The 144,179-nt window shown below is 35.4% G+C and overlaps 1 protein-coding gene across 1 annotated transcript; it reads right to left on the bottom strand.

Moving 5' to 3' along the window:
• Positions 1–85,854: 85,854 nt before the first annotated feature.
• On the bottom strand, positions 85,855–130,602 carry MANEA (mannosidase endo-alpha). Its single transcript, XM_037520122.2, has 5 exons — positions 130,509–130,602; positions 119,438–120,019; positions 104,234–104,343; positions 88,835–88,911; positions 85,855–88,282 (listed from the first exon to the last, which is right to left on the bottom strand). Exons 2-5 carry the CDS (start codon positions 119,979–119,981, stop codon positions 87,625–87,627), a joined length of 1,389 nt encoding a protein of 462 aa, XP_037376019.1. The 5' UTR covers positions 119,982–120,019; positions 130,509–130,602; the 3' UTR covers positions 85,855–87,624.
• Between the last annotated feature and the right edge of the window lie 13,577 nt (positions 130,603–144,179).

The raw sequence follows: 144,179 nt of genomic DNA, 5'->3' as shown, positions 1-144,179 counted from the left end.
TTTTCCTTGGGGCCAATTAAACTCTGATAAAACCACAATTGTTTCACTCTGGTGAACTAGTTTCCCCAGAGGGCAAACCACCTTAGGAAGGACAGAATGCTCTGTTGCATGTGAAATGGTTTCTTTCCCCTGCAGCTTGCTAGAACTGAGGGGATATTTCTCCGACATTTATCTTGAGAATTTGGTGGTGCTCTTGGAGATACATCTCATCAAATTGTATAAGGTCTCCCTATGAGCTGGTCTTCTGGAAGTTTTATCTATGAGAGTTGTCCACACTGAGCCTCTTGCAATTTGTTAATGCAGTTCAGATTTTCCTACTCTTGTTGGTTCATATGAAAGTTCCAGCCATAGGTTTCCTCCTCTGCTCAAATATGACTCTCTGTATTTATCTGCTGGTCTCTCCAATTTAGGGGCAGTGGTTTGCCAATGAAGTGGCAGCTTTTATGCTTCTCACATGCTAGACAGGAACATGGGTCCTGATAATAAAGTGAGCTCTTGCTACCTATAACTCCAGAAATTTAAAATTTAAGAACAACTATTGTGTTTTGAAGTGTATTCCCCCCTTTTCTGTTCTGTTCCTAAGAAGACAAAGTGTCTGAATGTTTAATCTCCCTCTTTTTCTATCTTGGTTCGTTCAATTTCTCTCGGTCAATTAGTCCACTTTCTTTTTTTAAAGATTTATTTATTTATGCATACAAGAACTGCAATGAGGGCCAGAGGTGTGGAGGGTGAGAGGATTCACCAGAGACAGAGTGGGGAGAACAGGCAGATCTACTGAAATATACTGCTGAGGGGAGTAGTGGGCTAGACAGGAGAGGTCTGCTGTGCCATGTGTGTTAGCTCCCTGTCTCAGGTCGAACTCATGTTGCAGTGGCTGGCGATAGCTTGATAGCGCTGAGACTTTAACCCCTGTGCCACCAAGGAGGCCCCACTTTCATTTTCTTAATGTTTAGAAATAGCCTCTCAAATGTCCCTTAAAATGATTATTCATTTTTATGAATTTTAATCCATATTATCTTTCTACTGTCTTTGAATAAATGTGATCTATTTCAAAAACTACCTTAAAAATATTTTCTGTACTGTTCATGTTAGGGGGAAAGGATGTCCTGAGATAATCTCATACAGGCTTTGTGGACTCCACCCCCACTCCAGACTAAAGCCATCAGGACATTGGGAAAGACAAATCCCAACTCCACCCTCAGGTCCCAGCCACCCTCCCCTTAAACTGTTGTAGAGCAACCCTGATACAAAACGGGGTGCCTGACTGTGGGTCCTCACCCGCGCGCTTAAAAGGACTTATCAATGCTCTACTGCAGGCAAACGTGAAAGGTTAATAAAAGGTTTATTTACAAGGGAAAGGGAAATGAGGAAATGTACAGCTCTGGGAGAAAAGTGGGAGACAAAGTTTTAAATGAGTCCTACCCGATCCGCCGATCAGGAATCCCAAAATGGCGCTCTCAGAGTTGGCCGCCAGCCAGGAGCGGTGAAGCCAGGAGGCGAGCGATCGCAAGCCAGAGAGCGAGCAAGGCCCACGTGTCTGGTTTTTATATCCAACCTGGCTGCCCAACTCCACCCTCAGGTCCCAGCCACCCTCCCCTTGGTGGTGATGGGATTTGTCTTTCCCAATGTCCTGATGGCTTTAGTCTGGAGTGGGGGTGGAGTCCACAAAGCCTGTATGAGATTATCTCAGGACATCCTTTCCCCCTAACATTCACATCTCTATTTGACTGGTCACTGCTACCATGGTATATAATATTGCTCTCCCTGGAAGAGAGTCTAGGGATAGAACTGCCAAATATTCAGCAAAATTAAAGGAAGGAAAGGGGAGCTGAGAGCAGAAGTCTTAATAGATTAAAGCTGCTACAGAAAATGTACATTTTAAGTAAATATCTGTTTAGCCTACTTTCTCTTCCAAAGAAATGCTGTTGCTGTGACTGATAGCGTTCAGGAAACATCTGACTAAAAGCCTGGCAGAACACACATTTCCCTTTCAGGGAAAGAACCATTATAATTTAGGCAGTTTCTTTCATCTTCAATCAATGAATCAATCACACAGTAAGAAATTTTGTCAGATTTTTCTCCTGGGTTTGCTATATGCAGGCTAAGGTATCTAATTCTTCTTGGCTTTTTGTAATAAATGTAGCTTTAAGCAAAGATTATCTTTCTTTCATAGGAAACTTTCATATCTAGTCTCTTTCTTCCAAATTTAGGTGCAGTTATGCTCCAATTCTGGAAAGTGTTCCCCACATTGGAAAAGTCTCATAATAATTTGGAATCTATGCAGAAGAGTTTAATGCCTCAACATGTTGATGTCATTACTGGTGAGTTTCTCCAAATTCAGAATGTTGTTGATTGCAGATATCAAATAGTATTTTCCCAAAAGTGATCCCAATTTATCTCACTGCATAGTCCCTTGTAAAGTTTAATAAGGGGAAGTTATATTTTCCTGCATTTATTTCCTTCAAAATTTAAGCAGTCTTTTAAATGGAGCTGTGATTGCAGTATGGGTGAGTATAAAATTTATTTTCTTTGTATTATACATAGCATACATTCCTTGAAAGTTATGATATGTGGTTGATATTATGTGGTATCTGGTTTGACTTTCAAAAATATAACAGTCAAAGTTTATTTTTAGAGAATGTGGGCATTTTTTATTGTGGTAAAAATATTCAATGTACAATTGTAACCATTTTAAGTGTAGAGATCAGTAGTGCTAAGTATATTTACACAAAATTTTATAAAGAGCTCTAAAACTTTTTTATCTTAAAAAACTGAAACTCTATACCCATTAAATATTAATTATCCTTCCCCTCACCCCTTGACAATTACTTTGCTACTTTCTGCTTTTATGATTTTTATTGTTTTATATATTCTATATGAGTGAAAACATACAGTATTTTTTTTTTTATAAATCACTTATTTTGCAGAGCACAATAACTTTAAAGCTTAGCCATGTTGTGGCAGGTAACAGAAATTTCTTTGTTTTTAATGCTTCATAATATTTCATTATCTGTGTATACCATATTTTCTTTATCCATTCATCTGATGAACATTTAACTTTAACTATTGTAAATAATGCTGCAATAAACAAGAGTGTGCAAATATACTTTTAGATCCTGCTTTGAATGCCTTGGGATACATAACTAGAATGGTATTATTGGATCATATATATGATAATGCTATTTTTACCTTTTTGAGGAATCTCCATATTTTCCATAGTGGCTATCCAATTAACATTCCTACAACAGTGTGCCAGGTTCCAATTATTCCATATCCTTGTTAACACTCATTTCCTATTTTATAGTGTTTTTTTTTTAATGGCTTTGAGGTAATATTTCGTGATGGTTTTAATTTGTATTTTATGATTTGAGATGTTGTATATCCTTTATGTTTTCATGTGCTTGTTGGCCATTTGTTTATTTTTTGAAGAGTGTCTGTTTCAGTTACTTGTTCATCTTTTCATCTGATTGTCTGTATTCAGTTGTTGACTTGTAGAAAATCCTATGTATTATGGATGAATTAAGACATATTAAATATTTTAAACACAAAGGTAATTATTGCATAATATATAGGGAATTATAGAAAAGTAGTCTTTCCTAAAAGAAAACATAGTGAAATTTATATACATTTCTTATTATGAAAATGTTGCTTATACATTTGTAAAAATGTTATTCCATCTTAATACTAAAATTCTTACTCTCTTTTGATGTACAGTCAAATTTAAGCAGTGACAGAGTAATCTTAGATACTAAGTTTTCACTTTCACTCAAGGAAACTTAAAAAAAATCTAATCTTTTATTAGCACTGTTGTAGAGCAAGTCCTCCAAAATATCTCATGATAGAACTACTGAAGTCATTGTTGTAGACTTATTTGTGATTATTATAAATAAAAACCTAAAAATATGTAGCTAGCCAAAGGAAACTTAATGTGTTCCAATATGCCCTTAGGAAACATGGAAATATATCATATGAGAAGTATAATTTCCAACTTTTTGAGGAGCTGTGAGATTTTATTTAATCCCTGAAGTTTAATTCATTTATTTATTGAACACACATTTACCAGATGCCTACTATGTGTCAGCCATTATTCCAGGAACATTTATTAGTGAAAAAGAACAGACAAAAGTCTTTCCACTAATGATTACATTCTAGTGGATGAAGACAGACAATAAACCAAATAAAGAAGCATAATGAAGTAATATATCAGATTTTTATAACTGCTAAAGAGAAAAATGAACACATGGGTTAGGAAATGGAACTGTCTCATAAAGGAATTTAAACCTGGGCAAGGATCCAAAATTGGTGAAATATATCACTGTTTGTGGAAGAACAAGGAGATGAGCATATGCGAAATTGTTAGTTCAAAGTATTCCCAGAGTGTTCAAGGAATAACAAGGAGAGATTAGTTTGCCAGGGGAACTAACAGGGAGCTATGATCAGAGCGGAAGGGATGTCAAAATCAGGTACAACCTTGTAGGCCACCATAAGGTTCTGATAATTCTCTTAAATAACTGAAGGGTTTTAAGAACAGTAACAAGATCTGACAGATCATAAGGGACCAGAGTGGGATCAGAGTACAAATTCAGAGCCCATTGTAATGGTAATATAATCTTAGTGAGAAATGTTATGACTTGGGTTAGGGTACCAGTGTCTGAAGATAAGATGTGGAAAGATGGTGAGGGCATAATTTTAAATATGAAAGAGGGAATGGAAAAACACATTGTTTTGGTTAAATATGTGGATATTTCATGTGTAGTCAATGGAGAGAGAGGATATGGGTATATACAGGCAGGTGATGATAGGAACTTCTAGATGTTCTATTTTTATGATTTTTTTTTCTCAATTAGTGGTAGCAATCACCAACTATGAGTAACACAAGTGAACAGATTAGGTAAATATTTGACTGTTATACAACTCTATGGATCATATGCTCAACATCAATAGCAATGTATTTAAAATGCAAACAGCATGGTAGTGTGTTTTTCTCTGGCCATGTTTAGTAAAATGTGTAGGATCAGAGGAGGCAGAATTGGATTTACCCATGATTGGGGTTTTGTCAATATGAGTACAACATAAAAAAAAAAAAAGTGATGAGAGTTGGGAGTATATGTAAGGGAATGATTTTATTGATGGAATACAGAATCAAAACTGAAAGGGAAACTAATGATATGTGTGTGGTAATATATAGTAAAATTGTAGTCAGGTCAATAAATTTATACCTAGTGGATATGAAAAAACTGATGGAGTTGCAGCACTAAAGGAAGTGAACTGAAGATCGAAAGTAACCACTAGAGAGTGGTACACATGAACTTGAAATTATAAAGGGATTATGGCTATAATGACAGAATTCTAGGGCATGATCAAGGAAATGAAAGGGTGGCATAGGGTGAAAGACCACCGGCAGAGGAACTGAAACAATGAGCAATAGAAGGACCATATACATAAATAATGATGTTACTAAGAAGCCTAAGTAGTGTTAAAAAAAATGGCAATAGAGAGTAACATAGATCTTCAAGGAATGGAAGGAGTCCCCTGTATGCACATGACTCTAATTATTCAATTGTCTATAATGCAGAGAGAAATGACTTAAGGGAGGAAAGTAGGAAAATGACTTAGGAGCATAATGTAAAAATGATACTGGGAGTGTGAATGAGAAAAGATTTGCTGCTGAGCTCTCTTCTAAGTATGTCAATCTTTTTACTTTTCTGAGGATAGACACACCTATGGGGTTGGCTACCTCTACATAATGACCTTGTGGATGTATAGCTTTTCCTCAGCTTGCATGGATGAAGCTTGCATGGGCTGGACAGGATTGTGTACTTAGTGGTGTTTTCATACATTTCCTTCACACTAACTCTAAGTTCTAAAGTCCCTGGTCATTACCTGAGATCTAAACTTAGGAGAATTATGTTAAAGATTATTCCCTAGGAATGGTTTTCCTCATGTGCCAAGACTGTAAGATCACTTAATTAGGAAACTACACTAGCATCAGCAAATTTGAGGGAAAACAGATATTTTAAGTCACAAATTTTCTCATTTAGCCAATGAATGCTCCTAGAGATAAGAAAACTACTATTGGTACTGTAATTCTCCAAAGTTGTCTTTGGAGATGGGTTTGTTACTCTCAGGAGAATCTTAGACTTTAGCTCTGCTAATTACCAGGAAAAGGAATATTATATATGAGCTATCAATCGTCACAAAAGGTTTAAATAAGGTAAGGGAGAACTGAGGTCATAAGAAGGTCTGTTTTCAAGTGCTTTATAGCTTTTATCCTTTTTTATGACCTCTTTTATAATAAGGTTATATGTATTATGTTCAGAATAGGTGAACCAAACTAAGTTTATTAATGATTTTTTTGTAGTGAGAGTAGAAAAGTACTTCTATTTTCAAAGATTAACATAGAAAAAAATCAGAAATATCATCTCATTAAATATCTATCTCAGCAAATAAAAGTGTTGATGAAACTCTTCAATTACATTTCTTATGTGTATTTCCAATGCAATTTTCCACAAGGGAAGGGTTTTATTTTTATTTATTTATTTTTTTAATAATAAATTTTATTGTTGTATTCCCCATACAATTGCAGCCCCCCCATTCTGACCCCAATCCCTCCCCTCCCGCCCCCACCCCCCTAAAAGTGTCTCTGGTTCATAGTTTTTTGTTGATTTTGATTTTCATTTTCTTATAGTTATTCGTTTTCCTGGTCCCTTATTTAAGTTTTCTAGATTCCTGCTATGAGTGAGACCATCCGGTATTTTTCTTTTTCTTTTTGGCTTATTTCGCTGAGCATGATCCCTTCCAGCGCCATCCATGTTGCTGCAAATTGCATGTGTTTATCTTTTTTGAATGCTGAGTAATATTCCATGGTATATATGGACCACATCTTCTTGATCCAGTCATCTATTTTTGGGCATTTGGGTTGTTTCCAAAGCTTAGCTATTGTAAACAGTGCTGCTATAAACATAGGGGTGCAGGTGTTCTTTGGAATTGATGTTTCTGTGTCCTTTGGGTAAATACCTAGGAGTGGAATTGCTGGATCATATGGAAGCTCTATGTTTAGTAGGTCCAGAAATCTCCACACAGCTTTCCACAGTGGTTGGACCAGTTTGCACTCCCACCAACAGTGTAGAAGAGTTCCTTTTTCTCCACACCCTCGCCAGCATTTGTTGTTGCTAGTTTTTTTAATATGTGCCATTCTCACTGGTGTAAGATGGTATCTCATGGTAGTTTTGATTTGCATTTCCCTGATGGCAAGTGATGTTGAACATTTTTTCATATGCCTGTTGGCCATTTGCATTTCCTCTTGAGAGAAGTTTCTTTTTAGCTCTTCTGCCCATTTTTTGACTGGATTATTTTCTTTGTTGTTGTTGAGTCTCATCAGCTCTTTGCAGATTTTTGTGATCAGTCCTTTATCATTAGTGTTGGGTGCAAAAATGTTCTCCCAGTTGGTGGGGTTTCTCTTTGTTTTGTTATTGTCTCTTTTGCTGTGCAGAAGCTCTTTAATTTGATGTAGTCCCAGCTGTTTATCTTTGCCTTCACTATCACTGCTTTGGGTGATGTGTTTGTAAAGATGTCTTTGATGTGCAAATCACGTAGTGTTTCGCCTATATTTCCTTCTATATATTTTATGGTTTCAGGTCTTATGTCTAGTTCTTTAATCCATTTTGAGTTGATTTTTGTGTATGGTGTGAGGTAGTGGTCAAGCTTCATTCTTTTGCATGTAGCGACCCAGTTTTCCCAGCACCATTTATTGAACAAACTTTCTTTGCTCCAATGCATAGTCTTTGCTCCTTTGTCAAAGATTAGTTGACCATAAATCTGTGGGTTTATTTCTGGATTTTCTATTCGATTCCATTGGTCTGTATGTCTGTTCTTGTTCCAATACCATGCAGTTTTGATGATTATGGCTTTGTAGTAGAGTTTGAAGTCTGGGAGTGTAATGCCTCCATTCCCTTCTTTTTTTTTCAGGAGAGCTTTGGCTATTCGGGGTTTTTTGTGATTCCATATGAATTTCATCAATAATTGTTCTATTTCTTTGAAGAATGACATTGAAATTTTGATTGGAATAGCATTGAATCTGTATATTGCTTTTGGAAGGATGGCCATTTTAATAATGTTTATTCTTCCAATCCACGAGCAGGGGATGTCTCTCCATTTCTTTGTGTCTTCTTCTATTTCTTTTAACAGTGTTTTATAGTTTTCTTTGTATAGGTCCTTTACCTCTTTTGTTAGATTGATTCCCAAATATTTGATTTTTTTTGTTTCAATAACAACAGGGATGGTTTTTTTGATTTCTTCTTCTTCAGATTTATTGTTTGTGTATAGGAAGGCTACTGACTTTTGCGTGTTGATTTTGTATCCTGCCACTTTACTGAACTGATTGATGAGTTGAATTAGCTTTTCTGTGGAGTTTTTGGGGTTCTCTATGTATAATATCATATCGTCTGCAAATAGTGATAGTTTGACTTCTTCTTTTCCTATTTGGATTCCTTGGATGTCTTTCTCTTGTCTTATTGCCCTGGCTAGGACTTCCAGTATTATATTGAAAAGCAGTGGTGAGAGTGGACATCCTTGTCTTGTTCCAGATCTTAATGGAATTGCTTTCAGCTTTTCACCATTGAGAATGATACTGGCTGTTGGCTTGTCATAGATGGCCTTTATGATGTTGAGGTATGTTCCTTGTATCCCAAGAATTTCAAGGGCTTTTATCATGAATGGGTGTTGCACTTTGTCGAAAGCTTTCTCAGCATCTATTGATATTATCATATGGTTTTTATATTTCTTTTTGTTGATGTGTTGGATAACGTTGATTGATTTTCGGATGTTAAACCATCCTTGTGCCCCTGGAATGAATCCTACTTGGTCGTGGTGAATTATCTTATGGATACATTGTTGGATTCTGATGGCTAAAATTTTATTGAGGATTTTTGCATCAGTGTTCATTAGGGAGATTGGCCTGTAGTTTTCCTTTTTTGTGTTGTCCTTGTTCGGTTTTGGTATTAGTGTAATGTTGGCTTCATAGAACGTGTTTGGTATTGTCCCTTCCTTCTCAATTTTTTGGAAGAGTTTGTGAAGGATAGGCACTAATTCATTTCTGAATGTTTGGTAGAATTCATTTGTAAATCCATCAGGTCCTGGGCTTTTGTTTTTGGGGAGGTTTTTAATTACCATTTCAATTTCGCTAATTGTAATTGGTCTGTTTAGGTGTTCTATTTCTTCTTTATCTAGCTTTGGGTGATTGTAGAGTTGTAGGAATTTGTCCATCTCCTCTAGATTGTTAAACTTGTTTCCATATAACTGTTCATAGTAGTTACTGATTATTCTTTTGATTTCTGCTGTGTCCGTTGTGATTTCTCCTCTTTCATTGATGATCCTGTTTATTTGTGCTTTCTCCCTTTTTTCCTTTGTGAGCCTGGCTAGGGGTTTGTCTATTTTATTGATTTTTTCAAAGAACCAGCTCTTGGTTTCATTGATCTTTTGGATTGTTTTTTTAGTTTCAATTTCATTTATTTCTGCTTTGGTTTTATTATTTCTTTTCTTCTACTGGTTTTGGGGTTTTTTTGTTGTTCTTTTTCTAGATCTTTGAGCTTCGAGATTAGGTTGTTTCTTTGAGTTCTTTCTTGTTTCTTGATGTGAGCTTCTATTGCTATATATTTTCCTCTTATTACTGCTTTTGCTGCATCCCATACATTTAGGATATTGGTGTCCTCCTTGTCGTTCAATTCAAAAAATTTTTTAATTTCCTCTTTGATCTCCTCATTAGTCCAGTGGTCTTCCAGTAGTGTGGTTTTTAATCTCCATGAGGTAGGAAAGTTCCTTGCCTTCTTTTTATGGTTTATTTCTAGTTTGATGCCTTCATGGTCAGAAAAGATGGTTGATATGATTTTAATCTTGGTGTATCTGTTGATGTTTGTCTTGTGCCCCAGTATGTGATCGATCCTGGAGAATGATCCGTGTGCGCTTGAGAAAAATGTGTACTCCGTTTTTTTGGGGTTTAGTGTTCTATAGATGTCTGTTAAGCCCAATTGCTCTAGGTCCTTATTTAGAGCTTTGGTTTCTTTACTTATTTTTTGTCTTGTTGATCTATCCATTGTTGATAGTGGTGTGTTGAAGTCTCCCACTACGTATGTGTTTTCTCTGATGTCTGTTTTCAGAGAGGACAACAGTTGTCTGATATATTTTGGTGCTCCTTCGTTTGGTGCATATATGTTAATGAGTGTTATTTCTTCTTGAAATATTGTCCCCTTGATCATAATGTAGTGACCATTGGGGTCTCTTTTTATCTTTTTGAGTTTGAAATCTGTTTTATCTGATATAAGTATAGCTGTTCCTGCTTTCTTTTTTGGCCCATTTGCTTGTAGGATTGTTTTCCATCCTTTAACTTTGAGCCTATTTTTATCTTTTGTAGCTAAATGTGTTTCCTGTAGACAGCAAAAGGTTGGGTTTTGTTTCTTAATCCAGGCTGCAACTCTGTGTCTTTTATTGAAGAGTTTAGTCCATTTACATTTAGAGTTAATATTGATATGTTAGCATCTGTATTTGCCATTATGTTTGTCTTTCCTTTGATTTTATTTATTTATTCTTTTAATAACTTTTTTTTTTGGTCTTCTTTCGTTGTTATTCGTCCCTCTGAGGTTCTGGCTTTAGGATTCCTTGTAGTATTTTTTGGAGTGGGGGTTTAGTCGCAATGAAATTCCGGAGTTTCTCTTTGTCTGGGAAGGTCCATATTCTTTCTTCATGGAGGAAAGAAAGCTTTGCGGGATAGAGTATTCTTGGTTGGCATCTGTTTTCTTGGAGTCTGTTGACTATGTCCCTCCACTCTCTCCTTGCCCGTAGTGTTTCTTCGGAGAAGTCTGATGTCAGCCTGATTGGCTTTCCTTTGAATGTTATCTGTTTCTTCCTCTTGCCAGCTTCATTATTTTTCCTTGTCCTGGATTCTTGGGAGCTTTACTATTATGTGTCTTGCTGTATTTTTTCTTTCGTCGTGGAAGTTTGGTGTTCTTCTTGCTTCTTGTATATCAATTTTCAGCTCCTTCTTCACATTTGGGAAGTTCTCTTCAATTATCTCTTTGAATATTTTCTTTGTTCCTACTTCTCTCTCCTCTCCTTCTGGTATTCCTATAACTCTTATATTTCCTTTCCTCATGGAGTCAGATAGTTCCCGAAGTCTTTCTTCATTCTTTTTCCTTCGTACTTCTCTTTCCTTTTCTGTTTTGGTTCTTTTTATTTCTGTGTCTTCAAGAGCACTTATTCGTTCTTCCATTTCATCAATTCTGCTTTCATTGCTTTTCCCAGAATTCTTTAGTTCTTCCACTAATTCTTTGATCTCCTGCATTTCTTTTACTTCCCTCTTTAGGGACTCAATTTCATTCTTCTGATCGTTGATTATTTTTCCCTTATCATTGTTTTCCTTTATGACTTCTGTCAGTTTTTTAATCACGGCAATTTTAAATTCTCTTTCTGGAAGGCTCAGAAGTTCTTCCAAGTTACTGTCGTTGCAATCTGGGGCTGGTTTTCTTTTTGTGGTGTGCTTTTTTTCTGGAGAGTTGCTAGGTTGCGTGTGGTTCTTCTCCTCCCTACTGTCTGTTTTCTAATTTGCCGTATGCGTTGGGACACTGTGTAGTTGGGACTGGCCGGCATCTTGGGTGAGCTTCTCTGCTCCCCTCTGGTTCCTCCAGGAGTCATCTGTCAGTTTCAAGCAGTCTTTATTGGAGAAAGGTCCCTGTCCTAAAATGTCGATGTGGGGACACACTCCCCTGTGCGCCTGGTCTGCCCCGGCGGTGGGTTCCTGCTCCCCCACTGGGCTTGGACTGCAGGCCAGAGGGGGTCTGGCGTGGGCGAACTTCCCCCACTCACCTCTGGCTCCTGAGGAAGCCTTCTGCAGGTAGTCTTTACTGAAGAAATGTCCCTGTTCTAAAATGGTGATGTGGGACACACTCCCTGCGCGTACGGTGTCAGGCACACTCTTCTGCGTGCCTGGTCTGCCCCGGCTGTGGGCGCTCGCTCCCCCTGTGGGCTCAGACTACTGGTCGGAAGGGGCCAGGCGTGGGCTAACTCCCCAGCTGGCCACTATCTCCTTCAGGAGCCTGTGCTGGCTACAAGTCGCTAGGTGGCGCCAGAGATCTCTCCTAGAGCCCTTGGGGAGCTGATTTTCCACCCCGTGGGACAGGGAGCAGAGCGGGGATGGTAGGGTACACCTCAACGGCTTTGGGGTGCTGTGTCTGCCTTGTGCCCCACCGTCGTGCGGAACCCACGCCCCTAATTTCGTGCCCCGGGTCTCAGTTCCAAAGCCCTCAGTTTCAGGACGCGGGCTGTAGCCCAGTTCAGTGGCGCGGGAATGGCGCCTTTTGAATCCCGCTCCCCTGCCTGGGCGCCTGGTTCCTGCTCACTCCGGGAGGGCCTCTGCGCGTCTCCCCGCAAGCCTAGGTCGTCTCCCGGCAAGCCTAGGTCGCAGGCGCGGGGACCTGGGCAGCTGCGATCCGATCCGCGCAATCCGCGCCGCTTTCCCCGCGCAATCCCGCTCCGCGTCTGTTTTTCTGGCGCGCCGCTTCCGCGCAGGCTTACCGGGCGGCCGGGGCTGTGTGCTGGTCAAGGGAAGGGTTTTAGAAATTTTCATCACCTTAGTATTACCTTTCTTATAGACGTATTTCATAATGAAGAAGAATGCTAAAGTTTTTTGCAGGTGTAGAATTCAAATATCTGTAAATACTTAAAATCCCATATATTCTTTCTGATAGATACATATACTTGAAAATGCAGTGTGTATACACACACATCTTTTTAGTATGTACTAAAAAATACATTATTGATCTTGAGAATGACCATTGCAGATGTAAACAACTTATCAAAACCAGAAATTTAGTGCTATACAATATATTTTCCCCTTTTACTTATTTAAAGGTAAAAATAAGAGGAGTGAAATGCATGGCTCTCTAGCAGTTCAAACTTGGTGATATTCAATTACTTAGTGGCAGCTGATCATTAGATTAGATATATCCCAGTACATCACAGAAGGTAAAAAGTTTCCTCCAGAGACAAAGGTGCTTTAGAGCAATTTCACTTCTAATTATGTTTCCTGTAAGATTTTGTTTGTGTCTGATTTAAAATAGGATGTAATCTGCTAGAGAGAGAAAGAAATCAAAAGATTAACATCACCTTATTATCTAGTATGAAATGGGGCTGGGCTCAGGCTGATGTGATGAAAACTATTTATAGAATTTTTTGCTTTTTGATATTTAAAAGTGAGTGTTGCTGCTGGATAGATAATAGAGCGCTTGTATTAGTTTAGATTGGTGTACCAGCATAACATCAGCAGGTAATGTCTATAATAAAAATGTTTATCTTTACTGTCATATATCCAAAGAGCATTCTTGTATTTTTTCATTCTTGGACTGTGACCTTTGTAAATTCTTTATGATAAGGTAAAATAGAAGGGCCTACAGCAAACATCAGCCAAGTGCAACTGAATTATGAATCAGAAAGATGGTAATATTGTGTACTTCATTCCCAGTACTAAAAAACAGTAATCTTGTAAAAGCATTTTTTTTTACACACAATGAAACTAATTTAGGTTGTGACCTTGTTGAGATAGTTAATTCTACACATTGTAAAAATGTATATACACATTATTTTTTGTGTCCACAAGACTAGGTTATTGTGGAAAAATGTTTGGAAATAAGCATCAGTGTATTATTGTATGAAATATTGATATTTATATTTTTAAATGGAAAGAGTTATCACTCTGAACTTTTTTAAAAAGTGGAAAAATAGACAAGTCCAGCATATGGCACTTAATATACATGATTCTTGTTCCCATTGTATCTGTAACATGTCAGTAGAAGTTTTTTTGTTGTCTTTGAGTGTAATCTCAGTCTTTAGTCTGAGTTTTAAAGCTTACTTTTAGATAGTAATATATTCTCTTGTTACATTAACAGAATTTCAATTGAAAAATTTTAATGACAATCCTCTGCACTAATTAAAATACTTGCTATAGTCAGCTTTTTGCTGCATTAAAATATCTCCAAAATGTCAGTGGCTGGTAGAAATATTTACTTTTTGCTCTCAACTTCTTGGAATAGCCCTTGTTTTGCAGCGCTTTCCCAGATATAGCTGGTTTAAGCCAGATACAAGACTTCGGTTCAGTTCAGTACAAGCCTTTCTCGCCTGTCCTCGGCATTCAACTAGTTACTATCAGGTATGTAGCAGTTACTATCGGTAAATAGCAGTAGTTTCTCTTGGTAAATAGCAGAAATGCAAGAGATCAAAACAAACTCTGCAAACACTAAAGTTTCTGCTCTTATTGCCACTAAACATTCAATTGGCCACAGAAACTCACACAGACAAGCTACACATCAATGAGGTGAAAAATTATACTCCCTCTCACTGGATGATAAGGACAAAGAGAGAGAACAAAGAACTGTTGGAAAACAATGCAATCTGCCACAGTGCCAAACTTGATTTAACAGCAATTCCTCTCTCATTTTCAGCCTAGATCCCTAGTAAGTTGTGCGTTAGCAATGGGAATGGTATATTCAGCTTTTCTATTTTTATCTCCTCCCTATCCCCTCTTCTCCTTCCCTAATAATGATGGTAACTCATAAATAGCTTTGAAGTAGAGATGAGGTGGTAAGGGGGATAGTTAAGGAAAGAGGTCAAATTTCTTATATAAATGATGACCATAAGGTTACTTGTTACTGTGTATACCTGATTAATACTAAAACAGAGGTATTAGTCTTAGTGTGGGACCTGTCCTTGTTACTGAACACTTTATTTTGAAGGTAATCACCAATTGAAACTTTGAGAACATAGGTAGTACTTCTTCAATTCCTGACTTTCCTCTTCAACTAATTTTATTTTTTTAAATGGGTGCCGATAGCCCATACTTCGTAGTCTCTAGTCAAGGCACTCTCTCCAAGCATTTCTTTTCTGTAGGACGTTTGAGAGCTTACCCTCTTTCTCCGGTGATTTATATCTGTCCCAAGGCAAAAGTCATGCTTAGTTTGACCTACTATTAAATAGTAGTCAAATTACTCTCTGGAATGAGTCAGTTACCTGCTGTTCCCCTACCCAAGCAGCTCTTCAGCAAATCTCTGTGACCTTCATACTAGTCTTTCCAAACTGCAGAGGATATATCCCAAACTTTCTGTGAGAAACCTTAAGGACATTCTTTCTGTAATTGGGGTGAAAGAAATAATCTCTCTGTCCCATCCTGATCAAAGAAATTCGAGAGGGTAACGAGAATCACAGAGGGCAGCAGATTTATTTGTAAAACCTATTCACAAATCTCTGTCATTGTTTGTTTTCTAGTACATTTTATATCCTTGATCTTGAGCCAGTTTCCCTGGATGAGGGGGTACAAGAATAATGAGATCAATTCTCAACCTGTATCAACTACCTTCTTTGAAACAATTGCTTTGATCTGACACTTCACTAGATTTATTACATTTGGTGCCAGGGAAAACCTTCAATTTTGATACCCCTTTATATGAATGGCAGTGAAGGCAATATAGGCAGTCAAGAATAGGCTCATGCCTCATTTTAGTAGTTCTAGTTTCCAAGTTAATTCATAAGTAATTCCTAAAAGAACTTAAACAGTAAAGCCTGTTCAGAATTTCAGTTATGTATTTGTCAAAATTTTGCTCTATCAATCTAAAATCCACCATTTTATAATTTAACCATTTGTATTTTGATGAAAATAAAATCTCTTAGGAAGGCTGGATTTCATGACTTGATTTCCTTGAAAATCAGAAAAGGTTAAATGGTATGATATCCACTTTTATTAAATAAAATTGAGAGTAAACTAACTTGAAGACTTCCCAATGTTTATTTCCTCTAATAGATTTTTCTTATCTATATGAATATTTCATTGCTTACAGGAAACGTCCCCTAATCTGCTAGGCTCAATTAGAAATCTTGGTGCCTGCTGCCAGAGTGTCCTGTACTTCTTCATCACATTATCATTTTACTATAATTGTTTAACATTCACTTCTCCACCGCCTGAAAACTCAGACTACTTATTCTGATTTGTTTAATCCAGGCTTCCCTGCACATTGCACCATTACAATGGGTATACATTTTAAGTGAATGAAGAAATTAGGGTGTGTATTTTTGAGAGAAGATGGTATTTTCATTGAACAGTACTCACCACTTATTTTTTATTTATGCATACAAGAGCTGGGGTACAGGCCGGAGGTGTAGGGGGGTGAGAGGATTCACCAGAGACAGAGTGGGGAACAGAATAGGTAGATTCACTGAAGTACACTGCTGAGGGGAGCAGCGGCCGAGTCTGGAGAGGTCTTCTGCGCCATGTGAGTTTCTCCCTGGCTGGCTGGGATTGAACTCGGTGCAGAGGCTGTGTACAACTTCACAGGCACATCTTAACGTTACCCTGGTACCACCAGGGAGGTCCCGTGCTAACCACTTGAAATGAAACCTTACAAACAGAGGAAACCCAGTATGGTTACAGACTAAATTTTTACTCTACCTTTTCATTCAAAACGCCATTAACACAGCCATTATTATAAAACTAGTCTTGCCAATTTCTATTTTCCTCTTCCACTTGAGTAAGGGGGGCACCTGGTACATGTTTCTCAGAGCCTGACTCTAACCATGAGCCATCTTGTTGACCTTTAACACCTCACTGTCACTCAACCACTGGAACATCATTGCAGCCACAGTAAGAGAAAGGCAATAGAGAGTCATAGAAAGATAGCATTGATCCTAACTTATGATTATGAATGTAGAGAGATATTTTATAATTTAATGTCAATCAATGTGATTAAAGCTTGTTTCCACTAATGAGCCAGTTAATTTTCTCACTTCTGTTATTCTTGCTGAATAAAATGATCTGATATACTTTTATTTTTAAAAATTTTATTGATTTTCCACTAGATCACAAGACTGTACAATTCTGAGAGTACAATGTCATAACCGCATATGTGAACATGCCGTACTCACCATCAACTATAGCTCCAGTGCCATAAGCTTCCCTCCATTATCTCCTTTGCTCTCTCTTCCCACCACCCACCTTCTCTGGTTAATCATTATATCATTCATAAAGTATACGAATTTTTCCTGTTGTTTTGCCAGTTCTCTTTAGTTATTTATAGCCTGCAAATGTGTGAGACCTTCCAGTAACTGCCCTGTATTTTCAGACTTATTTCATTTAGCATAATCACCTCAAGAGCAATCCATTTATTTATAAGTAGCTGAATAGTTTTTATTTTTTTTTTTAAGATTTATTTATTGGGCCTCCCTGGTGGCGCAGCAGGTTGAGCACAGCACTGTGAAGCTGTCCACAGCCTCTGCGGTGTAGGTTCAATTCCAGGCCGGCCAGAAGATAGCCACATGACACAGCAGACCTCTCCTGTCTCCTGTCTCGCCCGCTGCTCCCCTCAGCAGTGTTTTCGGTCCGTCTGCCTGTTCTGTTCCCCACTCTGTCTCTGGTAAATCTGCAGATAATAATAATGATTTATTTAGTTATACAGATTTATTTATACCCTTCTGCACCTCTGGTCTGTACCCCAGCTCTTGTATAAATCTTTTTAAAAAAGGGGTACAGGCCAGAGATGCAGGGGGTGAGAGGATTCATCAGTGACAGAGTGGGAAGCAGAACAGGTGAACTGACTGAAATAACAAGGCTGAGGGGAGCAGTGGGCGAGATAGGAGAGGTTTGCTGTGCCATGTGGGTTAGCTCTCTGGCTGAGGATCAAACTCACACTACAGTGGCTGGCAATAGTTTGATAGTGCTGAGAATTTAACCCCTTGTGCCCTCAGGGAGGCCCCAATAGTTGAATAGTTTTAATAATTGCAGATGAACAATGGTTAGCAAAATATCTGTATATGTTTATTTCTCTGCCTAACATTGTCAAATTATAGACTTTCTGGTTTGCATCCAAACAACAGAATTCATGACTCTTTGCAAAATGTAACCATGACTCCAAGTTGACTACACTGTTACAATTAATCTTTAAGAGAACTAGAAGATCCTGGGAAATTCTTTCATAAGTTCAGACAGTACTTTTCTACCATAAAACTTTTTGCTTTAATATTTGTTTTGTCCCCTAAGTCAATTATAAATGTGCTCACTTTTCAAAAAATAAATAATGTACTTAATTTTTTTCAAAAAATTGAACTGTGAGATTTTAAAAAGATTTATTTATTTAGGCATACAAGAACTGGGGTATAGGCCAGAGGTGGGGGGGGTTGATAGGATTCACCAGAGACAGAGTTGGGAGCAAAACAGGTGGATCAACTGAAATATATTGCTGAGAGGAGCAGTGGGCAAGGCAGGAGAGGTCTGTTGCGCCATGTGGGTTAGCTCCCTGGCTGGGGATCAAACTCACACCACAGTGGCTGGAAATAGCTTGATAGTGCTGAGACTTTAACCCCTGTGCCACCAGGGAGGCCTCTGAAATGTAAGATTTTGTAATAGTAAAATGTTAAATCTCAGTATTAGATATCAAGATAAAAGTTCTTTCTATTAAATAACATTTCTTAATTAAGAATATCAAAATATGGAGAGGCAATAGAGAAACTTTTAAGAAATGGATCCCTCCTAGCTTAAGAACTCTCATTACTCTTCATTTAGCTATTTCAAAATTACTCCTGTCTCTTCACTTGCATAGTTGCTGACCTAAAAGTTAACACACTGTGGGTTTTGATCTATTTATCTCTCACCATGAAATTTTGGCTTATATCAAGCTTAAAAATTTTCATTAAGGCTAATATAACTATGCTATATATCCACCCCAACTTAAACAACTAGCTAATAGCCAACAAGCAAAAAGAAGCAAATTATATTACATATTCATTTGCAGTGTTTACACTATGTAAGACCCTAAGTAATTAGACCCAGAAAATGGTTTAGTGGTTTACAGCTGCTTAGTAAGAACAAGCTTATGGCTATTTATCATAGGGCTTGGGATTAGGAAAAATCAGATAGAAGGGTGACATCCTACCTAGATGAAGACATGTTTCAAGTAAAAAAGAAATGACTTAACTATTGCTACTGTAAGGTACACTCTTCTTTCTGATCTCTTTTGATTTTCCTCTCAGATTTAGCTATTCTTTTAATCTCTCATTGATTTTTCAATATTTCTATAAATTTCTCTTTCAAGGGCTGACTGATTCACCTTGTTATGTGAGGTTTGTATATGATCAAATTAAATCTTAGGAAATCAAGTGATCTTATAAAGCCATATACTTAGTAAGAAGGAAAAAACTGGCATTCTGTCTCAGCACTCTCAAATGTTTAAATTTTAATTTTGTACAATGAAGAGTGAAACTCTTATGGAAAAGTATTTCATGCTTTTAAGGCAATGATTTTTTTCAGGTAAATACAATTAGAATAAAGCATGTGATGTCTCCATAATCTTCAATGTATAGAGTTGTAACAACTCCACCCTATTCCTATAATTATATTTCTATATATTTATATCTATATCCATACATAATACCAATGCATTTTTTTGCAAAATGCACAATTTCATTACATTATTTTAAGATATTTTAGCTACATTGTTTAAAAAATATTTTTACCATTTAATTGTTTTCATTCCTATGTAATCAAAACTTAATTTCATACTTAGAAAAGTAGCTCTTGTATTACATAATGCCATTGGAAACACTGTTCACCTTTATGCAATAGACTAAGGAGTGATTTTATAAGGATGTTTCTCTGCTTGAATCTACTAGATTGAAGCATAATGAAAATAGCTATTTTTTCCATTAAATTTTGTGTCACGTCTTCTGTCTGCACAATAATTCCTGGAGACAAGGGGGGAAAAATAGACCCAGACTTACAAAATAGCAAAGCTTAGGCTGTTTTGAATTCATTTTTGAATTGGAGATGTTGTGCTCTAAGAAATGTATTTGCATAAATTATTAAGATTTGGGTTTGGAAATAATTTTCTAATTCATCTCAAGTAGAATCCTATTGATTTTACCAATTGTTTTGATCAAAAATTTTATAATTTTTAAAGTAAATGCTTTTATTCAAAAGTTCTTATGTATGCAAATAATATACATATCTTCCAGGGAAACATTTGAGGCAGTAATTTTTTTTTTATTATGAAATATAGAAGTTCAGAAAATAACAGAATTTTTCAGTCCATAAAAATTACAGATTACTTTAAAATGTTCAGATAGTAATGTACATTTAATTAAATATGGTATTGGAATTAAAGAAAAATATTTTGCATTTTCAATAAATTAAAGAGATATTTAGACAACAAAATTTACTATTTTGCTTCAGATTGCTCTTACCACTGTTTTATCTGGGTATCTGCTTCCTTCCCCAGGTTAGAAAAGTTCTTGGTAATTGTTTCTTCAGATATTTTTTCTTGTCCTTTGTTTTTCTCTCCCTAGAACCCTTATAATGAGAACATTATTGCTTTTGATATTTATTGTCCCAGAGGTTTCTTATGGTACCTTCATTTTTCTTGATTCCGTTTTCATTTTGCTGCTATAGATATCTATTGCTTTGTCTTCTAACTCATACATTCCTCTGCTTTTTCCAGTCTATGGCTGGACCCCCCCTTTTTCTGTTATAGTCTTCAGCTCTGTGACTTCTGTTTGTAGATTTCTTAATTTTTCTAGTTCATCCATTCTTTCTCCTGAGATTGGTGAGATCTGTAATGATGACTTCGAGTTATTCTCCAGATAGTATGCTTGGCTCCCTCACTTTAAGGTCTTTTCTGGAGTTTTCTTAGGCTCTTTCATTTAGATCACATGCGTTCCTGTTTCCCCATTTGCCTGGTTCTCTTTGTTTACTTTTATGTTGTGGGCAAATCTATAAACTGTTTTAGTACTGAAGATTTGTTCTGATGCAGGAGGTATCTCACAGCATCATGGAACAGTTTCCCTGGCTTTCTGATTTAGTTGCCCAGGTGTATCTACTTTGGGTTGCATTCACCTGCCTGCTTTTTTGGGGCAGCACTGTGGTTGGATTTGGCCTCAACCCTGGACTAAGGTGTGCTCAATGGATGGTGTTTTTAGGACAAGTTTTGGTGTGTTACTGCCTGGCATTGCTAAAGACTGTGTGCAGTTTTCTCTGCAAGTGTCTGTACATTGATATGAGCCTATAGAATGTGTGGTGCCAGTGGCTCCCAGGGTGTCACGAGGGCAGCTAGCTGGCAGGTGCATGCTGGGGTAGCTGTATTGCTCACTTTGGTAATAGTAAGTGCTCCTGGAGCTTGTTGACTGGCTGCAATACTACTCTGAGGATGAGAAGTTACAGCTTGGGAGTGAGAATGTGCAAACTTGGTGCATCTTGGAGCAATGATACTGCAGGAAATTGAGGTGGTTGACGAGAGACTGTCTACAGTGCATATGAAGTGGCTTGGGGTTCTGATTCTAGGCTTTCTGGAGGGGTGGTACTGCAAAGTGTGATTACCTAGTGAGGCTGTGTGTAGCATAGATCCACAGCTGAGGACACCATGCTTAGTGTCTGAAATGGTGGAGGCTGCAGCGGTCAGACTGCCGAAGCCAAGATGTAAGAGTAAAACTGGGGAGTGAGGCTGTGTAGGAGCAGTTATCTGTGGCCAGCAAGGTTTGGCACCTTCGTGCAGCAAGAGGTTGTGGAGGCAGTGGGATGTCTTTGCACCCTGGTGTTATATGAGGCTGTGAGTGCTGATTGAGACCAGGGCATAACTGTGGCCCACGGAAGGCATTGCAGGGGGGCAAAGCATGTGTGCAGGCTGCTAGTAGGCAGAATCTGGCAGGCCTTGGATTGACAGGAAAGCACAAGAAGCAATGGGATTCACTTGCTAGCTGACTGCCTTGGGAAGTTCTAGAGTGCTGGTTGGCTGTTGGGACCTGCCTATTTGCTGGCAAGCAGAACACGGCTAGCAGGGCCCTTGCCTGTCTGTCTGCCAGGGCTGGACCCTTTCAAATTACTGTCAAACTCCAACTAGCCAGTCAATGTTGTGTGTGGAGGGAGAATGCCTATCAGGGATTCACCCTTGAGGACCATTAGTATGGAAAGTGGGTTCCAAGATAGTGCCTACCTACTCTGTGGATGAGCAGGTTGTAAGAGGTTGCCAAGATGGTACCTGCTGGTGACTCCAACCCTGAGTTATTCACTAGCATACTTTGCCTCCCAGGCCCACACTGTTAGGATGGAATATAGGATTCCTTCTATAGGACAGGTGTTCTGACCTGTGTTAAGTCCCTGAGCAAGTATATCCCCTCCTGGGCCTATTAAGGACCAACTCTTAGTTTCTATTTTTTCCTGGGCTTTTCTGCTCCCATTTCTCTTTGGTTCTTAACACACGGGTTCCAGGGATTTACCTCCAATATTCTGGATGGTAGGATTGGGATACTGGGTTTTTGGCTCAGTCAGCTCCTCCCAGCTTCCCAGGGAAAATTTCTATCCCTTAGAGATCTCTTCCCAGGGGTGCCTCTTTGCCCCCATGATGTGGTTTCTTCCCTGCTGAGAGCATATCTTTGTCTCTCCTGTTCCTCCAGATGCTGCCTTTTTTTTTTTTTATTTTTTTGATGGAAGCCCGCATGCAGTCCTGCTTCTCTGTAGTCTCATCCATATCTAAGTGCAGATTTGTTGTGATTATGGAAGGTTCTCTCTGTTCCCTATTGTAGTTCCACCTGAGTTTTTTTTTTTTTTTTAAGATTCATTTATTTATTTATTTATACAAGCACTGGGTACAGTCAGAAGCGCGGGAGGGTGAGAGAATTCACCAGAGCCAGAGCGGGGAAAAGAACAGGCAGACTGACGAAATGCACTGGTGAGGGGAGCAGCAGGTGTGGCAGGAGAGGTCTGTCGCTCCATGTGGGACCCTGGCCGGCATCTGGGGATTGAACCGGTGCTGCAGAGGCTGCAGGCAGCTTTGCAGCCCAGCGCTCAACCCCTGCACCACCAGGGGAGACCCCCACCTGAATTTTTAAATTATACTTTAGTAGGTAATTATTTAATGTTTGTATTGACTGTTGGTTTATTGGGTCAATATGAATGCAAAAATTTTTCATGAAACAAATTGCTTCTCAGTGTTCCTATGTTTGATCATCATAAACTATAAACAATGGTTATTAGAAAAATTGATAATGAAGTCTAAAAAAACTTACACTATTTTTGGCTTTCAGATTAGGTACCCTTCTAGGATTGTTCAGGGTTGAAAAACATGTGGTTGTGTTCAGATTTATTTACTCCCAAATGTATTTGATTCTATATGGGTTAAAGATAATATATTTGGTATGTGTGTATGTATACACACATAAATATATATATACATATATATAACCTAATTTCTCATTTCCCAGATATATTGATTATTTTTTGTTTCACAGTTTTTATCATTGACTATTTCCTAGAAACTTAGGTACTGACAATATGCTGCTAATTTTCCAATTTTCCAACACCCACAGAATCAAATTAGAAGGCCATAAAAACTCCCCAAGCTATAATTGAACATTTGGAATTCATGAAATGAAATTGTGATGTCTCAATAAATCTAGTGTACACGCAGGCTGCCTTTCAATGACTTTTGAAGTGAGTCTGGGCATTGCTCATATCATACAATATTGTTGTTAATGGCTAGTAAGGTTTCAAGAGAACAGGATTAATGAATCAACTTAAAAATCATTTCATGTCTGTCCTCTGAGAGAATTTTATGTAGGAGTAAAAAAATACTATTTTCCCATTAAAATATTGTCAATTTACTTAAAATCAAACAAATCTGTCCTTCCTTAAAATATTTAATGGTCCAGAATTATATAAAAATACAATTATATAACATAGGACATTTTCATTTTCTTATAGGAAGGGTTTATGAATTTTTTTCCTCTTGGAATTATTGAATAAAGTGACATTTTTGTGATTATGTTTGAGGTAACTTACTATACTACTGACTGTGAGCAAACCTGGTCAATGAGGTCCATAAATTATAAACCAGTGTTGATTAGATGCTACAAGAATTTATGAAGCTAAAATCATTTAGTTGAATGTACTTTTTTATCTGCTTACCAAAAATTCACAATATGCCAAGGAGGTTTTGTAATGGCTCACAGATAGAGCATTTAAGATGACCTCTTCTTTTCATTTGGTGTCCTATGCTCAAGGCAATAGATGAGCCCTGATAAACACATTTGATTCAAGGCTAGTCATGGCATCACCTGGAGATTTCTTAGAAATGCAGGATCTCATACCCCACCCTAAAGTCAGTGAATCAGGATTTTCATATTTGAATTCCCCAGGTGATTTCACATGCACATTAAAGATTGAGCCGTCCTCCCCTTCTCATTATCTTGTCACTAACTCTTAAAAAGTACATGTCCTTTAGTTACTTTGATCCTTTGTCCAGAGCAAAATTAAACATGTGCCAGTTTTCTAATATCTGCTACACAGTGATTGGGGAAAGAGTCTATTATGTTTTTACTGTATTACAATATCCTGGTTATTGTGCCCTTTGTCCCTATTAATTTGGAAAGCTTTTCTGAGAATTTTGTCTGACACCTATATTCAAAATGAAACATGTTTCCATCTAAGTGCTTTTCCTTTGTCTTCTTGGAAACAAATACTGCCTTTCAAAATTGAATTCAAGCTCCATAAATAATTGTATTTGCTAGGTGCTTTACCTGAGTGATTTAAATTAAATCTAACACTATGTTGGGCCTCCCCGGTGGGGCAGCAGTTGAGCGCTGGGCTGCGAAGCTGCCCGCTGCCTCTGCAGCGCCGGTTCGATCCCCGGTCACCAGTGAGGGTCCCACAAGGCGTGCAGACCTCTCCTGCCGCCCGCTGCTCCCCTCAGCAGTGTACTTTGTTCCTTCTGCCTGTTCTGTTCCCCGCTCTGGCTCTGGTGAATTCTCTCACCCTCCCGCGCTTCTGACTGTACCCAGTGCTTGTATAAATAAATAAATAAATAAATCTTAAAAAAAAAAAAAGAAATCTAACACTATGAAATCTATCTCCATTATGATCCCTATATTGTAGATGAGGAAACAAATTCAGTTACATGGCTGTGGTCAAGATGTAAATAATGAACTAGAATTTCAACCCAGACTATGACTCCAGAGATATGAATCTTTGCCACAATATTACAAAACATTATAATTCCATGTTCAAAAATCTTGTATTTCTGAAATGTATTTTATGTTATTACCCTACATGACTTTATGACATTTTACTACCCCCAGTTGCTTTTCTGAGCTTCCATATTTTCCTTCTTTTCCTATACCTACAAACTTTTCTTTCATGACTATTAACTGTATACATCATATAGAATATGATATAATTTTAATCAATTCCAAGGTTTCCTATAACAAATATTTCTGCCCCTTTGACCTTGACACAAGGATAAACATATTAATTCATTTCTTCAACAAATCACTAAAGAACATTTTGTGTCAGGCACTGTGCTAGGTACTGGAGATATAATGGAAAATAATTAGAAGTTCTGCAATTAGATAGGTCCCGGACTATTTAGGGAGAAAGGCATTAAATCACTATTATATTGATGAATATAAATATAATGAACAGAGTTTCATAGACCAGAGATGAAGGCTATAACAGTATAGAAACTGACTTAGCAGGATTTAAATAAGTAAAAAATGGAGGGAGATAAATAATGTTGAGGAAAACATCTTGAGCAAACCCTTTATAGGGGAAAGAAAGCTGGGGTGAAGAAGTGGGACCTGAGGAATTTCCTAATGCTCTCAGTGAACTCACCCAGTCAAAATGCCAAGACTCACTTCCTTTTCAACATGGTTGAGTACTGTTAAGGATTGAATTGTGCCTCCCCCACAAAAAAAAAAAAAAAAAAAAAGTGTAAGTCATAACCCCCACTACTTCCTAATGTGACCTTATTTGGAAATATTCTGAAGGTCTTTACAAGAAGAATCATGTAAAGACAGAGACAGGGAGAATGCCGCAAAATGATGTAAAGTAGGAGTTGGAGTTATGCAATTGAAAACCAAAGAACACTAAATACTTATCAGCAAGCCATCAGAAGCTAGGAAAAGGCCAGGAAGGATTCCCCTACATATTTCAGAAGGAGCATTGCCCTACCAACACAGTGATTTCATATTTCTAGTCCCAGAACTATGAAATAATACATTTCTATTACTTTAAGCAACTCAATTTATGATACTTTGGCACAGTATCACAAATTGTTGACTTGGACTTCAACTACAACTAGTAAACCTGCTTCCGTCTTCTTTTGTTAAAGGGTAACCAAGCATAAACCCCAGAAGAAAATTTAATATAGGCAAACATTTTTATAATGTAGCATCAAATGGGAAAAGGACATTTTCATTTCTTAAAATGAGAAAAGCTGAAAATGAGAGCGAAAGTATAAAATTTGAAATTAGCATATATGCTTCTTATCTCTGTGTGTGTGTATATATATATATGTGTGTGTGTGTTCCATTAAATATAAGAGAAATGTAAAAAAAAATCACTCAATATATTGTTACTACATCAAATCTCATTGCTTAATGGACACTGCTTGCAAGCATTTTTAATTCTCAAGTAAAACCCAGTAATTACGAAATCAATCATTTGAAAAACAGTATAATCAGGAAGTAGAAAATAAAGCAACCAACTCCCAAATTCCATTTTAATTGTTCTTACTTAAAACTGCATGTACTTTTCAAAATATCGCTCTCATTTCTGAGAAACTAATTTCAAAATATATCAGAGTACATATAACTGCAAGCCCCACTTCTAGCAGAATATTACTGATATAATTTAGGACATCAGATAATGGAAAAAAATAATTTCCTGGAATAGTATAGTTCTTTTATTAGAGTCAAACATAGTAACAAAATTAGCAGATGAATAATTCTTCAATATAATTGCATTCATGGTGCAAGTGGCCACATTATTTATAAGATTATATACATCACACCTGCTTCCTTGATGTCTATGTTAGGTACATAGATCTTAACAAGAGAATGATACACATTAATATTGTCACAATAGTCTCTTTAAATAGTTCCATCATAACTTTTGCTAGTTAAAATCATTCAATGATACATTGTTAAATCAATTAAATAGATATCTAGGTTCCAATATTCTTCCACACTCTCAAAAGTTAAACTCTTTCATATTGACTATGTAATCAAAACTTAAATTATTTATAGAAACAAATTATAAAATAGAAGCAAATATGCCATCTTGTATTTAAGATTGCGGTCCTATTTTCAACTGCATGCCTGTATTTTGAACATCTTTTACCAATAACTTTAAAATACAAAATAATTTTGTGACTCATAAATGAAGATAGATTTTATAATATCACACTTTGATATATGTCAACGTTTCTTTATAAATTATTATTCAAAATTGAAGATGTATTTCTAAAATGGTATCTAACAGTCATATGCAATCACACCACATTTCTCTCTTAAATGCCTGGAGACAGTAAAACCAAAGATACACATCACTGAAAACTAAGGCTACTATTCCTACATGCTATTAAAAATTTTATAATTTTATATCAATGTGCCACACTAAATAAAACAAAAACAATAAAATAGCAAAACAAGTGAAAAACGACCAGGCTTAAGTCTATGTAACCTGTGTCTCATTAAATGTACATAAACTGTTGAGAATGTTATCTATAACCCGAAAGTCAGAGATCACTAAAGCCAGTCATACTCTAAAAGCCTTCCAAAATAATTATTGAAAGTAAGGGAATGTATTTAGGGGTCAGGAGGAAAACCAAAGACAGTAAGATGCGATAGGCATGATCTAGAAATTTTCTGATAGCAAGTGACCATCACTGCTGATTTTTAGTTCTCACTAGCATTTTTATTTAGAATATCTTACAATCCCATTTTTTTAATAAAAAACTTTATTGCCATAAATCTTTTACTTGGTGTTGATGTGTATTCTACCCTACCAAATAGGTCAAGTGGGGACCAATCTTGTTTCCATATTGTAATTACAATCTCCTAGTCAGTCTGTTAGAATATCATATGACTCCATGTTGTTTTATGTGTTCCTACATTTTAATTATACTATCAATTAGTTGATTCTGATTGCCTTTAAGCATTTACTACTAGAAAAGTATGATTCATACATGCTCTACACAATATGAAATATGTAGCTTGGGTATACTTAGTAATTCTAAGTAATTTTCCCTTCAAGTCTTGGGAAATATTTTTGAATTTTAATTAAGAGGTTTTACATGGAGCATTCCATGTATGAAATGGCTCAAAAACACAGCAAAACTGAGAACTGTCATATAGAGAGTACAATAAAAATCATCATTCTTAGGTTTTCATTCCATACCCCTACACTTATGTGTGATATTCAAGTACAGAGCAGACCCTGGTTGTAGGGCTGGTGCAGGATGCTAGAATCCTAGTCCCTGATCTGCCATATTTTATTGCTTTAGTTTTTACATCTGCGGTCACCTAGGAGAGGGTTCTAAGAAATACCTAACTTGGCAAGAAAAGCAGAAGTATTCTCACTTCCCTCAGGACAGTGACTCTAGCTACTGCTATCATTATTTTAACTACTGGCATAGCTGTTCAGGTGCATATCAGTTGGTTATACTCTCTGGATCTAATCGATGGGAAAGTCAGTGGTCCTAAACATGGCAAGAAGGGGTCTCTTTATTCTTCCACTAGAAAGAAAAGATAAGAGATAACAATGCCCTATGTTCTTCTACCTGCATGTGAAGGGAAAAGGGAAAAGTTTGATAGACTACCTGACATGTCTTCATTAAAGATAGGGCACAGAACTAGATCGTCTGATAGATAAGAGCAATACCCTTTGGATATTTAAAGTCTAGAAAGAGGCAATTATAACTTCACATCATTGAATTCCATGGCAGGATTGTTCAAAGAACTCAGTGTGAAAAATAAGGAAACCTACTCATGATAAGAGAGCTCTTGTAACTTCCTGGGGAATACCTAAACCTAACTTCAAAGATGTAGAGACATTAATCAGGTAATATGGAAAGTGGTCAAGTACTGGAGAGAAGGTGGTACTTAACACAACTACAAAGTTAAAGGGTTAAAAAATAGCAATGACACTGCATTGTCTGGGAATAAGATCTTCATAAACAGAGGAGCATAGCATGAAAGGGAAGAAGCTCAAGTTGAATGTAATTAGAAAGATGGACTATGAAGGCCTTTAAAAGTTGTTTGAGTTTGTCCTGAAGGAAATGAGAAAGGGTTTAGAGGCCAATGAGCAAGTACTCTCATTTAAATTTGAGGAAGACCACACTGTTTGCAAAGCCAAAGTGGACTGAGAGGAGAAAGACTGAAAGCACAGGAAAGGAACACTTTTAATGGCTGTTGGATCTACAGAGACAAGAGATGACCTAAGGGACACAAAGTGTTTTGTTGGATAAAATCTGGTCTGCCAACAGGGATGTGAAAAAACCAAAATTGACGAGCCCGAATATTCAGTGAGGAGTGAGGAAGAAGCAGCAAGGATGACTTCCAAATTTAAGAACACAGTAATGAAGTGGCAGCTAAATATTGGCAGTCTGAAACATACATCTTTCCAAAGTCTGGTAGCAGAGAAAGCATGAGGTGGTAGGGACATTTATGACAGGTCATTGCAAACATGAGAATTATTAGCCAACCACTCTGTTTATTTCAGTTCACATATGGGAATGTGTAGAAATCATCAGACCCCAATGTTTAATCCCTAAAATTTTTGTCTCTCTCTGTTGAAATACTACTTTGGAAGATCAAGGTCTGGTTTTTATTTATTTTAATATAATTTTTTGACATCATTGTTCATTTTTAAACAATATTTGCTTCCCCCCACCCCCTCAGGTGTAGTTCCCATATAGTTTCCTTCACCAATGCACCTGTGCACCATCACCTCAGTCCCCTGTGCTCCTCCCTCCCTCCCTCTGATCCCTCTCCCTCCTCCTCCTCTGCAGGATGTCTCTGATTTATAATTATACGTTTTTGCTTTGTTGTGTTTTGTACTGTTAATATTTTTCTACACTGATGTCTTACTTGGTTTTCTTATATTCCTGCTATAAGTGAAACCATCCGATCTTTTTCTTTTTCCTTCTGGCTTATTTTACCGAGCATAATTCCTTCTATTTCCATGACATTGCTGCGAATGGCATGAGTTTATCTTTTTTGATTGCTGAATAATATTCCATTGTGTATATGTGCCACATCTTCTGATCAAGGTCAGATTTGAATATTAAGACCCTACATTCCAGCAGAGTGTTTGATGCATGTCTTAGCCAAATTGAATATAGGTAAAGATCTTTATCCTTGTGCTCGAACTGCTTTATTTAAGAATTTAGAATGTTCTCCCACGATAATAAAAGGCTTTCAAGAAAGAGAATTTCAAGAGAGAAATTATGAGGAGAAAAAATTACATTTGCCTCTGAAAATGAAAATAAGAAATTAATTTTTGGCTTTGTTCCAAAGAGCTCTGTTTGTTGTGTTTTGGACATTTTCTTTTGTCTCAGTTTGATTTTCACCCAAGCACCTTGACATAATGTCAGATTTCAATATCACAGAACACTAGTAATACATTATCTCAGGGATTTGTATTATAATTAGATGTACATACCTTTACAGACATAAACACTCAAAATATTCTTTTAAAAACCAGTATTTTTTTTCTAGTAACACTGAATGTTCCAATGGAGAGATGATATTGAGGTCACTATATAGAACAAGTGAACTATTTCTGCATAATTGAGAGCTGTGAAAATATATGCTACAATAATAATTGTGTAACAAAACAAAAACTGTGGCTAATTAGACCTCTGATGAATTACCAATGCCCTTTTCCCTTAGAAAGTTTTACTCATGATAACCCAATTAAATAATGTTTTGAAGCCTGTGCTACAGTATTTCAGATGACTTCTTAGACGAAGAACTGGAGCTCCTAAATGGTACAGTTCAACCACAATTCTCACTCAATACATGGATCAAAGTGCCCACAAATCATTGCTAATTTTATCATGTTCCTGGGGGAGTTTCTTTTCCTCATTGCCTGAAGCTCTGTTGTGATTCCCCTGATGGTGCACTAGTCTGCCTCCCTGACTCACATTTGGATCCTGGTTTTAAACTGTATTGCATTATTTTGTAAATTGAATTTTTTTTTTATTATAAAGGGCATGCTGTTTTTTAGAAATCCTCTTGGTAACTATAAAACATAACTCTTGATTGTACACTGGCAAACACTTTTTTCATTCAGATGTGATGACATAACACAATAAAACAACTGATCAAAACCAATAATGAATCATTCAGCCAATAAATACAACCTAATTATATAGCAGCTTCTAGTGAGAACCGTTTAATCTTAAATTTTAGTGTAGATCCTTGTTCTTAATGAACTCATGCTAATTGAACTTTAAGCTACTAAAGGAATGATTAAGAGAGAACACGCTAAGATATTCCTTAAGTTCTCATGTGACTTTGAAAACTACATAGGATCACAATGTTACACTCAAACCTCTGATTTAAGATGCTTCCCCCCACTTCAAAAAGAAAAGAAATCATTAGAGTGAAATGTGTTTACCATTTGAAGGATTTAATTTTAGTTTGATTAGTTATAATTTTTAAAATTATTTGGGGGCTCACTTTTTTTATTCATAATTTATTCACCAAATACTAATTTTTAAAACATTTGTGTAATATTTAGTTTATAACATTATATAGGACTCAGGTGTACAGTTATAATTCTGCATTTATGTATGTTACATTATATCCCCACCAAAAATTTACTTCTCATCCACCACCGCATAATTACCACCTTTATCTGATTTGTTGATCACTCAGCCCCCTTACTCTCTGGTGACTGTCATTTTGTTCTCATAATCTAAGTTTGTTTATTTAAGTTTCATGTGTACAGTTTTATATTTTGATACCTGTATATATTACATTCTGATCACCACTAAATGTCCAGCTTTCATTCAGCACTATATTACTGACTCCACTTACCCATTTTATCCACCCTGTCTTCACTCTTCCCATTGATAACCACCAGTATGTTCTTAGAAATTAAGGGTTTTTCAGAACATAGGAAAGCATACACAATCCTTAATGATCCAACCTCCTACATATCATGTTTTAATATTTTTAAATTTTTGTTTGAATATTGCTTATACATTACAACTAGTTATACGCTGCTTAAAAGATTGCTACTTTCAGCTTAAATATATATGAATATGTACCAATGTAAAAAAGAAATGCATAGAGTTTTTGTTAAATAAGATCAAGTATTAAGAATGCTTTAAAAATCTCCAGTTCCTAGTGGTAGATTTACATATAATTAGAAGCTTTAAAATACATGACTGAGCTTGCAAAAACAAAAGGTAAGCCAGACAATAAACAAAGAGAAGTCAGCAAATGTTGGTCTTAGTAGTATGTATATCAAATTTTAGTAAATTCCTATTTGGAGACATTTGTGTCCAATTTTCTCACTATCATAAATGAAATTTTCAAGTACTTTACCCATATATCTCATTACTTACTTTGGAAAAATTAACTCATAAAACATACATTTTTAAGTCTTTATTACTGTATTGTCAAATGCCTGTTCAAATAGGATTAACCAATTTTCATTCTTATAGCAACTATTCTTTACTGACATTTATCTGTCAAGTAGATTCCAAATACTGTAACATATAAATCTAAGACTCCTTCAAGTTTACATGATCATGTTTAATTACAGTAGTAAAAGTCAAAGATCACAGAATTATAGTTACTTGCCACATTTATAAAGTTAATGACTAGCACCATGGCAATTTCAATACACATATTACCTGATTTCCAGAATCAGCTTCTTTCTTTTCCCCTTACTGATCTCTACTATCCTTTTAGGCCTTTACCAATCTATGGGGCAGAATGTGCCTCATTTCAACTTGCACTTCTTTGATAACCTCTGAATGATAAACAGCTTATTTTTTAAGTTCATGTTCATAAGACTGCTTTTAGAGGGGGGTTAGATTTACAATAATACTGAGAGGAAAACACAGAGATTTCCCAAATAACCCTACTCCACACATGCAGAATCTCATGTATTATTGATATCTAGCTCCAGGGTGGGACATTCATTTTACAGTTTATGAACCTACATTGACACATAACGATCACTCACAGTCACGTACATGTTGCAAATCACTTTTGATGTTGTACATTTTATGAGTTTGGTAAATTGTATAATAACATTTAACATTATGGCATCATAGAGCATTTTTTCTGCCCTAAAAATCTTTTCTTCCTATTCATCCTACCCTGCACCTCTTCCCCACTCCACTGATCTTTTCATTATCTCCATAGCTTTGCACATTCCAGATGTCATATGGTTGGAATTATAGAGTACATAGCATTTTTAGAGTGGCTACTTTTGCTTAGTAGAATGTATTTAACTTGCTTCTCTGTCTTTTCATGGTTTTATAGCTCATTTCATTTAGCAATGAATAATATTCCATTTTCTGGATCTATCACTGTTTATCCATTTCCATACTAAAGGATCTTTTAGTTGCTTTCAAACTGGCAATTATGATTAAAGTTGCTATAAACACAGGTTTTTGTGTGAGCAGAAGTTTTCAACTCATTTGTGTAAATACCAAAGACCATGATTGCTAGATCATATGGCAAGGGTACATTTAGTTTTATAAGAAATAATCAAGCTGCTTTCCAAAGTAACTACCATTTTGCATTCCCACCGGCAATGAATGATAATTCCTTTTACTCCACTTTTTCACCAGCATTTTGGTGGTGTCAGTATTCTGCAGTTTGGACACTGTAATGCAGGCATTCTATAAAAATAGCACCAGTTGTTGAAGAAACTATCTTCACTGAATTGTATTACCCTTTGCTCTTTCATCAAAATCAATTGATTGTGTTTATGCAACTTCTGAGCTTAGACTTCCTATATGTTCCATTGATCTATTTGTCTAGTCTTTCTGAATATCTTAATTTTGCAGTTTTATGATAAATTTTGAAGTCGGTCCAACTTGTTTCTCCTTTTTGAACTTCGTGTTGGTTATTTGGGATCTTTTTGCCTTTCTATCTGAACTTAAGAATCAATTTGTTTATCCAGGAAATAACTTGCTGAGATTTTGATTAAAATTGCATTAAATATAATAGACTTGGTTTAGCAGAGCTGACATCTTAACAATATTGCTTGATCAAATTGTGGTTTTACCTTTAGAATACTTGATATTTTTTTTTTTTAAAGCTGGACATGATGTGCTGGGAAGAGGACTGCAGTAAATATGTCTTAGTAATGTGTGATAGCTGTGTGGAAAAAGAAGCATTCTATAACCCGAGGTTTAGGTTTCAGTCTCTTAGTGAGCTTGTACCTCTGGACTGTGAACTTTGCAAGTGTTTCTCAGTTTTCATAAGGCCAGATGTCTAGAACCAGCTAGAGTTGGCTTTATCTAGGTTAGTTAGGCTCTGATAAAAAAACCTGGAGGTGAGGTTCTAATTGACCGATTTATTCTGAGGGGGGCTTTATAGTGTTTTCAAAATAGTTTTTTCCACTTTGTGAAGCGTGAGGGGATTTTTCTATAATATTTCTGTGGGAATCTAGTCAGACTCCTGTAGGTAAATTTTGTCAAATTTTTGTGGGCTCATTATGATTCGGTCCACTTGGAGTTTTTGACTCATTGTTGTCCATACCATGATAGTTATCATTCATCAGCGATTCATCAGTTTATCAATTATCATGCATGTTTCCCATAAACAGCAATGGTTTCCACAGCAGCTCCCAACCATGAATTTCCTTCCTATATTTGCCTGTTTGTCTCTCCAATATTGGAGACAACAGTTTTGCCCTATGTCCTCCTTTCTTTTTAGATCCAAGAAAAGTTGTTAGTATTTCAGACTGTCTAGGATTTTACCTATTGTTAGGAGAGTGGAGACTTCCAAGCTCCTTACATTCTGGAAATCAGAATTAACGTGAACATTTATTTTAACGTTTATTAGGCATTTGCATTTCTGCTTTTGCAAACTGCTTTTTAATGAATAGCACACCTGTCTTTTTTTTTACATTTTTGTAAGTGTAAAATTACATTTACATTTTTGTAATTTAAAAATTATGGATATCAGTGCTTTTACATCTATGCTGAGTATAGGTTCCAAGAAGTTTTGAATTTTTACCACTATTTTTACCATAGAAATGGAGTCTCTGTAATATTAATAATATACTTCAAGTGAGGAAGAATTGAACTCAATTCAAATTTTGTGTTCAATATTTGTCCAATTCAGATATTAGAACTGAATTTTCTGATAGAAATATGGTTAATATTTTATACTTTAAACTTTATAAGTCCTTTATATATTTTCTAACTCTGGAACTTATTCTTAAGATGACATTGCCCTTTGAATTTTATATACACTTTATATTCATGATCTACTTTTAGAAGCATAAAGAGAAAAAAATCTGTAGTTGTGATGGCCTAAGGTTATTAATGTGCTTTTCCTTTTAACCTTTCAAATTCTCCTTTGTACTACATCCTCTTTGCCCAACTCTGCCCTTCTGACTGAATAAGAGTAGAATTTGTTATTGAAGAAATCAAAGAAAAAAATTCAGTTTCTGACATTTAAAAATATGATTTGGAAATAAGTCAATAACCTTGAGAGCTATGGATATTGTCAAGAGGAAAGATTGTCATATTCCTTTATCTCTCTCTTTAGCATATCAAGAGCTGGAAGTATGGGCTAAACCACAGAGGTACAAGTAAGAAAAGCAAACAGGGAAACTATTTTTTTCTGACTAGAAAAATTAAAGGAGGATAGAAGCAGAGGTCACAGAGATGACTCCAGATGTGTGTTCTGATATTCTTTTTTTTAAAAAAAAATATGCATACAAGAGCTGGGGTGTAGACTGAAAGTGCAGGAGTGGGGGTGGGGGATGAGAGGATTCACCAGAGACAAGAGTGGGGAGCAGAAAAGGCAGTTTGACTGAAATACTCAGCTGAGGGGAGCAGCGGTCGAGACAGGAGAGGTCTGCTGCTCCATGTGTGTGTCGGCTCCCTGACTGAGGATCGAACTCATGCTGCAGTGGCTGCTTCATAGTGCTGAGACTTAACCCCTTGTGCCACCAGGGAGGCCCCCAAATATTCTACTTCTGAGTCTTTTTCTAGAAAATGGCATTTATGTTAGGGTGGAACACAGTAGTTAGGGCATTACTTATATGGAACATTGAGAAGCCTAGAGTGAATGACCTGGAAACAGACTTAATTAAAGTAAACTTGGTGGTGCTGTACTGTCCAGTGGAGGGAAGCAGTGGAGTTTTATTTCTCCAGTGAAACCTTTTTTTGCCATATATAGACCCAGAAGCAAACAAAAAGCTTGCCAGAGTTCATATGGTAGTGCAAGGACATGCAGAGGAGACCCTGTTAAGATCAATGACAGTCACACCCAGATCTCACTTAGGTAGACCATGCTCGTCCGGACTGCGAGTAGGACTATTTCTAGTACTGAGTATTGAACAAATGTTGATGGACCACAGATTTAAGCTTTAATGGTCAGGGACCCTTAAAGACAAAACAGATGTAAGATTTACCTCAAAGCAGCATATGTCATGCAGTATACACCTAGGATACACATGAGGTCAAGGGTGCCCCCATAATACACACAATTCCTCTACAACTGGATTCTTGTCCTAAGGTGAGAATCAATGACATCGAGAAGTTACCTGAGAGTTTATCTGAAGGACAATTTAATAATATGATCAGTCCAGGTTCTAAACTGGATAAGTAATGTAATTTCTTCTTGTGAACTTGTGAACAGTTTTTCATAAGAGACAAGACCAGACCAAAAGAAATTAAAAAGAAAATAGATGTAATTTTCTTTCTATCTTATGGGAAGTTATCATACTTACAGGAAGTTTATAAGAATTTAGCATTTAGTGTTTCTCTAAAACTCAAATTATGAGCAAGGCTTTAAGCTATAGAAAAAAGTTCTGAGAAAAATAGTTTGGAAAGTATGTGTTTGTTTCTAAAGTTGAAGCAGAAATTCAGAAACTTCAAATTTTACTTTAGCTTAGTTATGCTAGAAAAGGGTAGGGCCTCCCTGGTGGTGCAGGCGGTTGAGCGTGCCGCTGTGAGGCTGTCTGCAGCCTCGGCAGTGCTGGTTTGATCCCCACCGGCCTTGGAGCAACCCACATGGCGCAGCAGACCTCTCCTGTCACGTCCGCTCCTCCCCTCAGCAGTATATTTCGTCAGTCGGCCTGTTCTATTCCCCGCTCTGTCTCTGGTGAATCCTCTCACCCTCCCGTGCATCTGGACTATACCCTGGTTCTTGTATAAATAAAAAATAATAAAATCTTAAAAAAAAAAGAAAGAAAAGAAAAGGGTAAGTGACCGATTCAAATAATTCTTTTATCAACACACCTTTCCTTACAAGCCATAGTCCAGTATGGAGAAAAAGAGAAGACCTTTTACTACTCAACTAATATGAATTCCTACTAATCTTGATTACAGTTGCTAAAATCACAATGAGTTATGTGAGAGGGAAAATTTTTCAGCACCATTATCTTATATTTCCTTTCTTCCTTCTGCCTTCTAAACCTCAGAACTTCACACTTACTAATGACTGCAAGTTTTTATAAGAATTTTACTTTGTTGAAAAGTCTGCTGTATAGATGTCCAATATTTGTCTTTGTTAATTCTGACTTGCTTTGCTACATAGTTCCCTCAAGCTCCTTTCTGCTATAAATGGCAATATTGTGTCTTATGACCCATAGGTTTCCATAGCATGGATATGCCATGTTCTCACAATGGAGATTTAGGCTGCTCCCATGTCCTGACTGTTGTAAATAATGCAGCAATAAACACCATAAAGTATATATATTTTGTTTTGCCTTAATGCTCTCATATTCTTTGGATAGATGCCCGGGAGTGGAATAGCTAGGTTATTATTTCTATTTTTAGTGTTTAAGGTTAATATAGATCACTTTCCAAAACGGTTTTACCAGATTGAATTCCCACAAAAGTTTAATAGGGTTCCTCTTTTCCCTGCATTCTTTCTACCATTTGTTGTTATTGGTCATTTATTAATCTGTGCCATTCTCATGGGTATAAAATGATGTCTCAATGTGATTTTAATCTGTATCTCCCTTATTAAAAGCAAGAGTGACTGCTTTTCCATGTAGTTATTGACGTACTGGATATCCTCTTTGGTGAATTGAAGGGGGAGATGTTTCTGTAGTGCCATTCATGCAGTATGTATTTTTCAAAGTATATTTTCTTTTACATTATTCTTTACCTGTAACTTAGTCTCCCAGTAAAGGAAAAAACATTCAATTTATGGGTAAGCGATATAACATGCAGATGTATACCAACACCTAGGACCTGTGTATGCCATTTTTTGCATGTGTATGAAAATCTGAATTGAACAACTTTAAATTAGTCTGATATTGGAATAATTTATTTTTTTTCTTGTTCATGTCCTTAAATTTCAAACAAAAATCAGTATTTAGCACCTTACTGCCAGACTATATAAAAGTAGAATGATTAGAAGCAAGAGGAAAGTCTGAGTAGATAGTATATGACCTTTGGTTCTTCGGCATGCTTTTAATACCTTCATGAAGTAAGTGTGGTGCCATAAAATTTCTTTTCATTCAATAATAATGGGTCAATATCTTGGCATTAAATATTTAATGGATAATGTAACAGTTTCATTAATTTTATTTATGTCTGATTAATTTATCTCTTTAGGACCTCTGATAATTCAGGCTGTGTCTATCATTCCAACCATGCTAAATGATTCATGAAGTGAGATTTTCTCATCTCAGCCAACACAAGTCTCATGTGGAACCCAAAACACATGGGAACAACATCATGGGGGTTTAACTACAGTTATTCCAAGATTACATTTTGCGGACTAAGGCTAAGAGCTTGACCTTTTATTCAATTTAATGGTAGTAATTTCATATCCTTTGTTTTATTCTAGGAACTCCTAGAATAGAATTGCTTTATCAGCCTGAATAGCTTTTAGTACCTAAAGGAACAGTAACTGGGCTTAATTCTTGGGCAACAGTACAACCTCAATAAGGAGACATATTGATTTAAAGGAGGATTCACTAACTCGTCTTATATAAAAGATTCTCCAAATAACTAAAACAGAATAGTTTCAAAAGTTAATAGCTCAGATTTTGTGCTGCCCATCTGAAACTTAAATGACTCCTCATTTTGATTTTGTCCATTTTCTCTAATTTCCTCTTATTGTTGAAAAGATTGTATTTAAAAAGAGCAACATTAAAAATAATATGAGCTGATAGCATATTAATATATTTCAAAGAAAGCAGAATTGAAATGCATTCAAATTTTGTGTTTAAAACTTGGCCAATTCAGATATCAGAAACGAAGTGTCTGCCCTTGGTTTGTTCATATAATCTATTGTATTGTGTTCATTGGCCGAATTGGATTTTCTTTTCTTTTTTTTAGGATTGGATTTTCTTCCCTTGCTTTTATCTCTAGCTTATTTAACTTATTCAGCAAAGTAAAGTGATCTTATTTCTAAATTACTACGCTAAGAAGGTAAAATAGTATTCATTTTTAAAGTAATAAAAGAGAAACTCTATTAGATATTTAGGCATAAACAGATACTTAAATAGTCAGTGAAGTATTACTGAGTAATTGCTCTTAAGTAATTATAACTCTAGCACAACATGCATGCCAGTCACACCCAGATTTCATCCAAATGTTCATTTATTAACTAACTTCCATTCTTAAAAAAGATCCTAACTACTGTATATAAAAGTATAGCTCCTTCTAGGAGATGCCAAATTAACCAGTTCATTTTATTTTACAAATTTAGATTGGTCAGTATATTGTTTCAATTATTTCAGTGAGAGACCAATGGTTCTACTTCCACACACAGAGTTATTGCTACAAATCAAAGTAACTGTATTAATTGAAAAATAGCAGAAAGTCTAAACTAATTGACTTATTAGTCTATAGATAGTATTATTATAATGTAGGCAAGTCTGTCTCTGTCTCTGTCTCTCTCTCTCTCTCTCTCTCTCTCTCTCTCTCTCTCTCTCTCTCTGTGTGTGTGTGTGTGTGTGCATTTGAGATACTGAGAATAGAATGATATTAGTGAGAGGGTATTTTGTGTTTAGGAAACTGTCTTGATAAGTTCCTTACTGGAAAAGAGGGTGAATTTGAGGAGCATGGGACATGATTGGCACCAAGCAAGCAAGCAAGCAACAAAAAAGACATATGGAAAAATCAGAGGTTTGCAGAAAGGTAGAAAAAAAAAGTGTGATTGTGAAGAACAGGAACCCTGTGTAAATCATCATCTTTCAAAAAACTTGCATAAAAATGTTATTATACACAAAGGTATGTCAATAAACTTGTTTGGTGGGACTTGAGGAGGAGCAGAGCTCTGGACAGCATTAACCAATGTGGGGAAATCATGAGACAAATGGTATCATGATCTCTAAGCTAATTCAGCTAGTTTTGAGCAGGATTTTAAAACTAGAAATGAGCTAATTCTCACTGATTTAAGGGAGGGAGGGGAATAGAAATGGAAAGGAGAAGTGGTGAGTCAGAGAGGAGGAATGGGAGACAGACAGACGAGACTTTCTTAAGATTTCTATTTTGATGTAGGTCTTATTGCCAGTTAGGGAAACAATATTATAAACTAGTAGATCCAGAACCATGCAATTTACTATATTGCTGTATTGTATGTTTTCTTCTTGTCAACCAGTAAATAAACACACACACATACACACACATATACACACACACATTATAGGCAATTATATATAACTGTAAACACACACACAAACATAAATTTCAGTGTTTCAAGTAGATATGTTTCAATGTTTCAAGGCGTATATTTACCTTGCAGATATACAATCTGTGTGTTTACACACACTGTATTTACTACAGCTGTGTAATAATAAACAACTTTAGATCATTAAAAAATAGAACATATATTTTAGAGTGACCTATGTTGTTAAAATTCTTAACATCATGCTTATTTCCAAAACTGTCTAGAGTCTTTCTTGCCAGTATGAGTAAAGGTAAAGCAAAAGTCTCTCTAACCTTGTAAATAAGCCATAATTAGCAACATAAATTTTTCTGATCTCTATAAAAAATGGTACTATTGATTCTAAACCCAGATATAAATATTTTGTTTTTGAAGTACTCCCAAGTGTCCTTTATAATTTGTCTATTTTCTTCTGAGAGTAAATAAACGAAATACATGTTTACTTTATTTTTTCAGCAAGAATTCACTGGCAATTTATAGAGGTCTTATCTTTTTAATTTTTTCACTCCTTTTAAATGAATATGCCTAAATGTTGAAATGTGAAAATTAGAAGTCAAAATAAACAACTGTTTTAATGATAATAAAAAGTCAATAGTTACATTTAAATTTTTATCAATTTCCATTTTTTAATTTAAGTAAGTCTTAAAAGAGCTGCAGTTTGCCTGAAACCTTTCATCATCCCAGATTTCCACATCTCACCTCAATTACCTCTCCAAACCACTCCTCTGCAGACATACTAAGCATAAATAGGAGTATGTCTTCTGCATACAGGACATCATTGTGTTATAATTATCAGAAGAAGAAATAGCTTAGCTCATTTGGAAAAAGAACCACTTTGTTCTTTCTTTTGTTCTTTTAATACCCAACAAGTGCCATCTGTGCCAAGCACTGTGCTAGACATTGGGGATAAAATAAAAGGAAAGAAAGAAATGATATTTATTAAATGATATGATGAAGATATACTAGGATCAGTGTGAAGCAAGTAGTTGTGTGGAGGGAGTAAAGGATCTACAACAATAGTTTATTAGATAATATGTCTTTCAGGTTGAAAGCTGAATGATAAATACAAGTTAGCCACATAAAGATAGAAGGTAGAAGATTCCAACAGAGAAAGAGCTGGTGAAGATCAGAAGTCAAGAAACAAAGTGGCCTATAATGATGACTTTAAGTCAATCTGATTAGAACATAGACCCCAAAGGGAGCTAGAAAGTGTCAAGAGAAATAGAGGAAAAATAGAAAAATCTGATAGAATTGATGTCCATTTTCATAATAATTAAAAGTCACTTAAGATTTATTTTTTTAAAGGTTTATTTATTTATACGAGCACTGGGTACAGTCAGAAGTGCGGGAGGGTGAGAGAATTTACCAGAGCCAGAGGGGAGAGCAGAGCAGGCAGACTGATGACGTACACTGCTGAGGGGAGCAGCGGGTGGCAGGAGAGGTCTGCGCGCCACATGGGACCCTCACCTGGCGGCTGGGGATCTAACTGGTGCTGCAGAGGCTGCGGGCAGCTTTGCAACCCAGCGCTCAACTGCTGCGCCACCGGAGAGCCCCAAAAGTCACTTAAGATTTAAATGCAGTTAGATATGCCTTAAAATTTATGATGACTTTAAGATGAATAAACAGCAAAGGTAGTATTGTGCATCAATGAAAGCAAAACTGTTGTAGAAATTTAGAGTAGAGATGATGGTGGCTGCACTAAACTCACAGTATTAAATGTGAGATGTGAGCCATTCCTATAGTTTAGAAGCTAGAATGGTTAGGAGGTAGTGAATTTCTGTATATGACCATCAGGAGGGAAAGATGGTTGATGATGGGGGTAGCATGGCATCTAGAATGGCTGCCAGAAGTTTGATGTGAATAACTCTGGATATTGGTTTTATTCTTTGAGAATAAACACTGTGATGACAATAAAGAGATAAGCATGTATATGTTGGCGTGGGGGTAGGGTGATGATTTTAAATTTAGATATGTTGTTTTGAAGTGCCAGCAAAGTGCTCAGGCAGAAATTTTGGAAAGGTAGATATTTGGCAGAGTTTTGGAAAGTAGATCATCAGCACATTCAGTGTAACTGAATACTTGAGAGAAGGAAAAACCACTTAGGTTTTGTAGAATATGAGAAGAGACTCTGGTACAGAAGGCTGAGGAATATTAGCATGTAAGAATTATGCAGAGCAGTGGAAGAATAGTGTTGCATCATAGAACTAAGTAGGGAGTGTTTTAAGCAAAAAGGAAGTTAAACAAGAATTAGAATTGTTCTTTGGGTTTAGTAATAAGGAATAAAGTAACGTCTAGTAAGATGTTTGCAAGCCTTAAGGGGGAAACTCTTAAGCAACGGGGATGGTGAGCGTAGAGAAATAATAATAATGAGAAAAGTATGCAACCAACAGTGTTTAAGTAAAGAATTTTAACAGCAGGCCCATCATCTGGGAAGTATCAATAGTGCCCAAAGCATGAGAAAGTAGAAATAAGTACAGAAAGGAGTATTTACAGAGAAGAACTTCAGTGTTCAAAGAGTATATGGCAGCTGAGTGCAGAAATACTTTTACATGGAATGGATACAGATGGAGAATGTCTTCTAAATATACAATAACTCACACCATGCAATTTGTGATAATTCATACCACAAAAGGTACTTCCGGTTTTCTTTGTCTATAACTGTTCTGCTTGGTCATTTCCCACAGAACCCAAATTAAAGCTATTTATAGTGCCTATTATGTGTTCCTGTACCCGGAGTATGAATTATACTTAGTTTACTCTGACTAATTTTATTCTTTTGGTTGACAGTTATACTATATAATACTACACTACCTTACTTTTTTGCAAAAAGTATAATAAGGGGCATTAAAGTATATAAGCTTATTGTTTTAGGGAAAGCAAAGCAGTCACATAAATTGAAATGTTTCTCCTGATGATATGAATTGTTCATTTTAACTTCAGTTGTAGTCTGAAGTAGATTTTCTCAAAGCTAACTTTTTGAGCTTTTACATTTTTTTAATCATTTGTTGAGGTAACATTTGTTTATAATCCTGTATATGACTCAAGGTATAGGATCACATCTCTTGTGATATATGTTAACATACCACACCCAAGACCAAGGTACTCACATTCACATCATAGTAAAAATTTTTTTTTTATAAAAGATTGCAGGTTATACATAGCTGTTGCTGGGCCTCTGCAAAACTGAAAAGGAGTTAGCTATTCCAATTTACTTGGCCAGCAGGGAGTGAATTTTTTTAAACAGGGTTATATTTAGCACGGGTTCCTCAGCACCATGGACAACGCACCCCAGAGTATTAGGACAACAAGGCTTCTACAGAATAAAGGTTTAGCATCTGGAAGGAACTTGAGATGGCATTTGTGGCCTCTCCAGGACTTGGCCCATTATCTAGGAAAATGACATCCTTTAGGAAAAATGAAAAGGGAACAAATCTTGCTTTACCCACAGCTCTATGTTATTAATAGCAGCTCCCAAATCTTTCCTCCTCATTGCTTAATATTTTATACAACAGTATACATCAAAACCTGAAAAGACAAGGCAAATTTAGAGGAAGAGATCTGTTCTAGGCCATTCCCACTGTGCTAGCTCAGTTGAACTTCTCTTTGCTCCAGGTAAATTTAAAGACAAGGGATTTGGGAGATGATTGCAGGAGAAAGAACCCATGGAAATATGGAAAGATTTTTACTGAGACTTTGAAAATGAAGCTGTGTGATATGATATACAAAGGCACTGGGCTCAGAGTCAAGCTTCCTAGGAACCAGATCAGGCTTTGTCTATGTAACCTTTAGAAAGTCATCTAATCTCTCAAATTAGATTTTTAATGAGTAAAAATAAAAGGTCTAGACTAAATGATGATGGCAGTATTACACAGTTTACAAAAGTGTTTTCCATATCCATGTAATTTTTAGTGTGTGTTTATGATGTTTATTGGATTCTGTTCTCCCTTGAATGAGAAATAGCAGAGAAGCAAAAGCAGCTCACTATTAGTATAAAAAAACCAAGATGACAAGCAATTATGCAACTAGAGCAATTAGTTACACTAAAAATTAAAAGCTTGTATTTTGCATATTTTAGACCATTATAATGAATAACAATCTGTCATCTATCTGTATCTGTCCTATCATTTTGACATAGCAACATACTTAGCATTTATTACACATTCTGAGAACCAAATTTCACTGAAAAAAACAAAAAATCTATATCCTTCACCAGACAATACCAAATTGTAGGTACTATCTTGTGTACTAAGGTAGGTAGGGTAATGTCAATACCAAGTATCAGCTACTCCTTATCAGATTACTGGTTTAAGGTTTTCCCTGGAAAAATAAATCAGTGAGGTATTTGGATAGTCAAGAATACTCAGGATGACAAGTGAATGAGAATAAAAGAGCTTTGTTTCAGGGTTAAGATCTACTGGAAAAATTTGGGGAAACAAGGCCTAAAAGGTTTTGATCCAGCCAAAAGGATTTGTGATCAGGGTTTAGTGACAGTAAAGCAAATGTTCTCATTTCTAATCCTGAATTTTTATGATTCTATACTTCTCAATTCTAACAGCAAATTTTTAAAAACTAAATCCAGACTTTCTGAATCTCCAAATGCCCTTGTGAAAATATTTGAAAAAATTTGAACTTGATATAAATAATATGGAAATATCAGGGCTCATCATGCTGGTAGCAACTACTCTGACTGGAAATATGATTAATGTTAGGCATGACCTAGGAGAGGCAAAAAACATCCTCCTGCGGAAGGGGGATCTGTAGCAGCTGTGATTCTTGTTGGCTTTCCATTGGTTCTTACTAATCTTTTCTTTGCTCATACTTTTGGTACCTTTAAAGATCCTCTCATAAAATATGAATGAAACTACAACTTTGTAATTAATTTACTCAGATAAGAGCAGAACATGTTATGCAAGGGAACTGAAACAAGATATAAAAAGGCTCAGGGATGTGGAAGAGGTCCAATATAGGTGAATTCTTTGAAAGATGGTTAAGATTCCACTGGAAAATACTAAAAGATGTGACATGATGGTGAAATAGGGTGAAGCCATTTTGTAAAGAGATATTTCCTACATTACAATGCGTGGATGTAATTTGACAATGATAAGAATCAAGGCCAATTATATACCTACATTACAATGCGTGGATGTAATTTGACAATGATAAGAATCAAGGCCAATTATAAGTTGTAATTAAATTTGTGTTTTTAAAATATCACTGTACTAGTATGGATGCAAGGTTGGAATTGGGAGAAGATAAAAGGGATGAGTTAAAAAAAAAACTACTACAATAATGCAGCCAAAAGATGTAGTAAGAAATGAATCAAGGCAGTGATATTAAAGGAAATAAGAGGATACATTGGAGAGAGATTTGAAAGGTAAAATTATTCAGACTTAATCAAAGTAACTGTGAGATTTATAAAATTGCTAAGGTTGGCTCTGAACACAGGAATTGGTTAATGGTTACTTGTCAATTGTAGTAGAAAATACAAGAACTAAATTACTTGTAATTTTACACATACTGAGTCAGCCTGCAGGATATCCCAGGTGGGTACACCCTTCTAGTAAGTTTGGGGCCCAGGAGATTACGGGGGCTATAAACTGTGAAGTTTGTTATAGATCATTTATACATCTCTTACCATAAATAAATGTTCTACCATCCTATAACAATATGTCCTTCTGCCTTATAATCTCTTAATCATCCAAAATTAACAAAAATCCTCTGGGATCAGGGTTTTATTTATATGTGTAACTGAGCCAGCAAAGGGATCCTGGACAGAAATGGTCAGTCACCAACCCAAATCTATAAGGATACGCTGTATATTAGGAAAAGTAAGAAAATACAAAACCTTTTAAACTTTAAGAAATCAAGTAACATTGACTCAGGCATATACTTTAAATTCTTTAAAAATTCTTTAAATTTTTCCGCAATCTTTGTTTAAATAATTTCCCGCCAAATACATCCAATTTAATTACTTTAGACATATTATTCATATAATTAAAAAAAAATCCAAGATCCTGATGTGTTAATTAAAAACAAAATCTTACTGGAAAAACAAATTAAATGTTTTCCATTTTTGGAGGTGTGAGTATAGCACCCTCCTTTGATATCCTAGTCAGTTGTTAAAATGGTATCTCATTTGTACTTTGTGTGTTGGTCATCTCAGTAACACGTTCAGTATTTCTGCACTCAGCTGCCATATACTCTTTGAACACTGAAGTTCTTCTCTGTAAATACTCCTTTCTGTACTTATTTCTACTTTCTCATGCTTTGGGCACTATTGATACTTCTGAGTAGTGATTTCTGTCATGATGATAGGGAGTGGTCTCAAATGAACAGATTTCTTAGGCAGTTGGTAAAATAGGTAAATTTTTGTAAATTATTTAATTTAAATATAACTACTAAGGCTCATATATATTTTAAGTCATTTGTTAAAATATTTTGCTAAAATAGAGACTTGGATTTTACCTAAATAATAACAATTTTTGGTTTTTCCTTGATTATACTCTTTTTTTTCTTGCATTACCCTCCAATACTCATCAGCAAAGTCAACAAAAACTTATTTTATTTTATTTTATTTTATTTTTTTATTATTATTTTTTATTTTTTTATTATTTAGAGGCATGCATTTTCATTTAATTATTTGTTTGTTTGTTTGTTTGTACATGCACTGGGTACAGTCAGAAGCGCGGGAGGGTGAGAGAATTCACCAGAGCCAGAGTGGGGAGCAGAGCAGGCAGAAGGACCGAAGTACACTGCTGAAGGGAGCAGCCGGCGGCAGGAGAGGTCTGCGCGCCATGTGGGACCCTCCTCCAGTGGCTGGGGAGCAGCCCGGGATCGAACCGGCGCCACAGAGGCTGCGGGCAGCTTCACAACCCAGCGCTCAACCGCTGCGCCACCGGGGAGGCCCAACAAAAACTTATTTTAAACCCATTTTTTTTTTACATAATCTCCAAAGTTACCTTAGTCATCCGAGTAACAATCATCTCTTCCTGGGACCTTGGCTCATCTCTATTTTCTTCCAGTTTTGCCCCGTCCCTTATAGAGATCATCTCTTTAACATAATGCTTTAAAACAGAACATGCCAGTTTTCTATTTAAAGCCATCTAACAGCCCCATTACACATAAAATAAAAACTAAACAAGTTATACTGTTCAAAACCCTTCATAATCCTGGCCCTTCATAATCCTGGCCCTTCAAAATCCTCCCTCTCCCCTGTAAGATTTGTGCTTCAGTCATTCTGAAATTCTGATTTCCTCAAACATAACCAAAGCTGTTCCCACCCCTGGACCAGGCACCAGCTCTTTGTTCTACCTTGAACTTGGTTCCTTTCATATTTTCTTGGCTGGCTCCTCCTTGTGTTTCAGGTGTCAGATATTAAACAATGAAGGCTTCTTATCACTGACCCTAAACCAACCTCATTCTTCTTTATCCTGCCAGCAGATTTTAATTCTTTTCATAGTTCTTGCATATTACCACTCACAGCAAAATTCTTTATTATTTGTTGTCCATCTGCTTCTCTTTAATATTAAAGCTCAGGACTATCTTGTTCATGGGAGAGAGGGTCACAGTGGACAACATAGTTATTGATATCAAATGGCTGAGGACTGAAGCCTTGGTGGTTATGACTGTGCAATCTCTGGAAAGTTATTAAAACTTAACTTTGCATCCGTTTTCCCATATGTAAAATAGAGGTAACATTAGTATCTACCTCATAAAGCTCTTATTGATATTAAATGAGTCCAATAAGGACTGGTGCATTTTAAGCATCTGAGAAATCCCATCTATTGTTCACCCTTGGACCTCAACACCTGGAATAGTACCTGGTATAAGTGGAAACTTAATTAACATTGGGGGGAAAAAGAATCATGAACAGGTCATACCCTACTTATACTGAGGTTAACCACTTTCTTTTATAAAAGATTATTTCCTTTATTTCAGTCTTAAGGTAAGGAGATTTATTTTTTATTTGTATTCTAGCTCTTTGCAGATGTGAACATTCATTTATTGTGGAGCTTCAGCAGTCTTATGAGATGGGACTCCATAGAAATATAAGGCAAAAGAAATTAAAAACAGCAAAGATTTTCCAGTTGTTTACTAATTTAGATACTATCTCTGTGTAACACCAGAGCTATAATACAAGGCAGATTCAATTGTAATTGTGAAGAATATAAATTATGGCTAATTGAAAGTGCCAGGGAGACCTGAAAGATGACAGAATGCAATTATCCAAATTGGGTGTGGGCCAGGCTAGGCCTGCAAGTCTGCCTTTAGAAATAATGTGGAATTTTATGTGACTAGAATAACTTGGTAAACTGTGACAGCTAGAAACAGAAAGTGCCTCCATTTCCTGAGTATTTTCACTTGGGAACTATATGAAGTGCTCCTGGGAAAGGAGTTTGAGGAAACTTCTTTCTCATAAATGACCTCTTATTTACATAGATCTGATTTTATATTGCTTAAAGCCCAAGTGTTCTCCGGATTTCCTGGTCTGGCATATTCTTTGCCCTGTTGGGGTTATTTATCTCAGAAACCACAGGCTATTAATTTGGTTTTAGGTTGAAAACTGCTCTTTCTTCAGTCTTGGGTATAGAATAAAATGCAGTCTGGGCCTCCCCTTAGGCAAGAAGATGGAATTTAATATAATATTTTCCTTTTTATGTATCTTTTATGTACCCTGGGTTTTAATTCCATGGCATATAAAGAATATTTGTGATGTTTTTAATGCTGTTATTAGTTTTACTTTCACTCTGAGTTGTATATATGAGAGTTCATTAATTTTTTTCAGAGAGGGGAGAAAAGTCAATTTCTTCCTAATACCTACTTGCCTTGTAGTAGCTTTCATTGTTCCAGTTTAAGATGAGGGAAATGAGTGTTGGGGAGGTTAAATACCTCTGCATAATCACTCAACTTGACCCTGATCAAGCAGAGATTCCAGCTCAAGCCCACGCAATCACAGTCACTGCTCTGTAAAAGATATCCTACTGATTTTCAAGGACAACTAGACAGGAATTTGCAGAGAAGTTTGAAAAACTGAATCCAACATTTTCCATGACTTTAAAGAATTTACCACCTAGCAATGTAAGTGCAATACAGAAATGCAGAAGTAGTGAAGACACTCCCCCAACTGTCCAACTCTTTCCCGAAAGCCCAAGCTATTTATTGCAGGGGATCATGCATGTCTGACGGTGCCTGTGCACTGGAATGTGAATCTAAAGGAAGTCTTTATGGGCAATGGGGGGCTGAGTGGCCTGCAGAGGGGTCTGTGCCGGAAAGGAACCACATGTTACAATCCAGCCCCCCCTTGCTGCAAACATCCAGCTTGCACCTCCACTTGAATGCACTCTGCACTGGCTGGTATTTGTAGCCAGTGTGGAATGTCTTTCACATGGTCAGGGAAAAGCCTCAATAACTGTTGGCAGTATGGGGGCTAAGTACTTTAGACAAACTTCTTGTCTGTACAATAGATATAATTTCTACTTCAGATCATATTTTAGGGATTAACTGTGTTAATAGTGAAATGCATAACATACCACAAGTGCCTGATTGAATGAGCTTAAACATTTTCTGATCATGGTTAAGAACTTCTGTTCTGTAGCCTTACTGGGACTTGGGAAGGGGTTGGTTAGGGCTGCACAGTATATAGAAGAACAAAACCAAATTAGAATGTGTTCAGAAGCAGCATATACTCTCCACTTTACATGGCCCCTACTCTTTCTTGTTTTCTTACATTCAGCACTCTACAATTTGGTGTCATCTGTCATACCTCCAAATATTTGTTTAAAGACAGAGATAAAATTGTTAAGCAGGACAAGCACAAGGACTTCAATCCATTAGGATGACATAAAGATTTGATTCAACATTTCTTAGAAGCAGTTATTCAAACAGCTATGACCGCACATCAAAACTTAACAGATGGTTACATTTTTATGGACACAAATATTTTTAAAGTCAATTATTTGCTTAAATCAAAGTAGCCTTTGTGGAACAAACATTTTCTGATGCTACATCAATATGTATACAAAGTCAGAAAGGTTACATACCAAATGTTAGCAGTGTTTATTGCTTGCTGTTAATAGTTGTCAATTTTTTATTTACAGAATGGTATTCTATTATGAAAACTTAAAAATACATATCTCTTTATGTGAATGCATATATATTTTTATTAATATTAGTGGCTAATGCAGGAGTTTCTCACAATTTAACCAGACCATTAATGGAGATTTTAATTTTTTCCAATTTCCTTCATTATTTTAAACAATTTTTTAAAATTGCTTTTATGAAAACCTTAATGACTAGCTCAGATTATATCTGAGAAAAACTACTACATTATTGCTAGGTTACATACTTGCAGTTTTCATGATTTTCTACACATATTAATGATTTTTCCTCAAGAAAGATTGTACCAATTTATGCTTTCTTTATACTAGAAAGTGTGAGGAAGTCCACTAAAAGGGCTTTCTTCCACCCTACATATTACATCTTTTGCCAGTCTTATATAAATGCAAACATGGTATTTTAATGTTGTTTTATTTGCATTTTTTGAGTACTCTCAAGATTGAATTTACTTACAATTTTTCACTGGTTATTTATAATTTTTAGCTGTGAATTGCCCATTCATACATTAATTTAAAGTTTTGTTTTAAGTTAGGTGTATTTTCTAATTTACTAAGTTTCAAAAAAATTTCTCAGATACTAAAAAAACAACCTTTTCTATAACAGAACACTTTGCAAAGTGTTTCCTCACAGTTTATTTACTTTGTAGGCTTGCCAATTCTTTTTCATGTTTTCTTTTAATTAAGAATTTTTTAATTGTGGCATAATTAAAATATACAATATATTAGTTACAAATGCACAACATAATGATTTAATATTTGTATATAGTATACAATAATTCTAAGTGACTCTCATCACCATAGGTAATAATTTTTTTCTTGAGGTAAGAATTTTAAAGATCTATTCTCTTAGCAACTTTCAAATATGCATTACCATATTAACCATAGTTCCCACAGTGTATAGCACCTCTCCATAACTTGTTTATATTACAACTGCATATATGTACCTTTTGACTCCCTTTACCCACTTGTGTATTTCCCCAAATCCTGTCTCTGGAAGTCACCAATCTAGTCTATGAATCCATGAACTTGATTCCCCCCCTTTTTTTTTAGATTCCACATATAAGTGATATCATGAGTTGGCTTTCCCTGTGAGACTCAATTCATTAAGCATAATGTCCTCAAAGTACTACATGCTACAAAGACTAAGCTTTCATTCTTTTTCTTTTTGTGTGTGGCTGAAAAAAATAGTCCATTGTATATGGATGTGAATACACACCCAGCACCAAAGTACCCATAGTCCTTTCTTATAGACCATGGTTAGGTAGACACAATGTTTCAGGGTATCAGGTACAATATTTTGCTCTTTATTTGTACTTAATGTTGAGCAGAGTGAGATTTGACCATACTCATTAATGGCCACCATGCAGGGTAATTAAGTTCTCTTTATCCTGCTTGTTTTGTTTTCTGGACTGACTGCTGCATCCTCTTTGCAAATCAATTGGACAGGAAGTTGATGGAAACATTCTAATCCTAAATTCCTATGATACATTCACCTATTTTGTCATTGACTTGCTTCCTAGCCTCTGTTTCTGGCCGTCTTCTGATTTTTCCTTTCCTCCTCACCTAGAGCCTCCTGCTTTGGCGATGGCAGCTATCCAGGTGCACTGTGCTGGCACCAGTCCTCACTGATTGTTGTTGCTCACTTTCTCTGTGATTGTGAAGTCTATCCTTGGTTTTAAGAAGATAGTTTGGGAGGAGTAGACAAAAAGAATAGAGATTAGTAGTGTGAGATGGAAACAAAAGGGGGGCCAATGGGTTGTGGTAGAGGATTATTGGAGTTTGGTAGTCATTGTAGTGTTAGAGTGATAGCATATGCGTGTAGAGGTATAAATCTATACCCTTAAAATAATCCCAGTTTTGTAAGCCAATATTACCTCAATAAACATAATATTAAAAAAAAAAAACCACAAGAGACAGATTAGTGATATTTATAGGGAAGGGGAATTTCTTCTCAGAGTAGTTTCTTATGGGTATGTCTTTGGAGGAGACTAGAATTTCTACCATGCTCATCATTATGGGAAGTCCAAGAAGAATGTAGTCTTGGTTTAAAAATATGCACATTGTGGGGCCTCCCTGGTGGCACAAGGGGTTAAAATGTAACCTATGAAGCTATCCGCAGCCACGGTAGCAGGAGTTCGATCCCCAGCCAGGGAGCTACCCACATGGTGCAGCAGACCTCTCCTGACTCTCCCACTACTCCCCTCAGCAGTGTATTTCAGTCAGTCTGCTTGTTCTGTTTCCTGCTCTGTCTCTGGTGAATCCTCTCACCACCCCCACCTCTGGCCTGTACCCCAGTTCTTGTATGCATAAATAAATTTAAAAAAAAATTGCACATTGTGTTTGGGCTCTGCTATTTAACAGCATTCCTTGCAGCCAAATAGCAAACTATTTCTTGAAAGGAAATCCAAGGGAACCCCTCCCACTGCCTCACATGGGTGTGGAGTATTAATGCCTGTGTTCATTCAAATCTGGCTCACTTCCAAATTTCCAGTTGTAATAAAGGTACTTAACCTTCCTCATGTGTAAGATGAAACATAAAACATTAGATACCATAGCGTTATTGTGCATGTTAGATGAAAGAGTATACATTTAATTTTTTAAGGATTTAGAAAGTATCTGGATCACAGCAGAGCCTTCAATAATTATTTACCACTGTTTCTAACATATTTTATGTATTTTGTGACTTCCTAATATTTGTTTTACCTATTTACTTTCTTGAACATTTGTATTTTTTTTAGAGTACCTTTTGCTGTGAACCTAAAATGACTCTATAAAAAGCCTTTAAAAAAAACTCTTCTAGGATCCTCTTGAGTAAATGTACCACTTCTTGTATATTTTTCTTGCTCTCATTTGTCATCATTCATTGTTGTCAGTTCAGGTTATTCCACTTATTAATATTTCATTCAATGATCCCATTTAGTACAGGGACAATGAGAGTCTACATGAGATTTTTATGCCAAAACCTTTCATAGCTGATATATTGGTTCCACACTATGAACAAAATAAACTTCCTTGAAGGCAAATCATAAGTACTAGGTGCTATATCTTTCCCAGATAAGAGTGCTCTATTATATCCATCAAAGTTGAAATAAGGTTTAGTTTAGTGAACCAGAAAAATATTGCCTGTTTTGACATAATACAATGGAACAATTCCAAAGAAATCCAATTTTGAACAGAACTGCATGCAGGATTAGAAAGTTTGAAATTTTTTGTTGTTTGAGATGCTCTTTTTAGATTAGCTGAGCATATTATATGAAAATGAACCAGTTTTATCCTTGCGCTCTTTCAGTTTCTTAAAAATGAAAATTTAATAATGGTTAATCATATTCACAGAATTTCACCCATTCTGTGTATCTCAAGTTTTTTAGGTGTATCATTCTATTAAGGAGATACTCCCTTAAAGTACTTGCAAGGCCACATTAGTATTCATACTTAAAAGTAGAAATCTTTTAGAAAGGATATTGAATTTTAACTAATTTGAATAATCTTGTGTTTTTTTCTTTTAAAATGTCATTTATGACAGTATGACATAAAGAATATAAGTAAAAAAAATTGAGTGTTCTCTTGATACTTCAATTTTAACTGTTCAAACATCAACCTAACAATCCTCTAGTCACCAAGAGATATTTATTGAGTAGTTATTTTGTGACTGGTATAGAAATGAACAATTGAAATAGAATTCCTTCTCCAACTTCAAAATTCTTCCTAACAATTAGAATTCTTACATTGTTGGGCCTCCAATATTGGTGGCACAGCGGTTGAGCGCTGGACTGCGAAGCTGCCCGGAGCCTCTGCAGTGCCGGTTCAATCCCCAGCCGCCGGCAAGGGTCCCACGTGGTGCACAGACCTCTCCTGCTGCCTGCTGCTCCCCTCAGCAGTGTATTTCACCAGTCTGCCTGTTCTGCTCCCTGCTCTGGCTCTGGTAAACTCTCTCACCCTCCCGTGCTTCTGACTGTTCCCAGTGCTTGTATAAATAAAAAAATAAATCTTAAAAAAAATAAATAATTCTTACATTGTCTACAAGGCCAAGTTGATACTTGAGCCTCTGTCTCTGTTTGTAAGCTTAAGTCATACAAGACCCTCTGAGCTTACTCTGTTATAGCCTCACATTCAACTTTCCTTCTCTGTTTCTGAACAGTATCTCAAGATTTTCGTCCCTCCTAAAGCTGTTGGCACTAGCTTTTACTTCTGTCTGTTTCCCTACAGATATTATGGTTTCTCCTCATTATTCAGATCATACACCAAGATGACCTCACAGAAAGCTGTGGTCTAAAATACCTACCGCCTCCACCCCCTACCACTTTAATAGTTTCATATCATGGCCAAAATAATCATTGAGAACACTTTGCAAAGTGTTTCTTCAGTTTATTTACTTTGTAGGCTTGCCAATTCTTTCCTATTTATTAACAAAGCTATTTGTCTTCAAGTATTTGATTTTCTGATATGTTTCATTTGATAGTCACATCCACCTTTTATGCCCCATTTCCAGGTCATATCCATGACTTTCTGGAATACTTTGATCTTGGGTATATCAGCACTGAGTACCTCTTGTTGTTTTAATGATGTTTGTGACTGTCCCTAGCACTATAACAAAGGCTGTTTGTGGGTAGGATTTATAGCTTCACTTTCACAATTGTAGCGCTTGGAGAAATGCATAGTATACAGTGGTTTCTCAAAGAATATTGATAAATTAATTAAATTTACAATTCATCTGATATTTTCCATTTAATTATTACATGCTATTTAAACTGTTTTGTGTAAGGAAAACAAACATAAGCTAAATCTCCCTTCTCTCTTTAAAGAAAAAGTGTTGTTATCCTCTAAAACCTCACAGCCATATATTTTTATAAGTTATATGGAATCAAATGCTTTTCTCACTAGAGGTCTGTGGATAGGAAACTAGTAGAAAGAACTATGAAAGTTATGGTAACTATTTGAAATTTCTTTTCTAGATCTTATAATTCCCTTTAATTATAGAGAAGACTTCTGACATTTTACAAGAAGGAGCTCATTTAAAGAAAGTTTATGTACTAATTTTTAAATTGTTATCTGGATGTATGACTTCTATTCCCTTTTTTAATATACATGCCTTCTCCTAGCAAAGAGCAGATTGAATTTCTTCCAACAGTGACAACATTGTTGGAATTTTTTCTTTAATATGAAAGCTTGATTACTTGATTACTTATTAATTTCTCAAGGGGAAGATGATCCTTGTTATTCATTACAACATCATAGATAACTCAGATAGACTTATGGAGTAGTTCTTGGATAAGAAAAACTGAATACTTAATAGCCTAGCTATATGCAGATAAAAGAATGTAAGCCTGTTATTTTTACTGTGATTATTTTAATCAGAATTCTATTTCAAATTGGAATTGATGTCATAAAATACAAGAAAATAAAATAAAATAGATCATCAATTAGTGTAACTACTCCATGTGTCACTATTTAACTTAATCGTGTATTGCTAGAGTTAGTCAGAATAAAATCACAATTGCTTGACTCATTACCTTAACATCATACAAAAAAATTACTCAGTTTTCATATTCAAATATTACGCTTTCATGTGTGGGTGAAAATAAGTATCAATAACCTAAATATCAGAAACTATATTAAATAAAACATTCAAATGGGCCAGATTTTAAGTAAAAGCAATATATTTATATTATATTATATTATAGCTATTATATTATTATATTATAGCTAGGATCATGGTTATAGCTAGGATCATGGTTTTTAAAGGTATTAAACTAATTTATCATAAAAAGACAAGTTTCTTTGTTTTAGAATGTCTTTTTATACAACCTATTCTTTAAGTTATATGCTCAAGACCATAGTCATTTTTATGATCTGGCAAAAGGTATGAGTTGACATTGCTTTTGCTTTCTCTTACCTTTACTGAGGCAGTCTAGGCAAGATGGCTGAAATTTATGCAAAACAGAAAAATCGGGATCATTCAATGGTCCTTTCTATGCACCAAATTCTGTGGTGTTCCTCACAGCAATCTGGAGTAAAATGGGAAGTGTTTTTCTTTCTAAATTTTTTTCCCATTCTAAACCTTTGATAGTGTGTGAAAGTATATACTCCAATGACTGGCAGCAAGATTTGCACAAATATTTACAGCTAGTTCCAGCTCATAGATTTATTGATTAATATTTGTATTAAAATATTAATCTGTTAATATTTCTGTATATCAGTTTTAATACCCTGAGATAGAGATTTATATCTCTGTTCTATCAGTTGAAGAAATGTTGTACAAATGCCTGGCCAATTGATTATACTCAATCACTGAATTTGGATAATCTGCTTTGAAAGGAAGATAAATTCAGGATAATAAAAGGACAGGATGAGGGGGCAGGGTAGACTGGCCCTAGGTAGCTGAAATGAGCAAAGAGTAAAAAATGATTCATGGACTAGGTTATATCTTTGGCCTACAAAATATTTTGGCACATTTTCTTATTAGTTTTCCATTTCCCCACACGTTTAATTGCCATGCTCAATCATACTGTTTTCCAGATCATTTTATTTTCTTGATCTTTTTAGACTAGTACAATAATTAAATCCAGGAAGTGACTCTTTGGTCTCCCTACTTCATATGAACAAAGAGTTATTTAGGACTAGAAATAATGACCCCTGGCATATCTGATATTGATAATTTTTTTAGCTTAGTTGGCAGAAGTATTAATTAAAGGATAAGTGGGTTTATGATAAATGAAATAACTCCCTTCCCCTCACACTTGAATGAAGCATGTTGTCATGAAGACCCGTAGGATATAGCCAGGCTCCCCTATTTCATGAAGGAATTTCTGCCTACAATGTATTATAAATCCCACAATGGTTTAGGGTCAGGAGAAGATTCATGTTGGAAGAAAATGATTAACCACATTGTAATCATGATGCTTTTCCTCTCCTGAAACTATCTACTGTAGACAGTTCCTCTCCTGACATCCATGAATTCAGTAAACTCAGGTCAGCTGATGAGTCAAGTTATGGTCTGAATATTCAGGTCTACCTGATGGGTGAATGTGATCTTAATTTCAGAAGCATGAAAAAATAGAATTTATCTTGTGCCAAACAGTTTTCACCTTTTTACAGTCCTAGATTTTAATATAATTTTTATACAAATAAAGATACTAAGATCACAAAACTGGTAAGTGATGACGCAAAGAATTTGTATCCATGACTGTGACTCTCACATTGGTGCCCTTTTTGTTACTTTGTCTTTCCATTAGCATTAAATGCTGAACCATTTTCGAGGACATGATTAACTCTAAGTAATGAATTTGCTCTTACTGGAATCATCAATGTGCTTTTATTTATGAAAGTATCATATATTTTAGGGGGTTCACAGTCCCCACATATTGTAAGATAGTTGTTTCAAAACAAGACTCTTTCAAGAGGGTTCAAATGGAGACATTATTTCTCTTCTTCTCTGGAGGTCAAGAAATAAAAAAAAATATGAAGTTGTATTTGAAAAAGGGAGGGAGATGAATAAGGTTTATTTTAAGGGACTAAATTACTTTATAAACTCAAGGTCAGCAATAACATAACAGGTGCAATCATTGTGATCTTTTGTGATAAGAGCAGAGATTAAGTTTATTATACCATCTCCTTTTAGAGACTTGCAGATTAAAATAATTATCCTCTTTTCAGCTAGCATGGTAACATTTTGTTTTTCTATTTGTGTCATTGACATTTTAATATTCATTTCTTTCCTATTTTTCCTTTAGGAACTGTAACTTCAAAAGAATTATTTAAACATTAATTCAGTTAGATGATGCAGTATACAGTATTGAAAAAAATGTTTAAATTGTGTAATTTAAGACACATGATGTCATAGTGGTTTTCAAATCAGTTACACCCCATGTTAATACAATTCTAATTTAGATTTCTGGATTTAGGAAATTCAACCTTCTAAGTAGCAGGAACAAAAATGAGAAGGGAGGGATATAAAATTATTTTCATTGAGAAAACAGTAAATTGATTTAAATTAAAGGGTATTTCTAGATGAGTGGTAGGAGATTGGATTATGACGAAAGGTTAAGGTAAGGTAATGACAAATCTTGAATAATACGCTGAATGTAGACATCCTAATGGAAGTGAGGAGTAATAGCAATGATAAAAAAAAACAACAACAACAATGATTTAGGAGTCAATCTGGCAGTGCTATCAGTTGAAATTTGTAAGCTGAAGACAATAGTTGTTATCCTAAAAATTCAGGTGACCCATCCATCCATTCATTTACTCATTTCATAGTTATTGAGTATATTCTTTGTGTCCCGAACTGTGGCAATAAAAAAATGGGCAATAAAAAGATGGAGTTATAGCCCCCCTAAATTTACATTCTAAGAGGAAATGACAACTGCATTATGATGGATTTCACAAAATGGGGGTTCACAGGATGCTGTAAGTTATGATGAGTGAAAGAGATTACGATCCCTATATTTTCCACTGTTCGCCATGAGTGGGTCTTCCTACTGAGCCACAAGAGATACACAAAAAGAAGAGTCAAAACACTCTTAGTACTAGCTGGAATTTGTCCACAACCCCCATAGAGCACTGCTTTATCATAGAGAGCTTAAGCAATCTGCCCATACCTTTTCTCTGACCCCCTCTTGTTTTGCTTTTTCCCTAAAGTTTGATGTAGGGATTAAGTGAAAACTACTAAAAGGGCATCAGTGTTATGACCCTCTTCTTCCAAGAGAAAAAAGAGTAGAGAGAGAAAATATATAAAAACACCATAGATACACACATCCAAAGAGAATAGTCAAATTTCATAAAAGTAAGAGCTCTGAATCACTTTCATACTTTCTACAAATTCTCTTACCCTTAACTTTGTGGCATAATAATGTTCTTCACTGTGAAGAACATTAGTTTTTTTTTTTCCTCTGAGGGTAGAATACAGAGATTTGAACGCAGTAAGAGAGACCAAAGTTTTCCATTAATAGCCATGACCTGACCTCTAGTGATGGCAATGTGGGAAAAGAGCGAAATGGACTGAAAGATGTTGCAGAGGGATCAATTAAAGGCTAGGGTTTCAAGGATTAAAATGAAAGAAAATGGTGGTAGCATTAATAGGACGTGCACACAATAGACAGGGACAAAAAAAGTATGCAATGATGTGACTAGATAGAGATGAGTCCAAAATTGCATATGCTCCATTAGAAGTACTGGCACAGCACTGAGGTAGCATTGTGTGGCTGATACAGAAAGAAGAGAGATATATTTTATGTGAGCTGCTGGAATTGAATTTGTAAATTAAGTCATCCATTTTGAGCTGAGAATGGCCACCTTCAAAGGTAATTTAAGGAAGAGGTTGACATTATGGTAAATAAGAGAGTTTAGGATAAAACTGGTAGAAATACTGACATTCAGATGAGTGAAATGGGAAATGAGTCAGCAGCCAACCTATATGGCAGAGAAAAGTGAGATTTCCATGGTTCAGTAGGTATATTAGCTTGCTAGGGCTGCCCTAACAAAATGCTATACACTGGGTGGCTAAAACAGTACAAACTTACCATTTTACTGTTTTGGAAACTAGAGTTCCAATTCAAGGTGTCATCAGGTTTGTATTCTTCTGAGGTCTCTTCCCTTGATTGTAGGTAGCTGCCTTCTCGCTGTCACTTGGGGGTCTTTCTCTGTGTAGGAAGATCCACGGTGTCTCTGTGTGCCCTAATATCCTTCTCTTTTAAGGACACCAGTCAGACTGAGTAAGGGCTCACACTAATAACTTCATTGTAACTTATCTTTTTGAAGGCTCAGTCTCCAAACTCTGAGGAACTAGGGGTTAGCACTCAACATAAGAATTTTGAGGGGACATAATTATACCCATAATAATGTTTGAGGGGAAAAAAGGCATAATGTAAAATATCTACAATTAATTATAGAGAGGTGAAGAAGGGGATTAAGCCGACTATGGAATTCATAAACAAAATAGTTTATTGGTGTGACAGGGATAGGAGACAATGTGAAAGGTTTAAAACTGAGAGAGTGAATGGGAGATGAAATCATATATGTAGTAATTTAAGGGTATAACAAGATTGAAAAGACTATGTTTTTCTTTTCAAATCTCAAGATCTGAGAGCATTTTTAGTTGAGTGGGAGAAGTTAATACAAAAAAATACAAATGGCTGTTGGAAAATGTGAAGGGCACTGGAAATGGATTAGGAAGAAAAGGGCAGGACTTAAGTTTGCAGGGGTTTTTTGTTTGTTTCGTTTTTTTAAAAAAAGTGCAGGATGGAGAAATTAAGTAAGCTTCTGCCAGTTGGTCTCAATCTTCATGGTACAGGAGGTTGCTAGGTCATCCTCAAAAAATAGTGTCTGTCCTGTGACTAATTTATTTCAACTTGCAACGTGTATGAAATATTTAAAAGGGTCAAATGCACATAAAAGAATAGGAGAATAGGATGGCGGTTGCCAGGAAGTGAGAAGGGAGGGAGTTGCTGTTTAATGGATATAAAGTTTCTATTATGTGTATTGTTTAAACTCTAGAGATAAATTCTGCAATGCCTATAGTTGCGATAATGTAATATGTGCTTAAAGATTTAAGAGGGTAAATCTCACTGTAAGTATTTACACTACCATAAAAAGTAGTGTAAAAGTAGTGTACCTGCTGCTTAGTGGCAAAACAAGTCAATGAGATGGAGAGTGATAGCAAGGACAGAAAAGAAGCGAAAGTAATGATGGTGTTGAGCAAGCTTAACAGAAGGAAGAAGCGGGAGTTTGAGATTTGGGAAATTGTGTTTAAGGAAGCATTTGGTGGAATGCTGGAGAAAATATAGGGCTGGAATATTATTTTTATTAAAATTAATTTATTTATTTATACAAGCACTGGGTGCAGTCAGAAGCGTTGAAGGTTGAGAGAATTCACCAGAGCCAGAGTGGGGAGCAGAACAGGCAGACTGACGAAATACACTGCTGAGGGGAGCAGTGGGCACTGCAGGTGAGGTCTGCGCGCCATGTGGGACCCTCGCCTGTGGCCAGAGATTGAACCAGCGCTGCAGAGGCTGCGGGCAGCTTCGCAGCCCAGCGTTCAACCACTGCGCCACCGGGGAGGCCCAGAGCTAGAATATTCTTTTGCTTCACAAGAAATGATGCTAACAAGTAAGGTTTTTTTCAAGGATTTGATAAAACAAGAAATGTTGTTTAATTTCATTGAAGAATGGGTGAGAGAAGAACTAATATCAGGCAACTGACTTAGCAGAAATAATAATCTCTTTTTCTGTCTCTCAGTGCCCTGTTCACATAATAAAACATAGTAGGAGCTAAGGGGTTATTTTAATTTTGTAACAATGCCTCATCTTTGAATTATCTGAGTGGTTTTCATTATAAACTTCTGATGTAAATTTTAATAGGCTGAATATATACAGCGTTAGGAAAGTCAATTTGTTTCTAAGGAGTGCTTTAAAAGCTATTACAAAAACTAAGGAAAAACAGACCTTTAAAAAAGGATTAAAGCTGATTTATCTGTGTCTCAGAAAATACAAAGCTAACTGAAAATACAAAGTGCATGGAAATTGTCATAAAAATAAATTATCTCAGTGGATATGCATTCAGAAAGTGGAAAAAAATGATATTCACTTATGAGAACACATTATAAACTGGAAAAAAATTACAGACATCCTCAATTAAGACAGATAGCCTCCTGTGTTCTTGTAATATAGACACTAAATAGGATAAAATGACAACAGTCAGTAACTCTGAAAACTCACAGAGGTCAGGTCTACATAACAATTGTAGTGGCACCTAGAATCAAAACTTATATTGTGCCAACGTCACCTATTCTCATTCTTTGGGAAAAATAATGTAAAACAAATAGCAGATAAGCAGGTCTTATACACATAAGACCTGGAATCAGAAAAAATATGGTACCCAATCACTCATAAGGAAATAAAATCAGCAGGGGTCACATATCCACTTCCACTGCAGTTCAATGGAATAAATCATGCATAGATTTTTATTCTTTCTGATTTGTTCATTTGTTCTGTCTGAGGACTCCCCATCACTGGGCAGCTGAAGGAAAGAAAAATACTTACCTAATCCAGTAATCTTAGCTTGAGTCAAACATTAAGCCAACTCTTTGATTCATACTATTTCTTTGGGATAAAGAAAGGATTTCTTTTACATTTCTGTTTCTACTATTTTGCTAGAGGACAACAGAATATGTGATCTTGTATCAAAGGAAGATATGTACTGTGGACACTTACAGTCCATGGACATTCTCTGGGGTCTTGATTATGGAGTGACTTAGGCTTGTCAGCATTCTGGTCTGGTCTGCAATAATTCCTATGACCTAAATACAAAAAATATATAGGTCTAGAGGAATACTAGTACTACAAGTCTATCTGTCTATCTGCCTGCCCTGGCCAGCTTGTATGTCTGTGCTTTCATGCCACAGTGACACCTTGAATTTGAAGCATTTTTCCAGGGGATTGCTGCCTCCATTACACAATTCCCATGAAATTACTCCACTGGCCACAGTGTTTTCAAACTCTATGAGATGCTTGGATGTTTCTCAAAGCCCTTACCTTTAAGTTTGGATACTGACAGGAAGAAACAAAAGGAGATTTGGTCTTGAAACTGTCTTAAGAAAAATCTCTCTATTTTATCTATCTTAGGAGAGAAAGATTTATGACTTCATCATCATTGGCAAAGGGAGTATCTTCTCTGCAATATGAAAGGAAATCTATAGCTGGAGTCTTTTGACATATTTCTTTATATACTAACAGTATTTATATACTAAGAAAATTTAGAAAAGCATATCTCTAGAAAAGCTTAGATATCCAGATAATTGCTTTTATCAAACTACCATTTTGAATATTATAAGCTGAATGTTGCACTGAATCTTTGCATTCCTGCTGCATCAATGCTACTCTCCACATTGCTGATGAGTGAAACAATTATGACCACATTATGGGTGAAAATGATAAATTTCAAAATATTGGGTGATATTAATTTGTACTTGGAATCTATTATCTACTAATTTCATCTGGATTTTTCACTAACTATTTGAATTAAGAGTATCAAGCAAGCAGAGATTGCTTTTTATTGCTTTCTTATTATCTATGTGTTCCTCAGAGCAAATCTGAAATTGATTTCCTTTTGTCATAAGTAATCCTAAAGAAGAATGTAACTCTGGGTGAAGCACTAACTATATCATGATTAAACAACATTTTAAAGCCTAAGTTTTTGGTATATGGTAGGATTCTATTAATATGTGTCTTCTCCAATGATCTTTTCTTGTTATGTTCACACAGAAACCTAGTCTCCATTCGCCTTACATGTCTTTATTTTCTCTTTTTTCCATCACACCCATGATAAATTTGCCCTTAAACCTATACTGAATATATTTTCTTGCTTGTTCAGTATTATCTCAATATTAGTTATCAATAACTGTATAACCAAGTGGTCCTGGCTCAGAGTTTCCCAGATGGTCACAATCACATTTTCAGCCTAGGCTGCAGTTCTCTGAAAATTTTGCTGAAGCTGAAGAATTCACTTCCAAGCTCATTCACGTGTTGTTTACGAGATGCCTCAGTTCCTTACTGTTTAGAGGCAATAAACTGCAATTCCTTACCGTGCTGGTCTCTTCATAGTGGCCATAAGGAAACTTTATTGTCCTCAAATCATGGGAAAAGAGAAAACATGAAGAAAGCAGCATATTTTTATGACATTACCTTGCAATCATTGACTGGCTGTAAATCTCTATTACTTTCACCATAATTTGTCAGAAGCAAGTTGTTAAATCCAACACACAACTTAAGGGGAGGGGAATTAAGCTTGACATCTTAAAGGGAGGACTAGCAAAAAAATTTTGACATGTTTTAAAACTACAACATCTTCCTGTAGGGGGACTACTCTTCTAGAATAATGCACTTGACTTCCATAGTGCTATCCCAGACCTAAGGTTTAGACCATGAACAGATAAAGTCAAGGACATCTTGACTACCAGACAATGATGGTCCAGTCCAGAATCTAATACTGAAAATCTTTCACTCTTCCACCCAAGAGATCTATCTAATCTGTCATAATCCGTTACTGATACAATGTATTCTCTCACACCTCACCAAGATTTATACTTTGACACACTCTGCACTCTTCCAAACATATGTATTTGTTTACCAGATTTCTCTGCCTAAGCTACATTTCTAAAGAACTTCTTCAATTTACTGTCTCTCCCTAACCTTTCTGTATGAAATTTTGATACATGTGTGTTCTAGCTAAAATATAACCTCACAGTTAAATTTTATGAATGAATAGCAGCTTGTTCCTCCCTCCCAACACCTCACATTTTCTCTTAGACTTCAGCGTTGCCTTAAGAGTTTCACCAGATATACCATGACAGCACTTCTTCTTAGCTATACCAGTTGTCTTTTTCTTCCTGTTCTAAGCTTCTCTGACATAGGACACTTGGAGGAACCAATTTGGTAACTTGTAGTGAACACTAGCTACTTATTAAAATCTGAGCACTTTTTTTTTCATATTTTTTTCTTTAAATATTTTATATAATTCTTACATCTTTTTTCATCTTCGCACAATGTATGCATTTTCATTTTGGTTATATTCCCCATACAATAGCACCCCGCCCTTATTTGGACCCTAGTCCTTCCTTTCCCCGCCCCTTCCAGCCCCCCCCCCAACATAGTGTGTCTCTGGTTTATAGTTGCTTGTTGATTTTGATTTTTACTTTGTATTGATTAGTCTTTTTCCTGGTCTCTTATTTAGGTTTTCTAAATTCCTGCTATGAGTAAGACCATCCGGTATTTTTCTTTTTCTTTCTGACTTATTTCGCTGAGCATGATCCCTTCTAGCTCCATCCATGTTGCTGCAAACTGCATGTGTTTATCTTTTTTGATTGCTGAGTAATATTCCATGGTGTATATGTACCACATCTTCTTGATCCAGTCATCTATTTTTGGGCATTTGGGTTGTTTCCATAGCTTAGCTATTGTAAATAGTGCTTCTATAAACATAGGCGTGCAGGTGCCCTTTGGAATTACTATTTCTGTGTCATTTGGATAAATACCTAGGAGTGGAATTGCTGGATCATATGGAAGCTCTATGTTTAGTAGGTCCAGAAATCTCCACACAGCTCTCCATAGTGGTTGGACTAGTTTGCACTCCCACCAGCAGTGCAGGGGAGTTCCTTTTTCTCCACAACCTCGCCAACATTTGTTGTTGCTAGTTTTTTTAATATGTGCCATTCTCACTGGTGTCAGATGGTATCTCATTGTAGTTTTGATTTGCATTTCCCTGCTTACAAGTGATGTTGAACATTTTTTCATATGCCTGTTGGCCATTTGCATTTCTTCTTCAGAGAAATTTCTTTTTAGCTCTTCTGCCCATTTTTTGACTGGATTATTTTCTTTGTTTCTGTTGAACTTCATCAACTCTTTGTAGATTTTCCTTTATCATTAATGTTGTGTGTAAAAATGTTCTCCCAGTTGTTGGGGCTTCTTTTTGTTTTTGTTATTGTCTTTTTTGCTGTGCAGAAGCTCTTTAATTTGATGTAGTCCCAGCAGTTTATCTTTGCCTTCACTATCACTGCTTTGGGTGATGTGTCTGTAAAGATATCTTTGATGTGCATGTCATGTAGTTTTTCGCCTATATTTTCTTCTTTGTATTTTATGGTTTCAGGTCTTATGTCTAGTTCTTTAATCCATTTTGAGTTGGTTTTTGTGCATGGTGTGAGGTAGTGGAAAATCTGACCTCTTTTAATTCCATAAATAGGCAATTCTGGGCTACAAGCTTCATGGCTCCAAAGAAAGTCCAAGCGAAACAAACCAAGTTGCCCCAGCTGGTGACCAATTTGAGAACATAGCTCAGAGTTGGCTTTTACTTCTGTTTCGCTCTGTCATTCCTCTTCCCTGGAATTATTTCTGGAAAAAAAAAAAAAAACCCAAACCCTACTTGCCTACTAGAAAAGTCTTAACCTCTGTTTCAGGTGGTTATCTTGAATATGACCTTTCCTCTCATAATCAATGAAAAGCAATAATTCTTTCTTTTCTATCATGTCAAGTCTTTTATGTAGGTCTTATTATGTCTCCATGTACTTGACTGTAAAATTCCTTAAGGTGGAAACCGTGTGCTATTTAGCCATGAGGTCTATCTCAGTGTTTTCCACATTGTGGGTTTTTTTTTTTTTGTTTTTTTTTTTTTTAGAGGCATGTTTTATTTGTTTGTTTGTTTGTTTGTTTTTGTTTATACATGCACTGGGTACAGTCAGAAGCGCGGGAGGGTGAGAGAATTCACCAGAGCCAGAGCAGGGAGCAGAGCAGGCAGAAGGACCAAAGTACACTGCTGAGGGGAGCAGCGGGCGGCAGGAGAGGTCTGCGTGCCATGTGGGACCCTCCTCCGGTGGCCGGGGAGCAGCCGGGGATCGAACCGGTGCCGCAGAGGCCGCGGGCAGCTTCGCAACCCAGCGCTCAACCGCTGCGCCACCGGGAAGGCCCCACATTGTGGGTTTTTAATCATTGCTTGAATGAAGACATACCTTTTAAATTTCCTAAAGGTAGATGACCCAGTGACTAAATATGCGTGTTGTCTGCAGATAAGTTCCTTCTTTGAGAAATGTGCACCATGAACATTTGGTCAATGATATAAATCAAATTCAGATTCTTTGAAACTAATTCCAAAAAGAGATGCACATTCTGCCAATCTGGATTTTAGGAGCCCTCGCTGCTGGAAAACTATAGCCACCAATATGTGGGAGACTTTCAGGGATTTCATTGATTTATGAAGCCTAAACATTATGGGAGAATTTTCAGAAGCTGTGTCTAGATAACTTCAAGAAAAAGAAAATAGCTTGAAAATAATCTGATTAATATGAAAATGAAAAGAAATATGTTAACATAGAATCCTCCCCCATCATTTTCCTCTGGTTTAAGATATTCTGAAGTAAATGAGACTTCCTAGTAAAAAAATTCTATTTATCAATGGGTTATCAGTTTCCCAAATTTCAACAAAGTCAACAGCTTTCCTTTTAAAGAATTATAATGTGCTAACTGTTGTCCTTATTCCCTTTGACTTTCTTAAAATTAGTTTCACACACGGCAGTGAAAACAATATTTTTCAAAGCATATCAGATTAAGTGAGCACCTCGATTAAAAGAGGGGATATTAACACAAGTCCATTTCTTTACCCACAACACTGTAGGACTTCTTACTTCTATATCATTCTCACTCTAGGTTACTGCGTCAGTCACATAGCCCTACGTTCTCTAACATTCCAACACTTATTTTAGGGCCTTCATTCAACTTCCCTCTATCTGTACAGTTCTATCTTTTTGCATGTCCGAGTTCTTATTATACTCCATTATCAGTTCAATGCTACCTCTTTAAGATAATTCTTCCCTCACAGCCATTATATATAGCTAATAAAACCACATGACCATTTCTTTCATAGCATCTTTTATATTCTGACGTTAAATTATGTATTTGTTCATTATCAGTTTGCCTTATTTTTCCCTACTTCTATCATGTCTGTGACAGTAGGGACCTTGTTTTTCACATGCATTTCTATATCCCTTGTGATCTGCCCAATCACAGGTAGTGGTCAATAAATTTCTGCTGATTATTCAAAATGTATAAGAAAGACTATACAGCAAAATAGGAAGAACATATGATTGTGGAGTCAGACTGACTGATTTTGAAACCAGCTGGCTGTGTAGCATGGGCAACTTACTTGACCTTATTGTGCCACAGTAAAATAGGAATGATAAAAAGACCAATTTCATAATGTTGTAAAGATTAAATGCCAAGAACAGAGTCCCACATAATAAGCACTCAGGAAGCATTAGCTATAATCATGCAGGATGGTTAAAAAAAAATGGAAAACAAAATAGGGCAACATGATCTTATTTAAAGAATTGAGAGCTCCCTGTGTTTCCACCATTCATTTGTATAATTAAGGCCTCTAGGATTGGGGAGTAGGGGTGAGGAGCACAGTGGTAGTAGATGGTCTTTCTCCCTTCATGTAGAAAGGGAAAATTGACAACTTCTTATTAGTACTGCCCTGAAAAACTAGCTGTGCTCATGTGGTCATTTAGAAATGGCCAAGATGCGGTGGCTGACCTTCATGGCGTAGCACACCATAATCACACGGAAGATTCTCAGAAAGAAGGGTAAAGTGAACAAATGTCATAATTTCCCAAGACTAATTCATGAAAAAAAAATTGGATAGTTTTCAAAAGGCTTTATGCAGATGAAAAACAATTTCAAACTAGAAACATTAGGTAAGCTAAATTTAAGACTTCCCCCTGCTGCACTCTTGAAATTAGGGTTGGATATAAGATAAAATGAATAATAGAAAACAAAATTACAGATCTTATGTATCTGAGTTTCACTGTGTAAGTACTGAAATTCTAGACACACTCAGATGCACTCATAAAACTCTTTCAAATAGTATTTTTTTTTTCAGTTCTGTAAGAAAACTGATCAATTATGCTGTTTGACAGCAAAGAAGAGGCCCCAAGCTTGAGGGAAGCAGCAGAATCACAGAATGATATTATACAATTCCAGGTTTTCAGTCTCAGACTGGCCTGGAAATCTGCATTAAAAAATCTGGGTAGATGACCATCATCTGATAGGATGCATGAGGAAGAAACTTAAATAAGACTAACAATTTTTCAAAGTGGTAGTTGTAACAAATCAAAAAGGAGCTTTCACTAGCCATTCCACAAGAGTTTAAGATTAGCTAGATTTTAGAGTGCATGGAAAAGTGAGTAAATTATTAAAATACAAATGACATCTGCTTATGATCTGAAAACCTAATGTACAACGTTATTTCCTATTAATGTTAGCTTGAAAAAGTTGAAATACTTTAAAAATGCTAACTATGTACAATTTAAAAGTTTAGGGGAAATGAATTTTACAAAGACCAAATGTCATATATTCTTCCCTTTCCCTAATTAATTCATTTCTAAATTGCCTAAATTGTGTCTGAAATTGCCTAAAACTATGCCAACTACAGACAAGTGCCTTAATTTTATACCTATGAATGTACATAATCAAGGGAAAATACCTTCATATGGGAACTTCACATAAGCCAATTTGTCATTTAAAAATGAATCCGCTTCCCACTGTGTGATTCCATTTAAATGTTAAGTTTAGTGACAGGCAAAATTAGTCTATGCTGTTAGAAGTCAGGTTGTGTTTGCTCTGAGGGAGGGGTAGTAGTGATGGGGACAAGGAACTTGGTTGGTGCTATAATATTCTGCTTTATGATCTGAGAGTTGGATCTGTGAGCTGAGTTGTTGAGATACATTTTTGAAAACCCACTTTTTATTTTAGAGTAGTTTAGATTTACAGTATATCTCATACCCAGTATCCCTGATAATTAATATCTTGTATTGACCACAATCACTTTGAGATTTCCTTGGTTTTTACCAATCCCTTCTTCTGTTCCAGGATCTATCTAGAATTCCATAGCGCCTTTAGACAATTCAGAGTTTTCTTTTTGATAATCTTACAATTTTGAAGAATACTGGTTAGGTATTTTGCATGACCCTCAGTTGATTTGTCTGCTATTTTTTCTTTTTTTTTAAGATTTATTTATGATTTATTTATGCATACAAGAACAGGGGTGCAGGCAGTAAGAGGATCCACCAAAGACAGAGTGGGGAACAGAACAGGCAGATTGACTGAAATACACTGCTGAGGGGAGCAGTGGGTGAGTCAGGAGAGGTCTGCTGCACCATGTGGGCTTCTCCCTGGCTGGGGATCGAACTCATGCTGCAGTGGCTGCAGTTAGCTTCCTAGGTTGTATCTTAAATGCTGGTGCCACCAGGGAGGCCCTATTTTGTCCTTATGACTACACTGGGGTTATGGGTTTTGGGGAGGAAGTGCCATTCTCATCACATCATATCAAAAATACATACTGTTGACATGAATTAGCACTATTGCTGTTAACCCTCATTACCAGCTTCAAATAGTGATTGCCAGATTTTTCTATTGTAATTTTGTTCTTTTTCCCCCCTCCCTTTCCACAGTGTGTTCTGTGAAGGGAAGTCATCACATGCGGCCCACACTTAATGAGTAGGAAGTTATGCTTTCCCTACTTGAATTGTTTATTCTATCACTTAACGACATCAATATAAACTAATTGATATTTATATGTTGGTTTGAATCCAATATTTCTTTATTATGTTGCTCAAAGTCTTCCTCTTTATCCACTGGAAGTTAATTCAGTTGATTCCTGTGCCCTTTTGAAATGCCTTCATACCAAATCTTTTTGCTTGGGGGATTTTTTAAAATATATTTATTTTGGAAAAGCATTTCCTTCCTTTCTGGCACTACAAAATGCTCTAGGCTTGTCTAGAAAGCAACTGATTCCTTTTATTTGCAATGGCAAATCCAAAATCTAGGTGCCAAGTATGATCATTGTTACTAGGATACCATTCACTCAGCTGGTAGAACAAGCATTATATCTATGCATGTCAATCCATGAATGTACATATATTTATAAACATTTCTACATATACTAGGCTGAATATTAATTCAAACAGATATCACAAACACTAATCCATTATCCCATAGGTCCCTCTAGCTTATTCCCCTTATTTGTAACCTCTTACTCCAACAATGAGGAAACCGCCTCATTACAGAGGACATGTACACCATTTTCAGAATTGTTAACCAGTTCTGCCATGTGAGAGTTTTGTGACATGGGATACAGTGCTTAGTACACAATTCCTTTTGACTTTAGTCTCATAGACTCTACCTATTTCCAAAATTACTTCATTCGGCACCTTTTGTCCCACCCCTTTCACTGAGATTGTTTCATACATTTAGATAATTTTGTCACACACTTCACCTGTATTCCATTCTGTGATAACTTTCAAATATTTTAAATGAATTTTTAAAATTTTGCATACCTGAAGTTTCACACAGTTCTGCAAAGTTCTGTGGGATTTAGGAACACAGTTCCATGTAGCGATCACACTGAATAGTTTTGCCTTCCCCTTGACACCAAATTCCCATCCTTTATTTAGGTGGCTCACTCCTCCACTGCCACCACTGAATCGCTGGTAGCCCCTGATGTGCTTATTGCCTCTATAATATTCTTTTCAAAATGTTATCTGAGTGGAGTGGAAGCGCGTGTATGTTGCTTTTGCAGACTGAGTTCTTTCCTTCAGTAGCATACATTTAAGATTTATCCATGTGTTTGTGTGACTTGATAGCCCATTCCTTTCTGTTGATGAATTGTGTTCCATTGTGTTGATATAAAATAGCTTGTTTAACCATTTACCTATAGAGAACACACTGTTTGCTTCCAGAGTTGGTGATTAAGAAAGAAGCTGCAATATAAATCTGTGGCCTGTTGGGTGAACATGATGTTTTAAAGTCATTTGGGTAAATATCTAGGGTTTGACTGCTGAATCATGTTAAGATTACGTTTAGATTTGTTAGAAACTATGAAATTTTCTTTGCAAATCTCTGTACCATTTTGCATTCCATCCAGTAATGAATGAGTTTCTGTTGCTTTATATCCTGATCAGCCTTTGGAAATGTTAGTTGTCTGGAATTTCGCCATCCTGATATATATGTAGTAATATCTCATTATACTTTGATTTGTGTTTACCCAAAAATATGATTTTGAACATATTCTTATCACTATAATCTTTGATGAACTATTTGTTCAGCTCTTGTGCCATTATTTACCAATTAATCTATTTTGTTTTGAATTCTTTGTGCATATTTTATATTTCCTTTATCATATATGTGTCTTACAAATATTTTCTCCTGGTGACTTTCTTCGTAGTATTTTTTAAGGAGGTTTTTTAATTATATTAAAAACCCGATTGATTTTTTTTCTTTCATTGATTGAACTTTCAGTGTTGCATCAATGTTAGTCAACAAACTCTAGGTCACATAGGTTTTTCTCATTTTTAATTTTTTTAAAAAGATTTATTATTTATACAAGAACTGGGGTACAGTCAGAGGCGCAGGAGGGTGAGAGAATTCACCAGACAAAGTGGGGAGCAGAACAGGCAGACAGACCGAAGGCACTGCTGAGGGGAGCAGCAGGTGAGGCAGGAGAAGTCTGCTGCGCAATGTGGGTTTTTCCCTGGCTGACCAGGAATCGAACCCATGCTGCAGAGGTTGCCAACAGCTTCACAGCACAGAGCTCAACCTGCTGTGCCACCGGCGAGGCCTAATTTTCTCATTTTTTAGAAGTTTAACATTTTGTAAAATTTTACATTTAGGACATACATTTTTATGTAAGTTATGCATCAAGAAAAATGTGGGGTTTTGTTCCTTTTTGTTGTTAAGATTAAATCCCCCATTCTTAGATGTTGTTGCCAGTGTTCAGCTACCAGAAATTGAGAAGGATTAAAAGCTATCTCCTAGCATTGTGTGGGCTGAACTAATTTGGACCAAAACTGGCAACATTACTCCCTTCAATGTCTTTGGTAGCTGCCTAAGACCAGCCTCACTTTGATGCCAACAGGACTCTGGAAGTTAACCCTTGTACCTACTCCCTCACCTTAGGCCGTGGGTATCTCTAGGTTTTGGGTGAACTAGAGGGCTTCTGAAATCTTAGGTGAAATTTCTGAGAATGTATCATGGAGGTGGGAGTGGAATGTACATATGGCTTACTCTCAATTCCATAGGTCCATAATGTTTTGTTTTTTTTTAAGATTTATTTATTTATGCATACAAGAGCTGGGTACAGGTCAGAGATGTGGGGGGTGAGAGGGCTCACCAGAGACAGAGTAAGGAACAGAACAGGCAGACTGACTGAAATACACTGCTGAGGGGAGCAGCGGAAGAGGTCTGCTGTGCCATGTGGGTTGCTCCCTGGCCAGCCGGGGATCGAACTCATGTTGCAGAGGCTTCGGATTGCTTCATAGTGCGGTGTTTAACCCCTGCACCACCAGGGAGGCCCTAGGTCCATACTGTTTTGATATTCAATCCTGTAACGTGGTTTGAATGTATAAGACATAAAAGCTCTTATTTGATTGTATAAGCTACAGTTACTTTGATTCAGCACAAATCTTATTTCAGTAATTGATACCAAGAGATCTGACAGACTATTCCTGTGTAGATAACAACTATGCAAACAATACATGACTCTTCCTTTACCCAGGGAGTGGTTAAGGTTCTAAGTTTCTGGATTAGGTCAAACTGAAGGTTTCTGGACTTGGAGACAGCAATTTGAAAGTTGGGGTCCATACATAAAAGAGGAAGAACGTGAAGAGTACATATACTGATTGTTGAGTCTCTGAACTTTGTTCCTAATTTGGGCCCCTACAATTCTAGAAGCCAGGCAATAGATTGAAAGAATCTTCTTCAAGTAATCTGAATCAATCAAGAGCAAACAACTAATAATGGTGACAGGATGTGTCTTCATAAATGGAGTAGATGAACACCCTATATTACAACTACACTTAGTAAGTACTACTGGGTGGTTCCTATCAGCTTTTTATTGCCTACTGTGAAATATAAGTAGACAGTTAAGGGTAATCTGACATTTGAGGGAATACATTTAAAAGTCAAAAATGAACAAAAATCAGAATTAAAATATAACCTGGAGAAAACAGAAAAAGACATCAAAATGATGATTTTAACTTACTGATGCTTGACTTTTATAAAATTAAAAAGATAAAACCAAATCAAAATAAGAAGCAAGGGACAGCAGGTCCCAAAATGATTTGGAAAAACGGGTAAGTATAGGGATGGAGTAATGTGAAAGTGAAGGAGGAAGAAGAGGAGAGGGGCCACTCTTACTCTCTTCTGGAATGTAGCTCCATTGTTTGGTGGTTTCCTGATTTCTGCTTCACAATGCAGACAAAGTCAGTAGATGAAGCATGAGCAGAGCAGCCAATTATGAAAATAGGAATATCAAGCTATCTTCATTTGTTGGGTTATAGAAAAGATGGCTTTTCCATAAAGGTTTGTATATTTTAATGAAGAATTTGCTGTTATCTGTCACCCGATCTATACTTTACTCTTAGTTCTTTATATAGATTTGATAATCTTACCATATTACTGACTAGGTTCATTTTTTCCCTCTGGGAAGTAAGTGACCTTGGTTCTATACCTTTTGTCCCTGATGACAATGAATCATTTAAAATAACTTTTCATTTAATTCAGACTGGCATAACAATTTTATTCAGGCTTTTAAGAAATTCCCATCAATTGATCCTTTTCTGCCCCAAGACTTTCATTGAGAAAAAATAATTGCTTAGGACATTTAGTGGTCCTCTGGTTAGCTTTGATCATTCCCACATGGGGAAAACACTGAATAGATCTTAAAAACTTTTTAAAGACTTTATTTTTGTCCTAGTTGGCAATACCTCTTACCTCCATTCAACTTTTTAAATATGCCAACATACCCATGAATGTTTCTGAGGCTATCAAAGTTTTTCCTTTCCTATCATTTCTTTTTCATTATTAGTATTAGAAAAGAATCCTACTCACTCAGTGAGTCTTCATTTGTTTAGTGCAATTCTCAGACACTTGTCCTCATTGTAAGTTTTAATAGGCAGCCAACTTGTCATTTTGTGCCTAAGAATGATGTTAGGCTTCCACAGAGATGTGTCTTTGTCACATTTTCATAACCTCATTGTGCCTAATCAAAAATTATCCCTTCATAGTTCTCTTCCTTTTAAATGGTTTTCTCAAATTCCCTCTAAAAGGAGTCTCTTATTAAATGTTTCATTTTCTATGTGCCTGGCCCTCTGACAAAAGCAAACTTGGATGCACTATTGGTAAACTATACACATGCATCAAATAAAGCTTAACCATTTGATTTTAAATTTACAGAAAACAATGACTATCTCTACAAATTAGCATTTCTTCCATTACTATACTCTTCTACTCCATTTATAATATGTGGTTCTGTGACTTTTGCATTTGAGATTAAAATCTGGCTCTAAGAGTTTTTCTTAAAACTATAAGTGGTTTCCATGGAAACACAGCGTGGCTTCTCAAATGTCAGCTTCCTCAAACTAGTTCTGGAAGTTTGTGAAGGCTCCTTCATTGAAGTGTGACAGTATCTTCCACCTCTGTGAAATAAGTAGGGAATATTGGAACAAAAAGGTATCAGGAACAAGCTGTATAGTCAAGTAGCATGTCCATATCTAAGAGTCTAGGGTAAAATCCCATTAATTAAAAACAGGTTTTTAAGAAACTCCTGCATAGTAATCAAAAAACAGTACTAGAGAAGTGAACACAGGAAACATGGATTTCCTTTTCCACAAAATAGAATAGCAGTATCCTGCCTCTTCACTGCATGCAAATCTACTTCACAAAGGAGAAGCACTACTTCACAAGGCTGGGGGCTCCAGGGCCTAGTCAACCATTGTATTAAAATGTGTAAAGGAAAGCAGTAATTTAGTCTGTGGTTTGAGCACATTTAGAAGGCCCTAGGTTGCAGGAAAAATGGAAAGTGAAGAACTGGCTCTGGATTGGTTTTCCATGGATAATATCATGGAAAGAGGCTCTTAGCACACCTAGGAGACATAGGTTCCCTTTCATGAGCATAGCGAAGTGTCTCTCTCCTCTAGTGATTCTACTGTTGGTTCAGATCTATCTGCCATCATCTTTGCCATTCCACACCTTCAACACATCCTCACCACAGTGATCTGAGAATGACAAGGAGTAAATCAGTGTTTCCCTTAATGTCAATGTGGTTCTAACTAGGAACTTCCCAGCAGGTCCCCCAGAAGGCCTCTAAAGATTTAAAGGGTTGCTTGGGGGATTTTCTCTGGATAAATTCCCAAACTGCAAAGAATTCAGTATGATACTGCAACCAGAATTCTGTCAGAACAATTTAGCAGAAATTTGAGGCCATACCCAAGAGATTTTAAATAAAACTATTTACAAATTCTTATTTTAGGAGTTTCTTTGACTATTCCTGAAGTATGAAACTTACCTGCATGGTTGTTTTGCTTCTGTTAGAGAAAGAAATGAAACCGGTTCTAGAGCTGGTTGATAACATATAAAGTTTCTGTCTGGGCATTGACTATCTTGTGAGAAAAGGGCTTTGAAGAAAAGTGAAGTGCAGTAGAAAGAAGAGTGATATGGTTGTTATTTTAAATGGTATAATGAAGAATAAACTTGGAGACTTTGGACAGAGACCTAAGTGGAATGACTGTAGCAATGAACCTTGCAAATGTCTTGGGGATGATCATTCTATAAAGAGGAAACAGCAAAGGAAAAAAGAGAAACCTGAGAAATGTGGCCATTTAGGGTACACAACTGTGTGCTGAGGGTGAAGTAAACAAGGGAAGAATGAAGGAAAATGGCCAAGGCAGAAGCAAGGGTTAGCTCAAGCAGGCCTTGGTGTCTACTATAAACACTTTGGATTTTATCTCTAGTGTTGAGGGAAATTATTGGGTGGGTGGTTTGAAGAAATGCAATATTGTAATATAATTTAACATATTAACAAGGATCATTCAGTTACTAATGTGAAGGAGGGATGGCTGTAACTTCCAAATATAAGCAAGGTAAGAAAATGCACCTAGGGAAGGAAAGATGGTGGCCAGAATCAAAGAGACCCTAGCGAATAGAGTGAAAAAGTTTCATATTTAGAACACATTTTAAAATGTCATATAATTTTTTTGGTATTTAGATACAAGAATTTAAAAGATATGGCATCTTGCTTTTTAAAAAATTTTTTTTTACATCTTTTTTTTTTAAGATTTATTTATTTATTTATACAAGCACTGAGTATAGTCAGAAGCACAGGAGGGTGAGAGAACTCACCAGAGCCAGAGCGGGGAACAGAATAGGCAGAAGGACAAAATATACTGCTGAGGGGAGCAGCAGGCGGCAGGAGAGGTCTGTGCGCCATGTGGGACCCTCGCCCGGTGGCCGGTTCCGGCTGGGGATCGAACCGGCGCTGCAGAGGCTGCGGGTAGGTTCGCAGCCCAGCGCTCTACTGCTGCGCCACCAGGGAGGCCCTAAAAATAATTTTTTATTGAAGTTAACATTGCACTATGACAATACATAAATTTCAGGTGTGTATCATGACAAATCAACATCTGTGTATACTAAATTCATCCCTGGAAGTCGTTTACTATACAATTAACCCTCTTTTTCTCCCCTTTCCTCTTCTCTTCTGTGACTGCTAATTTGGTCTTATTGTTCAAAAGTTTTATTTGTGGGCGTGGTTTCCCTATAACACATACGAGTATAAAATCATACTGGTGTTCATCTTTCTGATTTGTTTTACTAAGCATAATATCCTCTGGGTCCATCAATTTTTGACAGTTGGCAGGATTTCATCTTTTTTTTTTTTTTTTAATCTGAGTGGTATTCTAATTCCATATATATACACACCACATTTTCTTTATCCTATTGAATAGCATTTAGGTGGTTTTAGTTCGTAGTATTGTAGATAAATGCTGCAATACATATTGGGATGCCTATTTCTTCAAATTAATGTTTTGTATTTCTTTGGTAAATACCCAGAAGTAGGGCAGCTGAATCAAAATTTCTAATTTTAATTTTTTGAGCAATATCCATACCAGTTCCCATAATGGCTGCACCAATATATTTTTCCCACCAACAGTGTGCAAGAGTCCTGTTCTCTCAGTGTCCTCTCCAATACTTGTTTCTTGTCTTTTGGATAATAGCCATTCTCAGAGATGTAAAGTGATCTCATTGTTTTGACTTCTATTTATCTAATAAGAGATGAACCTCTTTTCAAGTGTCCTTTGGCCATCTGCCCATCTTCTTTGGAGAAGTGCCTATTCTGATAATTTGCCAAAATTGTATAGTGGTTAGCGCTTTGCATTGTGGTATCCTACTTTGTATCCCAAATGTTCTGCCAATAAAAATTCTGGTTTGGAGAAATTTCATTTGTAACATAAAGCTTTTTTTTTTTTTTCCCTTGAAAGAAAAGGAAGGGAGGAAGGGAGGAAAAGAAAGGATGCAGAAAAGACAGAAAGCAATGAAAGACACAATGAAAAGAGTAAACTAAAGCATTTTTTTAGGGCCTCCCTGGTGGCGAAGGGGTTAAAGTCTCAACGCTATCAAGCTATCACCAGCCACTGTGGCATGAGTTTGATCCCTAGCCAGGGAGCTAACCCACCTCTCCTGTCTTGCATGCTGCTCCCCTCAGCAGTGTATTTCAGTAGATCTGCCTGTTCTGCTCCCCACTCTGTCTCTGGCTTAGACCCCAGTTCTTGTATGAATAAATAAAGATAAATCTTTTTAAAAAATCTTTTGCAATTTGAAAATGAGGTATACTTAAGCTTATTTCCTTTTTATTTTATGCTTTTTTCCTTTTTATTATTTTTTTTCTTCAGTGAAGGTGCTAATAAATTGATGGCTCACTTGCAGCTAGTTAACTAATTTCACAGTTGAAAATATTTTATTTTTTAGAGCACAGTAATTACTGTTAAGAGGTCATGCTTCATATGGGGAATAAAAACATTTCTCTAGAGTTACTGGAAATTTTTGCACAATGAAGAAATATTTCATCTTACAAATTCTTGGAATAATGCCTACAAAAGTTAAAAATCAAAAACTACTCATGTTACAGAGCATCATTAAAGAAATGGTATTTTCTTAGGCTATTGTAATAATACATGACAACATAGTGCTGAACCACAAAAGAACAGTTATCAATTAGTGAATTGTTGTCAATTAAAGTTTAGGGTATTTTATTAATGATAAAGAGATGACTGAGATCAATCTCCATGGCACTACAACATCTGCAGAAAGTTAGCTATTGTTTGAATTAAATGGTTTATGGGATGAATATTTATGAGGAAAAGTTAAGCTGTAGCATGTAGAAAAAATATTAGTTGGTGTTATGATAGATTTTGTGAGCAAATACAACTGAATTTCTCTCAAAACTGTCAGGTCTTATAGGCCCATTTGAGAATCCTGAAAAATATCTGCCACTTTTCTTCATAGAATTTCATGTATTTTGTAAAAATATCTTGCTAGTCCTCAAAAATGAAACTACATGCCACACTTTTTAAAGTATCCTATTTTTTTTTCTTCACTGAGTTTTATTTATGGAGAGAAGCCCCACTATCCCATCCAAGTAGTTGTCACCAATTCTACCTGCTCAATTTGCAGCCATATAAGGGGCAATACATAATTCTCATTGTATTGAGAATCACAATACTTGCTTTGTTAAGGGATTGGCTGTCTACAGGCAGTAGACCACTGGATATAAACTTAGTGCTTTTTCTCTTTTTAAGCTTCATTTGTTTTATGCACTGATCTCCAGGACACTGTTTCCCTTAATTAAACCAAAGTTAGATGGTTCCAGACTCAAATTATAGCCCTTTATAGGAAATCAAATCTATAATAAAGTTCTTATGTATTAAATGTGTTCTTGGAACATAGCAAACATTTCAACATTATCAAACCAGCTTTTCAAAAAAGCGCATGCTGTGGGATTCATCTGATGAATACATCTACATGTAAACTTAGGCAAGTTATTGATTTCTTCTTCAACTAGGAAACAGAGGAAAATAATAGAATCTTTCATAATGTATAAAATGTACTTAAGACCATGCTTGACACAGTATATTCAGTAGTTATGTGTTGGATTCTTAGACCTTGAAACTTAGAAGTGACTCCTCAGTCAATGTTTCCTTGATCCTTTAGAGAAGACTGATTCTTCCTAATGCCTTCTCCATGTACCTCTATTTTGAGATATAACACTATTCACAAATGAACTAATTAGGACTCTTTCAGTTCTGTACATGTATGTAAAATGAATTAGTCAGCAAAAATGTTTACGGGTTGGTGGAATAGAGTGAAATAACAGACATGGATTGGGAAGATTTGGGAAGATGCATCTTTTGAAACCTCAAATGAGTCCATATCATATATGTGTAACCCCAAACTACAGGGATTAATAGTCTAACCAGGACTATAGAGAGTAAGGAAGAATGGATCCTCACATATTAAGTTTATTTTTTTTTAAATCAAAGAGACACTGGGAAAACAGAAAGAACAGATAGCATTTATTTTATTCATGTGAAAGCAAGCATGTTATGTTGGTTACATGGAAATAAAGAAATTTAAAATAAAAGTGATCAAAGAACTTACTGGGAAGATACTTGAGCAAAGACCAGAAGATGAGGGACCATCATGGTATATTAGTGAAATCTAAGAAATAAACATTACTTCACATTTCATTCAGATTTCAATAGCTATTCCCTTAACATCCTTTTTTTGTTCCAGGATCTAGTCCCAGATACAACTTGCATTTAGTCGTCTATCTCCTTAATCTTCTCTGGTCTATGACAGTTTGTCTTTGTTTCATGACTTTGACAGTTGAGTACTGTTTGGGTATTTTACAGAATAGCTCTCAATTTGTGTGTGTTTGATGCTTTCTCCTTATGACTTAACAAGGGTTATTGTTTCGTGGTAAGAATACCAGAGGAAGGATGACTTTTCTAGTCAGAAGAAAAGAGATCCAGTTTGTTGATGGGTATGTTAACTAGAAAAGGGAAATTTACAGATGAGTGGACCACCAGCAGAGTAATGCCTTTGAGTAGACAAAAGGAAACAGTATTTAGAACTCAGAGGGAGACACTGACCTTAGATTTAAAATAAAGACAGTCTATTCATGTTTAAAAACTGACATATTATTAGCACATGATGTGTGGCAGAAACTAATGCACTTTTTCTGTTAATTGTATGTTAGCGTTCTATTGCTGTATAAAATTGATCACAAATTTTAATAGCCTAGCAATGTATATCTTATTTCTCATGAATCAGGCTACACGACACGGTTTAATCATACCCTCTGCTCAGTCATAAAGGGATGAAATTAAGATGTCAACTGGTGATGGCAATTCATGTAGAGCTTAGTAGTCTCTTACCAGCTCACTTGGCTGTGGAAAAATTAGTTTCACTGAAACTGTAGACTCACAGTGGACTGTTTCTTCAGCCCTGAAATAGATGTCTTTAGTGTCTTCTGTCTCTAGCCTCTAAACCTCTTTTATAGGGATCCTCTGCTTAGACCAGTACACCAAAGATTATCTACCTTTTGATTAACTTGAAGTCAACCGGCAAGGGCTCTCAAGCACAGCCTCAGAATCTTCACCTTGGTCATATAATAATTGCATGAATGATATCCCATTACATTTGCCGTACTCTGTTAGAAGCAAATTATAAATCCTACCCAAACTCAAAATGACATGACACATCGGGAGTCATCTTTAATTGCTTCTACTTTTTTAGTTAAGTAGGAAGATCACAAATTATTTGGATAGAGGAGACAGTAATAGAGACTTGAGGAAGTGGAGAAAAGGATGAAATATATCTTAAGAAATGAGTATACCTTCTGTTTATAAACAACTCAAGGTTTGTATGATTTCTCCAGCATGTGGTTTCTAGGATAACTACCTGTCCAACCCAGTCCTCATATTTTATAGTCAATTACTAAATATTCTGAATGGTATTTGTGGGAACTTTTCATAAATAGGAAGAATTGCTTCTACTGTACTTGAGATTTACTGATTTATGAGGATTATCACTAATGGAGAAATGAGGCTAATACTCAGCACACGGTTTTCTAAATCTTACTAGTGATTCAAAAGCGAGTCAACATTTACTTTTAAAATTTCTGGTGCATGTGCTGTTTTACTAGTTGTGTTAAATTCAGCAAAAATATTTAGGGAAAACAGCACAGGAATTAGGCAAAAGAAGCAATGATAATACTCAAACATTAAACTGTTAGAGGAAAGGGCTGGTTAAAATTCTGTTTAACAGTTTAGTTCCTGAATTTCTGCCACTAAAATGCTAAATCAATTAACAACAGCCTTACTTTCATGTAAGCAATGTAGTTTTACTGTTTTTGTTAAAGAATCTCCCTGAATTTGACCTTGTGTAAAAAGATTAAAAAGAAATTCTATTTCTTATGTTTTAATGAAGATAAAAGGAAACTAAACTACTATTATTTGGCTACAACTATTAAGTGATGGAACACATGCACAATTTTCTTACATGGAGCTCAACGGGGATAGAATAAAAAATGTTCAAGAACAGTAACCTCTATGTAACATATTGGTTTAAGCTGTACCTTAGTGTCCAAAGATGAGAAAATAAAGGTGGAAAAGACACACTCTAATCGTGTATTCAAAGCTACAGGGAATGCTATATTTCATTAAATTTTGTTCATGGCTATCTTTCAAAACTTCTCTATGTATGTGTGTGTGTGTATATATATATATATTTTTTTTTAAAGATTTATTTATTTATTTATACAAGCACTGGGTACAGTGAGAAGCACAGGAGGGTGAGAGAATTCACCAGAGCCAGAGCGGGGAGCAGAGCAGGCAGAAGGACCGAAGTACACTGCTGAGGGGAGCAGCGGGCGGCAGGAGAGGTCTGCGGGCCATGTGGGACCCTCCTCCGGTGGCCGGGGAGCAGCCAGGGATTGAATAGGCGCTGCGGAGGCTGTGGGCAGCTTCGCAACCCAGCACTCAACCACTGTGCCACCGGGGAGGCCCTCTATGTATATTTTTTTATGTTTTTAAAATATATAAGCTATTCTTTCCTCAAGTGCTTATATCAGAGAGAAAGCTACTTACAATGCTCATCTCAGTAAAAAGTAGTAAATGCTAGAATAGTGGTATAGTTTGAGTGCCTAACCTGTGAGACTATAGGGAAGTGGATTGGATAAATATTTCTAGATAATTTCACCCTATAGTAGATTAACAGTTTGTTCAGATCCATCTCTGTTCAACGGTGGGGCACTGGTGATTTCTGTAGATATGGCTTCCTGAACTATAAATAAACTTACCTCAGAATAAAAGTTACATGAAATAACATTTACAACACTTAACAGTAGTTGATACTCAGTAGATACCTGTCAGAAATATTCCCTTTCTTCCTTTGCTTTTTTAGTCCCATCCTCAACCTCTTTCCAGTTAGAATAAACTGAGGAACAAAAAGATATTACCAAAAATAAGATCTTCATGGGTTATGAAATGTTTTGTGATGCTGCATTTGCAGTAAAATATTATAGCAGAAATTTTGAGAAAAGAGATGAGACTGTCATTGTAGGCATAAGACAGTAATGTAGTATTTCACAGACCTTATGAAGAAGTTTGAGCTTTATTCCATAGGCAGTTGGTGGTCACTTAAAGGATTAGAGGAGAATGACCTAGACTGAATTTAGAGCTATATGAATCAGGCAATACTGTAGGCATGAAACAGTTGTAATATATACTAGGTCAAGTGTAAAATCATGTGCTGGATATGACCGGAGATGCTATAGATGGAGAATGGGGTAACTATGTAGGGTCTTTCTTGGGGAGTAGGGGAGAAGGGGTGTACAAAAAAAAAGGCAGTACTTGATATTTGATGGGATTTAGAATGAGTGTAAGATAAGGCAAAGAATGATCCCTTGTTTCTGGTTGTGTGGCATGACTAACACTGTCATGAATTGAGATAAGGATAAAAGATGAGAAATTCTACAAATAGAAGTGGTGATATGGCAAAGATACATTCAGAAAAGAGCTTTAACAGTGCTGGCCATTTTTATTAGTGTGCAATACACTTTAAGTTTACAAAAATATTAGTGTACAAAGAAGACTGATGCATGTGTATATGTGTGTTGGGGGAGGAGTTGTAGAGCTTTATGAATTTCGGCAGATAGGTAATCACTACCTCAGATACAGAATAGTACCCTCATATTAAAGTATTTTGTACTGCTCCTTTCTATCAACTTTATTCCAACTCCTAAACTTTGATGACTGATGTATTGTCTATAGAATTTTGCCTTTTATAGAATGTCATAATTGAATCATAAATAGAATCAAGCATATAATCCTTGGAGGATGACTTCTTTCACTTACCATAATATACTCGAGATTCATGTCTGTGGTTGCATGTATCAATGTTTCATTACATTATACAACTGAGCATTATTCCTTACATGAATGTACTGTACATCATTTTACCCACTCACCCACCCACTAAAGAGTATTTGGATTGTTCCTAATTTAAGTATAAAAAAATGGTCATTTAAGAACATTACCATATTGTGGTACTTCATTACCATGTTGTGGTACTTCTTTAGGCACTTTAAAATCCAGAGTGGGTGATGAATGTTAATGCTTGTATGATTTTCTAGACATTTCTATTCCCTGAGTGTCTCTTTATTATAGAAATGCAGGTCTTATTTTTGATGAATTTATGTGCATTACCTAATAAGTTCTTGCAGTTATTTGCATTTTTCACCCTTAGATAAAATGCCCATTTGAGAAATTTATTTTAAAATAAGTATGACAAAATTTATTGCAAGTAAAAAAGGAGATGCTTTTTTTTTTTAGCAAAAAGAGCTCCTACATTACTTAGAATTTTTGTGGATAAATGTATAAAATAATTTACTCTTACAAGAGGGTAAACATTACCTAAACTCTAAGAATGACATTTTGTCCCTTCATTTTTTTTACTGAAGAGAATGTTGCATTTGTAGCTAAAGAATTTAACCCCCAAATACAATAGTCATGAAGAAAAATAAAAGCTCAGCAACTGTTCATAATGATTGCAACTAAGTATTTGCAGTTGACTATGTGGAATCAGATTACATTGTTCCATTTTAATATTAATGATTTAATAGTCTACCATGTGCCAATATAAATCTGGGTAATTACAAATGTAGAATAGCTGCATTCAACAAATGCATGATACAGTACACCATAAGTTAAACTGTATATAGTATTCTCTTGCCACAGTACATCATTGTTTTGGTGTTATGAAATATTTATATAGGATAGCTTCCAAAATGCTCTCATCATATGAAGTTTATGACAAATATAAGGGGGGTGACAATGCTTTGATTTTAGCAAATTTTAGTTTTCCATTTGCTAATTAGGTTTTTCTCTTCATCAGTAGTTGCACTGTAGCAGTACTACCACAAAAGTCAAATGAATCTCTGTAATTAAATTAAAGCAGCACCTGCGTTCTCAAGAATCATAATCTTCAACTTATGTAGGTATACAACAAAACCAGTGTAAAATTTAGTGGGGAATACATTTTTTGAAAAGGAGTATCTTGTGACACTATATATTCACAATTCTTGTTCTTATTTAGAAGTTGTATATACTAAAATTTGATCTAAATTGAAAGGTTATGTATAGATTTTTTTAAGGACTGTTTAGTAGGCATCATGTTTACTCTGAAAAAAAAAAAAACGCATGGTTATGAACTTGCAGGTTCTTTTGTGGTTTGTTAATTTGGCATGTTTAGTGGAAGAGGAATTTCACAAGGGATATCATAGACTAATATGACATCTTGCAAAAACAGTTCTGGCTGGATAAATCATTTTATTAGATGAAAGTTTTACTCCATATAACAAAATAGTCATCTTTTAATTACAGACAATAAAATTAACATGTAACTGAGGTAAACATAAACCACAGCAGTTTTTGACAATAGTAACCTTTAAAGGGAGCAGTAAGAAAGATTTTATATAGTCAAAACAATTAGACTAATTAAACCATAAAAAAATCATGTTTTATGTACTGCATATGTTACGTTTTAACAGTTTTTTTTAGTTTATTAAATTTAAATCTTTAGCTTATTATGATTAAGAGTAAAGAACTGAGTTTTCTAAACTGTATTAATATTATAAGTCAAAAGGTTAAAGGCAGCTGTAATAAATACCTGAGGAAGATTTTCTGAAAGCATTCCTCTATAAAAATAACAAAATTAAAGACTTTAAACAGAAGAAAAGAATACAATTATAAATTAGCAAACCATTATGTGATCAGATTCCAAACATTTTTTCTGCAATGAAGACAGAATCTGTCTTACCTACTTTGACTTATTGTTATTGGTTGGAGTAGTGGGTTGGGAACCACAGCAAATGTCAGAGGTAAAGTGTGCTGGAGTAGATTATCGATGTCTGCATGGGAAGTATGATATGTTACAAAATACTAAGATCACAATGAGCCTCCTGTCCTCCTCCAAAAAAAGCCACAGGTTGTATGAGTGTTTCTATGAAGACTTTTGCTTGTATGATAGTGATTCATTCTAGTAATTTCCTCTACTTTCTACATTACTAATTTCCTGTGCTCTAGCCATTCTCCAGGAAATATCAAATTCTTTTAACATTAACCATACCTCTTTTTAAAAAGGTATTTTACTTCAAAACAAAATGTCACCTGATGGGTTCTTTTAAGGTTTTCATACTCTGGAGCATTTATCTGTATTACTGTAAAATTATCCTATTGCTTCTCTTTAATAAGTACATAGGAAATTAATGTAACAGCATATATACATATTTTACTATAATAAAGTGCATTTTATTCTATTTGATGTGGATAGCATACATAGTAATTTAAACTTTAGAAATAAGGTTTTTAGCAAAAATATGAAAAAAGTGACAAAATTTTAGAAATTATATTTTGGGCATTAGAGCTTCATAACAATTTTGAAACAACTATTATAAGAGGTACTATTTTATGAAGGAACTTTCCATAGGTTCTAAAATCTAGGCAATGTAAAGCAGAAACATGCAAAACATCTAACATGCTGTAGGTAACCATACTGTGATGGAGAAAGCAAGCCTTCCTAACACAATATAGTTCACAGTAAGACTTAAGTCTTAACAGTAACACAACAAAGGCATCAACCACTTGGAAAACAAGATAGACATGAACTATATATTTCAGGTCTTTTTTCTTCAATAGATATCCAAATACATACACAATTCTAATTCTTTGGGCCCAAAAGTATTAACTGTATATACTACCCTCTTATATTGCTATCAAACCAGAATTTCAGCAAATAATGCCACAAGGACTATTATCTTTACCCAGTACTTTACTCAGTGCAGCAATGTGAAGGGAGGCAAGGATAAAGTCCATTTTATCACAGATAAATGGCATTTAAGAAACAGGTACCTGGTAATCTAGTGCGTAAGTTGTTCTTTCCTTACTGTATTTTTCAGCCCACTTGCGAGTGAGTTCTAGATAAAGACTGGGTTTATGAGGTCGGTAATCCAGGTATACAGTTTTACTGGTTCTTTTCGGAACAGCTTTTTCAATTTGAGTTCCTTCATGCCACTCATTAAAAGAGGTGATGGAAATTAAACTGGGCTGAATTTGCAGTGCAGCTTTCAGAGCATTTTCATAATACTTCCCATTGATTCGGTTCCGAGTGTTCTGAGAGTTCCATGGGCGGATGCTGGTATCTATGTATCCTGGACCCACACTTGGGATAAATAATAGATTGTATTTATCACAAAAGGATTTTAGACTATTCCAATTCTCATATGATGAGCCATATGTAAAACCATTTGTGGCAAAATATGTGTAAATTCCATCAAAACCACCATGGAGAATATTAAATCTATGTCTGTATTCTACTAGAAGTGCAATAAACAATCCATCATAAGGAGAATTGCGAATGCTCTGAGACCCTACGGGGGTTAATAAGTTGGCCCATATTTCAGGTTTTGTGATATAGGAGTCATAGACATAAAACATAGGAAGTGCTTTGCCGGTCTTAGTCTTATACCTGTAAAAGGCTGGATGGCTTCCATATCTAGAATACAAACACATGTAAGAGTGAAATGAATATGCAAAACACATTTACCTTCATTTTCCAGCATAAACAATTTTTGTCTATAGCAATCAGTGCAGTTTGTAATCATTAAAAACACATTTTTAATTTTACACATTGGGAAATGAGTACTATATACATTAAGACATTACCAAACATGAAATCAATTATATTTAAATTTATAATAACACCATAAAAAGCACATTTTATGCATGAATATATAAATTGTTTGGTATCTGTTTGATTTGTCACAGACTATTTTCTGTAAAAAGCCCTGAAAAAAATGTTTTAATAAGTAGACGATGAATCAATACTACAAAAGCAGTTCACATGTCATCTAAATCTTTTAAAAGACATTTTTAAAATAACAAGAAGGTAAGAAACCAACTAGTCTAGTAATTAGAAATCTGTTTACAGAGAAAATAAGTGACTTGTAAGGAACTTAAGACGTGTTCCTCAAAATGATTGCATCTTTAAGTATGTCAGACCAGTCATTCAAGTTTCTCAAAAATTGTAACAGTAAACATAACTCACTTGTTTATAATATATTTCACATTTTTGTACATGTTCTTATCATCTCGATTGGTATAAGGTTCAATGTGAAAAGTGACCTAAAATAAAAAAAAATTAGAGAAAAACCTGATTTAAATTAGTAAATGATTTAATATAAAATTTCATTTTTTTTTAAAGATTTATTTATACAAGCACTGGGTACAGTGAGAAGTGCGGGAGGGTGAGAGAAGTCACCAGAGCCAGAGTGGGGAACAGAACAGGCAGACTGACGAAGTACACTGCTGAGAGGAGCAGCGGGCGGCAGGAGAGGTCTGCGCGCCCTGTGGGACCTTCCACCGGTGGCCGGGGAGCAGCCGGGGATCGAACTGGCGCTGCGGAGGCTGCGGGCAGCTTCGCAGCCCAGTCCGCCGGTAGCTCCGCCGGTGGCCGGCGGAGCAGCCGGGGATCGAACTGGCGCTGCAGAGGCTGCGGGCAGCTTCGCAACCCAGTCCGCCGGTGGCCGGGGAGCAGCCGGGGATCGAACTGGCGCTTCAGAGACTGCAGGCAGCTTCGAAACCCAGCGCTCAACCACTGCGCCACCGGGGAGGCTCCCTCATTAAGTATTCTTAAGTTCTAGTAGAGTCTTCTCAACAAGGCAATCAAAGGTCGGTTCAGTAAAATGTCACCCTGCCAGCTGGAGGGAATACAGGCAATCAGAATTCAAACAACTGCCCATTGGGCAATACTTTAAAGAAATAGGAATATAGTCTATATTCACTGTATCTCTAGTTTTATGGCATTAACAGCAAATGTCTTAGTCTATATTTAAAGAATTAACAAAATTGATGACATATCCACTAGTAATTGTCCGGAGCCGCCTGGAGCATGCGCCGTGTTGTGCATGTGCTCCATGAGTTAGGTTTCGATTTACTGTTTCGCCTTCGGAGAAACCCCTGCAAAGTTTTCCTGTAGATCACGTGAGACTGGGAGGTGTGGGGGGGGGAGCTATGAGGATATAAGAGGAGGACGCGGGGGAGAGAGAGGGAGAAGAAAAGAGATTTAAGAGGAGAACCATGAGAGAGGAGAGTGCTGCGAGAGGAGCAGAGAGAAGGCCAGGGAAGGTAGAAAGACAGGGGAAAGTAAAAGAAAGGTAAAGGAACAATAAAGAAGCAAACGCTAGCGTCAAGTTGTCTCAAGCCCCTCATTTCAATCCTCAGCCCTTCTCTTTTCGTGCCTCCGAATCCCGCGGGCCGGGACAAGTAATATAAAGGTTATATATTATATTTTAAATATAAAAAAAGGTTTTATATACACTCCACCCCACCCCCAGAAAAGCTAATTATAATGTAGATAGTACAGATGAATGGCAATATATTTATAAGCACTAAAAATCTTTATGGAAAGTCTGAAAAACTCATTTCAAGGGTTCACTCCCTATGAAGCATATATGGAATTAGAGACGTGTATGCTACTGCAATGTAACTGAAATGTATTTTATATCAATTCTGTGAAAATTGGTAAAACTGACTAAAAGCAAGGCAGCAGTTAAGTGAACTATCATTTCAGTAAAACAAGGCCTCAGTAATATTACCCAAAGCAAAGTAAGGTCCAATTCATGTCTGCAGCAGCACATCATAAGAATTGCTGGGGCAGATGTTTTAGTAGATGTTTAGTAGTGGGTCTGGTACTTTTTAATTGAAAGAGGATTTGCAAGGTTATAAGTATATTAGAACTCCATATAAATGGTACCTTAGATAATTCTTTTAACTGCATTGTCATTTCTAAGTTTTCACTTTACATATAAAGGACACTACATTTAAGCAAATACCCTATGTCAAAATGAATTCTCTACAGCTGTAAACTGTAAGTGGCTTCCATTTGGTAAAAACTATCAGACCAATATACTATATATGAAACTAAATGTATGCATTATCTTTACGGAATAGGAAATCATGTAAATGTTCCATTTCATACTTCTTGTTTTGGTGGTCCTGCCAGTCTCTAGCCTGTAGCCAAAGTGAACTTCATAAAGTACAATCTAATTAAATCCCAGAGCGGTATCAGCAACATGGTGGTATAAAACTTTCCTCTTGCTTGTGTGAATGTTTTGGGACCTAGAATCTTACCCTAAGCCTCTGGGAGGACTCTCATCAGCTTAGCTGGAAAGACACAAACTCTGTATAAGATGAGGAACCGGAGAGGTGCCAAACTGCCCAGATCCCTCTCACTACTAAAATCTGATTAGTATAGACCAGAGCTAGTACTCAGGCAGGAGAGAGAGAACTTGCAAAAGTTTAACCTTTCAAAATAGATTCCAGCATACCTCTCAAGGAAAAAGAAAATTACAAGAAAAACTTTCCTGGCATGAACCCGCCATCAAGGAAATGAAAGGTGCTGATTTATTGGAAGAAGCTGACATTTTCTGCAGGGAGAAAGGAAAGCAGGAAGTCCCCAATTCTCCCAGCTGGATAGGTCAATACCCTTGTAAAGAAAGTGAGAGCTCTATATTAAGGGTTGGGTGCAGGAATGTCCTTGTGCTTGCTCCCAAGTGCAACTACCAGTGGAAGTTCCAGTAGACAGCATGCTCAGTAACCACAAACTTGACCTATGTTGCCACCTCATAGATAATGAGAGAGGTTTCCAACAGTCAATCTGGAGAACACGAACTACAGAAGATAGAAAAGTTTAAAAATTTGCCCCAGAGAACAAGCAAACTTCAAACATGAATAAATCTACTGGAAGGAATATGAAAAAAATTAAAGATACATAGCATTACAAAAAAAGAAAATCACTATTCAGAGTAGGAGGTTGAATACTGAAAAGTGAATGAAAAATAATTCATGATATCTGTCAAGAAGAAATTCGAGTTACAAGCAAACTCAACTTAAGTCACTGAATTAAAAATATATGTGTATTTAAAAACCAAAAAAATTCTGGAGAAAGAAATTTCAATGAATGAGAAGAATTAAGCAATAGAGAACATACGGAGCAGAGTTCACCAGGTAGAACAAAAAACTTGAAGTAGGGATTTTAAAATAACACGTAAGAGGAAATGTTAAAAAAGAATGAAGAAAACCAACTATTGACTACGGCTATGGGTATGCATCAAAAAGACAATAGAACAACTGAAGTTTTAGAGAAGAGGCAGAGTTTATTTAAAGAAAAAATAGCTGAACATCCCAAATTTGAGCAAAGACTGGGCCATGTAAGTCTACAAAGCTAATAACTCATTATCTCACTGCAAAAACACCTTCAGGTGTTTTTTTGTGACATATAGTCACAATTGTGACATATAGTCACAATTCTTAAGGTGGTTGGGGTAGGGTAGGAATACAACATACAAAGGAAACCACGTTAGGTTATTAGATTACTCAACAGAGCAAGTGTTGAAAAATAAAATCCTCTTGTCTGGGAAATGTATCCTTAATATATGGAGGAGAAAATGCATTCTCTGTGAAACAAAATCTGGAGGAGTTTAACACCATTAGACTTGCGTTCTGTGGGAAGTATTTATTCAAACTGAAAAAAGGACTAATCTGTCACATGAAAGTACACAGCATACTGGTAATGATTAAAAAAAAAAAATCAGACCGAGAAAACCGTAATTCTATATTAGGGTGGTGTGTTGCTATAAATTGTTCACAAGTACACCCAAAAATGGCCAAATCATGACATCAATAACATAAGAGACCTTTATAGTCTACTAAAAATAAGTTGCCTAAAATGAACAGTTCTATAAGCCCATAGTAATGACAAAGCAAAAACCTAGAGCAGATCCACAAGGGGGGAAAACAGAGCATACCGTCACAGAAAATAATTCACAAAGGTAAGACAGAAAGAGTGAAAAAGAAATGAGAAATACAAAACTAGAAATCAGTAAGATCGCATTAGTAAGTCTTTACATACAGTTATTACTTACGTAAATGAACTGAATTCATCAACTCAAAAGGCACTGGGTGGCTGGATGGTTAAAAATACAATATCCAACTATATGCTGCCAACATAAGTTAAGACCCCTTTGCTTAAAGGTAATCTATATGAGTAGAAGCCAAAAGGAAGCAGTAAGTTTTATTTTGGACAAAAAAGACTTAGCCATAACCAATAACGAGGCAAGGATGGTGATTATGTAATGATGAAGACAGAATATATAGTAGTCATAAATGTACACACATCCAACATGTGAGCACCTAAATATGAAGCACATACTACCAGTACAAATGGAGAGAGATACGTAACACATAGTAATAGCAGGGGTCTTCAATCACATTTTCAGTAAAGGATAGAACAGGCAGAAAATTGAGAACAAAGACAGATACTTAGTACAAACATCTGTAGAACATTCCATGCACTCCAACACAATACAAATTCTTGCGTTACAGTTTCAAGGATAGATGACAGGATGGGAAACCAAACAAGACTTGTCAAATTATCTTTTCCGAACATGACATCATAAAACTAGAATACAACATGAGAAAAGCCATAAAATCTACAAATATGTAGAAAGCAAACAACAAATGCCTGCATAACAAATTGGTCAAAAAAGGAATAAATAAAACCAAGTTTTTGCATATTGACTTTGCATCCTGCAGCTTTACTGAATCCATCTATTTCTTTGGTGGAGACTTTAGGGTTTTACCTGCAAAAGATGGCAGTTATATTTCTTCACTTCAAATTTTGATGCTTTTACTTTTTCTTGCCTAATATTCTATGATGCTAATGTGTTGATAAAAATGATGACAGTAGGCATCCTTGTTCCTGATATAAAAAGAAAAGCTCTCAATTTTTCCGTTGAGGGATGCTTTCTCTATAGTGACTGCGTTGTGAATTTTTATGAATGGATGCTGATTTCTTTCAAATGCTTTTATATTTATTCAGGTGACGGCATTTTACACTTGATTCTGTTAATGTACTGTATCATATAGGGTAACTTTTAATTCTGAACCATCGTTACATCCCTGGAATAAACCACACTGTGTCTTGGTGAATGATCCTTTCAATGTACTGCTGAATTAGGTATGCTAATATTTTGAAGAATTTTGCAACCATATTTATCAGAGATAAAATAGTTTTCTTTCCTCATAGCATCCTTGTCTGGTTAGAGTATCAGGGTAATGTTGGCATGATAAAAATCAATTTGGAAATGTTCCATCCTCTTTTTTTTTTTTTTAAGTTAGATTATAATTGGTATTAATTCTTTGAATATTTGGCAGAACTCACCAGTGTTAGTTATTTGATCCTAGAGTTTTGTTTGTTGAAGGTTTTTGATTACTGAGTCAATCTGAACTAGCTGTTGGAGAAGCCCTAAGGCCTGCAGTGCTGAGACAAGGAAAACATCAAGGTCATGGCTAAATCACTGATCACCCCGGGTACAGATGGGGTGTTCTTTCTTGTGTTTGTGAAGCTATGTCTATGGAACAAACTAGATTAGACAAAGAAACAGAACGACCTGATGGCACAGAACCTTGGCGGTGAATGTGTGCCAGGACTAGGCCAAATGCTAAGAGAATACTTCATTGTCTAGTAAAATCTAAAGTGGGGGTTGGGGGTGGCTGCTTGTATCAATAAAAACAAGCTGCATTGGGCACTTGGAAGCTTGAGCTCAAAGGAGAGGCCTTGCATCCCCTGGGTCACGCTTCTCTTGAACTCTATTGTGTGTCTATTATTTCTTTGTTTCCACAGTTCAATCGGATTCCTATCTCAACCCTGTTCACAGGAGCTGGACTCTGGCAACTAGCAATGTGTATGTTCTCAGGAATCATTTTTTAGGTTGTCCAATTTATTGGTTTATAATTTTTTATGGTAGTTTCACGATACTTTGTTATTTCAGCCCTCTCTTTTTACTAGGTGAGTATAGTTAAAATTTTTCCATTCTCTTTGTTATTTCCTTTTATCTACTAATTTTTTTCCCTAGCTCCTTGAGGTTTAAAGTTAGGTAAGTATTTAGCACTGAATTTCCCTTTTATAAGTGATTTTGCTGTATCCTAAAGGTTTGGTATGTTGTATTTCATTGGGCTTAAAGTCTGGTGAAACATTATGCAAAATGGTATAAAGTTTCCTCAAGAAATCAGAAACTATCATATCTAGAAATTTCACTTCTCAGTATTAATTTGAAGAAAACAAAAACACTGCTTTAAAAAGATATGTGCACCTTCATGCTCACTGTATTTGCAATAGCCAAAAAGTAAAGAAAAAACCTACATGTACACCAACAGATGTATGGATAATATGTGACACATATACATATATAACAGACACAGTATTAGTCATAAAGAATAAAATATTGCTATTTGCAATAACACTGATGTACATTGAGAGCATTATGCTAAATGAAAAGAGAAAACTATGATCTCAAAGACTCAAAGAAACAAATGTATTCATAGATAGGGATGAGGTCACAGGAAGATTGGGGGTGGGTAAGGTGTTCAAAAAGTACACATTTCTAGCCATGAAGATGTAATAATATGCAACATGGGGATTATAGTTAAAATACTATATTGTATATTCTAAAAATACCCAAAGAATAAATTTAACCCTTTGCACTCCGAACCATTCTTGACATTGGCTACCAATGTCCCCTGAGAGGGGACAGCAGAGTGCAAAGGGTTAAAATTTCTCAAGAAATTTTCATGACTACATATAGAAATGATGTTAACTAGACTTAATGATTGTTTTGCTAATATCTATTATTCTTTTGATTTCCTTTTTAAATTGAGCACTAGAAACGGAAAAATACGAAAACCTATTAAAACAATGAAAAATACAGTTCTCTAATGAAGTTTATAGTGATAAATATATATGTTACAGAAAGATAAGTCACTTAACTTTCCACCTCAACCTTGAAAAAGAATTAAGCCTAAAGTTAGCAAAAGGCTGGGTAGACACTAGAGTTGGTTTTGTTTAAAAGATAAAAATTGAGACACTAAAGACTCCATTAAAAGGGTTACTATAAGTAGGGAATACAGTAAAGTGGCAGGATACAAAATTTATAAACAAAAATATATTTTGTTTATACACAAAGAATTAGAAAATGAGTTAAAATAATCCTTTTACTTTGGAATACTGAGTGTATCAAGACTCAATCTCAAATGATTGTTTCACCTCTGTAAAGTTCTTAATGGGATAGGATAGGGTAGAAAATATCCAGCTTTGATTTGTATAGTTTTCACAACAGAGGTCTACCCAATGACAGTCAAAAATGCTATATAATAGCCCTTACTCCAGTAAATATGCAGAGAAACATATGAAAGCAGATTATCTAAATTTCTTTGAAAAATCATGATTACAACATTATGTAATGAAACTAATATGATATAAAAAGTTTAACTGTAAAACAGATGCCCTAAAAATTCCCTATTCCTCAACAACAACAAAAAGGGAAAAACATTTTCACAGCTCATAAAAAAATACAAAGAATAAAACAAACCCAATCAATGAGAAACAATCAAGAAGTAAGTAGAATTGACACATTAAAACCATTGGAATATTTAATAATAAAAATTGATAAACTGAAGGGCTGTTTTTGATGGGAAAGAGCCTAGCATATCTGCTCCTTCCCTCCAATTTAATTAAAGTAGATTTCCTTGCTTTGAAGGTTAGTTTTATTTTTATTTGAAGTTTCTGCTGTGGTCAGTTATGTACATTATAGGTCCCAGTTTATCAGCACAGAACTCATTATTTACCTCTTCATATCTTATTGCCTTAGAATTTTAAGCAATTCTATTAAGTTACTGTAATTAAACGTTTCCTTTTGCCTGATAATATAAAGAAAAGTCAGTGTTTCTATTCTTCATAAAAACAGGATTTACTATACTCTAATGATACAATGCATCTATAACAGCAACACAACAGAAATCACACAAAAATCTAATAATAAACAAACCAACTTATCTTCATTTGTGAAACAAGAGTATTGAAGTGGTAAGTTACATGAAGTAACTAACAGAAGCATTTAGAGCTACTCTTTGGAACAAGAACTAAAGTCTCATGGTTCCTGGTCTACCCTTTTGCATGTATAGAATTCCTTCCTAGACACAAAGACAAGAAATTGTTACACAACTTTGGAAAACACCAGTCAGTCTGGTTCTAAATTTTTTGCTAATCATCAGATCTAAAATTTGAAGCACAAAGAGTATGTGGACAACTAGACTTCTACCTCACTCCACTACAGAGAAGCTTTAAAAGGAAGAAAAATAAACATATCCTCATGCATCAACACATTTTTACTTTCCCTTTACAAATCTGAAGGCTCTAAAATAGCCAACTTTCTTGAATTATGAGGGTCTGCGCCCTCTCAGCTCCTAGGACTATAGCAGGGCATGGGTAGAACAGCTTTTGAACCTGTTTTATGAACAATAAATCTTATCACTTAATCTCTCTCACTTATCCACCCTGGTGCCAGAACCTATAGGTCTATTTGCAGATTTCTAGTGCCAATGATAGTATTGCACATGGCACTGAGAACATGGCAAATGAGTTTTTGCCAGACAGCTAATTTAAGAGATGCTGGCCTTAACAGCTTCAGGATTATAAAGTACAAAGAAAAGTCTTTATGGACAGGAATGAAACAAAAAGTGCTTGCCTATATAGCTATTTGTCACTATTCTAAGTTACAGTTCTGCTTCCCAGTAACTGAATTTTAGCTGCTAAAAGAAAATAAAAGCAAAATCAGTTTTTATGTTTTTGTTTGGAAGTAAGTTCAACAGTGACCAAAGTTCTCTCTCAAAAAATTTATACTCAAAAAAAAAAAAAAAATCAGACTGTCTTCTATTAGGATATATAAACTGAAAGACATTTCAGAACTCAGCGTAGATAGCCTTAAGTAATCAAACCAGTATTGAATATAAGTGTAGATTCAGATTTTATACTCTTGAACATACTTGGTAGTCAACACTTCTTAGTATTTTTAGTAATTTTGCACATATTTTCATTATATTAATTTCTTTCTTATATTATCCTTGTTTAGTTTTTGAATCAATTGTACTATAATTATAGGATAAATTTGCTAGTGGCCTCACATTTTACTAGAGTTGGCTTATTAATAGATAAACGAATAGAACAGCACAGAAAATGTCGCTATCATGTTGTAAGGAGACTGAAGCAGCCCTTTGGACAGGCTGCCCTAGTGAAAACTCCCATTGCAATAACTAAAAGGGAATGAGGGCAGTCAACCACTCCATGTGAAAGCCTGAAAGCGGATACTCCAGCCTTCGAATGACTGCAACCTCCTGAAAGATCTTGAACCAGACCCCCCAGGCTAAGACACTTGTAGATTCTTGACCTTTAAAAATTGTATAAGGTAACACTGTCTTAAACTGCTGAGTTTTGGGGGTAGTATGTTCTGTAACACTAGATAGTGAAATATAGTAGAAAAAACTTGTGTTTCTCCAGTGCTGATCAAACTGGTACAAATCTGATGTTTTAGGGAAGAGAGAAAACAGATTTAAATTTTTGTATTTTCTATTTCTTACACATTTCACATAAGGTGATATAAAATGTTAAACTCATCAATTTTCTATATTACGTTTGGTTTCCTTTTTTAATCTTGACATTGTTTAATCATGTCTTATTTTGCTTTTCCCTTCAAAAAGTGAGAATTTATACAGGCTACTGATTTTGAAGGTTTTGTGTTTTTAATTGCTTGCATTATCCTTAATTTTTTAATTACCCACGTTCTACTATATTAAGAATGCAATGATAGTTTATATCATCTTAAATTTCACTTTGGATTATTTTAAGAATTAAGTTTTATACTTAAAAATATTTATACTTAAAATATTTAAAATATTCTGACAATGGGCCTCCCCGGTGGCACAGCGGTTGAGTGCTGGGTTGCAAAGCTGCCCGCGGCCTCTGCGGCGCCGGTTCGATCCCCGGCTGCTCCCCGGCCACCGGAGGAGGGTCCCACATGGTGCGCAGACCTCTCCTGCCACCCGCTGCTCCCCTCAGCAGTGTACCTCGGTCCTTCTGCCTGCTCCGTTCCCCGCTCTGGCTCTGGTGAATTCTCTCACCCTCCTCGCTTCTGACTGCACCCAGGTGCATGTATAAACAAACAAACAAATAAATAAATAAAAACATGCCTCTATAAAAAAAAAAAAATATTCTGACATATTAATATTCAATTGTACTGAATGTGGTTAGAGAAAGATTATGTGTATACTTTTGTGAATTCATCAAGATTAATATTACTGCCTACTATATAATCAATTTAAAAAAGTTTTAATTTTAAAAATACTTAATCACTTAAGATTTTCTTTTCCTATGTTTTAATCATCAGTTCTAATTGTTAACATAATTTTATTAACTTCTCAAAATATACCATGAGAAATTTTCTTGTTTTGTAGTATGTCTTAATATTTGGGTAGAATATACTTGGTCTTGGAGCTGTCTTCAGAATTTAAAAATCAATGGAGAAATTGAATAACAGTTTACTTTATAAATATAAAAATTTGCACTGTTAATATCACTGGTCTTTATCTTTGATCTAAGGCATTCACACGTATGTATCTTTACTAATTACTTCACAAAAGAACATGTTAACCTCCTTTTTCTGCTAAAATAAGTGATAAGATTAATTAAAACATCTATAGAAAATTGTAAGGCATAAATAATCTGGACAAGGTCTGAAGTTCATAGAAAGTTTTAGGAAAAAAAAATCTAGGTCATTTTCAAACCAAGTTTTTTTTAGTAATTACAATTTTTTGAAATAGTCATTTTAATTATCTTCAGGTACCCAAGAAATAGTCATTTTAATTATCTTCAGGTACCCAAGAAATAACTTATGAGTAGCTTTAACTTATTTCCTCCCAAGGACTTAACCAAACCTAATACTACATAGGGAACAATTTTCTCTGACAGAAACCTAAACACTATTTGAGCAACTCCTATAGATCAGGCAAACAAGACAAACTTTTGCTGAAACTAGAGACTGAGATAAAATTCAACTATAAACCCCACTCCTGTCACAATGACCCACAACCAGGAGGGAACCTTCAACTTCACTTTCTCCCTGAAGAGTGAAGGAATTGAATGTTACATCTGGCACTCCAAATACGAGGACCCCCCTCCCCCATACATTTAGTTCTGAAAGCCAATGGCCTTTGTTTCCATGACACAAGACAGTATCAAACTGCCAGACAGTTCTCAGATGGTAGATAGGAACTCATCATGGCTACATCACAGGGTTTAATTCAAAGGCAGCTGACTGAAACACCCAGTCTTTCTGTGAACAATCTTTCTGGCACTCCAGTTTTCCTACCTGCTCTCCAGAGGACCTATCCTGATCATCTTGTTCTGGTGAGAAGAGTGATTTACAGATGCAGGTCCCACAGGACTATAACAAGTAGGGAAGGTGTTCTTAACAGGAAATCGCCAACAGGGCAAAACAGAGCAAAAGACAGGGATACCTTATCTTTCTGTGAAAGATCTTTTTTCACAGCCGGGTCCTGAGAGGCAAACTACTAACTGAATACCCATCTATAGGCTGACTGCATTGTTCTCTAGAGACGGGGGAGGTTGATGGACACCATCTTTAAATTATCTCTCAGTCCCATGCTACTGGTGTCTATGTGAAAGGACATTGTATAAATTTGGCACATGGGCTTTTGTGGCTGCTGCCCAGAGGACATAGCCCTTGATATTCAGTCTATGGTGGTTAGCAGGGTTTGTGTTGATGGGTTCAACAGGATGGAAGCAAAGGAAGAAACAGACATTAATCACCCCAAGTTCAGTCCAGAGAGAGCAGAGAGTAATCTCTCCCAGGATTCTACTAGAAAAGGTACATTTGTACAACTTTCTGCCTGGAGTCCAGCTTCTATTCAATCTGAATCTACGTGTTAACTGAGATTCTCCTCTTTATGGCACTGACAGATCTGGATAAACCTTCAACTACTGGGAGCCAGTAAGAACAAGTAGGCTGACTGGATAATTATAAAGATTTGAGAAACAACCAGCAACTAGGACTGGGCTGAACAATACATTTTACTCAACCTGAGGGACCTCTATCAAGACTGGACGTTTTTGTTTTTTTCCTCCTCCATCCAACACAGATGTCAAGAGAAATGAAAACAGAATATGCCCCAAACAAAAGATGTAACCTGAGAAATATGTGATATAACTGGGGAAACAAAAAAGTTCTAAATAACCATAGTAAAGATAAAGATGATCACTGAGATTAGGAAAACATGCATGATCAAGTGAGAATTTTAATAGAAAATACAAGCAAGTATTAAAAAGTGGTGGAGTTGAAAAGTATAAATACAAAAGAGAGGTTCAGCAACTAACTAGAAGCAGAAGAAAGGATCAATTATCATTATCAATTATCATTAGTAGAACTAATCTACTGCAAAAAAGAAAAAGGGAAGGCAACTTCAGGAACTTATGGGAAAACATCAAGCAAACCAACATTCATATAATAGGAATCCCTGAAGGAGACAGGGAAGAGTAGTCTTGTTTGAAATTTTCAATAATCTGAGGAAGGAAAAAGATCCTAGGTTTAGGAAACTCAAATTTCCAAATAAGATGTACCCAAAGATAACTATTTCAACATATATTTTAAATAAAAGTTAAAGACAGGAGAGAATCTTAAAAGTAGCAAGAGAAAAACAACTTGTTTCATAAAAGGGAAACAGTTGAAATATTGCAGACCAGAAAGGAGTGTCATCATATATGCAAACTGCTGAAAGTAGTAAACTGCCAACCCAGTAAGCTCCATCAAGAAAAAAAGCTTCCAATCCAGAATTGAAGGAGATACAACAGTTATACAGATAAACAAAAGGTAACAGAGTTCTTTATCAATAGATGGGCTTTCCAAGAGATGTTAAAGGACATCGTTAGAGGAAATGAAAGGGTACTAATTACATACCTAAAAATTGGACAAACTTGAATGTATAAATTCCTAGATACTTACACCAGCTGAAATACTGTGAAGAAACAGAAAATTTGAGCACTTTAAAGTAGTAATAAAAAACCTTCCACAAACAAATGTTCAGGATCAGATACCTTCACTGATAAATTCTACAAAACATTTAAAGAATTAATATCAAGGGGCCTCCCTGATGGTGCAAGGGGTTAAGACGCAACCTATGAAGCTGTCTGCAGCCACTGCAGCGCGAATTCGATTTCCGGCCAGGGAGCTATCCACAAGGCCCAGTAGACCTCTCCTGACTCACCAGCTGCTCCCCTCAGCAGTGTTATTTCAGTAGATCTGCCTATTCTGTTCCCCATTCTGTCTTTGGTGAATCCTCTCACCTCTCCTCGCCTCTGGCCTGTACCCCAGTTCTTATATGCATAAATAAATCTTAAAAAAAAAAAAGAACTAATATCAATCTAAGTATTTCCAAAAAATAAAATAGAAGGGAACACATCCAAATTCATTTACCAGACCAGCATTATCACAGTACAACAACCAGAATAAGAGAACACAAAATAAATGATTATCTCAATAGAAAACATTCGACAAAATTCAACATCTACTTATGATTACAAAAAAAATCTCAATACAGAAGGTATAGAGGAAAGGAATGTCTGTAAATTAAGAAAATCTCATTTATAATGTGTAAAGTACTTACATAAATTAAAGCAAGGATATGAAAGACGTGTACACTAAAAATTAGGTATACAAAAAATTTTAACATCTCTTATAAGGCTCATCTATTGATAAACACAAAGTAATGGAGTTCTTTATCTGTAAAACTCTTTAATCTCCTTCAATTCTGGATTAGATAACTTTCCTTTGGTAGAACTTACTTGACACAGAAATTGAAGACATAAGTAAATAAAAAAAACATTTTGTACTCATGAATTGGGAGAATGAACACTGTTAAAATGTCTATCTTACTCAAGGTAAGCTAGAGTTTGCTACAGTACTAATCAAAATTTCAATGACATTTTCCGAAGAAATAAAACAATCCTAAAATTTATATATAATCACCCCCAAAATCGTCTTTTCTCAAAGCAATACTGAAAAAGAACAAAGTTAGAGGCATCAGCTTCCTGATTTTAAGCTATTTCACAAAACTACAGTAGTCAAAACAGTATACTATTGGCAGTATACTTTGTTTTTATAAACATAGAAAGATCAATGAAAATGAACAGAATGCCTAGGAATAAACCCATGTATATATGATCAGTTAACTTAAAAAAGGAGTCAAGATGATACAATGGGGAAGGACATTCTCTTCAATAAATGGTGTTGAAAAACTGGCCAGCCATATGCAAAAGTATGAAACCGAACCACAATACAAAAAAATTAACTCAAAATGTATTAATGTCTTCAGCATAAGACCTGAAATCATAAAATTGCTAGAAGATAACACAAGCACTAAGTTTCTCAACAGTGGTCTTGATTTTTTTTTTTAATTAACACCAATAGCAAAGGGAATAAAAGGAAAAATAAACAAGCAGGATTACATCAAACTAAGAAACTTCTGTCCAGCAAAGGAAACAATCAACAAAATGCAAAGGTTGAATGGGAGAACATACACGCAAGTCATATATCTAAAGGGTCAATACCCAAAATATAGAAAGAGCTCATACAACTCAGTAACAGACACACACACACACACACACACACACACACACACAAAGCAGAGGTTCTGAATAAACATTTTCCTAAAAATATATGCAGCTGGGGAGTAAATACCTGAAAAAGTGCTCAAAAACACTCATCATGAGGGAAATGAAACTCAAAACCACAATAAGCTATCACACTTCACAACTGTTTGAATGGCTATTTTTAAAAAGGCAAGAAATTACAAGTGCTCATGAGGATGTGGAAATACAAGGTGGTGCGGCTACTATGGAAAAGAACACAGAGGTTCTTAAAAAAATTAAAGACAAAACTACCACATGATTCAACAATTCTACTTCTGAATATTCAACTGAAGGAAACAGTAACACATCTTGAAAAGATATTTGCACCTTCATGGTCCTTGCATCATTATTTGCAACAGATAAGAAATGGCAAAAACCTAAGTGTCTAACAGAGGATGAAAGAAAATGTGTAATGTGTGTATATAAAGTATAAAAACACAAAACACACATACAATATAATACTATTCAGCTTTAAAAAGAATCTTCCCATTTGCTACAATATGGATGGACCATGAGCTCATTACAAATACTGTATAACCTCATTAAAGAACTCACAGATACAGATAAGGATTTGTGATTACATAAGGTAGGGAGTGGGTGAAATGGGTTATAAAATAAATAGGTCCTGGGGATATAATGAACAGTATGGTGACTCTAGTTAACAATACTGTACCGTATATTTCAAAGCTGCTAAGGTAATATATCTTAAAAAAAATTTTCACAGAAAACATGGTGATGGATGTAACCTACTTATTCTGATGATCATTTCACTATATATATATGTTGAATTACTACATTACACATCTGAAACTAACATCATGCTATGTAATTTATATTTCAATAAAAAAGTACCTTCAGATTGTATTTATGAGCTTTATCCAAAATAGTTGGAACCAAGTCATCAGTAGGTAATCCATTCTCATCATATAAATTGGGTGGGTACCATGACAGGGCTAGTACACCTAATAGAAAAACCAAAAAGGAAAATAATTATCACAGGAACTGGAATGGCCATTTTTTATTTGAAAAAGGCAGAATAGAAACCAAATCTTCAACAATAAAAACCTTTCTCACAAAATGCTGTTTTACTGCTTAGATACTACTTACCTATGGTTACTTGATGTATTGTCAACAATTATGAACTCTTTATCAGATGTCACTATCATTAATTTAATAGGTTTTACTTTCTAGAGTAAGTTTTAGATTTATAGAAAAATTACACAGAAAGTATAGTGATCCCATAAGTCTATCCAATTCACTACTTCCTCCCTATAGTACATATGATTGCACTGTTACTAACTCTTACATACATTTGTTACTACTGATGAGCTAATAGCCATACATCACTATTAGCTAGTGTCTATGGAGTACACTAGGGTTCACTCTGTGTTGTACAGTTCTATGGCTTTTGACAAATGCATAAAATCATATCCCACCATTTTAATACTGCATGAAGTAATTTTAGTGCTCGAAAAACCCCTTTGTGCTCTACCTAAACCAAAGTTTTAGAAACAAAGAAATTTCTCTCTACAGGGAGAATATTTGAAATCAACTAATCCACAGCCTTATTACATATTGCTATACAATACAATAGCGAATACTAGCCATCTTAAGTTTAATTTAAAGCCAGAGGATAGCACAAATATAGAACATTTTCATTATTACATATGGTTCCATCAGATGACACTGGTTAGATTACTCCGATTCTCTTAACATTAACCACCTTAAACATGTATAATGATTTTCTTCATCCCTAGTAAAGAAATTGAACCAGTAATCAAAAATCTCCTGACAAGAAAATCTCTGGACTCAATGGCCTCACAGATGAATGCTACCAAAGATTTAAAGAATTTAAACAATTCTCCTCAATCTGGTCCAAAAAACTCAAGGAAACAATTTCTAATTAATTCTGTATTACCCCGATATAAAGGCAAACAAAGGCATTGTAAGAAAACTAAAGGTTATTATCCCTTTTAAACACTAGTACAAAAATTCTCAACATAATACTAGCAAACTAAATGCAACAGCATATTTAAAGTATATCATGATAAAGTGAGGTTTATTCCTAGACTGCAGGAATGATGCAATATATTCAAATGACCAATGTAATACACGCCACATTAACAGAATGATGAGGGGGAAACCAAAATGATTATCAAAAAAGTGTCTTAATACTTTCCTGATAGAAATACTAAAAAACATTAGCAATAGAAGGAAACTATCACAGCATAGTCAAAGCTACATGTGAAAACCCAGAGTAAACAGCATAGTCAATGGTGAAAGACTGAAGGTTTGCCCTCTGAAATCAAGAACAAAGCAAGGGCAACTGTTTTTGCACTTCTACTTACTACTGGGGTTCTAGCTAGCATAATTAGTAGTCAAAGAAAAGGCATCTGAATTTCAAAGAAATAAAATTACTGGTTTATAGGTAACATAATCTTATATGTACAAAGCACTAAAAGTTCAAAAATAAAAACACCTGTTAGAACAAAGTCACTCAGCAAAAAAGCAGGATACAAAGTGAACACAAATATTAGTTGCATTTCTATGATGAAAATTAAAAAGCAGTTATATCTAGAACAACATCAAAAAGAACCAGATACTTAGAAATTAACTAGGTGGTGAAAGATATGTATAATGAAAACTACAAACAGTGCTAAAATAGGCAAAGGAAGACAAATGCACCTCATGTTCATGAATTGGAAAAATTGGGTTAAAATGCCAATGCCACACAAAGTGATCTTTAGATTCAATACAATCTTATTAAAATTCCAATGGTGTTTTAGGAAAAAGAAAAATCTATCCAAAATTCTAGTGACTCTGAAGAATCATACAATGTTGAAAAACTGAACAAAATTGAAAGACTCCCACTACCTGATTTCACAATCTACTACAAAGCTGTGGTAATTAACAAAGTGTGATATCCGTATAAAGACAGACAAATGGGGTAGTATATAGAGACAAGAAATAACTTTGATAAGGATGCCAAAAGGACCTTTAATAAATAATGCTGCAAAAACTATTCACATGGAAATTAATGACATTGAACACTTGTCTATAAAATCATATACAGAAATTCAAAATGGACCACGGATATAAATATTAGACCTAAAACAATAACATCTTGGAAGATAACAGAAAAAGCTTCATACCATTGGATTTGGCAATAATTTTGGTGCGATGACACCAAAGGTACTGGTATACAAAAAAAGAATAGAAAAATTGAACTTTGCGTTGAAGTTGCACATCAAAAGATGTTATCAACTGAATAAAAGTACAACCTATGGAATATCACAAAGTATTTGCCTAATATATATCCAATAAGATTAATATTCAGAATGTATAGTGTAAAGCTAAAGCTCAAAAATAAAACTACCACCAGATTTAAAAATTAGCACAGACTTGAACAGAATTTCTCAAAAAAAAAAAATTACAAATGACCAATAAGCACTTTTAAAAAATGGTACAATCGAAAAACAAAATAATTGTTGGCAAGAATATGGAGAATGGGAACCTTCACTGTGGGAATGTGAACTGGTATAGCTGCTGTAGACAGTATGATGGTATCTCAAAACAAAACAAAACAGAACACAATTACCAAATAATCCGCAATTCCACTTCTGGATATATATCAAAAGGAATTGGAGTAGGTAACGGAAGATATTTGGACATCCATGTGCTCAGCAGCATTATTCACAGTAACTGAAATGTGCAACCAACCCGTGTCCACAGATGAATAAGCAAAATGTGTTCTATACATACAATGGAATTTTATTCAATCTCTTAAAAATGAAGTTCTGAAATATGGAATAACATTTATGAACCTACATTGTGCTACATGGAATACACCAATTAAAAAAAAAAAAACATACTGTAAGATGCCACTTATATGAGGTACTTGGAGTAAATAAAAGTAGAATATAATTGGAAAATTAGGGAATAGGGAAGAGGTCAAGTTTCAGTTTTGCAAGATGAAAAAGAGTAAGGAGATGGATGGGGTGATGATTCCATAACATTAGGTATTATTTAATGTCATTGAACTATATGCTAAAATATGCTAAAGTGGTAAATTAAAAAAATGAAAAGAAAAAAATCAAGTGAATAGATGTGGTAAAGTCATTTGATAAAATTCAACACATCTCAGCAGTAAAACTCTCAGCAGCAACAGAAGTGAACTCCCTTGAGATGATAAATGGTATTTACAAAAATCTTAGCATAATATTTAGTAGTGAAAGAATTTTCCACTGAGATCAGAAACAAGTCAAGGACAACCTTTCTTACTCTGCCTATTCACGAAATACTGGAAAATTAAGCCAGTACAATAAGAAAAAGAAACAAAGATATAGAGATTGGGAAAAAAAAAATCAACTATTTACAAATTTGATTGTCTATACAGTAAAAGAATCCACAAAAATGGTCCTAGAGTTAACAATTTATCAAAATCACAAGCTACAAAGGTCAATAATTTTTTAAGATTGCATTTCCATATGTTCATGAGCAAATATCAAAATTTAATAAACAGTATTTGTGATAGCAATCCCCTTAAGAAAGTACTTAAGTATGTACAGTGTCTGTGCACTGAAAATTATAAAAATCTTAAAAGAAATTTAGGTCCGAAATAAATGGGAAGAAACATATTCATAGAATGCAATATTCAATATGCCATTATTCAATATTGCTAATTGCATTCACTATTCCTAAAGTGTCAATTTTCCCCAAATTGATCTAAAGATTCAGAGCAATTCCATTCAAAATTGCAACAGAATATTTTGAAGATATGGAACAGTTGATACAGCTAGGCAAAGGAATCCCCTAATAGCCAAAGCAATCTTGAAAGAGAACAATGAAATCACCCTGATTTCAAGAACTCTTACAAAAAAATAATCCAAACAGGGTGGTATTGCTGTAAGTACAGACATAAACAGATCAGTATAAAATCCAGAAGTAGACCCACACCAATACAGTCATCTTTTTTATAGAAGTGAAAGATTTCAATGGTGACAGGAAAGACTTTTCAACAATGAAACTTAACATTAGGTAATCACACTATAGGCCTAGCAGAAAGAGTGGCATGCCCCATTTTCCAGGATTAAAGACTTACCAAAAAATGTTTACAATCCTACAAAAGATGACATGCTTTCAAGAAAAATTTATAAGGAACACCAAAAAACAAGAAAACAAATATACTCTCATGAGACAAAACAATCTGAAGAACTAGATTAAGAAATCTATACCAATCTGAAACTATCACCATTTACAATTATAGAAGTCAATTTGAAATTAAGAAACACTAGTTTCTAAAATGAAAAGTTTTGGCTTTCTATTTATTGCAGAGGTACTTTGGTGAAAAGGAGGTGCCATTTTCTTCACCTACCCTTACACATAGCTATCTTTGACTACAAGTCCCAGTATGCCAGAAACTGGACTTCCTGAGCAGGGGAGCTGCTGGGAAGTAGGGGCAGAGCTAAGCAGTAAGTATACCTATATAACACAGAAGGTGGGCAGGCCTGACTTGCTTGTTTTTCTGGTTTTGACCTGTACCTAGGGACTTGGAGGAAACAGAGGAGAGACATGTACAGCCCTGGATGAGACACATGGGGAATCTGGTCCTGGTGCTTGGCAGAGACAATGACAGTTATCTTGGCTTCATGTTGCATTATGTGATGTATTTCAAGTTTTGAAATTTTCCTTCTGCCTCAGCTCTCTGGACTCTGCCTTAATCTGTCTTGTAGTTCTTTGTCAGAAGGTACCTTGGCAAGCATTCAGACCTCAGCAGCTCTGCTTCATGCCAGCCCTACTTGGCTGGACATTGCCCCTGAGGAGATGGGCAATTTTCTGAATTTTATTGGGCTAACCTTTCTCTTGTTCTCTCTATGCACACCAATTTTATTAAAAATCTTTCACATTAAGACTGTTTCCTTTGTCTTTGTGTACACAGATGGCTAAATCCTTTTCAAAGTTTGCACCCCTTATCAGTTTTGGGCACTTGGGTGATCCTCAGTCACAAGTTAACATGTTAAGTGTTACCATTAACATCAAGTTCCAATTAAACTTCAAAAAATTTAATTTATCTTATTACAAGTCCTATTGCTACTATTATATGCAATTTTAAAGCCAAAAGATAAAGATTTAAATATAAAGAAAGCTAGCATGTTCTTTCAGAAATACCCTGAAGTTTACGTCCATGTAGTGATTTTGAAGTACCCGATGACAAGCACAAAAGAAAGATTGGGGGATGAGATTTATCTTTATTTCCCTAGAATCTATCATAGGTTGGGAATAGTAGAGACTCAAATATTTAATGTGAGAATAAAGGAAATGGCAGATAGTGGAACATAATTCACTTTGTCTTTAAAATTAAGTATATTAGTTTTTTATTGTTGCTATAACAAATTAAGTGACTTAAAATAAATACAAATTCATTATCTTACAGTTCTATAGGTCAGAATGTAACATGAGTGTCACTAGGCTAAATTTAAATTACTAAGTTTAACTAAATTCCTTTTTGGAGGCACCAAGAATGTTTCCTATTGACCCAAGCTTGAAAATACCACATTCTTTGGCTCATGAACAGCTGAAGTCATTTTTATTTAGGTTTTTCTTTTCTTTTTTTTACATTTTAAAAGGACAGGTTTATTAGGAAAAGGCACCAGAGATGGATTGGAGGGCTGCCAGCCCATTTTTAAAAGGAGGAACAGGGATTGTCTTCAGCAATTGTGACAGCCTGTGACGGTATCTATCCCAGATCTGTGGGTACCCACAATACACTGAATAGTAAACCCACAACTCCCCAACTCTGCTACCAGCTCCTTATACTTGCTCCCAAGAGAGCCCTTGAACATGAGCTCTGGTTAAACAGAGTACATTAAGAAAACAGAGCACAGTCTAGGCAAGTAAGCCAATATCAACTTAAGCTATAATATTAGACCAACTTGTGGAAATTAGAAGTAGTTTCCAATAAGCAGTTAAGTAAATTTTAAGAATCAGAAAAGACAAATGCTTAAAAATATTCACTCTCTAGAGGGAAAAACCATGGAGGTGGTACTGATCTTGATGATACCCAACTATGAAGGCCTAGGTTAATGTGTATGTTTCTATCTTACATTTTAACAGAAATATTAAAGAGTAAAAAAAAAAATATATATATAATAAGGATATGAAGAAAATATCTTGTACATCTTTAAAACGTGTCTGAGTTTTGAGCTATGTGTTATTACTTTAGAGTAAAAAAAGTTTCTAAAGTAAAAAAAAAGTTGAAATAAACTGAAGACTAATTGAAGACATTTATAAATTTGTTTAGCCCAGATGTTCAGTATACAGAAAGTCTACAGTAGGGCCTCCCCTGGTGGTGCAGCGGTTAAGTGCTGGGTTGCGAGGCTGCCCGCAGCCTCTGCAGCGCCAGTTCGATCCCCGGCCACTGGTGAGGGTCCCACCAAAAAAAAAAAAAAAAAAAAAAAAAGAAAGAAAGTCTACAGTAGTATACAGTAATATTCTAGGCTATCATTTATGCAAAACAGTAAGTGTTCTATACAAACTAACACATTTTACCTTTACCTATGATGTATTTTTTTAAACTTCACCTTTTCTATGTCTAGTTATGTGTAGACACACAAAATACTATTACACTGCAACTACAGTTGGAGTGTTCAGTAGTAACAGGCATGCTCCTCAGGTTTGCAGCCCAGGAGGAATAGGGTATATACTATATGTACTCAGTATATAACAGGCCATACCATCTAAGTTTGTGTAAGGACACTCTTAGGACATTCCACAAAGACAAAATTGCATTAACTTCACATTTTTAGAATGTATTTTCATTGTTAAATGACACATGACTGTATGAAGTAGAAAGTACACGTAACGGGGCAGATGTGACAGGAAAAAAAAAAAGTAACCTGGGGATAGTTTGAAATACCAGAATAGAAGAGAACTATTTTAGTAGAAGAATGAAGAAAATCTATGTTTTCTATGGTAGCCATCAAAAAGACATATCAGAATAATTGAATTCCAGAGAGAAAAGGAGAAAGGGGTAGAGAGTTATTTAAAGAGTAGCTGAGAACTTCCCAAATCTGAGGAAAGGCATGGACAGATTTATGAAGCTAACAGATTACTCTATTATTTCACTGCAAAGATGTTCTCCCAAAAAAAAAAAAAAAAAAAAAAAAACACAACACTTCATAATTAAGCAGTCACAAATCAATGAGAAATCTTAAAGGGAACTAGCAGGAAGCTTCGTGGGGGTATATGTGCAGTGTGTGTATGAACATAAAAGGATCACACGTTAGGCTATCAACAGATTACTCACAAGAAACTAACAGACAAGGAGAAAGTGACATATTTGAAATACTGGGGAAAAAAAAAAAGGTAGGCTAGAATGCTTTATCAGGCAAAGGTATCCTTCAGACATGAAGGAGATGAAAAGTCTTTCCAAAGAAAAATAAGCTGAGGGAGTTGAGGAAGTGAATACACAAGCACTAGCCTTTCGTGGAGAAAATGCTGGGGAAAAAAGTCTATCAAACTTTAAAAAAAAAAAAAGACACTGAACAGCATATGAAAATATGCAAAGAGACAACACACTGGTAAGCACTGGTAAGGATGAAAAATATACAGTCACACTGACGAAACTGTAACTCTGTATTAGAATGGTGTGTTAACTCAGCTATAGTATAAAGGTTAAAAGAAAAAAGACTAATAGGAATAACTATAGGTGCTATAAATTGTTAGCAAAAACACAAGAGGAGGCGAATTGTGACATCAATAATGTAAAAGGCAGTAAAAGGATGGAGACTTTATAGGCAATCAAACATAAGTTACTATAAGCTTAAAATGGGCTATTCTGTAAGATGTTTTCTGTAAAGGCTATGGTAGTGACAAAGCAAAAATATATAGCAGAGTCACAAAAGATAAATAGGTAGGAAAACAAAGTATACCACCACAGAAAATAAATTTATAATTAATAAAACCAGGCCAAAAGGGAGAGAGAGAGAGAGAGAGAGAGAGAGAGAGAGAGAAAATACTAGCAAGAATGTGAAGAAAAAACTTTCACATTTTTGGTGATAATTAACTGAATCAGTCACTATGGAGAACAGTATTTTCTCAAACAATTAAAAATAGAACTACCATAATCCAGGAATCCCACTTCTGAGTATATCTCCAAAGGAAATGCAAACAAATTACAGAGAGATACACATGCATTCCCACCTTTACTGAAGATTTATTCACAATAGCCAAGGGAAAGATCCATCAACAAGTGAATGAATAAAGAAGATACAGTAAAATAACTACACAATTCAACTTCTATTTAGCCCTGAAAAAAGAAAATCCTGTCATTTACAGCAGCAACATGGATAGATCTTGAGGACATTATATCAAGTGAGATAAATACTGCCAGATAGTTCTCTCATATGTGGAGTCAAAAAAACAAAACAAAAAAAAACACCACAAAACAAACCAACAACCAGACTTGAAAAACCAGAGCAGGATTTTGGTGGCTAGGGGTGCTGGAGCGGAGAAATGGGAAAGATGTTGTTTGAAAGGGACACACCTGCAACTAGTAGCTAAATAAAACCTAGAGGTCTAATACACAGCACAGGACTCCAGCCACATCATGGGGGAAGAGAGTTTGGGATCACCTTTTCCCCTAAAAACTATAAAATTATATTTTCTCAGGTAGATTGGGAAGGTTCCCCAAGAAACTGCTAGGACTTTCCCTTAGAAAACTAACACGGAGACTGGTGACTTGCTGCGGGGAAAGGCAGGGAAGAGGAAAACAGGAGGGTGGCTGGGAAAGTAGACACCTGCGCCAGCAGAAGTGGCCGGGAGTAGGCTATCCACAGCATGATGGGGTATCTCCCTGGAAGGACTTCTCAGAAAGCAAATGCAGACATGCACAGATATGGGTTCAACCTGGGACACTGGAAACTCCTCTATCCGCTCTGGCAAGGAATGTTCTCCTCCCACCTCATTCCCAGAAGTAAGAGATCAAAGAATCAACAGGCAAAGCCAAGCCATATTCCATGCAAGCCTAACAGTAGAGAAAATGGCAGGTCAGAGAACTCACCAATCCCTTGGAAAGTATCAAGCAGACACACAAAGCTTATAAGTCAAATCCCTTGGAGGTGGGGTGGCAGCAATGGAGACTGCTGAGCCAGCCATAGCCAGGTAATCAGGCACATACCCTCCTGCCTCCTGCCTGCCAGGCCCAACTGAGTCCTGGAACATGAGCCTTGTAGACCAGAACTAGCCCCCTCATGAGAGACTCAAGTTTCACAGGCAATAATCTGTGGCAGAAAGGAGCAGCAGGGAAGTCAGGGCAACTGAATCACTGTACGATGGAGAGAGAGAAGAGGAGGCAGAGGTGACGAACCTCACTCCTCAACAAGACTGAAACAGAGTTTTTAAGCCCCCAACTATCTTTCTGCCCCTACCTCATGCCAAAGTAAACTAAGAAATAAAACTAAATCTGCAATGCCCCAACCACAACAACAACAACAACAACAACAAAAAAAACAAGGCAACACACATACTTAAGCAGGAAAAATCTAAACATAAATGGAAAAGCAAAAGAAGTGTAAGTTCTGGAGGACCTTTCAGACAAAACCTTAAAAAAAAAGTATTAAAAATGCAAAATGAGCTATAGGAACATCAGTCAAAAGCAGATAGGCAGGTGCAAAATCATAGATAAAGGAGACCGAGATACAAAGAGGTCTCCTCACTAAAGAATTGAAAATAACACAAGAACACAAAATGATACTGGAAATGCTTTCAATAGAATCAAACTGGAAGAATGAATTTCAGAAATAGAAGACTCAAATGCACAGATCACCCAGTTAGAAAAAGAAAAACAAGACAGGAGGAATGACAAAACATTAGGATAGTAGATATTCCAGATGCTGTAGAGAGAAGAGAGGAGAGACCCTATTCAAAGAAATAGTAACAATATAAGCCTAAAGAATGAATTAAACAGATGTCCAGGGAGCAGAGGACACCCACATTTCTAAATGCAAAATGACCAACACCAAGACACATCACTGGTATATTATCAAAAATCAAAAGTAAAGGAAAAAAATTTATAGGAAACTAAGAAAGGGTAGTTTACAAAGCCACACAAATCAGGTTTTACTGAGATTTTTGTCAGTACCTCTCCAAAGTCAAGAAAATAGTGGAATAAAGTTTTCACAATCCTACAAGGTGAGAAAACAAGTAAAACATCATCATTTGCAGACAAAAAGTCTTTTAAGTATTTATACAAATAATGAGTAAGAAGAAATTATTTCCATTCAAAATCATATTCAAAAGAATTAAATAAGAATCTAGCTATGGAATAAAGAACTTACACAATGAAAATAGATGTTATTAAAGAATATATACCATAAGAAGATAAAAAGACTCCCAGTACATGGAGTATAGTCAAAATGACTTCTCCACCAAAAGCAATCTATAAATTTAATGCAATCCTCATAAAATATCAACAATGTTCTTCAAAGAAATTGAAAAAAAAAACATTAAAATTTGTAAGATAAAAGGTCTGGAAAGCAATCATGAGAAAAAGCAAAGTGGTACTATGATACCTAACTTTATAGCATAAAGTAACAGTAATTAAAACAATATAGTATCAGAATAAAAATAGGCACATGAATCAATGGAATAGAATCAAAAGTTCAGAATAAATCCATGCATATATCAATAATTCATGATAAAGGAGCCATGATCACACAATGCAGAAAGGACAATCTCTTTAGAAAATAGTGCTTGAAAACCTGGATGTCCATATGTTAAAAAAAAAAAAAAGTTGCATCATTCTCTCCATTCCATTATATAAAAATAAATTTATAATGAACTAAAGACTTAGATATAAAACATGTAACAAAATATACAGAAGAAAAACACTGGCAATATATTTTATGACACCAATGAAAAAAAGATGTTTGGGAGACCTGACCCTTATGGCAAAGAGGAAAAACAAAGAGACATAATTGGGATTATTTCAAATTTAAAAACTTTTATGCAGCAAAAAAAAAAATAGGTTAAAAAGACACCCTACTAAATATTCAGACATGCCACAACTGACAAGTGGTGAATATCCAAGATAAACAATTAAAAAAATATAACCAATAAGTGAACAACAGATTTGTCCATTCCTTCATCAATTGGGGGATTCACAAAGAAATTATCCACAAGGTGAGGACAGACATGGAGAAATGGTCATTGCTTTTAATAAGGAAGATGCAGGTCAAAACTACAATGAGATATGAGCTCACATTGTGAGAATGACACAGACTTAAAACCCCAAAAAACAAGTGCTGGAAAGGATGTGAAGAAAAGAGGTAAACTATAGCGATGGGAATACCAACTGGTGCAGCCATTCTGAAGAGCAATTTGGATTTACTTATAAAAAATAAAATTGGAAGTACCATATGCCCCAGGAATCCCATTCTTGGGTATTGATCTGAAGATCATAAAACCATCAACTCAAAAACATACATTCTACAATGTTTACTGCAGCAATCCTTATAGTAATGGATATGTAGAAACAACCTAAGTGCACAAGGATAGATAAGTGAATTAAGAGAATGTGGAACATCCACATAATGAGATGTTCTTCAGTCTTAATAAAAGACAAAAGGTTGTCAAGTAAAACAAAACAGAAGGAACTGGATGGATTCATCTGCAGTGAAGAAAGTCGAAATACCAAGGGTAATTAGGGAACATTTACCTAGGAGAGAGTTTAACAAAGCAAAATACTTATAAAAACTAGGACACTAATAAAGGAACTGAGGGTTCTCCGATTAAGAGGAAGGGAAAAAGGACAAAAGGGGAGTAAGAGATCATAACGGGTAGAAATTAAAAAAAAATTTTGGAAAATGAAAGAATTCTAACCTAAAAAAGTTTACAGAATTACAGCGTATGTAGTGTCATCATATACATCATAAATATTATCATACATATGTAAATGTAATATAACACAACAGCTGAAGGAAAGGAAATCTCACTGTATGCTACAGTTCACTTTGCATTGAGGAAACAAAATAATTGATGACTATCCATTTTTTCTGTCAATCAGACATAACTTTTATAGCAACAAAAATGAACAGATGACTGTTACAATGTCTTTGCACAAAATAGGAAGTCACTTGAAAGTTGCTCTTCCCCCCAAAGTTTACAATACACTCATTTTGAATTTACTAATCCTACTTTGTCATATTTTATGTCAGAACCTAAAAGCTAGTGCTATTAAGTATATACTAGACAGTTGTATTTTTTTTTTTAATAGTAAAGAAATTACTTCACACAAGAAAAAGAACTCACCTTACATATAGATGGTGCAGATTCCCAGAATTCTACTTTTTCTTGGGGGGGGTGGGAGAGGGAGAAGAAAATAAAGCCCGCATGTTTCTAAATACCTATCAGCTTGACAGTGAGCATGAGCCCACTGTAGAGCTGGAAAAATGTGAGAATGAATTCTCTTGTAGCCCTATTGCTAGGGACACTGGAGACAAAGGGAACCAAAACAGGGAGTGTTTTTATAAAAGATACATTGATGATTTGAAGAATTTTCAGGCATCCAATCATATACATTTTTTTCCACATTATTTGCCTGTGGAAGACTATGACTATGCATTAACTGGAATGCTAGAAGTTAGAGGGAAGAGAAAGTTGAGGGGAATGTGGAACACCAATCAGAATAACTGATGAATTCTAACTGGTTAAGTTAAAGGTGCATGTTGTAAACCTGAAAGGCATTCATAAAACAAATGAAAGAATATATGTAATAAGAAGAGAACAAAACATGAAATAGTTAATATAAAACAGGAAAAGACACAAAAAATAGAAGATAGGAAAAATAGCAAAACAAAACATTTAAAAACAACCACAGAGGTTGTCAGTCTAGTTTAAAAAGGAAAAACAAGCTCTATCTAAAATCTGGAATAGCCTAGATGTCCATCAAGAATACAGAAACAAATTGTTAAAATTCATACAATGGAATACTACATATCAATAACAACTAAACTACGGATACAGTTAACATAGGTAAATTTGAAAATATTATGCTAAGCAAAAGATAAAACACATGCACATGCTGGATGAGTCTGAAAATTTGAAGTGATCAAACAACTACACTGAAAGAAATCAGATTTATAATTTTGTAGGGTGAGGGCTGGGCTAAATAAAACAACATGACAAAACCTTTTAGACTGTACAACAGCTTACTTCAGGATTGGGTGATATATAAACATGGTGTATGCCTTTGACAAACATTACTGAACTGTATACTTACAGTGGGAGAATTCATTATATCTTATGTAACTCATGATTTAATAAAATTTGGAAAGAATGCTGAATTAAATAACTATGCACAGAAATTCCAATTTTGGAAATTATGCCACATAAAATTGTAGTCGTCTGTACACTTGAAAGCAAAAACATACAAAAGAACCCAAAAACTAAAATATCCTAGGGAAAAGATAAAAACAGAGGTGATGGGGGTAATCAGGCTCCTCAACTTCAAATTATATTACAAAATAGTAATCAAACAGCATGGTAGTAGAATAAAGATCCAGCGATCTAAAGTCCAGAAATAAACATGCATATACGGACAAATAATTAATGACAAGGAACCAAGAGCACACAATATAGCAAAGAAAGTATATACAGTATATAAACATGCTCATTTACACTGTCTCTTCAATAAATGTTAACAAAACTAGACATTCACATGAATGAAAACTAGACCACTATTTAACAGAACTAATTCAAAATTGATTACAGACTTGCATATAGACCTAAAACCATATAGTATACAGAAGAAAACATGTGATATGCACCTTGACAGTGTCCTTTAAAACATCTTGAGGATTAAATTCCAAGGCAAACAAAAGCAAAATTAAAAAACAGATAACATGAAACTAAAAAACTTCTGCACAGCTAAAGAAATCATCATCAAAATGAAAAAAAAAACATTCTAAGAGGTAAGTTATTTCCAAATCATACATTTAACAAGGGTTAATATCCAAAATACATAAAGAATTAAAAAAAACTCACAAACAAAACCCAAGCCACCAAATTGAAAAAAAAAAAAAAAGGGCAGAGGATGTGAATAAACAGTTCTCCAAAGAATATATGCAAAGGCCCAACAGGCAAGTGAAAAAAATGTTCACCATCTCTTATTAGGTAAATGCAAGTCAAAACAAAAATGTCTCCTAACCACCAGTGTGAAAGGCTATTATTCAAAAGACAAGAAATGACAGATGTTGGAAAGGATGTGGAAAGAAGGGAAGCCTGAACACGTTGGTGGGAAGGTAAACTGGCGCAGCCATTATAGGAAAAATATGAAGATTCCTTAAAAAAACCCCACGAGAAACAAATTGTGGCCCACTTATCCCATTTTAGGATATTTATCCAAAGAATATGAAAACACTAATGCAAAGATATACACATCCCATGTTTATTGTGGTATTTACAACAGAAGATGTGAGAAAACCAACCTAAGTGTCCACAGCAGGATGAGTGGATAAAAGATGTAGTATATGTGCACACTGCAACACTACTCATCTATTAAAAAACATGCAGTCTTCCTTGTGCAACAACATGAAATGTACCCCGAGAGTTTATATGCTTACTGCAATAAGTCAAAGAAAAATACCATATAATTTCACTGGTGTGGTACATATATAAATAAATAAAAAAAAATAAACTTATATTCTAAGAAAAATTAATGGTTACCAAGAGGGAAAGGGGAAGGAGGGTGGATATAGGAGGGAAAAGGATCAAATTTATGGCAAAGATGAATTTAGACTTCTAGTGAAAAATTGAATGTTATAAAGATGTTGATTTATAATGATTTAAAGCAGAAACCATGTTATAAACCAAATGTTACTTCAATAATTTTTTAAAAATATTCCTCCCTTTTCCAAATTAAATATATATAGTTTAATTTGAAGTTTGTATATTAAAAATTGTAACAATGTGAAGACAAATGAGTAATTAATGTTCTACAAATATATACATACATGTATGTATGTATTCCTAAATATATACATAAAATAAAATAATTACCAATTGAAGCTGAGTATATTTGTTTCATGTGAGTTTCGATGACAGAAGGATCCCGAGAACTGTAACTTCCCAACTCAGGGTAAAAGCTGGAGCCAATGTCGTCTGGGGGCTTATGTTTCCCCTGTGGATAATTCTTGTTTAATCTAGGGTCCCAATGCTTCAAGATTGGATGATTCCAATGTACATATTTACCATCAAATTTTGGATTTCCATACCAGCTATAATAAAATACATGTAAGTAATAATTCGGAGGTGACTGTTCTTCCAGGTAAGGTTCAGAGGCTTTGGAAGGTGTCACAGTGATTTCAACACTTTTTAAATTCTTGGTATTTGTTTCACTGTTGATTTTGTCACTCTTTTGGAAATCCAAATTTTTTCCCAAGTTAGACGTTCGTTTACGAAGATATGGAAGAAGATCAAGTCCCAGAGGATCTCCAAAAGTAGCCGTATTTGGTCTCAGCATTTTTAAACCCATCATCAGAGAGAAAATAAATAGAATAAAAAGTGACAAAATGATGCAAGTCCTTCTTCGAAACTTTACCATGATGACAAACTTTAAACTCCAAAATGGTAAATGGTTAGCTGTAATTTATTGAAAAATGGTAATTAGTAAATCATCTTAACAATATTTCCAATGCATTAAATATGAAAACTAAAATCCATAAAGTTAATTACACTCAAAAATTTTTAATGTGCATTATGGTATGTTATCATTAAACACTGGTGTCTGCAAAAAGACCTGTATATGGCTTGGGTAAATGGAAATTATTTGGAAATATCACAATTACATTTTTTCCTATGAACATTTTAGGAATTTTATTGAAGAAAATGAATAGAGTTTTCAACATCTGGGCAAATTTTGCACATACTGAATATAGAAAGGGAATACATATATATATGTGGAATAAACTTTTCTTAACATAAAAGTAAAGGTTCAAAGTTTTTAAAAAGTACTTAGGCGTATATTAAAAAACTTGTAACTAAATGGATTTTCAATACTTTTTTTAAACTAAAGTAACAATTTTACAAGAAGGAAGTAAGTGTAATCATATTTTAAATGATTTTTGAAATGGAGCAGAATGAGAAAAATGGAGAAAAATGATCTCAAATCATAAGTTTCCAATTTAATAGTATTACTTCGTAATTTAGAAAATCTTACTGAACACAAGTTATAAACATTAACTTATAACTTCTAAAATGATATGGCATGTCTGTTTTAATAAGTATGCATATATGTATAGATATATGTATATATAACTATGTATCCTTATGCACACATACAGATAAAGTCTATTTTTAGGTAGAAATTTCTTGTTAGACAGGTAGTTGGTGAAAAGTTAAAATATATTTACAAAATGTGACTTTCTATGATATATGTTGCTATTTAAGAATTAAGTTAAAATAAACTAATAAAACTTTAATGAGCAAGTTATTTTGTCACATACATACACACAGATACTTTCTACAAATAGCTGCTTCTATTATGTGTACATATGCAAGATACTTGCAAGAAAAACTAAGATGAGAAAGCATATTTCTTTCAAAAGTAAAAATCAAATTCTAAGTTTAGACTATTTGTGAACTATATCATACCAAAAGATTAATACAAAACATTTATAATTTCAAACACAAACATTTGTAAATAAAATTGCCAGTTTAAAAGTCCATCTTCACATCTTGTTCTCTCTGCCAATCACCAAACCTGTCCCTTTTTCCTAAAGGCAACCATTTGACTTTTGTGCGTACCATTCCTTTACTTTTCTTTATAGTTTTTCCAAAACATAACACCTACAATATTAATTTTTTTTCCTATTTTACAATTTTATTTAATGTTATTACTATATATCATAAATATATATATATACATGCTTTGGGTACATATACATGTGTGTACACATACATACATGTGTTAATATATAAAAATGGAAATAATGGCAATATAAAAAGGTGTATGTTTAGAGGTTAGTTAATTTCTTAAGTTCAGGGAGTTTTCAAATGATTGTTTCTATAAAGACATGACTATCTGAAGAAATCAAAGGAAGCTGGTGTTATGGTAGCAGGTTTGATGAAAAGAATGAAATAAATCATATGAGGTTAGAAAAGCGAACATACTGGGTTTTGGTAAGAGTTATTAAGCAATCGTGAGTGTCCATTTGATATTTATGGTCAATGAATTCAAAGGGAAAGGAAAGTAAGGTTGTGTTTAGTAAACATTCTCCAGTTCTGGATTTAGAATCACAATGCTGGCATCATTTGATGTTCTAACAGGCAAGTAGGGAGAATGAACAGATGTAAAAGACTTTGCAAGTGAGGAAACAATATTGGACATGATGAACACATGAATATGTAATATGCATGTCATATATTGATGTATGCATGCCTTATATTATAATACATATACGATTATATAAAATATGTAAAACTCTTGGGAAACAATATTGAGTACAAAATCTTCTGACACTACCTCAGACCTACCTCTTTCGTATCTCTGCATTCTAACACATCAGTTCTTTGTCTTTCCCTTATAAAAAACCATGAAAATGGGCTTATAGCAAATAATTGGTACATGAGGGTTGATGAGGTGAGGAATGGCAGATGGGGATTTTGTTTTATATTAATTCACTAGTGTGATGAAATATTTTTGTAGCAAAGATTCTCCTTCTAAACTCTGAAAATAAGTTACCCAATTAATACTTCCTGTTGGTCCTAAGACTCTAATTTAGGGACTCCCTAAACAGTTTTTATTTTAATACTATTGCATGGATACACTGTTACTACACCAACAAGCTACGTATTAAATGTAATCAATGAATAACATAGGAAACTAAAACAAGCATTATGAAAGAAACACAGTCGACTTTAAGGCAAACAACTGAATACTTGTTTTCTAAGAAACAAAATTTTATTTCATTTGGCTGAAATTAAAAAAAAAATTCTAGAAAACAAAAAGTAAAAGATGTGTGACTCAGTTTCAGTTGAACAATTATATTATGTAAAAAGGAGTATGCCATGGAGCACATGGAATTCATTGATCAGTAAGTCATGATTCTTATGACCAAGGTGTTGAGTCCATGAAAAAGAGAAATATACAGATAACTCAGTGAAGAAATGTTCCAAAAGAGAAATGGAAGACATATAAACAAATGAAACAAACTTTTCAGGGAAAAACAAAACAAAACAGTAAATGGCCACAAGTGTCAGAGGAAACAAAATGTTCTAAGACATCCTGGACATGAAAAGATACAATTATGAAAAAAATGCAGAGAAAACAAGATGGTGAAGTAAAGCTGTAGTGGCATATTAGAAACACACTATCTTACTCTGATAAACAGGGGAGCACTGAAGACTTGTAAACAAAATACTAACATGGAGTTATCTGAAAGTTATTTCCATAAGTCACTCTTGAGTATGGAACTTTGTCCTGAAAATGAGCTCTAGGTACTTAGTTTTTCCAGTGTTCTTTGAAACCATCCTAATCTAATTACTGTAGATAAAAGATTTCAAAGTCTCCCTCCCCTCACTGTAGCTATTATTTTCAAATTGTACTGTGACTCTTCCCAGTTAACATCTTAAGAGATTTTCCACTTTCCAGTTAAGCAAGGTACACCAATGCTTCCCTCTACTTTCTCCAGCACAAACACAAAGATTATACAAATCTTACACTTGTTGGTGAGCTGTCCCTACTCCCTTGCATTTTGGAGTCTATAGAGGTAACTTGCCACCAGTTTTGTGGCAAATGATTGTTTTTACTATTGTAATGTTTTGGAATTTATTTCAGAAGATTCAGTGTACCAGTGCTGCTGCCATCCCCGAATTCTCCTTTACACTTTCCTAAAAATGTAGTAATACAACTTTACCTCTAAGTACATCTTCAGCAATATATACACACCTATATTTTCATGACCATTTAATTCCAAATTCATTCAAATTTCCATGATTTCTTCTTTAATGACTTATTCATAAATGCATTATATTTGGAAGACTTTCTAGTGTGAATCCACACAAAACATCCCCTGTAAATTTCAATCTTTTCAAATACATTGACATTTGCTTTAAGGTTCAACTTACAAACCAACTGTATGTGTTCCACATGTAACTGAAAAGTATGTTCTGCAGATACTGGTTACTGAGTTCTACTCAGGTCAAGCATATCATCACCTTTCTTTGCTTGTGTTAAAAATTCCTCACTATCATATGTCATATCTATAAATGTTTACATTATTTTAATTGCTGTTATTCAACTTAGGAACTCTATTTTCCTGAAGATTAAATCTTGTTTTATAATGAAATGTTTCTTTCCTTTTCTACTAATGGGTTTTGATTTAAATTGTTTAATATTAATATAGCTACAACAGTTTTCACTTGGTTAATATATGCACAGAATATATTTTCATGATTTTATTGTCACATTAAATATAAGAAGTCTTAGTTTTTGTCCAATAACTGTAGTATTCAGCACATTTAGAATTCATGTAATAACAACATGTTATTACAGCTTTAAATCTACTTAGCATTTTTTTAGCCTCCTTATACACTATTTTCTCTTTTAATCTTTATTTCCCCACATTTGTTAATTACAATTATCTTTGCCATTGCTGATCTTAGTAATTATGGCATACATTCTTGTCAACATCTAGTATGAATTAGAGCTTTACTATTTTTCAAACATAAAATGCACACTTTGAAGATATTAATTCCTTTATCCCGTCCCAACTTTTGTGCCTCTATTTTGGGACTATTTTACTTTTTTATATACCTTAAACTTTATAATACTGTTTTGTACATATTTATTCTTTTCTCTTTTCTTACTGTGGTTTTTTTGACAATCACTCTTTTAAATGCTAGCATATTTTTTATTAAATGTCACCATATATGAAAACTTTTAGAGACACTGTGTCTGTACATATTATTTTCCTTAAGAGAAAAGTTTACTGTTGCTTCTTGATGACTTATGAAAGACCATCTCATTAATCTAATCATAAACTGAAATCTTTACAACTGGGTTTGCGTCCTCATGAATATTTTGTCTATTTCTGATTCATTCATACTCCCTTATACCCACAGGTTCTGAAGTCAAAGTCACAGAAATTTCCCTACTCTTTGGGCTCAAAGGTCCAGCATCTCTGAATTCCAATTTTGGTCCCACAGAGCCATAACACTGCAGGAAGTTCTGCTCATTTTCTCAGCTGTCATTTCTAGTAATGTTCCCAGCTTCTTTGTTGCTACTTTTGAATTAGGGATTTTGAATATCTCCCCTACTAATCACCTCAATCTGACCCAAAATAATGCAAATTATAGAGCTCAAAAATCATACATACAAATTATTAAAATAATCCCACCTGAGTTCCCTTATAATCTCATAAGGACAGTTGAAATCATAATTATACCTCAAAATTCAGGTGTAACAAATGGAAAGATTTAAATTAACTACATAAAATTTTAAATATATATCTAAGGACACTATAAACTAACAAAATGAGTAAAAATATTTGCAATATAGAGCTCAATATTAGAAAAAAGCGAATTAAAGGCACACAAAGGTATAATTTCTCATCTCTGAGATAAAAAATAAAAAGTATGAAAATACAATTGCTGGCAGACAGTGGGAAAACAAGTGCTCCCATATGTTGCTAAGTGAATGTAAATCTATATAGTCATTTTGGGAATTTAGCAGAATCTAATAAAATTACACCCATTTATTTACCTTTTGACTTAGTGATCCTTCATAGAGTTTACCTTGAAAATGTATACCCAACAAAACAAATTCATATACAGCACTGTTTTAAAATAACTGTAAAAATTTCAGTTGAAAAAATGAGAAAACACTCCTTAAAATGACAAAGTGATTTTCCAGATATATTAAGTGAAAAAAATGAAATGGTATTAGAAAAAAAAAATTTTCAGGTGAGCAAAAGAAACACATATGAATAAATAAGGCTGATTATCTGCAGGGAATAAGGAGGAAACAAGTAGAAAAATAAGGAGGGGGAAAGAGAATGGGGTAACAGGGTTGGGGGAATAAAAATCTTCTGAGTATACTTTCTTGGTAGTTTTGTCTTTCTGAACCATGTCTTATTTCATACTCAAAACAAATATTAAATGCTGAACTCCAGATAGTAAATTGTTTCATGCAGTGATACCGCTTACAACAATTCTTAAAATACTTCATGTGCTTTCTAAACACAAGCAAATAAGGAATGTGTACTAGAAAATAGAGCCCAAGGTTTTTCATGGACAAAATGTTATAAATGGGAGGCTAGAATGAAACATGTGCTGTCAGATTATAATTGGAAGTATCAGTATAGCTGTGTAGCTTTTAATATATCAATAAATAGGTGTGTGTATTTACACCTAAATACATTCACATTAATTCCTGTCCACTGAGAAAGTCTAGAACCAAAGAAATCCTGATAGCAATGAAATGAATACACTATATACCTAATGCCAAATCTGGTTTTAAAATCCCCTACTCCACTTAAAAGAACCAGGATCCTCAGGGGAAATGGTGATTCCAACACTCTTTTAGGAACAAGATGAACATAGAACATCGTGCTAGAAAGAAAGTACTAAATAAAAGGTAGGAGTGATGTCCATAAAGCACAATAGCTAACTTGATGGGGCAACCACTGGTTAAATGAGGTAATTTCAGCATCACAATAAGAAATAAGAGTCATAAATTATAGGCATTAAAGAATCCATGAATTTATACTGCACTTCTTTAAATGCAAAAATAAATGTAATGAAAAAAAAACCCCTCATATTCAAATGCCAACTATGGAATAACAAAATTAGAATATCACTATTTTGCAACTACCATAACAACTATCAAACAGAAACAACTATCAAAACTATTAAGCAAGATTCAATGGGTATTAAATAAAGGAGTCAAAGTTTAATGAGAAACAGGATATCTACATATTGGCAAAGTACCTCCCCCAAAGACACCTATTACAAAGGGAAACAGTAAATTAGTGCAGACAGCAGCAAAAATATATGGAACAAGTGATCAAAATATTTTGCAAAAGTAGGTATCATGAGTCTCCTAAGAGGATGCCCTAAGAACACAGAATAACTACTGCGACATTACTGTGGTATGGTTCTTATCATGAGAAACCATCAAGCAAAATATTACACACCCATATCTACATATATATCATACATATACAGCCATATATATGCACACTTTTCTACATATATACATATGTGCACATACATTGTATATATCTTATACACACATAATATATAATTATATACAATAAATACATAAGTGCATGTGTGTGTAATGATAATGTAATGTGGTAAAATATTACCACATGGTGACTGTAGGAAAAATACATAGGAATTACTATATATAGTAATATTGGCAAATATAGGAACTATTTACACTATTTTTAAAATTTTCTGCAAGTCTGAAATTATTTGAAAATAAAACAAAAAAAGGTAACCACCAACAAACTGAAGTACATGAGCTATTAACCTAATAATATCTGCTTATTTCTGCAAAGGGCCAACTCACACATACTCTGCACTGCACAATTCCTGAGTGTGAATCCCATGTATGGAATACAGAAGTCCTGTGGACAGGTACAAAGGATGACATAATCATTTTGTTCTTTTATTACCTGTTCTAAAATTTCCAAATTATCGGTACATAATCAAATTCTTCCTTTGCTTAAAGAAAGTGAGGTTTGATAAGCCATGGAGTAGAAAAGATATTTATGGATATGATGTCAATTACATTAAAAATACAATTAGAAAATAAAAATACGTATGATTGCTTCTGTGTGAGAAAATACTGTGATACGCTCTTACTTAGTTTACTAAAATCAGAACAATACTTCCTAAGAAGAAAAATTTGTTTGGGGGAGGTATTTGATCATCAATGATATGAATATTGATGAATCAGAGTATAGGAGAAATATTTACTGGTTTCAGAAATTAGTAAGACTGGGCCTCCCCGGTGGCGCAGCGGCTGAGCGCTGAGCTGCGAAGCTGCCCACAGCCTCTTCAGCGCGGGTTAGATCACCGGCCACCAGGCAAGGGTCCCACAGGGCGCACAGACCTCTCCTGCCGCCCACTGCTCCCCTCAGCAGTGTCCTTCAATCCTTCTGCCTGTTCTGTTTCCCATTCTGGTGAATTCTCTCACCCTCCCATGTACCCAGTGCTTGTATAAATAAATAAATCTTAAAAAAAAAAAACAACAATAAATTAAAATAAATTAGTAAGACTGACTTTTGAAATGCTGACCAGTTGAAAGGTGAAACGCATGGAAGAGCCAGGATATATAATGAAAGGAATATTGATTTTGGAATCCGATGATAAAAGTTCAAATCAGCCATGATGAACTAGTTCTATGACCCTGAGTAAATTCATGTAATGTCTTCTTTAAAAAGGACATGTTTACTGATAAAGTTGTTCTGTGACTCATGAAAAATAGTGTACATGAAAATGTAAATGTATATTTAAATCAAACAATACTAATTGGATCTAAAAACAAAAGTGATAGAGGAAAAAAATAGTTCTGAAACTACATTTAATTTTCCTGATTTATGCATGAAAACAAAACACAAAATATCCATTTGTGTAAGTCACCTTTTTTCCCATTTTACCTGTAAATATAACTTAAGCTGGTCCCTCTTTTTTATCATAATCATTTAAGTAATTCAATTGAAAAATGTTGATCATTATAGATAATCCACTGGAGCGCTATTCCAGCCTCCATATCTCACTTACCATAAGTCATCTCAACCTAAATAAGTTTTGATTTTTTTATTATTATAAGTATAGGCTTTATAATTCAAATACGTGAGTTTAAATTCTAGCTGTTGCTTTTTTTTTTAGCTATTTCACCCATACAGTAACCTGATTTTTCCCTCCTTTTCTCATAGGTATGTTATTACCTTACTCATAATATTTTTTTGAGGATGAAATGAGTTATAATATTCCCAGAACTATTTCTGGCTTAGTGTAATATTGAATAAATATGCAATTATTTATGGTTATTATGGATGTCTAGTAATCAATTAATAATCGACAGTTCATTCCTTATAAATGTCTATTTTTTATGGATTACTAATTCCTCAAAACAAAACTGAAAGGTTGCCTTTCCTAATGACACCAAAGTTATAAGTACTTATTTTTTTTAAATATTCTATTGTCCTATTTCCTACTTTTAAAATTGGCATTTCTTTATGTATCAAAATACGCTATTTATTTGCATGCATTATATCCTCTACTAGACTGTTTCTTAAGGTCCAGAAATGCAATCCTTATCTTTATACTTTATTATAACCCAATTATGTCTTAGACACAGTGACCATTAAGTTTTCAGGTTAAACAATTTAATTCCTGATCCTTTTGTTTTTGACACTGTTATATTTTAGGGAATATATCTATGAACAGATTCTACTGATTAACATGTTTATAATCTATATGGAACATGTTATATAGGAAGAGTCATGTGTTTATATGTATATGTAGAGACTCAATTTAAAAGTCCTTTTAATAAAAATTATGTCCAATATAGTAAGTCACAATGATCACTGAGATACCTAACAGGTCTAATAATCTCGGGGAAAAAAAAAAATGAGCGGAAGAAGAGGTTTCAGAAGTGATCTAAAAGAAAAAAAATTCCAACTGCAGATGTCAGGTTACAAAACAGAAACCTACTCAAGCCCTGACTTACAAAAATTTGTAAGTCTTCAGAGGGTAGTTTACATTACTAAAATACACAGAAGTTATATATAATGGACACTTTTGAACTCTATGGTTTCTGTTTTGTGCTTTTTTTTTTTTAATTGAAGTAACATTGACTTGTAACATCTAGTTTTCAGGTGGACATCATTGTAAGTCATCAGCTGTATATACTTGACTTAATCTCTCAGACAAGAGCTGAGCGATCCGGAAGCAATGGGATAGGAGTCATTAATTCAAAAAGTATTGTTACCCTATTACTCAGAAAAAGTCAGGATTTTACCCTCTAACTTCAGTATTCTGAAAACATAGAACGTCTAATGTTTTCTCCTAATTTTCTAAGAAGCCACTGAAGATAAACCACCTTAGAAAACACACCTGGGACTTTCAAAATCACTTTCTGTATTAAGGTTTCCCTAACCAGGTCAATTTTAGTGTAAACACTTGTACACCTGGGTTAACAAATTCAATTAAGCAAAAAAAATCCTTCCATTTCAATCCTCACAACCACCTGTGAAGCAGAACGTCTTAACACCATTTTACAGCTGATGGAACCGAAGTACAGAGAAGTTAGACGTTTTCCAGCATTTTCGTGCCAGCAAATGGCTAACAAATAGAAGGTTAAACAATGAACAAGCAGCAGACCAAGTATGGCTCTAGAACTCAAGCCCTTGCTTTCTTGCAATTTCACCTTCCAACCACACATTAAAGTTTAGAGAGCACAACAAACAACTGACACGCGGCCACGTTTTCCTTTAAAGATCACGGATCTGGAAAACAATGTTACCTACTCCATAAACTGTAGCCCAAGTCAAGCTCAAATTAAATTAAATTCTGAGCTTAATACCCATCACGTGGCTAACAGCAAATGCTGCGTTCTCCCTCCCCACCTCTTCCACCACCAACTCCGCCTCTTTGGGCGCCAGGGGACCACAAAACACACTTCCCACTAGACTCCAAGCCCGTGGGGCCCCGACTCCTCCATTCTCCCCTGGGGCGCAAGGCCCAGTGTGGGGGACGCCAGGCCGAGGCGAGGGAAGCTCGCGAGCCCCAGAACTGCTGACCTGCTGGGGAGTGAAAGGGACACCTGGACACCTGGAGGTTCCGCTCTGGAGAGGAGAGGAGCCCAGCGGGGTCGGCACGAAACGGTAAAAGGCAATAAAAACAACAGAGAATAATAATAAAAGAGCCGCAGAAGGGGTGCCAGGGGACGCGGGGACCGCCGCTCCCCGACTCCCGCCTCCGCAGCGACCAGGAGTCACAGGGCCCCGGCACGACAGCGGGAGCAGAAGGGCGGGCGAGAGGGCGCGCAGGCGAGAGGGGGACCCCGTGCTCCCGTAGTCGCGACTTTGGAACCCAGAGACCTGCAACTACTCACCAGGGTCCCGGATCCCCGCCACCAGCAGAAATTCCGCCGCCAGAGCATCGGCGATCCGAGGAGGGCGGGCGCTGACCCGCACAGGCCAGCCCGGCCGGCCCCGCCTTCTAAAAAGGCTGACGCGGAGCATTCCGGGAGCCCTGGAGGCGGGGCCTGAGGGCGCTTGGCGGGCTGGGGGCGGAGTTGGGGGAGGGGCCTGAGGGCGAGACGCAGGATGGGGGCGGGGCCTAGGGCGGGGCCTGAGGGCGCGGGGCTCCCGTCTGTGTGAATTGGAAGGGGCGTGGCCTTCACCAAGTCACCAACAAGTGGTGAAAAGGGGCAGAGTGGAGTGGTTGCTGCGCTCTCATCCCATTTTTCCCAGCCAGAAGTGACCTGCTCCTCTCTTAGAAACCAATTTTATAATTTCCCCCGATCCAGGACAGCTGTTTTTGCTATTAAGCGCTCAGAAGTTGCTTTTACCTCGAATATACTGGTAGTTATATTATGGCTTCAGGACTCCTCCTTTACTATGGCTTCAGGACTCCTCCTTTACCCGGTTTGCTGGATCAGAAAACCTGCTCAGTGGCCCATTCTGGCCACTACAGGAACAAAACAGGCAGATCTACTGAAATACACTGCTGAGGGGAGCAGAGGATGAGCCAGGAGAGGTCTGCAGCACCATGTGCGTAGCTCCCTGGCCAGGAATTGAACTCGTGCTGTAGTGACTGCGGATTACTTCATAGGTTGCATCTTATCACTTGCACCACCAGGGAGGCCCTGAATGTTTCCTTTATGTACACATCACAAAGAATACCCAAGTACCCCGCCAGAGGGGAGAAGGTACAGAAAAACAATGATATTTTTGAAGGCTTCTAGAAAGGCCTCTCCAAAAGCATCTCTTTCTCTCTTGCCCAGAAATAACCATTATGATAAATTTTATTAATTTCTTTGCTTTTCCTGAAAATAGTTGTATTTTATGATCCTTTAAGAATATAGTTATCTTGGTGTTGTATTTTAAGCACTGAATCATAATTTCTCCCTTTAATTTCTTTTTTCACTACATATACAGGATTTGAGATGCTTTTTAAATGGTTTAAGCAGACTCATTATTTATAACACCTGCTCTTGTTAGAGTTTTAAATTTTTGCTTGGTAGGTTCTTTTAACTTGCATTTCCACCCTTGCAGTGGGGAAATGCATTTTTATATATGCTTAGTGGCTATTTGGGTTTCTACAAAATGTCTATTCTTAATTTAGGCTTTTTTTATTGACTTGTTTGCTTTTAAAAAATAATTGCCAGATATTTCTCTATTTTTTTTTTTTTAAGATTTATTTATTTATTTATTTAAACAAGCACTGGGTAAAGTCAGAAGCGCGGGAGGGTGAGAGAATTCACCAGAGCCAGAGCCGGGAGCAGAGCAGGCAGAAGGACCGAAGTACACGGCTGAGGGAAGCAGCGGGTGGCAGAAGAGGTCTGCGCGCCATGGGGGACCCTCCTCCAGTGGCTGGGGAGCAGCCGGGGATTGAACCGGCACTGCAGAGGCTGAGGGCAGCTTCACAACCCAGCGCTTAACTGCTGCGCCACTGGGGAGGCCCAAGATATTTCTCTATTAACGGAACTTCCCATTTTAACATTATATAAGTTTCAGTTATTTACTGCTGAAAATCATCATGTCCCCTTTGTCTTGACTTAACCAGCCACCTCGACCTTCCCTTTTAGTAAATATAAATTTGTCTTATTGTCCAAAAGTTTATTTTTGTTTTTATTTTATTTAGTTCAATTGTTTATCTTCTCTGTATACCACATATGAGTGATATCATACAGTGTTTGTCTTTTCCTGTCTGGCTTATCTCATTAAGTATAATTCCCTCTGTGTCCATCCATGTTGTTGCAAGTGGCAGCATTTCATCGTTTTAAAAATAGTATTCCATTATGTGATAATCTTCATTTTTAAAGTTTAAATACTTCTGTCTTGTCAATTTTATGAGTTGCAAATAACTTCTCTCAGTTTATAAATTGTCAACTTTTCATGGTGTTTTTTGATAAGCAAAAGCTCTATATTTTAAGGATTCTTACTTGATTTAAAATTTTTGTAGTGTTTTAAACTTTTTGTTTTTTGTTTGCAAGAGTCTTCTCAAGCTGAGATCACACCCTATTCTCTTTTATTTCGCTCTAATAGTTTTAAATTTTAATTGTGAAATATTTCAGACACAGGAAAGTATAGATAACACAATGAAAACCCATGTACTCAACTCGATGTACATAAACATTTCACCAGTCCCACTATCAGATGATTTTTCCCTAAAACCGCCTTAACTGTTCTTGGCTCTTTGCTCTTTCATATGAACTTTAAGATGAGTCCCTTACACAGTTTGGCCTGAAAAGAATTTAGCTGCCAAAAGTCCCCAACAAAGCTTCCAGTTGAGAGCAGCAAACAATTCAAAGATCCAAACTCTCACCTTTCCCCCTAGTGCTCTAATGTTTCCACCATATGGACACAAAGATCCTAAGTAATAACAGCATCTTGAAAGCAAAGAATCTAGTCTTACTCCATCCCACATAAATTTTTGAATTGTAATGTAAGTAAAAAAGAAGCTGGTGTTGGCACATTATATCTTAACTCCGATCTGTACATTCCTTGACATACTGCCACACAGGCTAGGATACCTTCTTTACTCTTTATTAGAGGCTTTTTTAGGATTCACTGCAACAATCTTTTTCTGGGACTCCAAGATACTTTTGCACAGTCAATCCCTCAATCAGCCCTCTGTCCTTTGGAACAACTTCCCTTTCCCCATGGCAACCCTCAGTGCCCCCAAGTTATAGAGAGCTCTAACTTTACATAAACCACATGTCAACTTGTCACAGGTCTGTAGCCCTAAGACCTCCCTATGAGGCAAAACATTTCCTGACGATTATCATATTGATCCAGATGGTTAGTCTCTCTGTGTTTGACCTCTTGGCCCAACGTCATTTTGATCCTGAAAATATGAATCAGTGGTAAAACAATAAAATTTTGTATATATATAAAAAATGTATCCTTAGAGTTAAAAGTAATTACATAGTTATAGCCTAAAGTTTTTATTTACAAAATCTTATTCTGGATGTTTTGTTTCGTTTTGATTTGTTGAGATCGCTCAATATGTTAATATTATGATAATTGTTTTATTTGATATGCATTTATTCACTATTTTGGTGGGGTGCCTACTGTCATATCAATTCATATGCAGTCTCTGCTTTCTAAGAACCTGACATGTATTGAGAAATATGGAGATATACACTGTATGGTTTATATTAATTATCCACTTAGCACTGTTTGAATTACTTCAACTATATTTATATGTCTTAATTCTCAAGAGAATTTATGCTCCTCTCAGACAGGATTACTTCATTCACCTGTATATTTATATAGCACCTACCTCAACACCTTTAATGTGGCAAGTTTCAAGTATGTTTACTTAATCAAATATATTTAGTGATCAAAATTTAATTCTTAATTGACCAAAGCATTTATTTGTGTATGTGATAACTTGGTGGTCATATTTTTCTACTCGCTTTTTTTTTTCCAAAATAAATTCTGAGTATAATGCTTAATCATGTTTTTAAATTGAAAAAATATATAACAATAGAAGCAGAACTTATAGAATTACCATTATGATTTTGAGTTATAGGGCAAATGGACAGCTTCTAGGGTCAGAATAGAATAGGAAAAAGCCTCCAAAAAAAAAGGAAAGCTCCAGAGATAAGGGCAACAAATTTCAGGGACATTAAGACAGAGTGAGTGGGACCACAGAGAACTAACAAATCACAAAGACTGATGGGGCTTTAGAATAATTAGGGAAAGAAGGTGTATATTCCCTGAGGCACGACTCCACAGCAGCTTCCTTGTCCCTCCATGGCCTGACTCATCAGCCTAGGAGTCCCACTTTATTTCTGTTCTTTTTCTCCTTAATAAACTTTTTCTTATATCTATTTCTCTAAACAAATATGCCTCTTTTCACTTGTTTGTCTGAGAGTCAGTGAAGTTCCTGCTGCGACTTCGTGAGACACCAACCCTGTGGTCTAGTGGCTGGGACTCAGTGCTGCCGCTGCAGCCTGGGACCAAGTCCTGGCTGGGAGACTAGGTTTGAAAACCTGAACTTACATTATCAACTTTACAGTAGAAAAAAGAATTATGTCTGTAAATTTACCATCTTTCAATAGTAATACTATTCATTAAAAAAAATAGAATGTGCTCCCCAAAAGATGTATTAAAAATGCAACCTTAAAGATACAGTTAACTACTTTTGTGGGCTTAAAATTTGTTGCAAGATAGATTTTTATGTATCATAGCTTCAGGAGAAGTGTAGAAAGAAATATCAAAACTGAGAAAATACTGACTTCAAAAACTTTTTTCATGAGTACATTATTTATTTTATAAAATGAGATAAGGAAATTTTTAATTGGTTTTATGAAAGAACAAAATATTTTGTCCTTCACATTTTCTCCAACAGTTCTTTATGTCTTTTGAGTTAGATTCCTTCCTACACATGTTCAAACACCTTAGAAAATTCTTGTCTTCCTAGTTCTCCCTCTGGGACCTTGGCCCCAAAACCTGAGGGTTTGCTTTTATTTTTTCATAGTTCCTACTTTGGGCAACTCAGTGATATCCTTTAATTACACTTACCTGCAGGTCAGAAAACTTGTTGACTGACTTAGGCTTATTAGCTGTCCTTTTGATAATATTAGGGCTTTGTTGAAGTTTTGTTTAATCAGTATTTTACTTGTGAAAGGATATTAAAGTTCAGCTGGACAGCATTTTTCTTAGTCGAACAAGATTTTATACATCATTCCAAACAGATGTTTTTATTTAAACTACTTAAGAACTAATAGTTTTGAAACTTATGAAGAGAAGGATAGTGAAGGGAGGAAGAGACGGAGAAACACTGGAGTCAGGATAAGTGTAGCAACATCATGAGCTGTGGTACATAAAGTGTCCAAATGATCATAAATAGTCAAATGTCCCATCAGTTGAGCGCAACACAAAACTTTGAGACTCAGGAGTATGGACCTTTTTGTTCAAAAGTGTCTTTAAATTTTTTTCTGACATAATTTTTACTGCTGATCTTTCACAGATACTAAGAGAATACAGGTAAAGAGGATCGTTTTAAAAAACCATGTGTGAGGCCTCCCTGGTGGTGCAAGGGGTTGAGCACAGCACTGTGGGGCTGTCGATTGCCCATGCAGCATGAGTTTGATCCGGCTGCCCAGGGAGCTACCCGCATGGCGCAGTAGACCTCTCATGTCTCTCCTGCTGCTCCCCTCAGCAGTGTATTTCGGTCTGCCTGTTCTGCTCCCCACTCTGTCTCTGGTGAGTCCTCTTGCCCCCTGTGCCTCTGGCCTGTGCCCCAGTTATTGTATGCATGGATAAATAAATCTTTTTTTTTAAAAAAATCATGTGTCCACCTCTATTTAGTCACATTAGAATACATGTGAGATTCAGACAAAGAATAAATGACACTCAAATCCATAAAAGCACTTTTGATTCCTGTAGGAGCCAAGGACCACGACAATACAATGACTGATAATATCTAGTTTTGGCAGCAAGGATGTGAACTATGGATACTTTATTTTTGGTGAAATATTAGTTGAAAGAAACTTTGGAAGTTTCTTTATTTGGCAGCATCTGATAAAGTATATCTATTTTCTGTGTTAGCAATTTCTCCTGCAAAATTATACCCTTAATTTGCAAAGTTGTGCATATAAGTGAACTCTCTTTGTAAATAACAGGAAAATGGGTCCATGTGTATTTAATTTTTTTTTAAGAGCAGGATTTTTTAAAGTATTTGTTTATTTATACAAGAACTGGGGTACAGGCCATATGCGCAGGAGGGTGAGAGGATTCACCAGAGACAGAGTGGGGAACAGAACAGGCAGATTGACAAAATACACTGCTGAGGGGAGCAGTGGGAGAAACAGGAGAGGTCTGCTGCCATGTGGGATTCTCCCCGGCCAACCCTGATTGAACCGGCGCTGCAGAGGCTGTGGACAACTTCACAATGCAGCGCTCAACCGCCTGCACCACCAGGGAGGCCCCATGCGTATTTTAAAAGAAAATGAAAGTTGAGCAACTATGTAGAAATATGTAGAAAGTTATAGGACTACATACATATAGTTTCCACAAAAATTAGTGACTTAAACAACACAAATTTATTATGTTATAGTTCCATAGGCTGGAAATGAGACTTGAATCTCCTTAGACAAAATCTAGATGTCAGCAGCATGATCACTTCCTTATTGGAGTTTTAGGGGAGATTCTGTTTCCTTGCTTATTCAATATGTGAGCAGAATTAAGTTTCTTGCAGGTGCATGCCTGAGGTCTGCATTTTCTTGCTGGCTGTAAACTGAGGGCAGGCTCTGGTTTCTATACACAATGGCATTATTTGGCATAGGGGCTCTTTTTCCATTGTCAAATCCAGCAGTGGCAAGTCAAGAGTCCTTCTCATATTCCTCCCATTCCTCTGACCTGCTCTTTTGCCTTCATCTTCTATTTTTAATGACTCATGTAATTGTATTGGACCCCAGCAAATAATTCAAGATAATCTCCCCATCTCAAAATTCTTAACCATATTTGCACGTGCAAATTCTTTTTTGTCATGTAAGGTAATATCCATAGGTTCTGGGGAATAGGTTGTGGACATTTTGGGGGTCTCATTATGCTGTGCACTGCTATATCTATATGTACATTTAATTTATATAAATCATGTGTATATATAATATATACATAATATATACATATATATAATATATAATTTATATATAGCATGTATATATAAACACACACAAACAGGTGAAAAAAGAGACAGAAAGACAGAGACACAGAAAAACAGAAGTATGTTGACAACAAAAACTGAACATGTGTAAGTATAGAACAAATTTCTAGAAATAACATACCAAGCACTTCTAAGAGTGGCTATTTCTGGGAACTGGAGTTTCAATTTTGTAGATATATATATATATACACACACACACACACACACACACACACATATATATACATATATGTATATATATGTATACTTAAGAATGGTTTGCATTTGTATAGTAAGCACACATTAATTTTGCACTTCAGTAAAGGAACAATAATTTGATCAACTAGACTCAGACACTATCTAATTCACTTACTACCTCTCCTACCATAAACAGGGAAATAAACAGTTTCTCAGTGAAATATATGTTCTTTGAATTATTCATCAAAATACATTAACAGACATTTCACCACAGGTGTTAAATACTCTGATTGAAGAAATTAACCTTTAAATTAGTGATTGGCTGAATTGCTGCATATCTAAATCAAGTGGCAATTCTCAGTAAAGAAGAATAAAATTAGCAGTAGTACTAATAACATACTCCTGGAATAGTAATAGCAATGTAAATAACAGATTGTTTTATATTTTAGTCATATTTATTTTATAATTTTCAAAACATTTTCAGACACACTAATTTTTTTTTTAATTCTGAAAACCATCTTTAACATGTAGGTAGAACAGAAAATATCACTTTTTGAAAAGGAGAATATTTAGAATTCCTAGTAAGACTTGTCCACAAAGATATCCTTCTATGGCCCATTGCTCAAGGCAATAATCATTCTCTTTTTAGCTTTCAGTCTCTAATCAAAGAATTCACCACATTTTCCAAAATATACTTAAAAGGCCTTAGTTGTTCTCCATCTCTAATGTCAATATCTCAATCAAAGATTTCATCACCTTTCATTTGATTCTAATTGATATTTCCTCTGCCCTTGCCTTTTGAATACAACCACACAATAGTCAAGATGACCTTTTTAAAAATCGAAATTTGATCTTGTAATTCCCTTCCTTACAATTCTCCAATACTTTCTCTGTTTTTTTCAGGATAAAGTAGAAACTCTTCAACACAACCTAAAGAATTTTAAGGATTTTGCTGTTAATTACCTTCCCCAAACTCATTACTTCATACCCCTTGCACTTTAGCTATAAAGAACTATTTTCTATTCCTAGGCTTGCTTGTTTTGCTACAATTTTTTAAAATTTCATACTTATTGTTCTGTGTAACTGGAACACTGTCTCCTTTTCTCCTTTACATATCTAAATTACTACTCAGCTTTACTTAGATTAGACATTACCTCCTTTAGGAAGATTTCCCTGGCTCCTAAGGTATCACCCCTTTCTTTCCAATCTATCCCAACTCATCATATCTTGGCACTTATCATGTTGTTCATATTTGTCTGTTTACTTGTGTGCATGCTTGTTCCTAATTGTGTGCAAACTTCCTCAGAAGAGTGATGTTGTCTGTCATTTTCAATAATATATGTCCACCAACAGGACCTTATACAAAGAAAGTATTCAATAAAAACAACAATGAACAATGTATAGATGAATAGATGGATGAAAAAGTAGACAAATAGGTTTGGGAAGGTAGAAGAGGGTGAACTCAAGTTTTGGCGATTATTTGACTTTAAGTTATTATCGCCATAACATCAAAGGCAGGATCACGTATTCATCTAAATGATTGAATCTGAGTCTAAGAGACATGCAAGTGTGGGTAGTAAGAGTAAGAATTACCCACAAAGGTGAACTGAAACTACAAAAGTGGATGAAATTGTATATGGAAAATATAGAGGAAAAAAAAGTGAAGACAAAGCCTTAATCATTGGGTAACATGTATGTCTATTTCTAGGCGAAAATACAGTACATCTGAAATCAGTTGAGTAAAATCTCCATTAAGAACTTCAGGCAGGGCCTCCCTTAGTGGCGCAGAGGTTGAGCACTGGGTTGTGAGGCTGCCCGCAGCCTCTGCAGCGCCAGTTCGATCCCCGACCACCTGCGAGGGTCCCACAAAAAAAAAAAAAAAAAAAAAAAAAAAAACCTCTGAAAAATAAAAATTGATGAGGGTTTAGATTTGTGAATGGATAGCTATTAGTGATGACTTCCAGAAAAGTAAATGAGTTGAGTATTGGTATACCTAGTCCCTTTGCCAATCCAACATTCATTTACTTCATAATCAATGACAAAATGCCCAAAGGAACATTTTAAAAATAGTGAAAATCCAGCATAATTTTAGCAACCATGAGTAAGTAAACAGTATACTCTGAACAGTATAATTCATGTGAACACAAATCAAGGGAACACTCATTGCTTATTTTTCCTGGGATTGTAATGTGTGACATTATAGAAAAAATCCAGGAGATTTGGGCATTTCACAATTTCCAGCAGAGATGGATAAAGACAATGACACATAATAGCATGAGCACGGGACACCAGTTTAGAATCCCAGTCCTTGCTCTGATCAACAGTGTTCTGAGTTACCTATACCTGGAGACAAAAAAATGTTGCTACCAACAGGTAGTGTTTTTCTCCCTGATCCACCACTATTCTCCCCAGTGGTTTGGGTTGTAACAAAGGACAGGTACCAAGATACAACTACCAGATAGAGTGAAAACAGGGCCAAGTGAAAATGAGAGGTAGAGAGCTCTGATCTCTGGAACAGCAACTTCACAAATTATAGAGAGGAAATTTTGCACAGATTAAATTATCCTACTAGGCCTGCCCATGACTTAACTTCCTTCCAATTCATTTTAGATTGTGAGATTACTAAGTTTATGTTAGTTGCTTTCTATTTTAAAACATGAGAGGAAATATTCTGAAAAATATATTCAGGTGTACTCAGAGCAAACATTAAAAATGTTTTTTTCCATGTGCTATTTGGGCAAATGGCAGGCTTATAAATGATATCTCCACATTCAAGAATGAGAAAACAGGAGAAAATAAAATAAAATAAATAAAATAAAAATAATAAATTATTTATTAGAAATAGTTCTAATAAAGGGAGAACACAACTCTCAGTTTAAAAAAAAACTGAGAAATTAACAAAATGTTTTAAAGGTATCTATCTTATACTATAAAAAACTTCACATGTAATCTTGAAGCAAAAAATATAAGAAGAAATAATAGTCAAAATACTAAGTTAAAACTCCTGTAATTCTCTCCCTAATAACTCTTAGTTTTAGGGATTTGATTTAAACATACTTGTTCTAATTGAAGCCTCACTTCCTGTTATGTCAATAACAAGAGAATATGGACATCAGACAGTTAAGAGTAGTTAAATAGCAAAGTACCCAGAGAGACACTCCTTGTCAATCTTCTCTGATCTGGCAGTTAGCCAATAGCCAGGAGATCATTAATAAAGAATTATGTAAAACTCTGATATTGCTTAGACCAGATTCCATAAATTGAGGCCTAAAGATACCTATGCAGAGAAAAGATCCACCCATGCAACAGAGCCGACAGAGGATATTTTTTAAATCTCTTCATAATTCTTAACAATGTGGCAATGTGTCAACAAAATGGAAAAATAACCTATATTACAGATTCTTGCAATAGGTGGTGCAATACCTGTTGAAATAATTTTAAAAGTAAAAAGTCCTTGGCTGTAGTGGTTAGCACATGCAGCTCTCCCTCTCCTTTCTTTAGGAAGCTAAACAATTGAATCGATAATGAACTTATAACCTGAAAAGTCCTTAAACTTAAGTTTTAAGTGAATGATCAATGAGACCATTAAGGGAGAATTCAACCCAATTCTTGTAGCACAGGAGTCACTTATCTGTAAATTGTAAATGACTTTTTTTCTAGAATACTAGAGAAATCCTTTCCTTAGTTGCTCAACTGGAAGTCAGAACACAGGGGTAATGGGGAACAGATTAAGTCCACACTGAGCATTCACCTGTGGCATGGCAACAGCATAGGGTGGGAAAACTCAATAAACAGAACTCGTGAAGCAAACAGCATATTTACCAGTAACACAATTAATATACAAACTATCAGATATTTTCTTTGAAAAGGCAAACTCTAAATTCAGAATAAATTTAAAAATGTGCAGGACCTATAGGAAGAATTCTGTATTTTACTGATGCACTCAAACACAGACTTTGATAAATGGATATTCATACCTTGTTTCAGGTGTGAAAAATCGAAGTTTAAAGACATAGATACCCCCTTCGATCAATATATTCATTATTTTTGCAATCAGAATCCCAAAGTTTCCATTTCACAACTTGATGAAACAATTGACAGACACAGATTAGAAAATTAACTTACAAAAAAATAACCAGAAAAAATGTGAAGGAAGAAGAATAAATAAACTCATAAAGCTGCAATAATTGAAATGGTGTCATTTTTGATAAAAATCAGTTAGGTTAAATCAAAAAAACAAAATAGAGAATCTAGAGGCTGATGACTACATTACAATTCTGGCATATGAAAAGGTGGCACTTGTAATCACTGGGGAAAATATAGATTACAAAATGAATGACGTTACGTCAAATGCCTAACCAGAGTGATGAAAAGGAAATGCAGTGAAAATCTGAACTCAAGCAAAAAAAGATCAAATATTCACATATAATCTAAATGTAAACAAAATTCTCAGATATGTGTATATACATGTATTATGAAAAATTAGATCATGTATCAATAATTCGGATATGGAACTATATATAAGGTTTTTACAAATCAATAAAAAGATACACTGGAAAATTTTAATGGGTGAAAACTACTCATAAATAGCAGTCCAAAATCAAATTAAAAAGGCTAACAAGATTTTAAAAAGCTAAACCTGGTGCCAGCTTTATGATGTGACACTTTTATAGTTTAGCAAAGAGCCACACTTACAAGGCCTCCATACTTGGTTTAATACTCTGTTGTCACAATCTTGAAACTTTTAACTTTTGAAGAAAGTTGCTAGATTTTTATCTTGCATGAGTTCTGTAAATCATGTGGCGAGTCTGGTTAATCTTTGCATATATTCAACAAAATACAAGTTAAAACCTGATTTTTAAAACTTGCTTTCATTGAGAAGAGAGGGAAAAAAAAATCCTGATATCATGTAATATGAGAATCAGAAATCAGAGAATACTCATATTATACCCCCAGAATTGAAAATACACCACAATTTACAGCAAATATCTTTGATCCAGCATTTTCCCTTTTAGGAATAGATCTACAAGAATAAATTTGACCAACACATATACATAAAAAAATAAAGATATTCATCACAGTGTTTTTACAATAGCAAAAAAAATTCAACCGGTCCAAATGTCCATAAAATTTTTAATTATAAACTGAAAGATGTATTTATTTATTTACATATTATACTTTAACTTGAAATGTCATGTAAGTTGTGTATACATATATGTAAAGATACATATTGTTATGGAAAGATAGCATGATTCATTGCTGTATGAAAAGCATGCTATGGAACAGCAAGGAGGGTGAAATATTATTGGCACCTGTATAAACTTTATATATATGTATGTGTGAAATATGTATGTAAAAATATATGTGTATGCACATATAAAATATGTCTAGAAGAAAAATGCAAAGAAATTTTTCTCTGGAATTACAGGAAAATTTCATATATTTATTGTTACACTTTTTGATAGTCTTCTTTTAAACAGCGACTTTTAATTTGAAATGGAAATTATTTCTTGATTTTAATAGAACTAAACCTTATTTTAATAAAAATTAATATCTTAGTAGAAATAAGAATTAGTTCTTTTAATTGTCTTTGTGATCATTAAAATATTTCTATATCCAATTGCAAAAATAATTGCAATTTGGTGTAAGACAAGGCAAATGAAAACTAAGTTTTGAAAAAATGTAAACAGTGCTTAAAAGTTATAGTAAATTGTTTCAAATATGCAAATTGTACAAGTAAAAATTGGATGATAGAACTGAAAGCATACTGGTTTCCTCATCTTAAAAGGAAGCAAATAAATGCACACTACTTCAGTTTTGACATAGATATTTAGAAATATATAGGCTTAATTTTGTTTTTTGCAAAGAGTAAAGGAAGTAGAATTTATAAGGATTTTGAGAAGCACGAAAAATGACACCACACAGTTCATGATTATGAGATAAAATAGAAGGTAGTATGTCTTGGATTGTAGTGAAGAATAGTACTTAATGTGAAACATAAAAATTGATTTGGATTCAAATTTAATTAAAAATAAAGGAAACTATACCACACTTAATGAACCATAGAAAATTTTAATCTTTCATATAAAAAGAGAACACACAGAATGTAGCTGAATCCAGATGATGTATTACAGTCATTGAGTTAATTCTCTATGTTGATTAAAATAAATACATAATCTCCAATAAATTGCTTCCTGATATTCTGTTAAGTTGTTTTACTTGAAAGAGATTTCAAATGGAGAAAAATAGCAGACATCTAAAATAAATCAGGACCACCTGCAGTTTGACTCTTAGAAGTCAAATGAGTAGAGATATTTTAGTCAAGTGTCTCATGTAAAATGTCACATTTCTATCATTTTTGATTGGAAAGGGGATTCTTGGAGGTAATCCAGCACGACATGGCAGTCAAAGTGAAAGGTAAATAATATAACCTGTATAGGTGAGCTATTAAAACTTACTTTTAATGAACTAAATTAATAGATATTTACTTTTCTTGCCCAGATTCATTAAGTTTTATTAAATCATGTATTTTTTTCACTCTTTGGAAACATTTTTACCTGTGTTTGTTATCTGTTAAGTGAAATAAAAATTTTAATGATAGTTAGACAAAGAGTCAATTAAAACAAAGTGAGGATTCAAATGCATTGTGTTCTCTGAGAACTGCTTAGACAATCACAAGTCTGAATTCAGTTTACACAACTTG

Source organism: Talpa occidentalis, unplaced genomic scaffold (assembly GCF_014898055.3).
Source record: "Talpa occidentalis isolate TD23 unplaced genomic scaffold, MPIMG_talOcc4v2.1 talOcc4.2, whole genome shotgun sequence".
Lineage (NCBI taxonomy): Eukaryota > Metazoa > Chordata > Mammalia > Eulipotyphla > Talpidae > Talpa > Talpa occidentalis.
This window is presented reverse-complemented; position numbering and strand designations above follow the sequence as displayed.

What these genes read in the sequence shown, in the direction of transcription:
- MANEA (XM_037520122.2), bottom strand. Translation starts at nt 119,981, where the DNA reads ATGGTAAAGTTTCGAAGAAGGACTTGCATCATTTTGTCACTTTTTATT. An exon ending in CTCATAAATACAATCTGAAG is followed by an intron (nt 88,912 to 104,233) that starts GTACTTTTTTAT and finishes TTTTTATTTTAG; the next exon opens with GTCACTTTTCACATTGAACC. An exon ending in GTGAAATATATTATAAACAA is followed by an intron (nt 88,283 to 88,834) that starts GTGAGTTATGTT and finishes TTTGTATTCTAG; the next exon opens with ATATGGAAGCCATCCAGCCT.